Source organism: Tachyglossus aculeatus, chromosome 11 (assembly GCF_015852505.1).
Source record: "Tachyglossus aculeatus isolate mTacAcu1 chromosome 11, mTacAcu1.pri, whole genome shotgun sequence".
NCBI lineage: Eukaryota > Metazoa > Chordata > Mammalia > Monotremata > Tachyglossidae > Tachyglossus > Tachyglossus aculeatus.
In genome coordinates, this window is record NC_052076.1 from 1,688,359 (window position 1) to 1,825,095 (window position 136,737).

Below are 136,737 nucleotides of genomic sequence, written 5' to 3' on the forward strand. Positions count from 1 at the left end.
CGAGTCACATTCCCTACCCACAAGCAGCCTCCATTCTAAGGGGGATGTGGGGGTGAGTTCAAGGCTTTGCAATAGCGTGTATCTTCTTCTTCAGTGTGGGTGACCAGGTGGTTCAGCTTTGTGTTCAGGCTTCCCTCTGATCTAGGTAGCCTCAAGGCTCTTTCAAGGGGCCCTCCAGCCCCCGGGGCAGAGAGCCCCAAAGGTCGCGGCACCTGGGGCCTCAGGGACAGGCCGTACCAGCCTAGGTGTTTCCAGTGGGGAAGCCGAGGGCTGAGGAAGGCAGAGCCCTGCCCAGGATGATGGCTTTCATGGAGGTCGGGGCTCCTCGAAGACTGGGATTCTGGGCCCTGTTCCCAGCTCCGACACTGAGGCCACCCTGCCTCTTCTGTTCCGCGACCCTTCCTTACCGCACAGCCAGTCCTGAGCCAAAGAGAAGGACCTACCTTTCCTTTGGCCTCCCTTGGCTGGAGCAGGGGATCCGGAGAGGGAACGGGGCTGAGGAGGGGGGCAGGGTGCCAGGGTGTCGGGACGGTTCCCTTCTCTTTCCTGCCACTGAGGCGTGGAGAGCCCCTGAGTCACTGCACGATGCCAGCCAGGGCAGGACCAGGCTCGCCGGGGTTCACGGGAGGGTCACCACGTGCCTGGAGTGGAAAAGCCAACTCCACACCCGGTTGTTTACCAACTCTTCCTCCTCATGCCGGCCTTCCCCAGCCCTGCTTCTGGGCCTTCATCAGCCCCAAGGGGCCTCCCTTCTTCCTTTCCTTCCCTTCCTCCCTCTCTCTCTCCTTTCCTTTCCATGGGATCCTGGAGAAGGCCAACTGACCTATCCTCTGACAGGGAATCTTTCCTGGACCAGAAGTCTGGACCCTACCCAGGCCTGCCTGAATGGAATGTGTGCACCCAATTCCTTCACTTCTTCCCTATCAATTCTCTTTTTGACACTGCAATTTAGTTTTTGTTCCTGTCATTCTGAAATCACTCTCTACATCTGTAAACTGGGGATTAAGAGTGGGAGCCCCATGTGGGATAGGGACTGTGTCCTACCTGATTGTCATGTTCCTACCCCAGGGCTTAGTAGAGTAGCAGGTGCATAGTAAGCACTTGACAAATGCCATTTAAGGAAAATGAAAAAATTCTTCTACCAACCCTGTTATATTGTACTGCCCCAACTGCTTAGTACAGTGCTCTGCACACAGCAAGCGTTCAATAAATATATTGATTGGACTGGCTCAGTAGTAGCTCCAGGCCATGGCCCCAGAACACGGCCAAGGGTGGACAGGAAGTAGCTTGGGACTTTCTTCCCGGGGATGCTACTGCAGTGCCCAGGTGTCAAGGTGTCCCTTTGGGGCCACGGGCAGGACGGTGGGTTTCGGGGTGGCCGGCAGGCTAGGAAATGCTCATGGGTAGGAAATCTCTAATTGTGAGTCTCTCCAGACTGGCCCCGAAGCTCGTGGGTCTGGTCAGGGCAGCTTGCAGAGCGGGGGGCGGGCAGTGGCCCTAAAGCCCCTAAGAGAAGCAGCATGGCATAATGGATAGAGCATGGACCTATCCAGCCAAGGTCCTGGCTTCTAATCCAGGCTCTGCCACTTGTCTGCTGTGTGACCTTGGACAAGTCACTTCACTTCTCTGTGCCTCAGTTATCTCATCTGTAAAATGGAGGTTGAGACTGTGAGCTCCACATGGGACAGACTCTGTGTCCAACCTAATTTGCTTGCATTCACCCCAGCACTTATTACAGTGCCAGGCACATTAGTAAGCACTTGACAAATACCATAATTATTATTATTATGGAGATGGCATCTATGGCATGTGGTGGCTGCTGGCAATAGCCATCCTAGTAGTCCCCCAAACTCACATCCATCGGCCCTCTCCCCCTCGCCCGAGAAGTCCCCTCCAGGACCCTTCCAGTCTGGCCCAGATCCAAGTCCAGTGGTGACCCTCCAGCCGCCACACTCTGGCACCTCCTTTCGGAAGGGGCACCTTGGGCCCCACAGTCATGTGAGTGGCTTCGGGAGACTCGGATGGGCCCCCACGGCCCCGCGTTAGAGCACCCCTTCCTGGGTAGGGTTTCTGGGAATTTCCCGAGACGTGTCTCTCCTTGTATAGATCCACAGCACCTGGCCCTGTTGTGTGATATATGACAGCCCGCCCAACCAGCCGCACTGGGCCGAGGCCCCGCCTCTCCCCCAGGTAGGCTTCCTGGCACAGGGCCGGGGCCACGGGTCCTCTCGAGAAGATTTTCCTTCGGTCCCCTATGGCCCTGCCTGGATGACTGCAGGGCTACTCTGGTCCCCCCACAGGACAGTGGCGGGGGCCCAAGCAGAGGCTCCTCAACTGGCCCCGAACAGGCCAGGACGTCCATTGGCCCAGGTGCTTCAGGGTAATCTGATGGTGGGGGGGAGTCCACTGCACCCCCTAGCATGGCCCTGGGCCCTGGGAAGGCCACATCCTCCTGCTTGCTGCTCCGCTCAGCTGCCCGCTTCAGCGGGCACTGGGGGCCAGAGGCTGGGCCGGGGTGGCTCAGGTAATTCCAGCCCATCTCATACCCCCTAGAAGAAACCCATCACTAAATCCTGTTGGTTCTTTCTTCCCAAGTTCTCCAGGATCCTCCTTCTTCCTCTCCATCCAAAAGTCCACCATGCAGTTCTGAGCACTGATCGTAACGTAGTTCGACTTCCGCATGGGCCTCCGCTCTGACCTCCCTTCCTCCAGACTGGGTCTTCTCCAGTCCATGCTTCGCTCTGCCACCAGGATCGTTTTTCTAAAGTGTCGCTCAGTACACGTCTCCCTACACCCAAAAAACCTCCAATGGTTGTCTTTCCCTCTCCCCATCAAGCAGAAACTCCTGACCATGGGCTTTAAAGCACTCAGCTCTCTCCCTCCTACCTGTCCTCCTTTCTATCCTTCTATGCTTGAGCTTGCCCACTTCACTGCTTTCAAGCCAACTTACTTACACCCTGTGCCTCATTCTTGCCTCTTTCACCACCAGCCTCCTGCTCACATCCTCCCTTTCCTCCTTGAATTCCTTCTCCCTTGTCATCTGGGAAACTACGGCTTTCCCTCTCTCCAAGTCCTTTCTGAAATCACATCTCCTCTAGGAGGCCCTCTCTGATTAATCTCTCATGTCCCCACCTTATTTCCCTCCCATACTGCCACAGAAGTACTTCCTTGTCAGCTAATCACTTGGGATTTTTTTTAATAGTATTTGCATTGTGCTTACTATATGCCAGGCACTGTTGGCACTGTTCTAAGCACTGAAAGTAATCTCAGTCCATGTCTCTCATGGGGCTCACAATCTTAATCCCTATTTTACAGATCTGGTAACTGAGGCACTGAGAAGTGAAGTGACTTGCTCAAGGTGATAAAGCAGACAAGTGGTGGAGGTGGGATTAGAAGCCAGGGTCTCCTGACTCCCAAGTCTGTGCTCTATCCACTAGGCCATGCTGCTTCCCACATTTGGGTATTCAGATACCCCCCGGCGTCCCCAACCTGCCCCCTCCTTGTGTATGTCTCTTTCAACTCTGTTGTTCCTCCCTACTATTAATTTATTTTAGTGTCCATCTCCCCCACTACATTGTAAGGTTCTTGAGAGCAGGGTTCATGTCTACTGTGTTGCATTCTCCAAAGCTCTTGGTACAGGACTCTGCACAGTACCATAACAGCTCGATCAATCACAACCGATTGATTGAAAGAAACAGTAACAGCGACCCGAGCCCTCCCCCACTCCCCTCACTCCCAGTTGCCAAGATCCATTGTGTGGAAGAGGGGTGCCCTGCCCCCATGCCAATGGGACTCCCGCCGGCTCCCACTCCAGCCCGGGAAGGACTCAACTGTAGGAGTGTCGGGAAGGTCCCTGGCACAGCCATGGCTGTGATTTCTGTGGCTGTTGGTCTGAACCTTGAGGAGCCTGAAATTCTGCTTCTCCTATTGTGTTTACCGCCATCCTAGTCTTTCATGTTTTTTTGTTTCATCTTTCCTTATGTGTCTGTCACCAGCCCCTCTCCACATTTTCCCTGGACTGTGAGCCCCGCGGGGGCCGAAGTGGGTGTCTCCATCGCTTCCGTGGCTCCTTTCCCCACACTTAGAACAGTGCTTTGCACACAGTAAATGCTCAACCAGTATTCTCTCTCTCCACAAAGACAGCTCTTGTAAGGGGGAAGCCAAGAGCCTATAATGGCTGGTCCTGTGGTAGCCAGGGAGCGTGGCTGACCGAGGGTGGGGGAGAAGGGGCTACATTGGGCAAGATCCATTTGGAAAGTCGACAGTTTTTATGGAGCAAGGAAACCTGGCTGGGTGACTCAGCCACCTGGCCTGGAGGCGGGTGCAGGACCCAGCATGTAGACCGCAGCGGTGGCGGTGGTGGAGGCCCGGCTACGGAGCCCGGGAGTGGGAGGTGGAGCTGGTTCTGGGAACTGGGGGGCTTTCCCGGCCCGGGAACCAACTCCAGGAGCAGTGTCACCCCAGTGGGAAAGGTCTGGAGCACGAGATTCCCTTATTCCCCCTCCCCACTCCCCAACAGCAAAGACTCTTCCCCTCCTGACATCTGCAGCCTTGCCGGGAGGGTTGGCACAGGGTTGCCCAGGAATGGTCTCCGGGGCTTTTGAGTTGGATAGAGGCTTCCCTTCTCCCCAGGGCCAGGATGGGAATTTGCACCCCTATGTTATTGTTGTTGTTGTTGTTGTTGTAGTAGCGGTAGTAGTAGTAGTAGTAGTAGTAGTAGTAGTAGTAGTAGTAGTAGTAGTAGTAGTAGTGTTGGTGGTGGTGGGATAGACTAGGTGCATTGACTGCACTGGAAGAACAACAGAACCACAAAACGTGGTCCCTTCCCACAAGGAGCTTCCATTGTGATGGGGAGACAGAACAGATATGGAAATGTTTATAAACAGTGGAATCAGAATAAATAAGTCAAATGCTCACCCACCGTATACTCAGAGACGCAAGTGCTGAGGATGGGCATGACTAGAGCAGAGGTGGCTTTTGGGGGCACCCATCTCTGGGGGAGGTGAAAGTCCAGGTTGACCTGGAGCCCAGCCCCTGGCTGCTTTGTCCCAGCACGGCTGCCCCAGTGAGAGGAGATGATCACACAGGGTGGGGGTGGGGGTGAGCAGGGGACAGGAGAGGGGAACTCACCGGAGTGGTTGCTTCTGCTCCTCCCCCTGCAGGGAACTGACCCAGGCCAAGGCAGCCGGGGTCACCAGGTGGTCCAGTGGGCATGGACCTGCCAGACCTCACTTCCATTCCTTCCTTTGATCCCTTCCCCAATTCTGGGCCTCCATGTCCCCTCCGGACCCCTGTGAGAGCCCCCTGGAAAGTCCATGTAGGCAGAGCACAGCCACTGTTTATAAACATTTCCATATCTGTTCTGTCTTCCCATCACGTTGGAAGCTGCTTGTGGAGAGGGACTATGTTTCGTGCTTCTGTTGTTCTTCCTAAGTGCTTAGTCCAGTGCTCATCCTCCTGGCTGTTCGTCCTGGCCTGCTCCACCTATCGGCTCTCTACTCCCGGGGAGTCCGGAGGTCACAGGGTTGAGATGAGATTCGCACCACTTCGCCCACAGCTGGCTGCAAAAGCTGCCGCTCCCCTCTCCTCTCATGGCATAGCCCTGCTGTGTACGACCCTCTGCTGATGTTTCCCTGGGATCCAGAACACTCAAGGCAGAGGCTGTCCCCAAGAACTTAGTGTCGGGGGCCAGGAAGACAGTGGGAGCGGGTCGTGGAGGGATTCTTGGAGGATTTGCTCTTTGAAATGAAGTCAGCAGAAAGATGTGGTAGGAGTAGAGATTGTAAGCTCCTTGATGGCAGGGAACATATGTGCCTGGATAGTTGTAGCACCCCAAGCACTTAGTATAGTGCCTGGCCCCCAGAAGGTGCTCAGGGAGTGAAATCCTTCCTGATCGAGATGAGGGTCAGACAGTTGGCCTTTGGTTTCCACTCAGGATGGGGAGGGCTAGTGACTGTCAGGCCCATCCGCCTGTCCATCTGTCCACCTATCCAGTCTGTCACCGGGAGGCTGAACCCTGGAGGTCTTGGGTTGGGAGAAGCTGGGGAAGGGAGAGTGGGGAGGCCTCGTCCCCTGGGCTCAGCCATTGATCAGCCAAGTCCCTCTAACCTGGTTCCTCCCTTACCCCCAAAGGTTTGCTACCTGGGCCACAGTCTTCTGACCCTGGCTGATGTGGTGGTGGGCTACCAGGATATCTCCTCCAGCACATGGGTAAGTGAGAGCAGCGCGGGGGCAGGGGTGAGCCGAAACTCGAGCTTTAGTAGGAAATGCAGGGCTGGAGAGCTGTAAAAAGTGGGTGGGTGGGTGGGTGGGTGGGTAGTCAGCAGGGGGGGTCTTGGCTGAGGGTGATCTCCGGCCTTTCAGAGGGGACCAGAACCCTTTTGTCCTTTCCCAAGAACCCCAGGATGTGCTTTCAGTCCATTCCTTCTCAAGCCAGTCCTCTACCCTTTGTCTCCAAGGTCCTTGCCCTCTTCGGCCTGTCATGGTGGTCAAAGCTGGGCAGCTGCGAGGTAGCAGTCGTCCTCCAGATCCAACCAACAGGGGTTCGGGGAACCAGAGGTGTTTATTCTGGGCTCGCTGACCGCCCCCTGCATCTGCCTGCCTCCCTTCCTCCCCTCCTCCACATCCTGCTCCGTATCCCACCCCCTTCTCTTCCTTTCTTCCTCCCTCGCTCCTCCTCCTCCCCTCCCAGGGCGAGTTGCAGCAGTTATGCCTGCAGCTGGAGCATCAGATCACCTTACACATCCTAGAGAGCCCCCAAGCCATATACCTCACCGACCTCAAAGACCTGGCCATCCAGACCTCTGTCTGCTGGCAGGAGCTGTTGGCCCAGTGCCATCCCCAGGTGATGTCCCCAGCCTCTGGGTCAAGGCCCCGGGGGCAGAAGTAGAGCAGAAAGGAGAGGAGCTGGAAAGCAGGGAGCTGCCAGCGGGGACCAGAGCTAATGGTCAGTTCCTCTCTTTCCCTCAGCAGGGAGCACATGGGGTCCATGTTGGGCTGGGAGAGAGGATCCTTTCTGCCCCCCACCCCTGGAGGGAAATTTGCCCAAGCACCATCATTATCCTCATTGCCCAGCATTCTGGGAGCAGCCCCCGAGTGCCGGACATACCTGCGTTGCTGCTGCCCAGGAAAGGAAGCTCAGGTTTGGAGAGGGGAAAGGCCAGCCCTTCCTCAAACCACTTGAACCTGGATCCCAGTCTCTGGGCCCTGCCTCTGTCCCTGGGCCCGGCCCTTCCAGGAGCTGCAATCTGAGGGCTCGGCTTGCCCGGCAAGGCACCGATCCATCAGTCAGGCAACATATTGGGTTTACTGAGCAGCTAATGGGTGCAGAGCCCTGGATTGAGCACTGGAGAGAGGGCAGTGGAGCCCAGCCATACGATCCGAGCCCTGACAGATAGGGGGTGGCAGGCAGCCAAGGCTTGTTCTCCACATCCCCTCAGATCCTCCCCTGCCTCCTCCTCCTCCTTTTGGACCCCTGCTCTTTTAAGTTCTTCCGAAAGGCAAGGGTTATGTCTTCATGAAAGCCAGCGCTCAGGAAGACTCATGTCAAAGAGATGGATGGAGGGGCAGACACACATGCCCTAGTCCCCTCACAGAATTCTAGCCAAAATGGGGAGTGAAAGACTGCTTCCTGGGAGAATCTGGTGTTTAAATGCCAAGGGTGGCAGCGGGCTGACATGACCAGGGGAAGCAGGGATTGGCTGGGAAGGCATTGTGAACAAGGGCTTCCTAGAGGGCTTTGAGGGTGGGGAGGGGCTTGGTCTGGCAAATCTGGGCCGGGGAGGGAGGTCCAGCCATGGAGAAGGGTCTGAGCAAGGGATCAGAGATGGGAGGGTCAAGAGCAGAGCAGGACCAGGAGGCAGAGGTGGCGAGGAGCTAGAGAAGGGGCAGCGAGACCCTTGAAACCAATGGTCAGGAGTTTTGGTCCGATGTGGAAGGAAATGGGAATCCTGTTCTGTGCCTCCTCTTCACTCCATGCATTCCCCAAAGTCCACCCTTCCCATCAGACCCCCTCTCCTTCCAGGAAGCTTCTGGGCTTCCCTGTTTGGGGCTACAGCACCTGGTCCAAGCAGCCCCAGACAGATGAGAACCGGGACCCCGTTTCCAGGAGGCAGAGGGGCCTAAACGCTCCTCTCCTATTGCCTTCCTTCCCCCCATCCCCATTCCTCCCCACCCTTCTGTGTCCCCATTCAGCTTGCCCTGAAGCACAGAAGCTTGGGGTTAGGCTACAGCCAGCGAGTCCAGCAGTGGCCGAATCCTGGCTTCTCGCTCTGCCCTGGGGACAGAGAGCCAGGGAGGCAGTTGGGGGTTGGAGGCAGGTTTTGACCTCCTTCCCCCTCCCCTGGAGAAACTGGCCCACACAGGGCTTTGGTAGGGGAGGGGTTGGGGCATTTGCCATGGGAGAAGTTGGGGCAGTTGCTATGAGAGGGGTAGGAGAGAAGGCAGCCCCCCACTCACACACAGACACACACGCACACCTCAGGGCTGTCGATTGGAAAACGTCAGTCCAATCAACCAATTGAGCACTTATTGAGCACTATTGAGTATTTATTGAGCACTTACCGTGTGCAGAGCATTATACTGTGCTTGGGAGAGTACAGTATGGTAGAGCTGGTAGGCACGTTCCCTACCTACAACGAGCTGACAGTTTGGAGCTTACAGTCCAGACAGTGCCTCTGCCGCCACACCCCAAGGACAACAGACGTGCTGCCAGGTAGAGAAGAGGGCTGGGGGCCGGGGACCAACACCGCATGTGGTTTTCCCATTTCAGGCCCAGGGCATCAGCTCTAGGAGTGAGCCTAAAATCAAGTTTGAGCGCGGACCTCCGGCCTCTTAGAGGGGACCTGGGGGACCCGGGAGCTGAGCCGAAACCAGAGTGCGGAGGGCACGAGCTCCACTGTGCAGTAGGAATAGGTACCCCCAGCCTGAGTGTCGGGGGAGGCATTTGCCTCCTTCTTCCCCATTCCCATGTGTTCCTATGTCTACTCCCTGAGCCCTCCTCAACTCCTGCTCCTCCCCCTCCAGGTCTCCTTGCCTTCCCTCCTCGCCCCCTCACCACTCACCAGTGCTAGTTCTCTGTTTGCATTTAAAGATATACTCTGCAGCATCTGGACCAGAGAAGCTCATCATTCCCCAAACCCAGGGGATGGGGGGTGGGGAGAGAGGGAGAGAGAGAGGAGAAGGGGAGGAAGTGGGGAGGAGGGGAGGCGTATCCCCAGTCAGGGCTAAGCCAGAACCCATGGCCCAGCCAGCCCTGTTTTTTTTTTTAATGGTATTTGTTAAGCGCTTACTATGTGCCAGGTACTGTTCTAAGCACTGAGGTAGCTACAAGATAATCAGGTTGGACACAGTCCATACACCACTTAGGGCTCACGGTCTTCATCCCCATTTTACAGATGAGAAACTGAAGCCCATAGAATAATAGCAATTATAGTAATAATAATGATGGTATTTGTTAAGCACTTACTATGTGCCAAGCACCGTTCTAAGCACTGGGGTAGATACAAGGTTCTCAGGTTGTCCCACATGGGGCTCACAGTCTTAATCCCCATTTTACAGATGAGGTAAGTGAGGCGCCGAGAAGTTGTGACTTGCCCAAAGTCACACAGCTGACAAGTGACGGAGCTGGGATTAGAACCCATGACCACTGACTCCCAAGCCCATGCTCTTTCCACTAAGCCACGCTGCTTTTCCCAGCTTCCTTCCCGCTGGGACTTGACCCTGGCCACCATAGCGCTGCTCTGAATGCGTGGAGTCGGTCGGTTGGGAACAGAGTTCACTCCGGGCCCTGGGCTCCAGAACTGGGCTAGTGGAGGAGGAGTGTTTAATGCTCTTGCCTCCACTCTTGGCCGGGGGGCCAGTTGTGGCAGTCGGGGGGGGGGGGGGGGTGTCTTGTAGCCTAGCCCCTCCTCTCTCACTCCTCTGTCTGCTCTAGCTTGCCTCCTAGCAACTCAGTCAATCAATGGTATTTATTGAGTGCTTCCTTTTTGCAGAGCACTGGACTGAAATCTTGGGAGAGTACAGTAAAGTTGGTAGACATAATCCCTGCCTTCCAGGAGCTTACAGTCTTAGCTGGAGGCTGGGAGCCAGGGAAAAGATGGGAACTGGGGGCTGGAAGCTGGAGTCAGTGTGGAGCCCAGGAGCTGGGGACCAGGAGCTGGGGGTTAGGGTGGGGGCCCAAGAGGTGGGTTACGGGAGCAGGGGGCTGGGAGTTGGGGCTGAGCTCGTTGGTCTGGAGCCCCAGGGATCAGAAAAGCAGCTGTGGGAGTCAGTGGTGGAACTCAGACTTTCTGGCCCCGTTTAGTGAAGAGTCCTGGGAGTAAGTCCTCCCCCATCAATGTAGGCCAGCCCACTCTTCCTCCCTCCCTCCTCGGCTCCTTCCTCCTTCTTTCCTTCCTCCTCCTTCTCCTCCCCCAGTTGCTACAGAAAGAGAGAGAGAGAGAGAGAGAGAGAGAGAGAGAGAGAGTGTGTGTGTGTGTAGTAAGCCGATCAGGGCTGTAATTACTCTTAATTCAATTTATTGTTCAGCCAGAGGATCAGCTCCATTGCTCAGGGTAGGGGCGGACCCCATTTATGGGTTAAGAGCGGTGGTGGCTGCTGACCACCAGAGCCCAGAGAAGGACTTTGTCCTGGGTTTGGGGCCTGCCCCATCCCCATCCAACCCAGTCTCTGCCCTTTTTCTGGCCCCAGCTACCCCTAGATAGCTGGGTTCAAATCCCATTTGTAGTAAGATCCCTCCCCCCCCCCCCACGCCCAAACTTATCCCCGTGGAAGAACCGCTCAGCAGTTCAGCAGGCCACTGCTGCCGCCTGAACGTCTGCCTCTCCCTCTGCCACTTTGTCCCTCCCCCAACCCACCCCCCGGGGTGACCTCCTGGTTGGGTGAAGAACAGACAAACTGGCCACCCCTGAGAGCTGAGGGCAGGGGTCCGTGAAGTCTAGGTGCTCTCTGCCCGCCCCCTGCTCTCCTAGACAAAGTCTCTTGGGCGCCGGAGGCGCCGGTTTTTCCGGATCCTGGGATGAGGGCGAAGAGCAGGGCTCCTCCCCTTCAAACGGTGGTGCTGGGAGCCCCCTCTCTCCGGGGTCCTGCCCGGGAAAGCTTACCACAGTTAATCCTCTGCATTTGTTCTGTTTGCTCAGGAAACCTGGAAATCACCTTTGAAATTTCCCACCTTTGTTCTCCTTGCCAGGGCTAGAGCAGAGTGGGAGAGGGAGGAAAGCTTGGGCCAGCTTGGCTAGCTGGGGAGGACGGGGAGAGGGGAGGAGGGACAGGCTTGGAGTTTCCAGTTTCTGTAGGGGCTGTTCCCCCCGCTCTGCCCACCACCGGACTGCTGACCGACGGGGATCCGGGAGTTCCTGACCACCCAGGTCAGGTCGGCCCCGGGCCCGGGAAAGGGGGCGGGTGACACAGTTCAGGGTCTGTGCTCCATCCGATTAACCAGACTGCCTGGCCTAGTGGAAAAGAGCATGGGCGCGGCAGTCAAAGGACATGGGTTCTAATCCCGGCTCTGCCATATGTCTGCTGTGCGACTTTGGGCAAGTCACTTAACTTCTCTGTGCCTCAGTTACCTCATCTGCAAAATGGGGATTAAGACTGTGAGCCCCATGCAGAACAGGAACTGTGTCCAACCTGATTACCTTGTATCTACCTCAGCATTTAGAACAGTGCTTGGCACATAGTAAGTGCTTAACAAATACCACCAGTATTATTATAAGCCGGTATCTAACCCAGCACTTAGTACAGTGCTTTACGTAGAGTAAGAGCTCCGTGAACAGCACAGTTATCGTTATTATTATTATTGATAATTTAGGAACTGCGAGTGAATCGCAGGTGGGACAGATGACGCAGTGCGAGGTCACTGGAGGGGAAGCGACTCTACCCTCGTCCTCCCCTACCGTTAGGGAGGCAGTGAGGTGGCCCGGGTGAGGTCACCGGAGGAGAAGTGACCTTGCCCTCATCCCCCCACATAATTGGGAAGGCAGTGAGGCGGGCCGGGCGGGCCCGGGACCGCCTAGACCCCAGGAAGGGCCCCTCCAGGCCAGGAGTTGAGCCATTTCCCTCAGCCGCCAGGCAGGCCACCGCTCTCACGTCCACACCTCCCCAACTAAGGCCGCGGAGCCCTGGATGAAAGCCGGGGACATCCGGGCGGAAACAAATGGTGGCGGGGCGGGGGCCGGGGGCCGAGTTTCCCAGGAGGGACGATGACTGATGTGTTCCTGCGGCTCGATGGGAGAGGGAAGGGGACTCAGTATGGGGAGCGGAAAGGTGACCTGGCTGACACGAGACGGCTTTGCTGGTTTCCCTTTCAGGAGGAAGTTGGAGGGAAGGAAGGAAGGAGCCCATTCCCACCTCACCCTCTGGGTGGGAGAGCAGAAGGAGCTGGGGATTGGGGCCTCTCTGGCCCAGGCCTGGCCGGACACTGGGGACCGCCCACTGGCTGGTGGTAGTGGTTTGCAGGGACCAATCCCAAAATGCAGGATTTGGGGGCCAGGAAGCTGGTTTTAGGTGGTCCCCAGATGAGAGGCCGGGAAGTGATCCTTGTGGGTGAGTGGGCCGGCAGGCGGTGGAGGAGCTTTGATAGCTGAGCACCGGCCCCTCCCCCTCAGCCCTCCTCCCGTTCCTTCCCCCTCCTCCTCTCTCTCCCTGCCACGGCCACTTAAACAAGGCCCCTCCTTGCTGCCACTCTGATTCCCCCCCAGGGGATGGGGGTTCCACCGGATGGCCTGTGACCTCGGTGGGTCGAGGGAGGAGGAGGGCACTTCCTTCTCTATTACGGACCCCCTTCTCTCCCCAGGACCCTCCCCCCTTTGGCCCATAGGAAGGGCCAACCCAGGCTTGGCGGTAGAGGAGAGATTTCTTTTGGGTGTCAGAGAGGCCCTCTGTGGCCCAGCCTAAACCTGGAGGGCATTCTGCTTTAAAGCTTTGGGCTTAAAAGCTCAGTTCCAGGACTGGCTGCTGCCCAGCTAGTCAGCCAATCAATAATATATATTCAGCCCTCACTGTGTGCAAAGCTCTGTACTAAATGCTCAGGAGAGTCGGTAGACACATTCCCTGTCCACAAGTTGCTTACAGTCTAGTGGTCCTCAGAAAGAAGTGTGACCTAATAATAATAGTAATAACTGCGGTGTTTGTTAAGCGGTTACTGTGTGCCAAGCACTGTTCTAAGCGCTGGGGTAGATCCAAGGTAATTGAGTTGAACAAGGTCCCTGTCCCACATGGGGCTCACAGTTTTAATCCCCATTTTACAAATGAGGTAATTGAAGCACAGAGAAGTGAAGTGATTTGCCCAAGGTCACACGGCAGACAAGAGGTGGAGCCGGGATGATAATTCGGGTCCTTCCGACTGCCAGGGCTGTGCTCTATCCACTAGGCCACTGCTGCTTCTCTGGTGCTTAGTACAGTGCTCTGCACACAGTAAGCGCTCAATAAATACGATTGAATGAATGAATGAATGAATGGTGGAGACCTAGTGGAGAGGACCTGGGCCCAACAGTCAGAGGACCTGGGTTCTCATCCCAGCTCTGCCATTTGTCCTGCTGTGACCTTGGGCAAGTTACTTAACTTCTTTGGGCCTCAGTTTCCTCATCTGTCAAATGGGAGATAAGATGACAGTTCTCCCTCCTACTTAGTCTGTGAGCCCCAGGTGGGACAGGGACTGTGTCCAACTTGATGATCTCACATCTACTGCAGTGCTTAGTACAGTGTTTGGCACATAGTCAGCGCTTAGCAAATACTAGAAGCAGCATGGTATAGTGGATAGAACCCGGGCCTGGAAGTCAGACGGTCATGGGTTCTAATCCCGGCTCCACATCTTATCAATCAATCGTATTTATTGAGCGCTTACTGTGTGCAGAGCACTGTATAAACATCTTATGAAGTGCTCAGCTCTTTCCCTTTGTCTGTAACCTACTATAACCTTCCCCCACCCACCCTCCACCACTCCTGGGCAAGGCACTTCTCTGTGCCTCAGTTTCCTCATCTGTAAAATGGGGATGGAGACTGTGAGCCCCACATGGGACAGGGACTGTGTCCAACCTAGTTGCTTTGTATCTTCCCCAGCATTTAGAAAAGTGCATGCCACGTAGTAAGCGCTTAACAAATTCCGTTACTATTATTATTATTATTATTACTAAAGTTACTCTTATTAGGTTGCAGTCCTCAGCCTTTGGAACCACAGAGATCAGAAAGGAGGTGACAGACTGGAAAAAGGATGAGAGGGGCAAAATGACAGAGAATCAATAGCTGACACACCCTCCCGGACTTGGGGAGGAGGGTGGGGTCTGGGGTAGATTGGGTGAGGGTGGGAGGGAGAGAAGTCCTCCCCCCCAGACTGTAAATTCCTCGAAGGTCGGGAATGTGAGCCCACTGTTGGGTAGGGACCATCTCTATATATTGCCAACTTGTACTTCCCAAGCGCTTAGTACAGTGCTCTGCACACAGTAAACTCTCAATAAATACGATTGAATGAATGAATGTGCTACCAACTCTACCAACTCTGTTATAGTTTACACCCAGTTAAGTGCTCAGTAAATACCACAGATGGATTGACTGATTGAGCCCTAATGCTCAACAAGAACAAAGTGGCACTGAAATCCCAGGACAAGCTTGTAAAGGCCCAGGAAGGGCAGCACCTCACAACTCCCCTAGGAATGTGTGTGTGTGTGTGTGTGTGTGTGTGTGTGTGTGTGTGTGTGTGTGTGTGTGTGTGTGTGTGTGTGTGTGTGTGTGTGTGTGTGTGTTGTGGGGTGGAGCTGGGGGTGGGGTGGAGGAGGTTACAGTAGGTTACAAACAAAGGGAAAGGGCTGAACACTAAATATTCACCCAATCCAATAATACTCGTTGAGCACTTTCATTTAGTCATTCATTCAGTCGTATTTATTGAGCCCTTACTGTGTGCAGAGCACTGTACTAAGCGCTTGGGAAGTGCAAGTCGGCAACACTTCTGCAGACAGAGCGGTATATTAGGTGTTGGAAGAGCAAATAAAAAGTAAACGACCTGGTCCCTGCCTGCCAGGAGCTTACAACACAATGGGGAAAGCAAACAAGGATAAATTGTTTACTAACAGCGGGAGCACAAGGAAAACCAGAGATGCCGCCAGAAGTAGCAAAAACATAGACAAATGAATAAGTAAATGGAGCGATATATGTTAAGGTCTGGGGGGTGGCTCTTGGGTGACATCAATGAATAGTATTTATTGAGCATTCACAAGGTGCAGAGCACTGTACTAAGCACTTGGGAGAGAACACCGTAGAGTTGGTAGACACAATCCCTGCCCTCATCTGTAAAGTGAAGCAGCGTGGGTCAATGGAAAGATCATTCATTCATTCATTCATTCAATCGTATTTATTGAGGGCTTACTGAGTGCAGAGCACTGTACTAAGCGCTTGGGAAGTACAAGTTGGCAACATATAGAGATGGTCCCTACCCAACAGTGGGCTCACAGTCTAGAAGGGGGGGGACAGACAACAAAACAAAACATATTAACAAAATAAATAAATAAATAAATAAATAATAAATGCATACAAACATATATACATATATACAGGTGATGGGAGGGGAAGGAGGTAAGGCGGGGGGATGGGGAGGGGGGAGAAGGGGGAGAGGAAGGAGGGGGCTCAGTCTGGGAAGGCCTCCTGGAGGAGGTGAGTTCTCAGTAAGGCTTTGAAGAGAGGAAGAGAGCTAGTTTGGCGAGTGTGCGGAGTGAGGGGATTCCAGGCCAGGGGGAGGATGTGGGCCGGGGGTCGACGGAGGGACAGGCGAGAATGAGGCACGGTGAGGAGATTAGCGGCAGAGGAGCGGAGGGTGCGGGCTGGGCTGGAGAAGGAGAGAAGGGAGGTGAGGAAGGAGGGGGCGATGTGATGGACAGCCTTAAAGCCAAGGGTGAGGAGTTTTTGCCTGATGCGTAGGTTGATTGGTAGCCACTGGAGATTTTCGAGGAGGGGAGTAACATGCCCAGAGCGTTCCTGCACAAAGATGATCCGGGCAGTGGCGTGAAGTACCGATGGAAGTGGGGAGAGACAGGAGGGTGGGAGATCGGAGAGGAGGCTGATGCAGTAATCCAGTCGGGATAGGATGAGAGATTGAACGAGCAGGGTAGCGGTTTGGATGGAGAGGAAAGGGCGGATCTTGGCAATGTTGCGGAGGTGAGACTGGAAGGTTTTGGTGACGGATTGGATGAGAGGGGTGAACGAGAGAGCGGAGTCGAGGATGACACCAAGGTTGAGGGCTTGTGAGACAGGAAGCATGGTAGTGCCGTCAACAGTGATGGGAAAGTCAGGGAGAGGGCAGGGTTTGGGAGAGAAGATAAGGAGTTCAGTCTTGGACATGTTGAGTTTTAGATGGCGGGCAGACATCCAGATGGTGATGTCCTGAAGGCAGGAGGAGATGCGAGACTGGAGGGAGGGAGAGAGAGTAGGGGCAGAGATGTAGATTTGGGTGTCATCAGTGTAGAGATGATAGTTGAAGCCGTGGGAGCGAATGAGTTCACCAAGGGAGTGAGTGTAGATCGAGAACAGAAGGGGACCAAGAACTGACCCTTGAGGAACCCCTACAGTAAGGGGATAGGAGGGGGAGGAGGAGCCCGCAAAAGAGACTGAGAATGAATGGCCGGAGAGATGAGGAGAACCAGGAGAGGACAGAGTCTGTGAAGCCAAGGTTGGATAGCGTTGGAGAGCACAGGCTTGGGAGTCAGAGGTCATGGGTTCTAATCCCAGCTCCCCCACATGTCTGCTGTCTGAACTTGGGCAAGTCATTTAACTTCTCTGATCCTGTTACCTCATCTGTAAAATGGGGATTGAGACTGAGCCCCACGTGAGACAACGTGATCACCTTGTATCCTACCCCCAGCACTTAGAACAGTGCTTTGCCCATAAGCACTTAACAAATGCCATTATTCAATACCTGATCTCCCACCTACTTAGACTGTGAACATTTTGGAAGGGCACCATAGGTAACAGACTGTAGGACAGACTGAAGAAGGGGGAGTTTGGATGCAGGGAGCCTGATAAAGGAGTCCACTAGGGAGAAGATGTGAGAGTTCGGTCAGGAGATTCGTTGCCAACAGTCAATCGATCATATTCATCAAGGGCTGCTTACTGTGCACAGAGCACACTGAACTAAGTGCTTGGGAGAGTACGATAACAGAGTTGGTAGACACATTCCCTGCCCAAAATGAGCTTCTAGTCTAGAGGGCCAGGCAGACATCAATATAAATCAATAAATTATTGGGTGGAGAGGAAGAGGTAGATCTAGGGATAACTGTTGAGGAAAAACTGCCGGATTTAGAGGCAGATTCAAGGTGGAGTCCAAGATGTCTCCAAGCTGGGAGCTTCTAGGAAAGGAAGGGCTGTGGTGATGTCGACTGGGATGGGGAAGTTAAGTGGAGGAGTGGGCGTAGGAGGGAAGATGACGAGTTGGGTTTTAGCCATTTTGCCAGTGGGACATGGATGAGGCAATGTCCAGAGGCATGGGGAAAGTCAAGACTGAACAGAAGGACAGGAGGGAGGGGGCAGAGTTTGAAGGAGGTGAAGTAGATTTGAGAGGTCGAAGTGGCAGCTGAAACCCCCAAAGCAGACGGGGTCCCAGAGAAATTGGTGGGTAAAGCAAGAAGGGCAAGGGATGGGGACCCTCACAGAGAGGGGTGAGAGGCAGAGGAGTCAGTGAAGGAATTTGAGAAGGAACCATCAGGGAGGAAGGTAGAAAATCCGTTGGGCCTGGTGATGGGCAAAACCAAGATTGGGTGGATTGGGGGCCACCAGCTGGGCGGCAGGCATCTGAGAGTCGGAGGAAGATGGGGACAGAGTGGAGCCCATGGACCCTGGGTCGGGCTGGGGGGGGCCGGGTATGACCCTTGGCGTTGTCTAGGGAAATGGAAGGGACCCAAATCAGGTAGCCCGGAAGACAAGCCTGAGGGCCATCCCACAGCCTGGGCCAGAGGCGGGCCCCTGCCCTCCCGGCACTGACCACGCTCCTCTCTGTTGGTTTGCTGTTTCTTTTGTTTTTTGAAACTGGGAGTCCCAGATCCCCCTCAGAAAGCTCCGATTCAACAGTCTATCTCCTCTCCCCTAAATAATTAATAATGATTATGGTACTTAAATGCTTACTATGTGCCAAGCGTTGTTGTAAGTACCGGGGCAGGTAGACGAGCAGCAGGTTGAACATAGTCCCTGTTCCACATGGGGCTCACACCTTACATTTTACAGATTTACATTTTAATCCCCATTTTACAGATAAGGTAATCGAGGCCCAGAGAAGTGAAGCGACTTGCCCAAGGTCAAGCAGCAGACAAGTGGTGGGGCCGGGATTAGAAGCCAGGTCCTTCTGACTCCTAGGCTCACTAGGCCACGCTGCTTCTGGAGGTTAAGGGGGAGAGGCTAGGGCCCCCCGAGCATTTCCAGGGAGCACTGTCAGAGCTGTGGAGAGGGACTTGGGCACCATTATGGTGGCTGCCCGCTCCTTGGCCTCCCCAGCACCGCCTCAGCCCCCATCTGTGGTCCTCAGGGTCAGAGCTGGGTGGTGACCAAAGGGCCGTGGACCGGGGACCAGTGACTAGCGTCGTGGGGGTGGGGGAAAGAGGGGCTGCAGCTACAGAGCCAGGGAGCCGGCTCAGCCTCTCTGGTCTCTGTGGCTCAGTTTCCCCTCTTGTAGCCAGAAAGGGCGGCAGGCCCTCGTGCCAGCTCCCGAGGTTTGGAGAGCAGGGCCCCTCCCCAGTGTAATCTGAGGCAAACCACGTCCCACCCACCCGCGCTAATGTTTCCCAGGGACCCATCCCGACCCACAGGGTCAGGAAGCTTGTTTTGGGTGGGCCCAGAGTGGGGGGCGACGGGGCAAGTGGTGTGGGGGCGGGGAAAAGGGGATCCAGCGCCCTTTCGGGGACCAGGAGGCGACCGGAGGTTTCTGGACCCAAACTGCCCTGTTCTCCCAGCTACGGCCCCGGCTCTTCCAGGCTCCGATTTTCAGGCGCCAAGTTTTACCCCAGAACAAAAGTTGCTGTCAGAGCTGATTTATAATCTCATGAATATAGGGATTTATAACCCGAATGTGCTGACGGCCCGAAACGGGGCTGCCCCTCGCAGCCACCCGCAGCCGTCGGGGAAGGCCCCTCTTGCGCGCCCGTGCCCCCAGCCCTATGCCCACCGGGACCCTGGGGGCCGGTGGCCCCGGCCCAGTTGTCTCCGGAGCCAGGCGGGGGTCGGTGGCCGGAAAAACGGAAAAGGCGGATTCTTGGCGGGGCTCTGGGGGCCCGGGGTCCGTGCCCCTTATCTGAGCATCAGGGCCCAGCCCGCCGGGGAGACCCGCGGCCCATCCAGATGATGGAGAAGGTTGGAGCCCGGACCGGAGGGCAGGCCCGGGGCTCGGGGGACACTGTCGGTGCCGGGCTCGGGCCAGGCTCGAGGGCTCGGTTGCCCGCCGTCGTGCCCAACCAACCGGCCCCAAGCCCCGGCGGTGGCTCTCCGGGGGAGGGGGCCGTCGGGGGCCGTCGGGGGGTGGGCGGGCGAAGGTCGTCGATGGGGAAGGGAGGCGGCGGACAATTCCCGGAAGGAGGGGGCGGCCGGGGGGCACGGCCACCTCCCCCGCGGAGGGCTCCCCCCGGCTCCACGCCCCCTCCACGCCCCCCGCCCCCCGGGCGAGGCCTGACGTCAGAGCGGGAGGAGGGAGAGGAGGAGGAGGAGGAGGGAGAGGAGGAGGAGGGGCAGCAGGAGGAGGAGGAGGGCGGCGCGGGAGCCGCGGCCGAGGCAGGGGACGGCCGAGGCGGGGGCAGGCTGCGCCCACCCGGAGCCGCGGGAGCCAGCCGAGCCCCGGGGACGGACGGGCCGCTGCGGGCCGGCGGACGAGGACCGGGAGGGAGGGAGGGAGGCAGGGAGGGGGACCAGGACCGGGAAAGGACCAGGACCGGGAGGAGGAGAGGGCGGGCGGCGCCGTGGAAGGAGCCCAGCCCGAGAGGTGAGAGGGGGCCGGGGGCGGGGGGCCGCTTTGTCCTCGGGATCGGCGGGGGAGGGGCGCGGGCTGCAACGGGGGCCCGGCCGACCCCCCTTCCTCCCTCCCTCTCCGCCTCCCCGGGCCCCCCCACCCACCCAATCTACCGCCGGCTCGGCCAAGCGGGAGTCCGGAAGGTCCGGCTGGCCGTCCGCAGGACCCCCCCCCCCCCCCGCCCCCGGGGCCGCCGCGGTGGAAAGTTGGGCGGGGGGGCGGGGGGCCCCGGCCTGGGAGCGCCTTGTTGTGGAATCGTATTTCCCGGCCGCTCCCCGGGGGCTGCGTCCCGGGCGGGACCCCCGGGCGGGACCCCCCACCCCCCGACCCCCGGCCCCGGCCGCTTTGTTTGGTTGGATTCGAGGCCCCGGGGGCGGCGGGGGCTGCGAAGCCCCCCGGGCCCTGGGAGCTTGGAGGCTGCAGGGCCGGGGGTGCAATCGGTCCATCAGTCAACCATTGGTGTCTAGTGAGCGCTTAGGATGTGCGAAGCACTGTACTAAGCGCTTGGGAGAGGACAATGCAACAGGATTAGCAGACCCGATCCCCGCCCGTAACGAGCAGACTGAGGCTGGAGGAGTGGGAGAGGGTGGGAGGAGGACCGCGAGGCCCTTTTTGTGGACTTGGGGGTGAGAGCCGTTCCCTCCAATCCCCCGGGGGTCTCCATCTCCATCCCTGCCACTTCCGGCTCTTTAATACTAATAATAATGATAATAAACGATGGCATTTATTAATCAATCAATCGTATTTATTGAGCGCTTACTGTGTGCAGAGCACTGCACTAAGCGCTTGGGAAGTACAGGTCGGCAACACATAGAGACAGTCCCTACCCACCAGCGGGCTCACAGTCTAGAAGGAGGAGACAGAGAACAAAACCAAACATACTAACGAAATAAAATAGAATAGATATGTACAAGATAAATAAATATGTACAAACATATACACATATGCATCATCCATGATGATGATGGTATTTGGTAAGCGCTTACTATGTGCCAACCACTGTTCTAAGCGCCGGGGGAGATACAAGGCCATCAGGTTGTCCCACTGTGAGCCCCACAAGGGACAACCTGCTTGCCCTGTATTTACCCTAGCGCTTAAAACGGTGCTTGGCACATAGTCAACGCTCAATCAATCAATCGATCGTATTTATTGAGCGCTTACTGTGCGCAGAGCACCGTACTGAGTGCTTGGGAAGTACAAGTTGGCAACATAACTGCTTAACAAATCCATAATTATCATTATCCCATGTGCGGCTCACGGTCATCACCCCCGTTTTCCAGATGAGGTAACTGAGGCAAAGAGAAGAGCGCTTACTATGTGCCAAGCACTGATCTAAGCGCTGAGGAGGTTACAAGGCGATCGGGTTGTCCCACCCACCGGGGGCTCACAGCCTTCATCCCCCTTTTACAGATGAGGGAACTGAGGAACAGAGAAAGGACTTGTCCAAAGTCACCCAGCCGACGATTGGCAGAGTCGGGATTTGAATCCATGACCTCTGACTCCAAAGCCCGGGCGCTTTCCACTGAGCCACGCTGCTTCTCTTTTGGGCACCAAACAAAGGGGGGAGGGGCACCGGCGACCCCCGGGACCCCACCTGGGGCCTGTGCGGCCTCAGTGTCTCCCCCACTCCCCCCTCGGGGACTGGATGGCCGCCCCCCTCCATCTCGACGCCTCGGAGGGCCCGGGAGGCTTGGCCCAGCTGCCTGAGCAGGAAAACGTGGGGGGGGGGAGGGGAGGGGAGCGGAGGGAAGGAAGTTTCTCCCGTTTTATTTTTCGAACAACTTCCTGTTGAAGGCGGGGGAGGAGAAGGGTCTGGCCGGGAGCGTCTAGGATTTGGAAGATGGAAAAGATGGAGAGGGACCCACCCCCTGCTGACTCAGCCCTGACTCCCCCAACCCTCCTCGGCTTGACAGGAAGTCCTGAAGGGGATGCGGGGAGGAGAGGCAGCGGCCACAGCCAGGACTAAGGGGGCAGTGGGGAAGGGACAGTCAATTTCCTTCCGCGGGCTGCTCAGATCTCCCCGGTGGGCACGGGCAGGGGATCCCTTCCCTTCCCTTCCCCTTGGCCGGGGGTCTCTCCTCTCCTCCTGCCCCTCACTGCACCAGCCCTAACGCTCTCCTCCCCCAGGCAGGGCGGCCGAGGCGAGCAGAGGGGCTGGCGCCATGGGCCTGCGCCTCCTGGTTGGGCTGATGCTGTCGGCGGTGCTGCCGGGTCTGGGCCGTGGCGATGGGGCTTGGTGGAACCTGGTGCCCAGGAAGACGGTGACCTACGGGGGTGAGTGCCCGGGCATGGAGGGGGTGGGGACGGGAAAGCCTGGTGAGGGGAGGGCCGGGAGGATAGGGATCCCCCTCACATGCACTGGTCTCCAGGGTCCTGCCGGGTCCCCGGGGGCTACAGCTCTGCAGGAAGAGGCACGTTACCTGTTGGATGCCCATCCCATGCCTTAGGGACAGCGAAGGGGTGTGGGGACCCTTTCTCTGCTCTTGCCTTCCAAGAGAGGAGTGCGGGGGGAGCGCCACCCCCTCCTCCAGCTCCCACGACGGAGCCCCCGGGGGCCTCCCCATCCCAACTGGCCGCAGCCCTGCTGACGTCAGCTGTTTGTGGCAGCCAGCGGGCCCTCCTGGGGCTGCATGAGCTCACCAGCTCACCTGCTATTGTTGCCTGGGCCACCTTGGGGCTAACGGGTCATCCGGGCTACTGACCCATCTGACCTGGAGCCGTGGCACCGGTGGGTGTGAGCAGGGGAGGGGTCAGGGCCAGATGGCAGGGGGGTGACCCAGGAATAAGTCCAGCAGCCTCTCCCTCTCCCAGTTTTGAGTCGGCCTCTTGGGCACCGACTCCTCCCTCTCCATCTTGGGAATCGGGAGGGGAAGGGGGAAGCGCCCGGGCTTCCCGGCCGGACGGAGAGGGCGCTGACCCCGGCCGGGGGAGCCGTCAGCGCGATGACGGCTTCCTCCGGCCAGAAGCTGCGGCCGAGAGACCCGTCCTTTCCCCTCGCCGGCCAGGAACCGCTTCCACCCACCGGCTCGGGCCCGGGACGGGGTGAGGGACCCTAGGCGGCCAACGGGGGCTGGGGTGAGGGGCCCTGGGTGGCCGGTGGGAGCCGGGCCGAAGGCGGAGAGCCGGCCACCACGACCCCGCTGACCGCCTGCGGCCCCACAGAGCTGGCATCCGTGGCCCGGCGCTTCTCCCACGCGGGCGTGAGGGACTTCCTGACGCTGACCGAGACCAATGGAATCCTGTACGTGGGGGCTCGGGAGGCCTTGTTCGCTCTGGGCCTGGAGGCCCTGGAGCTGCAAGGAAAGGTGAGGTGGGGAGCGAGGGGGGTCTGGGATGGGGACGTGGGGGGCCGGAGACTTACGGCAGGGTTGAGTTCAGGGGGCGGGGATGGTGCTGACCCTTCCTTTCTCTCCCAGATCCCTTGGGAAGCTCCTGAAGAAAAGAAGACCGAATGCACTCAGAAGGGGAAGAGCAACCAGGTAATAATGATGGCATTTTATTAAGCGCTTACTATGTGCAAAGCACTGTTCTAAGCGCTGGGGGGATACAAGGTGATCAGGTTGTCCCATGGGGGGGCTCACAGTCAGCCCCCATTTTACAGATGAGGTAACTGAGGCCCAGAGAAGCGAAGTGACTTACCCAAGGTCACACAGCTGACAGTTGGCGGAGCCGGGATTTGAACCCACGACCACTGACTCCAAAGCCCGTGCTCTTTCCACTGAGCCACGCTGCTTCTCTATAATAATGGTGTTTGTTAATCAATCAATCAATCAATCAATCGTATTTATTGAGCGCTTACTGTGTGCAGAGCACTGTACTAAGCGCTTGGGAAGTACAAGTTGGCAACATATAGAGAGAGTCCCTACCCAACAGTGGGCTCACAGTCTAAAAGGGACTTAAGCACTTACTATGTGCCAAGCACTGTTCGAAGTAGATACAAGTTAATAGGTTGTCCCATATGGGGCTCACACAGCCTTCATCCCCATTTTACAGATGAGGTAACTAAGGCACAGAGAAATAAAGTGGCTTGTCCAAGACCATGCAGTAGACCAGTGGCGAAGCCGGGATTCGAACCCAAGTCCTCTGACTCCCAAGCACTAAACCACGGTCTCTCGACAGTAGGGGGCTTGGGCCCGATGGAGGTCCGCCGGGGGCCCGCGGGAGTCAGGCGAAGGCGAGGAAGCAGTCGCCTTACCCCCTCCATTCCCCGGGCCGCCGCGCTGCAGGGCGGTCACCCACGTGTGGAAGTGCCAGCAGGCCAACCGGAACAACCCCGCGCCTCGTTCTTTAGAGCAGAGAAGCGACATGGCGTAGTGGATACAGTCCGGGCCTGGGAGTTAGAAGGTCATGAGTTCTAATCCCGGCTCCGCCACTTGTCTGTTGTGTTGTGACCTTAGGCAAGTCACTTCACTTCTCTGGGCCTCAGTTACCTCATCTGTAAAATGGGGGTTGAGACTATGAGCCCCACGTGGGTCAACTTGACTACCACGTATCTACCCCAGCACTTAGAACAGTGCCTGGCACATAGTAAGTGCTTAACAAATACGATTATTATTATTATTGTTATTATTATTATTATTCTTTGCCCTCCCGTGGCACGGCTCGGGGGGAAAGGAAGACCGGGGTTGACCACTGGGGTCTCTGCTTCCTCTGTTGGGCTCCCGGGTCGCGATGTGGGCTGCGGGAAAGCCGGGACCCCCATGTCCTTTGCCCTTTACCGGCCGCTGGCATTTCCCTGTCTCTGTCTGTGCCGCTCCTTTGCCCCTCTGACCGCACATCTCTTCCCCCAGACGGAGTGTTTCAACTTCATCCGCTTCCTGCAGCCGTACAACTCCTCCCACCTGTACGCCTGTGGCACCTACGCTTTCCAGCCCAAGTGTGCCTATATCGTGAGTGCCGCCCCCCGCCCCGTCTTTGCCCCGGCCCCTCCGCACCCCTCCCCACGCCGGGCCGCCCGCCCGGACCCGGCTCACACATTGTTCTTCCGGGCGTAGGACAAGGCCACGTTCTCCCTGGAGCGGGGGGAGATGGAGGACGGCAAGGGCAAGTGTCCTTACGACCCAGCCACGGGTCACACCGGCCTCATCGTGGGTGAGTGAGGCGGCCCTTTGGCCTATGTACTGGACGGTCCCCGGGTCCCCCGGGGAGGGCTGGGCCACCGTTGCCCCTTTTAGGCCTGCTGGGGGACTTTAGGGTGGACCTGGGGCCATCTTCAGAGGTCCCCCAAACCCCCCACCCGCCCCAGCTGGCTTCTGACCATTGCGCCGTCAACCCCTCGCTTCCCCCAGACGGCGAGCTGTACTCGGCGACGCTCAACAATTTCCTGGGCACAGAGTCTGTCATCCTCCGCAACCTGGGCCCCCACCGCTCCATGAAGACGGAGTACCTCGTCTCTTGGCTCAACGGTGAGGCCCCCCGCCTTTGCCCCGCTCCTCCGCTGCGGCCTGGGGGGAGGGCGGGCCGGAGCGGCCCCCCCACCGCCCCCTCCCCGAAGCTCCCCGGGTCTAACCCCCGGCCGCCCCTCCTCCCCGCAGAGCCCCATTTTGTGGGTTCGGCCCACGTGCCCGAGAGCGTGGGGAGCGCCTCGGGAGATGACGACAAGATCTACTTCTTCTTCAGCGAGCGCGCGGTCGAGTACGACTGCTACGCCGAGCAGGTGGTGGCCCGCGTGGCCCGCGTGTGCAAGGTGCGGCCGGGGTGTGGGCGGCAGGGCCGGCGGGCAGGCGGGCAGGGCCCGCGGGGCATCCCGGAACCCGGGCAAGCGCCCCGGGCCTCACCGCCCTCCTCTCCACCGGCGCAGGGGGACGTTGGGGGCGCGCGGACGCTGCAGAAGAAGTGGACGACCTTTCTGAAAGCGCGGCTGGTGTGTGCCGCCCCCGACCGCCAGCTCCACTTCAACCAGCTCCAGGCCCTGCACACCCTGCCGGGGCCCACCTGGCCCAACACCACCTTCTTCGGGGTCTTCCACGCCCGCTGGTGAGGGGGCCCCGGCCGGCGGGGTCCGGGCCCCGGGGGGCACAGGGGTGCCCGCCGGACTCCGACTGACCCGGCGCGTCCGCCGGTCCGTCCGCAGGGGCGACGTGGACCTCTCGGCCGTGTGCCAGTACCAACTGGCGGACGTGCAGCGGGTGTTCGAGGGGCCCTACAAGGAGTACCGGGAGCAGGCGCAGAAGTGGAGTCGCTACACCGACCCCGTGCCCAGCCCCCGGCCCGGCTCGGTGAGTCCCCTGGCCCTGGGCAGCACGGGGCCGTCTCCTCCTCCTCCTCTTCCTCCTCCTCCTCCTCCTCTTCCCACCCCCCACTTACTGGCCCTTCTGCCCCGCCACAGTGCATCGACGCGTGGCACCGTCGGAACGGCTACGCCAGCTCCCTGGAGCTCCCTGACAACACCCTCAACTTCGCCAAGAAGCACCCGCTCATGGAGGGGCAGGTGGGGCCGCGGTGGGGCCGCCCGCTGCTGGTGAAGAAGGACGCCAACTTCACGCGGCTGGTGGCCGACCGCGTGGCCGGCGCGGACGGGGAGGCCTATGACGTGCTCTTCATCGGGACGGGTACGGGGCCGGGGCCGGGCGGGCGGGGGCGCGGGGGTCTCTGGCTGCCGTGATGGTCCCCCACCCCTCACCTCATCCCCGCCGTCCTGCAGAGACGGGCTGGCTGCTCAAGGCCGTGAGCCTGGGGCCCCGCGTCCACGTGATCGAGGAGCTTCAGGTGTTTGACCAGGAGCCGGTGGAGAGCCTGGTCCTGGCCCGGGACAAGGTAGGGCCGGCTTGTCCAGCCCCCGCCCGGCCTCCTGCCCCTCTCCGTCCTCCTGCCCTCCACCCTGCCTGGCCCGCTCCTCCCCCGTCGCCAACCCCTCGGCCCCCGTCCGCCCCAGGACGCCCTGGGCCGCGGGCCCCCCTCCCTGATTCCGGCTGCCTCTGACGTCTCCTCCCGCCCCCCGCGCCACCAGAAGCTGCTGTTCGCCGGCTCCCGCTCCCAGCTGGCCCAGCTGCCCCTGGCCGACTGCAGCAAGTACCGCTCCTGCGCCGACTGCGTCCTCGCCCGGGATCCCTACTGCGCCTGGAGCCCCAACACCAGCCGCTGCGTCCCGCTCCGGGGGCACCCCTGGTGAGCCGGCCTTCTGGCGGTGAGGGCGGGAGCTGGGGCGGGAGCGGCGGGGGGAGCCTCCTCACCCTGACCCCTCCCCGCCTCCTGCCCCTTCTCCCAGGTCCCTGCTGCTCCAGGACGTCGCCAGCCCGGATCCGACCCTCTGCAGCTCACGGGCCGGCAGGAAAGGTGAGTCCGCAGTCTGTCCGCCGGGGTCGGGGGCCCAGGGGAAGGGCGGCTGGCGGCGAGGTGGAGGAAGAACCGGAGCCCGCCGGGCCCCGGGGGTGCCGAGGCGGCGAGTGGCGCTCCCCGGACACAAACCCACCTGGCCGACCTCCCCTCTCCCTGCCGCAGTCAAGATCACGCCCAAGAACATCACCGTGGCGGTGGGCACGGACCTGGTGCTGCCGTGCCGCCTCTCCTCCAACCTGGCCCGGGCCCGCTGGACCTTCGGGGGCCGCGACCTTCCGGCCGAGCAACCCGGCTCGCCGCTCTACGACCCGCGGCTGCAGGCCCTGGTGGTCCTGGCGGTCCAGCCGCGCCACGCCGGCGCCTACCACTGCTTCTCGGAGGAGCAGGGCGCGCGGCTCGCCGCCGAGGGCTACCTGGTGGCGGTGGCGGCCGGCCCGGCGGTCACCCTGGAGGCCCGGGCGCCGCTGGAGAGCCTGGGGCTGGTGTGGCTGGCGGTCGTGGCGCTGGGCGCGGTCTGCCTGGTGCTGCTGCTGCTGGTGTTGTCGCTGCGGCGGCGGCTGCGGGAGGAACTGGAGAAGGCGGGGGCCAAGGCGGCCGAGAGGACCCTGGTCTACCCGCTCGAGCTGCCCAAGGAGCCCGCCGGCCCCCCTTTCCGGCCGGGCCCGGATCCGGACGACAAGCTGTGGGACCCGGCCGGCTACTACTACTCCGACGGCTCCCTCAAGATCGTGCCCGGCCACGCCCGCTGCCAGCCGGGCGGCGGGCCCCCCTCGTCCCCGCCGGGCATCCCCGGCCAGCCCCTTCCCTCTCCCACTCGGCTCCACCTGGGGGGCGGGCGCCCCGCGGGCGGCGCCAACGGCTACGTGCGGCTGCAGCTGGGGGGTGAGGAGCGGGCGGGGCCCGGGCACCCCCTGCCCGAGCTGGCGGACGAGCTGCGGCGCAAACTGCAGCAGCGCCAGCCCCTGCCCGATTCCAACCCCGAGGAGTCGTCCGTGTGATGGCCCCGGCGGGCTCGGCTCCGGCGTTTGCACAGGCACAGCTACCTCAGGGACGTGACGGGACGCGGGCGCCCACGGGCCCGTGGGATGGGCCCGGTTCAACGGGAGGGCTCGGCCCGGGGCGGCCGGGCGGGCCCCCCCGGGTTCCCTTCCTCCGAACGACAGGCGAGGCTGAGCCCCGCCAACTGCGATGGACGAAGGCGGGCAAGGAAGCAGAAGGCGGGGCCCCCCGCTATCCCGGTGGGCTGTACGTGGGAATGTATGTTTGTGTGTGCGTGTGTGCACGAGTGTGTGTGCGTGGATCTGATGATGAGGGCCAGGTAATGGGCCGGGACACCACCTCCCCAGGGAAAAGGGGAAGGGACCCAAGTGTCCGGCTCTGTGACTTCCCCAATCTTGTGACCGAGGGCCATCTCTGGCCGCTCCCCCCAGGGGAAGGGTGTCAGGAGACAGGGTGTACATAGACCAGGGGCGGGTGGGGGGGATCTATGCTCCGTGAAGTTGAGGGCTGAGGGGTGACCAGGGTGGGAGGGTCTGGGCCCCGGGAGATTATAGACTTGGGCCTGGCCCGCCAGGAGCCGGTTTTCTTTTGGGGGGTGGGGGGGGGAAGGGGGAGAGATGGGCCCCGTGGGGGTGGGGTGGGAGGGGAGGAAAGGGAGTGTGTGTCTCCAGCCTCCCTGGAATCTGGGCATTTCCGACTCTTCTTTCTCCCAGATGGAGCTGGGGGGCAGCGAGGCCGCGTCTAGGCCACCCCGGTCTGAGGAGCAAGTCCCCACTGTGTAACTTATTGTGTGTCCGCGTATTTATTTGTTGTAAATATTTGAGTATTTTTATATTGAGAAATAAAGCTGAAAACAGGAGATTTCCCTCCGGGTGCTAGAAGAGCTGGCTTGGTGAGGGGAAGGGAGGGGAGGGGGCGGAAGGGCTGCCCTGGGGAGGGGTCCCCGGGGGGATGGCCTTTACCAGAAGGCCGGGCCGCACGGAGGCGGAGGTTGCGGGTCCCCTGGGAGCGGGACAGGCCGGAGCCGGCGCTTTCCCACGGTGCCGCTGGGAACGGGCAGCTTTGGCGGGGAGAGGTCGGGGCCCGGGAGAGCGGGAAGGGGAGGGCGACCCCGGCTCACGGGGGGGGCAGTGGGTCGAGCCTTCCGAGAAGCAGCGTGGAAGGGTAGGAAGGAGGCTTCCTCCAAGCAGCCTGGCCCGGGGGGTGGGGGGCCGTCGTCCGGCTGTCCGGTTGTCCGGCCTTCCGGCCAGGGTGAGCAACTGGAACGTTCCTTGGGGACTGCCCACCTGCCCCCCACCCGGCTGCCTGTTCGCCCGGCGTTTCGGCCCCCGCGTCCCCCCCCGCCCGAGATGCGGTGCCCATGGCAGGACCAGGCGGCCGGAGCGCCAGGCCAGGCCGGCCCAGGATGGCGGACAGTTGGCATGAGGGTTGGCGTGGGGAGGGAGGGTCCGCTGGCCCCAGGGCGCGGGTGCTCCCTCGGACACCTGGGGCGAGCGGGCCCTAGCCGGGGAGGGGGTGCCAGACCCCCACAGCGCTTCCCGCACGCCCCCGTAAGAGTTGGGTGCGGGGGCCTTGGGCTCCCCTCCCTCTGCCCTACCTCCTTCCCCTCCCCACGGCACTTAGATATATTTGTACCTATTTATTACTCTATTTATTTTACTTGTACATGTTTACGACTCGTTTTATTAATGATGTGCATAGAGCCATAATTCTGTTTATTCTGACGGCTTTGACACCTGTCTACATGTTTTGTTTTGTTGTCTGTCTCCCCCTTCTAGACTGTGAGCCCGTTGTTGGGTAGGGACCGTCTCTATTTGTTGCCGACTTGTAATAATAATAATAATAATAATAATGGCATTTATTAAGCGCTCACTATGTGCAAAGCACTGTTCTAAGCGCTGGGGAGGTTGCAAAGGTGATCAGGTTGTCCCACGGGGTCGCTCACAGTCTTCATCCCCGCTTTACAGATGAGGGAACTGAGGCACAGAGAAGTGAAGTGACTTGCCCAAAGTCACACAGCTGACAATTGGCGGAGCCAGGGTTTGAACCCATGACCTCTGACTCCAGAGCCTGTGCTCTTTCCACTGAGCTACGCTGCGTGGCTTAGAGAAGACACGCTGTTTGGGAAGTGACTTGTACTTCCCAAGCGCTTAGTACAGTGCTCTGCACACAGTAAGCACTCAATAAATTCATTCATTCATTCAATCGTATTTATTGAGCACTTACTGTGTACAGAGCACTGTATTAAGCGCTTGGGAAGTACAAGTTTGCAACAAATAGAGACGGTCCCTACGCAACAACGGGCTCAGTCTAGAAGGGGGAGACAGACATCAAAACAAAACATGTAGACGGGTGTCAAAATTGTCAGAACAAATAGAATTAAAGCTATTTGCACATCGTTAACAAAACAAATAGAATAGTAAATATGTACAAGTAAAATAGAGTAATAAATCCGTACAAATATATATACAAGTGCTGTGGGGGAGGGGAAGCAGCGTGGCTCAGTGGAGAAGAGCCCGGGCTTTGGAGCCAGAGGTCATGGGTTCAAACCCTGGCTCTGCCAATTGTCAGCTGTGTGACTTTGGGCAAGTCACTTAACTTCTCTGTGCCTCAGTTACCTCATCTGTAAAATGGAGATTGAGACTGTGAGCCCCACGTGGGACAACCTGATCCCCTTGTAACTGCCCCAGCGCTTAGAACAGTGCTTTGCACATAGTAAGCGCTTAATAAATGCCATTAAAAAAAGTCACTTCACTTCTCTGTGCCTCAGTTACCTCATCTGTAAAATGGAGATTGAGACTGTGAGCCCCCCGTGGGACAACCTGATCACCTTGTAACCTCCCCAGCGCTTAGAACAGTGCTTTGCACATAGTAAGCGCTTAATAAATGCCATTATTATTATTAAGGAGGTAGGGCTGGGGTATGGGGAGGAAGAGAGAAAAAGGGGGCAACGATTGAAAATATGTGTGTGTGGGGGGGGTCATTCATTCAATCATATTTATTCATTCATTCATTCAATCGTATTCATTCATTCATTCAATCGTATTTATTCATTCAATCAATCGTATTTATTCATTCATTCATTCAATCGTATTTATCGAGTGCTTACTGTGTGCAGGTAACTGTACTAAGCGCTTGGGAAGTACAAGTTGGCAACATATAGAGACGGTCCCTACCCAACAGTGGGCTCACAGTCTAGAAGGGGGGGACAGGCAACAAAACAAAACATATTAACAAAATAAAATAAATAGAATAGTAAATATGTACAAGTAAAATAGAGTCATAAATCTGTACAAACATATATACAGGTGCTGTGGGGAGGGGAAGGAGGTAAGGCGGGGGGGATGGGGAGGAAGGGGAGAGGAAGGAGGGGGCTCGTTTGGGAAGGCCTCCTGGAGGAGGTGAGCTCTCAGTAGGGCTTTGAAGGGAGGAAGAGAGTGTGTTCCCTTCTAGACTGTGAGCCCACTGTTGGGTAGGGACTGTCTCTATATCATCATCATCATCAATTGTATTTATTGAGCGCTTACTGTGTGCAGAGCACTGTACTAAGCGCTTGGGAAGTACAAATTGGCAACATATAGAGACAGTCCCTACCCAACAGTGGGCTCACAGTCTAAAAGGGGGAGAAGTGGGCACTCTATATGTTGCCAACTTGTACTTCCCAAGCGCTTAGTACAGTGCTCTGCACACAGTAAGCGCTCAATAAATACACTGATTGATTGTGTGTGTTTGTTTGTTTTTTGGGTGGGGGAAGGCAGCAGTCCGGGTGGAGCTGTCTGCTCCGCAAAGGCCCCGGGGCCGATCTTTTAGACTGTGAGCCCACTGTTGGGTAGGGACCGTCTCTCTATGTTGCCAACTTGGACTTCCCAAGCGCTTAGTACAGTGCTCTGCACACAGTAAGCGCTCAATAAATACGATTGATGATGATGATGACTGTCTCTATATGTTGCCAACTTGTATTTCCCAAGCGCTTAGTACAGTGCTCTGCACACAGTAAGCGCTCAATAAATACGATTGATTGATTGATTGAGACTGTGAGCCCACTGTTGGGTAGGGACTGTCTCTATATGTTGCCAGCTTGTACTTCCCAAGTGCTTAGTACAGTGCTCTGCACACAGTAAGCGCTCAATAAATACGATTGATTGATTGATTGAGACTGTGAGCCCACTGTTGGGTAGGGACTGTCTCTCTATGTTGCCAACTTGTACTTCCCAAGCGCTTAGTCCAGTGCTCTGCACACAGTAAGCGCTCAATAAATACGATTGATTGATTGAGACTGTGAGCCCACTGTTGGGTAGGGACTGTCTCTATATGTTGCCAGCTTGTACTTCCCAAGCGCTTAGTACAGTAAGCGCTCAATAAATACGATTGATTGATTGATTGATCTCGCCGGTGATGAGCTTGGCCCGACGCCAGCCTCTCTCTCTCCCCGAATGCCCCGGGCGCCCTCCAGTGGCCGCTTTGGATGGCGACACTCGCTAGCCCGGAGGCCCCGCCCTCTTCCGACGCCGCCGTCTCGGATTGGCCGCCGGGTCGGGCCCTCGGCCTCGGATTGGTCGGCTCCGGCAGCGGCCCTGCCCCAAAGGAAGATGGCGGCGTCGGCGTCGGCGTCGGCGGTCACGTCCAGCCGATCGCTGACGGACAGACGGAGCGACGGCGCGCTCCGGAGGGACGGCGATGGCAGCCCCTCGGGCCTGCGACGACGGCGCCTGCTGCCGCCACCGGAGCGCGGGGTCCGGCGCGCAGCAGACCCTGGCGGAGATGGACTTCGAGCGAGGTGGGCGGGGCCGCCGGGCCGGGCGTCCCGTCGGAAGCGGCAGCCGTCGGGACCCCCGTTTTGGCGCCCCCCGGCGGGCCGCGGCGGGAACTGCGGGCTGGGGCCGGGGGCGGCGCGCGCCCCCCGGCGGCGGGAGGAGGGCAGCCCGGACCCTATAATAATAGTAATAATGATGACGTCATTTATCAAGCGCTTACTAGAGAAGCAGCGGGGCTCAGTGGAAAGAGCCCCGGCTTTGGAGTCGGAGGTCATGGGTTCGAATCCCGACTCCTCCATGTGTCGGCTGTGTGATCTTGGGCAAGTCACTTCACTTCTCTGGGCCTCAGTGACCTCATCTGGAAAATGGGGATTAAGACTGTGAGCCCCACGTGGGGCAACCTGATCACCCTATATCCTCCCCAGCGCTTAGAACAGTGCTTTGCACATAGTAAGCGCTTCACAAATGCCAATTATTATTATTATTATGTGCAAAGCATTCAATCAGTCAATCGCATTTATCGAGCGCTTACTGTGTGCAGAGCACTGTACTAAGCGCTTGGGAGTCAATCGTATTTATTGAGCGCTTGCTGTGTGCAGAGCACTGTACTAAGCGCTTGGGAAGTCCAAGTTGGCAACATCTAGAGACGGTCCCTACCCAACAGTGGGTTCACAGTCTTGAAGGGGGGAGACAGAGAACAGAACCAAACATATTAACAAAATAAAATAGACTAGATATGTACAAGTAAAATAAATAAATAAATACGGACAAACATATACACATATATACAGGTGCTGTGGGGAAGGGAAGGAGGTGGAGAGGAAGGAGGGGGGCTCAGTCTGGGAAGGGCTCCCACTGTTCTAATCAATCAATCGTATTTATTGAGTGCTTACTGTGTGCAGAGCACTGTACTAAGCGCTTGGGAAGTACAAGTTGGCAACATATAGAGACAGTTCCTACCCAACAGTGGGCTCACAGTCTAAAGCACTGTTCTAAGCGCTGGACCTGGCTCGCCCCCAGGGATCTGGTCGGCCGCGCTGGACGGAGACCTCCGCCGCGTGAAGCATTTCATCCAGAAAGCCACGGACCCCAGCCTGCCCGACAAGGCAGGCTACACCGCCCTGGTGAGCCCAGGCCGGGGGTGCGGAGGGGAGGGGAGGCCGCACCCCAAGCACCCGGGGGCAGGGGGTCGGCCAACGGGGGTCAGCCGGGCCGCCGGAGTGGCCGGGACAGAGTTAGGACCCGCCATTCGTGCCCTCGAGGAGCCTGGCCTTATTGTGGGCAGAGCGCTGTGCTGAGCACTGGGGAGAGGATAACAGAGTTAATCAATCAGTCAATCAATCAATCGTATTTATTGAGCGCTTACTGTGTGCAGAGCATTGTACTAATCGCTTGGGAAGTACAAGTTGGCAACATATAGAGACGGTCCCTACCCAACAGTGGGCTCACAGTCTAGAAGGAGGAGACAGAGAACAAAACCAAACATATTAACAGAATAAAATAAATAGAATAGATATGTATAAGTAAAATAAATAAATAAGTAGAGTAATAAATATGTACAATCATATATACATATATACAGGTGCTGTGGGGAAGGGAAGGAGGCAAAACGAGGGGGATGGAGAGGGGGACGAGGGGGAGAGGAAGGAGGGGGCTCAGTCTGGGAAGGCCTCCTGGAGGAGGTGAGCTCTCAGTAGGGCCTTGAAGGGAGGAAGAGAGCTAGCTTGGCGGATGGGCAGAGGGAGGGCTATTCCAGGCCCAGGCGTCGATGGCGGGACAGGAGAGAACGAGGCCTAACGGGGAGGAGATTATCGGCGGAGGAGCGGAGGGTGCGGGCTGGGCTGGAGAAGGAGAGAAGGGAGGGGAGGTAAGAGGGGGCGAGGTGATGGACAGCCTTGAAGCCCAGGGTGAGGAGTTTCTGCCTGATGCGCAGGTTGATTGATAGCCACTGGAGATTTTTGAGGAGGGGAGTAACATGCCCAGAACGTTTCTGGACAAAGACAATCTGGGCAGCGGCATGAAGTATGGATTGAAGTGGGGAGAGACATGAGGATGGGAGATTGGAGAGGAGGCTGATACAGTAGTCCAGACGGGATAGGATGAGAGCTTGAATGAGCAGGGTAGCGGTTTGGATGGAGAGGAAAGGGCGGATCTTGGCAATGTTGCAGAGCTGAGACCGGCAGGTTTTGGTGATGGCTTGGATGTGAGGGGTGAACGAGAGAGCTGAGTCGAGGATGACACCAAGGTTGCGGGCCTGTGAGACGGGAAGGATGGTAGTGCCGTCAACAGTGATGGGAAAGTCAGGGAGAGGGCAGGGTTTGGGAGGGAAGATAAAGAGTTCCGTCTTGGACATGTTGAGTTTTAGGTGGCGGGCAGACATCCAGATGGAGGTGTCCTGAAGGCAGGAGGAGATGCGAGCCTGGTGCAGGCATTTTGTGGAGGAACAGCCATGTCTCCGAAGGCTGTTCCTCCGCAAGTGAAGTGACTTGCCTGAGGTCATACAGCGGATAAGTGTATGGAGAAGCAGCGTGGCTCAGTGGAAAGAGCCCGGGCTTTGGAGTCAGAGGTCATGGGTTTAAATCCCAGCTCCGCCCCTTGTCAGCTGTGTGACTTTGGGCAAGTCACTTCACTCCTCTGGGCCTGTTACCTCATCTGTAAAATGGGGATTGGGACCGTGAGCCCCCCGTGGGACCACCTGATCACCTTGTAACCTCCCCAGCGCTTAGAACAGTGCTTTGCACATAGTAAGCGCTTAATAAATGCCATTATTATTATTAACTGAGGCATAGAGGAGTAAAGTTTTGGACCTAACAAGCTTAAGTTGCCTCCCGGGCAATCAGGTAGACGATGTCCCGGAGGCGGGAAGAAAGGTGAGAAGACTGCAGAGTTTCAGAGGAGAAGTTAGGGCAGATTAATAATAATGGCTCCCCAGACCCCTTCCCGGCTCAGCTGGCTCCTCGGGCAGGGAAGAGAGAACCAGGCATTCTCCCTCCTCCAGCACTATGCCAGCCGCAACGGGCATTTGGAGGTGTGCCAGCTTCTCCTGGAGAGCGGGGCGGAGTGTGACGCCCAGACCCACGGCGGGGCCACCGCCCTGCACCGGGCCTGCTACTGCGGCCACGCCGACGTGGCGCGCCTGCTCCTGTCTCACGGGGCCGACCCGGGCGTGCCCGACGGCGACGGCATGACCAGCCTGCACAAGGTGAGCGGGAGCGGACAGAAACCCTCCATCTTCTGGGCGCCGCCACCCTTCCCCCCGCCCCCGGGCCTGGCCTTGACCCCGGCTTCTCCACGCTTCTCCCCCAGGCCGCCGAGCGGGGCCACCTGGACCTCTGCTCGCTCCTGCTGCAGCACAGCCCGGCCCTGAGAGCCGTCCGAGACCACAAGGCCCGGCGAGCCTGCGACCTGTCGCCGGGCAACAGTGGCCTGTATGACCTGCTGGCCGGCTGAGCCTCCGGCCCTGGTCTGGGGGGAGCCCCCGGAGGAGGAGGCCCGGAGTCCCCAGGGCGGCCTGAGACCCTGCTGCCGGGCAGGAGCCGGGGTAGGAGGCAGTGGGTGCGAGTTTGACGCTGGCTTGCTGATTTGATGTGAGAGAAATTACAAACGTTATTTTCCTCCTTGAAGGTGCTTTGGGTCCAGTCTGGGGTCCGGCCAAGTGAGCACCAGGCAGAGACCTCCCCCTCCCCTGGGTCCCCTGCTCCTGCTGGCCCAGGCTGGGGCTCCTCCTTAGGCCAAGCCCCCCCATAGTGGGGTGTTGGGACCAGGAGATAACTTTTTCCTGTCCAGATGTCTGCTCCCCAGCTTTAGAGCATAAGGCAGATGGGCTGGCCTCCCTGCACCCACCCTACACCTCCTGTCCTGTCCCTCTCTCCAGGCCTCCTCCCCTCTAAAGTGGGCCCAAAATGGACTCCAAAATCAGAGGGCACACACTGCTCCCCTCTGAGCAGATCCCCAGCACGGTCCCGGGGAGGGTGTCGGGGCTGGCCGGAGCCTCGCTCCCGCGGTTGGCGAAGGCAGCCTCTGCAGTGGCAGCAGGGCTCGAGCTCTGGGCAGAGGCAGTCGTCCAGCGCGGGGGTGGCACAGTTGTCGGGGGGTGGGCAGGGCACGTTTCATGGGGACAGAGAGCTGTTGGACATGGTGTTTCTCTCTTCCTGGGGTATTGTGCCAAGGTTGTGCTGCAGGGTGCTCCCGGGGGAGGTGAGGGAGCCCGGCTCTCCAGCTTGGCCTGTGCCAGGAGGCAAGACTGCCCCCGGGCAGAAGCGGCCCCTGTGACCACAGGGCCGTGGAATTGCACAGCTCCTCCCCTCGGGAGCCTGGGCTAATAAAAGCTGCGTCCTGCCCGTTAGGTAATCTGGGCAGGGTGCATTCAGCAGCAGAGAGCAGAGAAGCAGCGTGGCTCAGTGGAAATCAATCAATCGTATTTATTGAGCGCTTATTGTGTGCAGAGCACGGTACTAAGCGCTTGGGAAGTACAAGTTGGCAACATATAGAGACAGTCCCTACCCAACAGTGGGCTCACAGTCTAAAAGGGGGAGACAGAGAACAAAACCAAACATACTAACAAAATAAAATAAATAGAATAGATATGTACAAGTAAAATAGAGTAATGAATATGTACAAACATATATACATATATGCAGGTGCTGTGGGGAAGGGAAGGAGGTAAGATGGGATGGAGAGGGGGACGACGGGGAGAGGAAGGAAGGGGTTCAGTCTTGGAAGGCCTCCTGGAGGAGGTGAGCTCTCAGTAGGGCCTTGAAGGGAGGAAGAGAGCTAGCTTGGCGGATGGGCAGAGGGACTGGGGGCATTCCAGGCCCGGGGGATGACGTGGGCCGGGGGTCGATGGCGGGACAGGCGAGAACGAGGCACGGGGAGGAGATTAGCGGCAGAGCAGCGGAAGGTGTGGGCTGGGCTGTAGAAGGAGAGAAGGGAGGTGAGGTAGGAGGGGGCGAGGTGATGGACAGCCTTGAAGCCCAGGGTGAGGAGTTTCTGCCTGATGCGCAGATTGATTGGTAGCCACTGGAGATTTTGGAGGAGGGGAGTAACAAGCCCAGAGCATTTCTGGACAAAGACAATCCGGGCAGCAGCATGAAGTATGGAAAGAGCCCGGGCTTTGGAGTCAGATGGCATGGGTTCAAATCCTGGCTCTGCCGATTGTCAGCTGTGTGACTCCAGGCAAGTCACTTCACTTCTCTGTGCCTCAGTTCCATCTGTAAAATGGGGATTAATCAATCGTATTTATTGAGCACTTACTGTGTGCAGAGCACTGTACTAAGCGACTGTGAGCCCCATGTGGGACAACCTGATCACCTTGTATCCCCCCAGCGCTTAGAACAGTGCTTTGCACATAGTAAGCGCTTAACAAATACCATCATTATTATTATTACTATTCAGCAGCTGGTGATTTGGGCTCTAGGGTGGCAGTGGGGGCTAAGCGAGGCCGGGCCGCAGGGTCCCAGAGTCCAGTGTGGTGGGACGGTGAGCCTCAAGGTCAGAGCAGTAGTTGGTCTGAGAGATTTTGGCCTTTGCGGGGTGGACCAGGGTCCTGTCCCCTTTTCCTACCTCCTTGGTGTCGCCAGCTTCTCAGGTCACTCTGGGGCTGACCCCCTTTCCTTTTCTCTGGGGGTATGGGCTGCTGGGCTCTGTCCTGAGTTCCTTCCCAGCCCCCACCCCGTTTCCTTAACCATCTCTGGGTCTGAGAGGGTTTGGTGGGTGAGGGGAGGAGGGTCACCTGACACTCCCCTCCCCGCCCCCCAAAGCCCTGCTAGCCGGCTAGGGCTAAAGGGAGCTGGGGAAAGGCGGTGTTTGTTTATAAAATTTGATCTGGCCTGACTCCCTCCAAGGATATGATTGCAGCTCTGAGATGCTGGGATTGGGCAGGGAGGAAGGGCTGTGGTTAGCAGCGGCAGCCGCAGGCATTGGGGCCCTCACGGTCTGAGTGGGGACTGGGTTGGGCTCCCTGCTGTCACGGTCCTCACAGTCCTTTCAGACTGTGAGCCCACTGTTGGGTAGGGACTGTCTCTATATGTCGCCAACTTGGACTTCCCAAGCGCTTAGTACAGTGCTCTGCACACAGTAAGCGCTCAATAAATACGATCGATTGATTGCTGTCCAGCAGCAGCGCCTCCAGCCCTAGCCATTAGGATGACTGGAGGCCTGGGGACCAGGTGGAGGTGGCTTCTGACCTTGCCCTCACCTGGAGAATCTTCAGGGAAGCTAGAAATAGGGCTGCCCCTCTCCCCCACAGCAATGCACACACCCGTATTTCCCCCTGCCATGACACCCACCCAGCAGGGAGTTGTCCCTCTCTCCTAGAGATGTCGGGAAAAGCAGTGGGCCATAAGGGCTGGGACTCAGTGAGTCCCTGTTGCCTGTCCCTTATGGCCAGGGCTGCCAATTCTCCCTCCCCACCTCGACAGCCCATTGTCGCCGTCCCCCCTCCAGGTTAGAAAAATGAGGGGAAAGTACTAGGGGTTGGGCCGGGAGCCCCTAACCATCAGGCTGGAGAGGAGACTCCGGGTCGGGTTTCTAAACGGATATGGTGGCCTGACAGATGTAGAGAGGGAGGGGATGAAGGTAAGGAGCCCATGCTGGTGTGGGCCTGCAGCTGTATGTTTGGCAAATTATGTGTGTGTATTATATATAAAATATACATATATTTATGTTTACTAATGTCCATCTCCTTTAGGCTGTGACTCACTGTGGGCAGGGAATGTGTCTGTTTATTATTATACTCTCCCAAGTGCTTAGAACACTGTTTTGCACAGAGTAAGCACTCAAATACAATATGAATAAATGGCATAGCCGGGGTTGGGGAGAGCACGTTTTCTAAACACCCCTCCACACCCACATCCATCCATCCTCCTGCTAAAGCCTCGCTGACTCTCCCCACCTCCCTCCTTCCCTCTCCCCGTGGCCGGAGCCCTCCTCTGTCCCCTGACCTGTGGCCCATGGTCTCTGGTGGAGGGCTTGGTTGACTGGGATGGGCCGCTGCAGTGGTTTAAGGACCAGGTCCAACCTGAGCAGGTGAGGGGGAGTTGGGGCCGTCACGGGTCTTGTGGGGCCGCTTCAGTTGCCCGGGCCCTTGGCTACCTGCCTGCCCTGCCGTGCCCGCGCCGCCTCGCTGCCCTGGAGGCCGGCAGCCAGCCAGGCTGAGCTGAGGCAGTTGGTAATGGGGGTGTTTGGGGGGCACCCAGGAAAGCCGACTGCTCCAGCAGTTTCCACTCTAAGTGGGGGTGGGAGTGAGGGCTCTCGGCCCCGGTGGCTCCTGGTCCATTCATTCAATCGTATTTATTGAGCACTTACTGTGTGCAGAGCACTGTACTAAGCGCTTGGGAAGTACAAGTTGGTCCATCCCCCTTGGCGGCCCCCAACCCGGGACGGACAGGCTGGGGCTGGGGTTGGGGGGAAGCTGGGATTTTGGATCTCTTTCCCCGGCCCCCCCCCCCCAGGAGCGGTCCAGGCTTCCCTTCCTCTCCCTGGCCTAGGGTGGAGGTGGGATGGAAACTGGGAATCGGCCGGAATCCGGCCCGATCGGGAGAGCGGGTCCGAGTTGGGGGAGCGGTGAGCCGGGACTGGGCGGGAGCTCGATGGAGGCCCCGGGGGAAGGGGCTGCCTCCCACCGCAGACAACCACGTTGATGTCCACAGTGGGGAGGGCTGATGGGTGGGCTGGGGGCTCAAGCACGGCTGGGGATTTTAAGGCCAGCCGGGCTAGCAGAGTCGGGGGGCTTTCCACTGAGGAGTGGGTGGGGGGGCGGGGGCCGATGGCTGACCCAGCAGAGAGATGTACTTGACGGCATCGCAGTGCCTGTGGAAGCAGAGCTGGGCCTGGGCCATGGAGCAATAGGGGATGAAGCTGCTGCTGCTGTCCCCCCGCATCGGCTCGGCCCCCTGCCCAAGAACAGGGCACAGGCAAGGTGGGGAGCGGGACGGGGGGAGCGATGGTTTCTGGCTGCCGCTGGCAGGGTCAAGGCCAGAGGCCGGTGCCCCTGGCCCTAACCCTAACAGCAATGACAATCACCATCATGGTGTTCATTAGGCGCTTACTATGTCTCTGGCACCGTCCTAAGTGCCGGGGTAGTTGTAGGTTAAGCAGGTTGGACACAGTCTCTGTCCCCCATGGGGCTCCCAGTTCTTCATCCCCATTTTCCAGATGAGGGAACTGAGACCCAGAGAAGCAGTGTGACTTGCCCAAGGTCACACAGCAGACAAGTGAAGGGGGGGGGGGGGGGGGCATCTGAGGACACTAATAGGAGTCGCAGAGAGTCCATTGGGTCATTTGAGGTGAAATGGGATGTTAAGCTGCTTTCTGAAATGTTTTTCTGATTTCATAAGTGAATGTAGGGTCATCTAAGGACACTAATGGGGGTCAGAGAGTTCATAGGGTCATCTGAGACACGAGTGGGGTCGTGGGGTCATTTGAGGTGAAATGGGACATTGAGCTGCTTTCTGAAAAATTTCCCAAATTCATAAGTGAAAGTGGGGCCATCTGAGGACACAAATGGGGTCACAGAGAGTTCATGGGGGTCATCTGAGGGCACAAGTGGGGTCACAGGGAGGCCATGGGGTCATTTGAGGTAAAATTGGACATTGAGCTGCTTCCTGAAAATTTTCCCAATTTAATAAGTGAAAGTGGGGGTCACAGAGAGTTAATGGGGTCATTATTTATTTTACTTGTACATATTTACAATTCTATTTATTTTGTTAATGTTGTGCATCTAGCTTTATTTCAATTTATTCTGACAACACCTGTCCACATGTTTTGTTTTGTTGTCTCCCCCTTCTAGACTGTGAACCCGTTGCTGGGTGGGGACCATCTCTATATGTTGCCGACTTGTACTTCCCAAGCGCTTAGTACAGTGCTCTGCACACAGTAAGCGCTCAATAAAGACGACTGAGTGAATTCCCTTCCTCAGTTGACTCGTGGCCAAACTCCTGGATGTAGGCCTCATGGAGAGACACTTGAGGCAAGGTGAGCAGGGCCCAGACTGGCACATGTCCTCTTTCCTTGTCAGCTGGACCGGGTCCCCCTGTCCTGGGCTTGCCCCAGAGGGCACAGGAACATCCTTCTAGGGTTGGTGAAACACAGGGTGGAGGCGATGGAGTGGGAAATGGGCCCAGCTAAGATGGAAGTGGATGCAAGTCAGCCGGCCTGGGGCCAGGGGTCAGATGTGAAGAAACGATGGAGCCCTCCATCAATGCCCAGGATGGTGTGGGGTCAGGCTCGGTTCCAAGGGGTATCTGAGGTCGGGGTGGGGGGCTCCTTGTTTCTCTCTCCTTTGGGGGAGCTTGGGTGGGTTCACCTCCCCACCCAACCTCCACCCCTTCCCCCCGGCCTCCCTCCCCGCCCAGGCCCGGTTGGGAGCTGCAGGAACCCTGCTCAACCCAAGCCCCACCCCAACTACCGCTGTAGTGGCCAGGACCCTGCCGCTGGCCTCTGCCCCTGGGATCCGGTGCAGGGCTGGGCATCACTGAGAAGAAGAGGTGGAGAACAGCAGAGCCGTGGCCGGTGACCACACATCAGCCAGGTTAGCTTGGAACAGGGCGCATGCCTACATGTTTGCCTGCAGCCTGCCGGGATGGTGACCCCAGCCCATTCCTTTCACTCTTTCATTCCTCCATCCTTAACTCTCCAGCCAGAACCACCCCGTACGTGACCCCGCACCCTGCAGGGAGAGACTCAGGCCAGGATGGAGGGCTTCGACCCTTCTCCCCCTCCACCCCGCCAGCAGGCTGGGGGTAAACCTGGCTGCTCACCCTGGAAGGCAGGGGTTAATGGTGGCACCCCCACAGACCCTGAACTCACTGGACAGCGGGCCTCAGCCTGGCACCACATCCCAGTTCCTTACTTTCTGTGATGGCTCCGTACCTCGGGGGCTCTCACCCCTGCCCGCTCCAGCTGGGGGAGAGCCAGACTGCTGGCATAGTCCCACGTGTACACACACGCACAGGACCACGGGGCCAGACTGTTAAAGTACAAGATTGGTACAGTCGACACCAGGTGTTCTGCATGGTTCCCTGGGCTCAGGGTTGGGGGAAGGGGAAGGTGGGTGTTGATAAGTAATTCCCACCCACCCCTCGACTTGGGAAACAACTCCTGGGAAATACTGTATCAACTAGCCAAGAAGGGTCCCCCACCCCGCCAGGGGCTAGGGGCCCGGGCAGCTAGGCACCAACTCCAATAATTTAAAGCAGGAGAGACCGGAGTTATCCCGCCCACGGTGGCCCCTGCCCCAATGGGCCGAGCGGGGCCGGGTTGGGGGCCGTGGCCACGCCAGTTCCTCGGGGGGGTTGGCATGGGAAGCCAGAGGCTGCAGGGAGATGACCAGAGCGCGGGCAGCCTCCCAGGCAGCTGCCCCCTGGGCGCGGGACAGCGGATAACGAGAAGAGCTGGGCCGTGGCAGCGAGGCCGACGCCGGAGGGACCCACCCGGGTCCAGAGAAGGCCAGGGCTGGCTCTGTTGCCCCACCCCCCCAGGGTGCTCCGCTCAACGTCTCTACGAGCCCCTTAAAACGGAGCCAGTTAGGGAAAGACGCAAGGCCGTCTTGCTCGGTCCATCCAGGTGTGGGCCAGGCCCCTAGACCCCTGGGTTCCTCTCCGGGCTCTCCTCCGCTGGGAGGCTCGGCCTGCCACTGTTGCCACCGCCGGCGGGCCCTGGCGGGGAGGAAGAGGAGAGGGGAAAACGTCACGGCCCATTTCCGGAAGAGGCAAGCAGGGGGGAAGATACGGTAGGGACCCCCTGACCCGCTAAGCTCGGTGCAGGCAGTCCCCAAGGACCTCATTCTAGGGGCGGGGGGGCAAATCTGCAGCCTTGAACCACGCCAGCCCCCGGGTCAGCAAGGGGGGGGGGGGGGAGCTTGCTCCCCCGACCGGTCTGGGGAGGGGAGAGGTGGCAGGGGCGAAGAAATGAAAGAGAAAGGCAGAGCCCCAGCCTCTGAGATGTTGGAATCTGGAAGCTGGGGAAGGACGGGGGAGATAATTACCTGTGGCGATTTTTAAAAAACAAAAATTCTGACTTGTTGAAAGTCATCTATCAACTGCAGTTTCCAAGTGGGCCAAAGAGGGAAACGTTTATCGGGAGGGCTGGAGAGGGGAGAGGGAGAAAGAGGGACGGATGGACAGACAGACAGGGAGGAAGGAGAGGAAGAGAAGAGCTTTAGCTACGACAGCAGTGGGGGTAGGGGCAGGGCAGCCTGGCGCCTCCCGTCCGCTCCCACGAGGCCCCTGGGGGATCCTGATCCAACAGGTGGGAGACCTCCCCCCGGCAGCTGCCCACCCGGACCGGCCCGGTAGCTGCCTTGGGGAGACCCCCGAGCCAAGCCCACTCCCCCACTCCCACCCCCACTGTGGCTCCTGGGGAAGGGTCACCTGTCGGGGCAGCGGCGGAGCCCGATTTCCGATCTTGGCTTTCGAGGAGCTGGGTCTGGCTGCTCGGAACGACCCGGAGATCCGGGCCCTCCGGGGCCTGGGGCGAGTTGTGGGCCCGAGAAGCCATGAGCGCATTGAGGTACTGCAGCCGCGTCACCTGAGGGAGGAGAGCGGGGGTGTCCTCACCCCAACGCCAGCATCCGGGCCCGCTTCCCTCGCTCCGGGGAAGAGCGGAGGGGAGGCGGCCCCTGCCCGCGCCCCCCGCTCACCTTGACGAGCTGCAGGTCGGAGAGGGCGCGCACGGTGTAATCGGGACAGTACGTGGGGCAGGGGCCGCTCTCGGCCGGGTCCACCTGCGGCTCGTGGCGGCCGGGCCGCAGGGACAGCGCCGGGGACTGGTGAACTGTCGAGAGGGAGCGATCAGGGGCCGCGGTGGAGCCGGACGCCCGGGGGGAGTACGCGCCACCCGGAGCTCTCGGGAGGGAGGTGAGCGGTGCCGGGAGCTCTCGGGAGGAAGGAGGGTGGGCTGGGGCAGGGGTGCGGTCCTGCTCTGGGGCTCTCCGCCATCCTGCGGGAACCACACGCCGTCTTCGCCGGCTGTGGCCGTCCACGTCCGCACCCGGAGGCTGGTCTGCCCCCAGATCGAGCGTGAGAGGGTGCCAGGATGAGGAGAAGTGGGGTAGGGGTGGGGGGCCCTCAGGACACCACCCCCTCCCCGCCAGCCCCGGTGTCCGGCCGACGGCCCAGACGGTCGGGGGGGCCCGGTCCCCGAAGCCCCGACCCAGAAGCAGCAGGAGTAGAGGGCGCGGCGGGGCTGGGGTCTGCTCACCCGAGGAGGGGGCCGTCAGGGCCGAGACACCGTAGTAGGTGAAGGCTCCGTTCTCGAACTTCAGCCCCTCCTTCCCGATCTCCACCTCGACTCTGCCCTGGGGATGCGACGGGGGGGACCCAGCTGCCTCACCTCCGCCCCCCGGGGCCACCTCGGGCCGTCGGGGCCGTTCCCTTCTCCGCCCTTAACGCCCACCGCACGCGGGGTCGCCCGGGGACTGGGCCGGGGCGGATCGGCCTGACCTGCAGGATGAGGACGAAGTAGTTGACGGGCTGGTTGCGCTGGTACAGGTAGTGTCCGGCAGCCAGCCGGTTGGACTCATCAAACTTGACCTCCTGGTTGACGCTGGGGTGCTTGAGCAGGTGCAGCAGGACCTTCTCAGAGATTCGCTGCGGGCTGAACAGGTCCACCTCTGCGGGGGCCGGGGAAGGCGGGTCAGGGTCGGGCCGAGCCGTGACACACCTCACTCTTTGCCCGCGCGGGCTTCCGGGAGTGGTGGTGGTGGTGGTGGCGGCGGCGGCGGCGGCGGCCGGGGAAGGCGGGCCTCTCCGGCCACTCACCTCGGGAGAGGAAGCGCTGAGTGGCCAGGAGCAGCTGAGGGGAGATCTTCACTTTGTTCTCGCCGTCGGTGCCCCGGAACAGGGAGAACTCCTCCTTCCTGGGCTCCGTGGGCGCGATCGTCAGAGACGCGGGCTGCTTCTTTTTCACCCTGGTCTCCCCTGGACGGGGAGGAGACAGCAAGGTGGCCCGGGATCCAGCCGGGGCTTCCCCCAGCCCCGGAAACGGCAGGCGGCGGTGGCGCCGGCCCGGAGACCGGCGGCCCGAGGGCGGGGGTGGGGGGGACGGCGGGTCCCGCCTCGGGCGGGGCCCGGGGAGCCGGGACGGTGGCACTGTGGGAAAGAGGTGGCTCTGCGGGAAGGAGGTGGCACTGCGGGAAGGAAGCGAACGGCGTAGCTCCAACCTGCTCACCCGCCTAAAAGCTCGTCTTTCTGATCCCTCCCGGAACTCCATCCCCCTTGGCATCCGACCCACCACCACTCTCCCTTCCTCCAAAGCCCTCCAGAAACCTCGTCTCCTCCGGGAAGCCTTCCCTGACTAACCGCTCATCTCTTCCATGCCCGTTCTTCCTCCCCGTGTTTCCCCTAGGCCCTTGGGTCCGTATCTCCTAAACTCTCACCCCACCTCTGCACCCAACCCCACAGCACTTAACCTATCCTGCTCTGTTGCTTCCCCCATCTGTAATTTCTCTTAATGCCCATCTCCCCGACTAGACCCTAAGCTCTTTGACTTTAGGGACCACATCCGTCACGTTGGCTCAGTCGTATTTACCGAGCGCTTAGTGTGTGCAGAGCACGGTACAAAGCGCTTGGGAAGTACAAGTTGGCGACGTACAGAGACGGTCCCTGACGTTACTCATTCAGTCCGGCGCTCTGCACGCCGTCGGTGCTCAGTAAACACCAAAAATGGACTGATCGACTGACTGATTCTGGGTCCCAACTCGGCCCAGGCCGGACACTCGGTCTCGACGAAACCCGTGTGTTCGGCTGGCCCGGCCCCGTCGGCCGCGAGAAGCCGGAGGCCCCCAGACACGGTAAACTGGGGCTGGCGGAAACCTTCGGGGAGCCCGGCTGGGTCACGGGCACCGGGGATGTCGATTTCGGGCCCGTCTGAAGAGGGAACTCGCCCGCCCGCCCGTCTGCCCACCCGCCCGGGCTGGGAGGGAGCCCCCCGGACCCCCGCGCCCTGCCCGCCCCGCCCCACCCAGAGACGGCCGGGAACTCACAGTAATCGTCCGACTCGTCGAGGATCTCGGACTTGATGATTTCTTCGATGACGTCCTCCAGCGTCACCAGGCCCATGACTTCGTAGAAGGGGTCGCCCTCCCCTTCGTTGTTCACCTTCTGCACGATGGCCAGGTGGGACTTCCCTGGGGGCCACAGCCCTCGATGAGCCCGGGGCTCCGGGCGGCCGGGTCCCCGCCGAACCCAGGGGCGGGACGGGGGCGAGGCCGGGGCTGACCCGCCACCCCGACTCGGGCGCCCCCGCGGAATCCCCCAGAAGGACCGGCGGCCACGTGGCCGACGGGAGCGGCCTTCTCCCTCCCGTCGACCCGACCCGGCTGGGCCTCCGGAACCCAGCGCCCCGTGAACCAGTCGACGCTCGTTCAGTGAGAGGGTCTGTCCGGCCGGCACACACATCCACACGCTCTGGCCACCAGAACCGCTCCCACGGCCGACCTCATCCGCGCCCGGGGACGGAGCTTTTCCTTCCGGACACCTCAGTCCCCGTCAACCTGCCGCCTCCTGCATCTGCCACTTGACCGGGCCTCCGTCGTCTCCCATCGTGATTTAACCGCCACCCCCTAGCATCCCGCCGGGTCTGCTCTCTCTCTGCAGCCTGGGGACATCATGGGGCACCACGGCCTCCGACTCTGCTGCGCTGGCCATCGTCCCACTAGACTTTCGGTTCGAGAGCAGGGACTTCACCGTCCTCTCCCCGGTGCTCTGTGCCGAAGCAGCACGGTGTAGTGAAAACAGCACAGGCCTGGGAGCCGGAGGACCCGGGTTCTAATCCCGGTGCCGCCGCTCGTCTGCTGTGTGACCTCAGTCAAGTCACTTCACTGGACCTCCGTAACCTCGTCTGTCAAATGGGGATTGAGACTGCGAGCCCTACGTGGGGCATGGACTGTATCCATCCTGATTAGCTTGTACCCACCCCAGGGCTTAGCAGAGCACCTGGCCCACAGTGAGCCCTTAACGAATACCATGAACTTAAATACTAAACGTCGAGTGACCGATGGAATGAGGGCTGTCTGCCGAGAATGGGCTGCTCTCACGGGGCTCCCGCGCCCTCCCCGGACCCTTTCCCTTAGGGTGGCCAAAACAGTCATCTCCGCTTTCCACTCTCGCCTCCCAGGATGATCCTCGGCCAACAGAAGAGCAAGGGCCGGCCCCACGGCCACTGCTGCGAGTTAAAGGGTCGGAAACAGAGGGCACCACCTCGGACTCTCCGGCTCCGGCTCCCCTGAAGCGGGGCCGGTCTGTGTGAAGAGCGCAGCCCCATCAGGACCCGCCGTGGATGTGATGCCTGCTGCCCGCCAGCGATCTGGCCCAACGCCCTCCCCACACACTCTCAGGCTAACTCCCTGGGCTCCGGATCGGGGGCCCGTTCCCACCCGTGTGGTACTTTTTCCCAGCGCTTAGTGCAGTAGCACTGACAGGAGTTGCCCCCAACGGGGGCTTAAGGAGCCGAAGACCAGGTCTCCGGCCAAAGGGACACAGAAACTAATCATCACTCCCCGTTGACGTACGTGAAGAAGCCTCTTCCTGAAACGGACAGCCTCTGTGCTGGGGTAGACCCCCATCTATTTCGAGCAGCTTATCTCATTAAGACAATTTCGGGCGACGGGGCCCAGTCCCGGGGACCGTGGCTCCCGCGATGTTTCCGTTGGCCCGGGTGACGAGAAGAAGTCGGCTGCTGGAATTCGGGCCACGTTCCACAGAGCTTTAAGGCTGAAATGTGGCTATGGAAAGGCACCGTGGGCTTGCTTTTCACTCTGTCCCCCGGGACTTCTTTCTCACCCCCTAGACCACAAGCTCATTGTGGGCAGAGAACGCGCCCCCTAATTCTGTTATCCTGTGCTCGCCCAAGTGCTTAGGACAGTGCTCTGCACGTAGCAGGCGCTCAATAAATACCAGCGATTGACTGATCCCTGCACGAGCAATCCCCCGCCCCACGCAGGTGTCCGCTCAGCAGTCTACATTTGGCCTCTGAAACCCTCCCGGTGCCTTGAGGCCCGGACCGGGCACCCGGAGACAGGGCGCAACCCTACCCGGAGGACGACACGCCAACTGGCCCGGCTCCACCCCCGCCTCCGGCACCACGGACGGAGCTCCCGATACGGCAGCGGGGTCTCGGGGAACTCAAACCGGGCCCCCGTCTCCCCCAGAGGCTGTGGGCTTTCATTCCACACCCCAGGGACCCACCGGGCAAAATTCCATCCCCGCCCCGGTGCCAAGCCACGGTGCCGATGATCGGGGCGGGGGAGGGGAATGCTAGTGCGGGGAGCTGCCAGGTTTCGAGAACCTCCGGCGCTGAGGAGCGCGGACCCCACAGGGAAGTATTTTTCTTCGGGAGAGACCCCCTGCCACCGCAGCTTTGCCCACCTGTGCCCCGTGCTGAGCTGGGTGGGAGGTCAAGCGTCCCCCGGGAGGCTGGAGTCGCCATCCCCCTTGCCCCGTACCACTCCCCGGGGCGCTCGCGGCTCCAGCGGCACCAGACCCGGCCTGGAAGCCGAGCAGCCCGGACAGCTCCCCGCCGGCGGCCGGGCACCGTGAGCCCAAGCGGCCGAGGGTGACTCGGGAAGGCTGTCGCAGGGCGCCGGACACCCTGGGGCCGCCGCACCCTACCCATCTCCGCTGCCGTTTCGGCGGTTTCTTTCGTCTCTCCTTACGCGTGTGTGTCACCGGTCCCCTCTCCCCGTTTCCCTTCCGAGACCGTGAGCCGCTGAAGGCCGGGATCTCACGCGTCTGAGCGCGGCACGGGTCGGAACGCCCGGAGGGAGGAGACCCCGGATCCGGCGCCCGGACCACGAGCCCGTTGGCGCCGTTTCCGTCCTTTCAGCTCGTCTCGACGACGGGGGAAGAGGGAGGCCGACCGGGCGGCCCCTTGAGCTTCCACCCCGCCGTGCGGCTGGCTTTCTCCGGGGCCCGGTCACGCAGCTCGGGACCGGAAAAGGATGCCAAGGGATGGCTGCCTTTCCGGCCCGCTTGGCGCCCAGGCCACCCGGCCCCTGGGACGGCACTGGCGGAAGAGAGGGGGTGCGGAGAGGCGACGGCCGAGTCCGCCCCGTCGACCCTTCCCTGCCTTGGGTCGGTAGAGACTGGGAGACGCCTCCTCGGTAGCCCCCGGGGCCTTCCCGAAGGCCGGGGCCCGGCGGGCTTCCCCGCGGGTACGGCCGGGGTCCGCCGCGCACCTTGAGTCGGCAGAGACCGGGAGACGCCTCCTCGGTAGCCCCCGGGGCCTTCCCCGTGGGTACGGTCGGGGTCCGCCGCGCACCCCGGGGGTGTGTGGTGTTAGGGTCCTCGGGGGGAGGGAGGAGGCCGGGGCTCGGGGCGGGGCGTTCACCTCGTTTGAACTCCTCGAGGACGGCGTCCAGCTTGGTGTCGTCGAAGACGAAGTGGAGCGGGCGGTTGTAGAAGCGGACGATGGCGCTGAGGGGCGTGCGGTCGTCGGGGTCGACGAGGGCCAGGTCCTCGAGGTGCAGCACGTCGACCACGTTGGCCCGCTCCTCCTCGTAGACGGGGATGCGGGCGCGGCCGCTCTGCATGACGGCCGACAGGACGCCGAAGTCCAGCACGGCCCGGCTGTCCAGCATGAAGCAGCGGTCCAGGGGGGTCAGGGCGTCGGCCGCCGTCTTGCGGCGCAGGGCGGAGTCGCTGAGCCCGTCGCGGTACGGGCGGCGGCCGTCGTCGTCGTCGCCTCCGCCACGTGCCAGGTGGAGCACCCGCTCTCGCAGCCGCGCCCCGTCGCCTCCCCGGAGGGCCAGCTCCAGCAGGCGGCCCACGGGCAGCGCCACGGGGAAGGTGAGCAGCAGGGCGAGGCGGGCCAGGCCCAGCGCCCCGGGCGCCAGCGCCAGCCCCCAGCGCCCGCTCACGGCGGCCGGCGCCACCTCGGCCAGCAGGTAGAGCAGGCCGGCGCTGCCCAGCACGGCGGGCAGGGCCCGCTGGCCCAGGGCGCGGTACAGCAGCACGGCCAGCCCCGCCTGCGCCAGGCTGCCCAGCAGCAGCAGGCCGCACAGGGCGAAGCGGCCCCAGCGCCGCAGGGGCTGCAGCCGCCGGGCCGCCGCGCGCTCCGCCTCCGTCCCCAGGGCCCGGAGCACCTGCACCTCGCACGGCTCCAGGGCCAGGCCGCTCAGCTGCAGCCCCCGGCACAGCGCGGACAACAGCAGCAGCAGCAGCAGGCCCGCGGCCCACCCCGCCGCCGCCTCACGTCCGCCCTCGTCCTCGTCGTCGACCACCGTGATCAGCTCGCCGTCGGCGGCCGCGGCCCAGCCGTCCCCGGGCCCCCGGCGGCTGCACAGCAGGTGCGGCTCGACCCCCGGCCCGCCCCCCCCCCGCCACCAGCCGCACCGTCAGCACGGCCGAGTGCGCCCCGCTAGGCCGCACCGCCTCCGCGCGCATGCGCGCCGCCCCCCCCCACCGCCCCCCGCGCGCAGCCCAGGCTGGCCGGCGCCAACGTCAACCAGGGCCACGAGCCGTTGGCGAGGCCCCAGCCGAAGAGGCGCAGGCGGAAGGCGGCCCCGGGCTTGGCGCGCACCGGAGGGCCCGCCGCCGCGCCGTCCCCGCCCTCCTCCGGGCGGAAGCCCAGCACCCGCGGGCCCCCGCCGGCCGCCGCGCAGCCCAGGCACAGCGCCGCCAACGCCCAGCGCAGCCCGCCTGACGACGACGACGACCACGCCGCCGCCATCACTCCCCCCCCCCCCCGCCCGCGCGCACCCTACCCCTCGCGCCGCCGCCCGCCAATCGCCGACGCCTCCCAGGCCGGGCCCGCCAATGGGAGAGGGCCGGGGGCGGGCCTTGGTAGGCTGCGCCGCGCACAAGGCGGCGCTGAGGAGGCCACCCTCCCTCCCTCAGAGCGGCCCTCGCCGCGCGCACCCTACCCCTCGCGCCGACGCCCGCCAATCGCCGACGCTTCCCCGGCCGGCCCGCCAATGGGAGAGGGCCGGGGGCGGGCCGTGTTAGGCTGCGCCGCGCTAGGCAGCGCCGCGCTGTAAACAAGGCGGCGCTGAGGAGGCCACCCTCCCTCCCTCAGAGCGGCCCTCGCCGGTTACCGCCGCGGAGGAGCAGCCGACCGTAGCCCCCCGTTAGGCCTTTTACCTATTGATTTAGGTTCTTTTTAAAATTTAGATTATTTATTTATTTTAGGTTTTTTAATTTAGGTGATTATTTTAGGCCATTTATATGTATATATGTACCTATTTATTACTCTATTAATTTTAGGTCATTTATATGTATATGTGTTTGTGCGTATTTATCACTCTATTTTAGGCCATTTATATGAGTATATGTTTGTGCGTATTTATCACTCTGTTTTAGGCCATTTATATGAGTATATGTTTGTGCGTATTTATCACTCTATTTTAGGCCATTTATATGTGTATATGTTTGTGCGTATTTATCACTCTATTTTAGGCCATTTATATGTGTATATGTTTGTGCGTATTTATCACTCTATTTTAGGCCGTTTATATGTGTATATCAATCAATCAATCAATCGTATTTATTGAGCGCTGAATGTGCAGAGCACTGGACTAAGCGCTTGGGAACTACAAATTGGCAACACATAGAGACAGTCCCTACCCAACAGTGGGCTCACAGTCTAAAAGGGGGGTGTATATGTTTGTACGTATTTATCACTCTATTTTAGGCCATTTATATGTGTATATGTTTGTACGTATTTATTACTCTGTTTTAGGCCATTTATATGTGTATATGTTTGTACGTATTTATTACTCTATTCATTTGTTTATTTTAGGCCGTTTATATGTATATATGTTCGTGTTTATTACTCTATTTATTTTAGGCCATTTATATGTATATATATGTTTGCGTATTTATTTTAGGCTATTTATATGTATATGTGTTTGTGCGTGTTTATTACTCCATTTATTGATTTATTTTAGGCCATTTATATGTATATATGTTTGTGCGTATTTATTACTCCATTTATTGATTTATTTTAGGCCATTTATATGTATATATGTTTGTACGTATTTATTACTCTATTTATTGATTTATTTATTTTAGGCCATTTATGTGTATATATGTTTGTACGTATTTATTACCCTGCTTATTGATTTATTTTAGGCCATTTATATGTATATATGTTTGTACGTATTTATTACTCTATCGATTTATTTATTTTAGGCCATTTATGTGTATATATGTTTGTACGTATTTATTACCCTGTTTATTGATTTATTTTAGGCCATTTATATGTATATATGTTTGTACGTATTTATTACTCTATTGATTTATTTATTTTAGGCTATTTATATGTATATATGTTTGTACGTATTTATTAGTCTATTTATTTATTTATTTATCTTAGGCCATTTATATGTATGTATGTTTGCATGTATTTATTACCCTATTTATTGATTTATTTTAGGCCATTTATATGTATATATGTTTGTACGTGTTTATTACTCTATTTATTGGTTTATTTTAGGCCTTTTATATGTATATATGTTTGTACGTTTTTATTATTTTATTTATTTATTTTAGGCCATTTATTCATTCATTCAATCGTATTTATTGAGCGCTTACTGTGTGCAGAGCACTGTACTAAGCGCTTGGGAAGTACAAGTTGGGAACGATTGCAGCGCCGAAGGGAATGGGAGGAGAGGAGGGCTCAGTCAGGGAAGGCTTCCTGGAGGAGGGAAGGGAGTGGCCGGAGGGACCCTGTCTGACCAACGGCCTGGTTTCTCTCCTCTTCCCCCTCCCCGCCGAGGCCAGAGACACAGAAGCAGTGTGGCCCAGTGGAAAGAGCCCAGGCTTCGGGGTCAGAGGCCGTGGGTTCTAATCCTGGCTCTGCCACTTGATAATAATAATAATAATAATAATGGCATCTATTAAGCGCCCACCATGTGCAAAGCACCGTTCCAAGCGCCGGGGAGGTCACAAGGCGATCAGGCTGCCCCGCGTGGGGCCCACAGTCCCCATCCCCACTTCCCACATGAGGGAACCAGAGAAGTGAAGTGACCTGCCCAAAGTCACCCAGCTGACTGTTAAGTGCTTACTATGTGCAAAGCACTGCTCCAAGCGCTGGGGGGGTTACAAGGTGATCAGGTTGTCCCACGTGGGGCTCACAGTCTTCACCTCCATTTCCCAGGTGAGGGAACCGAGGCCCAGAGAAGTGGTGACCTGTTTGTATGTATTTATTACTCTATTTATTTATTTATTTTAGGCCATTTATATGTATATATGTTTGTACGTATTTATTACTCTATTTATTTATTTATTTTAGGCCATTTATATGTATATATGTTTGTACGTATTTATTACTCTATTTATTTTAGGCCATTTATATGTATATATGTTTGTACGTATTTATTACTCTATTTATTTTAGGCCATTTATATGTATATATGTTTGTACGTATTTATTACTCTATTTATTTTAGGCCATTTATATGTATATATGTTTGTATGTATTTATTACTCTATTGATTTATTTTAGGCCATTTATATGTATGTCTGTACGTATTACTCTATTTATTTTAGGCCATTTATATGTATGTATGTATGTATGCATGTATTTATTACTCTATTTATTTATTTTAGGCCATTTATATGTATGTATGTTTGTACATATTTATTACTCTATTGATTTATTTTAGGCCATTTATATGTATATATGTTTGTACGTATTTATTACTCTATTGATTTATTTTAGGCCATTTATATGTATATATGTTTGTACGTATTTATTACTCTATTTATTTTAGGCCATTTATGTGTATATATGTTTGTACGTATTTATTACTCTATTTTAGGCCATTTATATGTATATAAGTTTGTACGTATTTATTACTCTATTATTTATTTTACTTGTACATATCTATTCTACTTATTTTATTTTGTTCATATGTTTTGTTTTGTTCTCTGTCTCCCCCTTCTAGACTGTGAGCCCGCTTTTGGGTAGGGACTGTCTCTAGATGTTGCCAACTTGTACTTCCCAAGCGCTTAGTACAGTGCTCTGCACACAGTAAGCGCTCAATAAATACGATTGATTGATTGATTGATTTGCCGAGTAGAGGACTTTTTAGGGAGTAATAATAATAATAATAATAATGGCATTTATTCATTCATTCATCCAATCGTATTTATTGAGCGCTTACTGTGTGCAGAACACTGTACAAGTTGGCAACATATAGAGACGGGCCCTACCCACCAGAGGGCTCACAGTCTAGAAAGCGCTTTATTAAGCGCTTACTATGTGCAAAGCACTGTTCTAAGCGCTGGGGAGGTTACAAGGTGATCAGGATGTCCCATGCGGGGGCTCACAGTCTTCATCCCTGTTTTACAGATGAGGGAACTGAGGCACAGAGAAGCAAAGTGACTTGCCCAAAGCCACACAGCTGACAGTTGGCGGAGCCAGGATTTGAACCCATGCCTTCTGACTCCAAAGCCCATGCTCTTTCCACTGAGCCATGCTGCTTCTCGTAATAAAGGGCTGTTTCGAGGCAGTGATGCGGTAGTGAGCCCCCTCCTCCCCCTCCCCATCCCCGCCCTTACCTCCTTCCCCTCCCCACAGCACCTGTATATATGTTTGCACGTATTTATTACTCTATTTATTTTACATGTACATATTTATTGTATTTATTTTGTTAATATGTTTTGTTTTGTCACCTGTCTCCCCCTTCTAGACTGTGAGCCCGCTGTTGGGTAGGGACCGTCTGTAGATGTTGCCACCTTGTACTTCCCACGCGCTTAGTCCAGTGCTCTGCACACAGTAAGCGCTCAATAAACACGATTGAATGAATGAATAGTGGTGCAGGGGGAGTTTCGGTAGGGCTAATGTATATTCAGGGCCCCATGGCTCGCGGAGCGCGTTTTTAAAGGTATTGAGCGCAAAGGCCCGGTCATGGACTCGTTGAGGGGGCCGGAAAGTCCCCGGTGTGGTCTGCGCCCCAACCGGAGTCGTCTATCCTTTGTACCGTAACTTGGATGAGGAATCCTGGGCGCGGGTGTGGCCGGGGTGAGCAGCAGTTGCCAAGCTTGGGTGTGTAATAATAATAATAATAATAATAATAATAATAATGGCATTTACTAAGCGCTTACTATGTGCAAAGCACTTTTCTAAGCGCTGGGGAGGCTACAAGGTGATCAGGTTGTCCCACGGGGGGCTCACAGTCTTAATCCCCATTTTCCAGATGAGGTAACTGAGGCCCAGAGAAGTGAAGTGACTTGCCCAAAGTCACCCAGCTGACAAGTGGCGGAGCCGGGATTTGAACCCATGACCTCTGACTCCAAAGCCCGGGCTCTTTCCACTAAGCCATGCTGCTTCAGTGTGTCGGGAGGTGGGCCTTCCCCGGGTTGATGCCCCTGCCACCCTCAGCGCTTGGGGTTGATGCCCCTGCCTCCCTCAGCTCCGGTCTGTGTCCCCTCTGCCTCTTGGCACGTGCCCCCTTCTCCCAGAAACCTCTGCTCTAAGAGAGCAAGCCCTCCCTCGCTTGGCCTCACGCCAGGCTTATCCATCTGCCTCCGAATCCCCCCATGTTCGAATATTATTATTATTATTATTATTGCCCGGTCAGATGTCCTGCTGGGGCGGCGGGGGGGGGGGGGGGGGGTGACTGGGAGAGGAACCCATTCTGTGCCGAAAAGCTCGCATTCCCAGCTGCTTAGGTCCGAGATATATATATGTATATATGTACATATACCTTCACCTGTATATATGTATATATGTTTGTACATATTTATTACTCTATTTATTTTACTTGTACATATCTATTCTATTTATTTTATTTTGTTAGTATGTTTGGTTTTGTTCTCTGTCTCCCCCTTTTAGACTGTGAGCCCACTGTTGGGTAGGGACTGTCTCTATATGTTGCCAACTTGTACTTCCCAAGCGCTTAGTACAGTGCTCTGCACAAAGTAAGCGCTCAATAAATACGATTGATTAATTGATTGAGATCTGTTGAGGTCGTTAGAGGGGGCAAAGCAGAATTGGGTTTTGGTGCTTCAATGTTCGTTTTAAGTCAGCTGGACTCATTTTGACTTTGTAAAGTCCCTTCGAGTTTCCAGTGAATGTAATCCCCCTGTTGACAGGGTAACTGTGCCAGACACCTGTCTACATGTTTTGTTTACATGTTTTGTTTTGTTGTCTGTCTAGACTGTGAGCCTGTTGTTGGGTAGGGACCGTCTCTATATGTTACCGACTTGTACTTCCCAAGCGCTTAGTACAGTGTTCTGCACACAGTAAGCGCCCAATAAATGCGATTTAATGAATGAATGAATATCACCCCCCCCCCCCCCAAATATGATCTCTTTTTCCTACTTGGGGCTGCCTCTTTCTCTTCTGGTGCCATCCCCGCTCCCCCTCCAGGCACGTTGGTCAGTGAGGGCGAGCGCTGACCCCTCGTTTTGGCCGGATAGTCTTTCTCCACCATCATCTCGTGGGGGGCCGGTGGGGGAGAAAAGGACCCGGGGAGGGGGGCGAGCTTAGCTAGGCATTAGCTGGGAGCCAGGGGCCGGCTGCTCATTTTCTATTTTGTAAAGGGTATAGTGCTCCGCAGGAAGTGGTGTGGGTAGAAAATAAAAGTAGGTCTAAGGGGGGGCAGAGGGGCCTGCCTTAGCCCTCAGTACAGTGCTACAGTGCTTCACAGAGTACTAGCGATTAGGTCAATCGATGATTCCACGGTATATATGAGCGTACTGCGTGCAGAGCGCTGTACTGAACTCTTGGGAAAAGAACAATACGACGGAGGTGGTAGACAAGGCCCCCGCCCACAGGTTTGCGATCTGAGAGCCCGGGCTTTGGAGTCAGAGGTCAGCGGTTCAAATGCCGGCTCTGCCAATTGTCAATCAATCAATTGTATTTATTGAGCACTTACTGTGTGCAGAGCACTGTACTAAGCGCTTGGGCAGTACAAGTCGGCAACACATAGAGACAGTCCCTACCCAACAGCGGGCTCACAGTCTAGAAGGGGGAGCTTGTCAGCTGTGTGACTTTGGGCAAGTCACTCCCCTTCTCTGTGCCTGTTACCTCATCTGTAAAACGGGGATGAAGACTGTGAGCCCCCATGGGACAACCTGATCACCTTGTAACCTCCCCAGTGCTTAGAACAGTGCTTTGCACATCGTAAGTGCTTAATAAATGCCATCATTATTATCATTATTATTATTCTCTGGGCCTCAATAACCTCATCTGTAAATTGGGGAGTAAGACTGTGAGCCCCATATGGGACATGGACTGAGTCCAACCAACCTGATTATATCTGTCCCAGGGTTTAGAACAGTGTCAGGCACTTAATAAATATCATTGTAAGAAACCAACTGAAAAAGGTCAACTCTCCCATTAGAATTTAAGCTCCTTGCAGGCCAGGGAAGTGTCTTGTGTTTCCTTTGACCTTGCCCAAGCGCTTTGTACAGAACCCTGAGTAAATACCACGGTTCTGACTGCAGGCACCACCCAAATTGGGACTTCTGGCCCTGGGGACAAGGCCATGGCTTCCTCCACCTCTGCCTTGGCCGTGGCTGCCCTTGCCACTACTGCTGCCGCCGCCACCTCTGCAGCTCTGGAAACGCTTGAGATGGGGAAGCTGGTGGCTGACAGAGAGACCACAGTGTGAAATCAGTGCCATGTGGTGATGCGATGGCAGCCCGGGCCAGCCCAGCAGGGAGAACCGAAGCGGGCAGTGGCACAAATGGAGGCAGTGGTGGGGCGGAGATGGTGGCACGGGCAGCTGCAGGAGAGGCAGTGGCGTGGGCGGCAGCAGCAGGCAGAGATGCTCAGTCATCATCATCAATCGTATTTATTGAGCGCTTACTATGTGCAGAGCACTGTACTAAGCGCTTACAATAATGGCATTTGTTAAGTGCTTACTATGTGCAAAGCACCGTTCCACACACTGGGGAGGATACAAGGTGATCAGATTGTCCCACGTGGGGCTCACAGTCTTAATTCCCATTTTACAGATGAGGTAACAGGCACAGAGAAATGAAGTGACTTGCCCAAGGTCACCCAGCTGACAATTGGCGGGGCTGGGATTTGAACCCATGGCCTCTGACTCCCAAGCCCGTGCTCTTTCCATTGAGCCACGCTGCTTCTCCCCCAGTCGATACCACTGATTAAGTCAGTACCCTCTCTCAAGTCAAATGGGACCAGCAGGATCCAAGCAGCCTGGCCTAGTGGAAAGAGCCCGGGCTGCGAGTCAGGGGACCTGTGTTCTCATCCCAGCTCCACCATTTTTTTTTTTTAATTTTCTTTTTAAATAGGTATTTGTTAAGTGCTTACTATGTGCCAGACCCTGCACTAAGCACTGGGGTGGATACAAGATAATTAGGTTGGACACAGTCCATAACCCCACACGGGGCTCAGTCTTTGCAGAGGACATCATGAATCAATCGTTCGTATTTATCGAACACTTACTGTGTGCCGCAAATGAAGCGACTTGCCCAAGATTACACAACAGACAAATGGCAGGGCTGGAATTAGAGCCCCAGCCCGTGTTCTTTCCACTAGGCCATAATGCTTCACGCTTGCTTGCAGTGTGACCTTGGGCAAATCACTTCACTTCTCTCATTTGTACAATGGGGCTTCAATACCTCTTCTCTCTCCTACTTAAACTGTGACCCCCCACATGGGAAAGGGACCGTGTCCAATTTACTTATCTTGTATTTATACCAGCACCTAGTACAGTGCCTGGCACATAGAACGTACTTAACACATGCCGCAAGTCATATTTTTGTTATCATCATCATCGCTTCAGAGGTCATGGGTTCAAATCCCGGCTCCACCAATTGCCAGCTGTGTGACTTTGGGCAAGTCACTTCTCTGTGCCTCAGTTACCTCGTCTGTAAAATGGGGATTAAGATTGTGAGCCCCCCGTGGGACAACCCGATCACCTTGTAACCTCTCCGGCGTTTAGAACAGTGTCCCCCTCTCCATCCCCCCACATCTTACCTCCTTCCCTTCCCCACAGCACCTGTATATATGTATGTACATATTTATTACTCTATTTATTTATCTTGTACATATCTATTCTATTAATTTTATTTTGTTAGTATGTTTGGTTTTGTTCTGTCTCCCCCTTCTAGACTGTGAGCCCGCTGTTGGGTGGGGACTGTCTCTATGTGTTGCCGACTTGTACTTCCCAAGCGCTTAGTACAGTGATCTGCACACAGTAAGCGCTCAATAAATACGATTGATTGATTGTTTTGTACATAGTAAGCGCTTAATAGATGCTATCATTGTCATTATTATCTCTGCCCTCAAGGAGTTTACTTTCTGCTAGGAGAGCCAGCCAGGAGGAAGGCAAAGCTATGAGAAGCCATTGTGGTTTCTTCTCTGGGACAGACAGCTCATCCTGGCGGAGGTGACTATGGTGAGCCTGGGGGTGGGAAGGGAGGGTGATCCCCATTCCCAGCTCACCGGCCCCCCACATCCCAGCCAAACCTGTAGGACCACGGGAAAAACGGGACATGGCAAGATGGGCCCACAGCAGGGCTCCAGCTAACTTTGGGAAGGACGGCTCGTGCTCGCATTGTCGGCAGGGCAGTGAGGCTGCTTGCCGCCGCCTTGAGAAACAGACCTGTCTTTCAGACAGTCACAAGGAGGAAGTCACAGGAGGAAGTCACTTGGCGCAACAGACCAGACCCTCCCCATGGCCTCGGCCAGGCTCGGAGGAGGAGCAGTAGGCAACCGAGAGACTCCTGGCTTGTTTTGCCTTCACCCCGGCCCCCCCCGCACCAACACACACTCTCTCTCAGTCCCTCACTCCCGCTGGATCTTGAGCTGGCGGAGGGGCAGAGGGACTCCCGAGAACACGGTTGGGGGACTCTGCCTTGTGGCCGTTTTTCCAGGGAGCCATGAGTAGAGGCGAGCGAGTGGGTGGGCGACGACACCCCAACTCCCGCCGGGGCAGGCTCGGCTCCAGCCCGTCAGTCACCTCTCCCGGGCACTAGGAATCGGGGCACTTTCCAAAGCTTTTTCGTTCCTTCCTCCCCCACTGTGGGTGGCAATGGGGGAAAGGGCCCCATTGCCACCCACGGCAGCAGCGTGGCTCAGTGGAAAGAGCCCGGGCTTTGGAGTCAGAGGTCATGGGTTCAAATCTCAGCTCCACCAATTGTCAGCTGTGTGACTTTGGGCAAGTCACTTACCTTCTCTGCGCCTCAATTACCTCAGCTGTAAAGTGGGGATTAAAACTGTGAATCCCCCCGTGGGACAACCTGATCACCTTGTAACCTCTCCAGTGCTTAGAACAGTGCTTTGCACATAGTAAGCGCTTAATAAATACCATCATTATTATTATAATTATTAAAGGGCCAGGCAGAGGTCTGTGGGAGATCCGAGTGGGGAGATGGGGGGTTTGGATGGGGCCCTGTGGGTGGAAACTGAGACCGACCCAGCCCCTGCTCAGCGGGGAACCTCCCCCAGTCCCACTGATGGCCTGCCAGTCCATAATAATAATCACGGTATTTGTTATGTGCTTACTGGGTGCCAGGCACCGCACCAAGTGCTGGTGGGGGCAGGGAATGTGTCAGTTTATTGTCGTATTGTATTCTCCCCCAAGCACTTAGTACAGTGCCCTGCAAACAGTAAGTGCTCAATAAATACGATGGAATGAATGAATCAAGTAGATACAAGGTAATCACATTGGACACGGTCCTATCCCACATGGGGCTCACAGTCGTAATCCCTATTTTACAGCTGGAGGTAACTGAGGCACCGAGAAGTGAAGTGAATTGCCCAAGGTTACAGCTGACAAGTAGCAGAGGTCGGATTAGAACCCAGGTCCTTCTGACTCCCAGGCTTGTGCTCTATGCCTTAAGCCACGCTGCTTCTCATGCTGTGACTTCATGTTTGACCTAGGGGAAAATCCCTACGCTGGTCCCAGCTAGGGGCCTTCCTCCTCCTCCTGCTCCCACTCCAAGCAGGAGCCAGGCCCAGCTCTGGGAACGGGCGGGACGGGCCTGCCCAGCGTTGGCCGGCTTTGCTGCGGGCCCGGGCGCTGCCCGCACTGCTCGGGACACAGGGGAGTGGCCAGACTCCCACCCTCAGGGAAACTTTATTGAACCCGAGGAAACAGAAGGGAAAAAGTCAAACCCACCGGGAGAAAGCTTCACCTCCTCTAAGTGGACAAACCAAGGCTGCAGCTACAACTGCAAGGAGCCTGGGACCAAGGCACTAAGGGTTGGGGGTGGATGGTTCTGCCAGGGCAGGGAAGGAGGTGCTGAAGACCCTCATCCCGGCACCGCCCCTGGCACAGCAGGAGCCGCGGGCTGAGGAAGCCCTTCCGTCCTTCTGAGCTTCCCCAGTCCTGCTGGGCGGGAGTGGAGGCCACGGGCTGGGCCACGAGCTCTCACGAGCTCTGGCCCTGCGGCCGTCCGGGGCGGCGGCGGCGGGCTTGGAGCTGCAGGAGATCGCGGTACAGATTGCGTTGCAGGATGCTGCTGCAGCACAGCAGGGCTCCCTGCAGGGCCCCCATCAGACCGCACGTGAACACGTCCTGACCTGCACGGCAACGGCAGCGGTTGAGCCCAACCACCCCACCACTGCAGTCGTCCATCGCCCTCCTTACGGGTCTGAATCTCTGGGGAGTGGGGATCCCCCAAGTTGGGGGCGGGGAGGAGGGAGACCCTGCTCCACAGCTCTCTCCCGAAGGCTCGACCGTCCCCTCCCTCTGCTCACCCCCGGGACCCCATCCTCCACGCCTGGCACCTCCAAGGAAAAACTGCAGGCTCTGAGCCTCGGGGCTCCCACCTGGCCTCTACCACCTGACCGGGCCACCTTCCCTCTCGCTGGGTGGACAGGTCCGGGGAAGCGCCCCCGGATCGGAGCGTGGTTTCCCCACCATCTTCCTCCCGGGCCCCGGGAGCTGCCCACACGGCAGACAGCTGGGGTCAAGGGAGCAGAGCAGAGCGGTACCTGTGAGGTAGAGGTTGGGGACGGGGCTCTGCGCTCTCAAGGAGGCCAGCACGTCGGGCCGCAGGCGGGCCAGGTCGTGGTCAACGCCGTAGCACTCCCCGTGGGGGGCGGCCAGGTAGAACTGACAGGTGAGCGGGGACCCGGCCGAGATGCTGTCCACCTGGGGACGGGAACACAGTTTGGAGAGGGTGAGGCCGGGGGAACCCAGGAGCTCCCTCCACCCAACTCCTGGCAGGGCCACCTCCTCTCCCCCACTGCTCCGCTAGTCCCATTCTGAGTTGCTGTATGATGGGAAGCTCGAGGGCAGGGGTCGCGTCTCCTATCTCTACAGTCTGCTCCCCAGCACTCAGTACGCCGCTCTGCACACAGCAGGTGCCCAGTCAACGATACCGGTGAGTAATTTCATCGGCCCACGGCACGTACAGCCTGAAACAGAGCACCCCGTTGCCCCAAGTCAGAGAAATCTCCTGTCTTCCCCCTCACCTGGTGAGCTGGGCCAACGACCCTCCTGCCTGCCTCCCCAGGGCCCAGGGGAGGACCCCAGCTCCGGGTGAGTCCCTTGTGGGGAGGCTGCAGCGGTAGACCCTCGGAGGGGGCCAGGAGCTCCCACGTCCAAAGACCACGCCAGGCCACGACCCGAGCCCCGATGTTGACCACGCAAGGATAGACCGTGAGAGGTCAGGCATGGCCTAGCAGCAACAGCCAGAAGGATCTGGGTTCTAATCCCTACTCTGCCACTTCTCTGCTGTGTGACCCTAGACAAGTCACTTCACTTCTCTGTGCCTCAGTTACCTCATCTGTAAAATGAGGATTAAGACTGTGAACCCCATATGGGACAGGGACTGTGTCCACCCTGATTACCTTGTATCTACCCTAGTGCTTAGAACAGTGCTTGAAGCACTTAAATACCATTATTATTATTACTATTATCTGTTCCCTTCCTTTCCCCGCCTTACTCTCCTTCCTTCCTCTCCCCCTCGTCCCCCTCTCCATCCCCCCATCTTACCTCCTTCCCTTCCCCACAGCACCTGTATATATGTTTGTACATATTTATTACTCTATCTTGTACATATCTATTCTATTTATTTTATTTTGTCAGTATGTTTGGTTTTGTTCTCTGTCTCCCCCTTCTAGACTGTGAGCCCGCTGTTGGGTAGGGACTGTCTCTATATGTTGCCGACTTGTACTTCCCAAGTCCTTAGTACAGTGCTCTGCACACAGTAAGCGCTCAATAAATACGATTGATCGATTGATTACTACCTTCCCCTCCAGCTGGGGGTGAAGCTTCATCAGAGCCGCCAGAGAGGCGTCGGTGAACGAGGTTTTCAGAGCCTCATAGTCGCCGCCCCTCTTGCCAGAAGGCTCCTCCCGCCACTCCTCAAACCACTCGTACAAGACGGGAAACAACATCACCACGGTTGAGTGGTCTGGGAAGACAAGCCACAGTCACCGCTGCCTCCCCCGGGGCTCCCTCCCCTGCAGCCCCAGGTCACCCCACCTCCCGCCCCAACCCCGCCGCACCGGGAAACCTCTCCTCCCACGTAGGGTCCTTGGCCGACGACGACGCTATGAAGAAAAGGGGGATTTTTGCAGGAGCCTCTTCCCTGGCAGTCCGCAGGTAGCTCTCCAGCCTGAAGAGGGAGAGGGCCAGGGGGTCGGGGGTCATCCCTTCGCCCAAACTCTCGACTGAAACCCTGACCAGTCTCCCAGGAATGACCGGGTGGAAGTGGGGAGCATCCGCCGGCACCGTCCTTTCTGCCACAGAGGGGGAAACTGAGGCCCAGTAGGCAGGGAAGCAGGGAGTCAGGGGTCCCTCCTCCCAAAGCCCATCCCCTCCCCCGCCGATCCAGGGTCGGGGCCCGCCTTTTCTGGTCAGCAGCCCTTACGCCTCGTCCATGTTGGTGTTGAAGTAGATGTAGTGGTTGGTGGCTTCTAGGCCCAGTTCCCTGTGGGAGCCACGGAGCCCGACGAACACGGAGAACATGGCGATGCCGTGCCGCAGCGGGCTCAGCTGGGCCCGGACTCCTGCCAGAGGGAGCAGGTGGGGCAGGCCTCAGTGCCTCCCTCTGCCCTAATGGGAGAGGGCCGGGGGCGGGCACGCTAGCCCGATGACTGGCGGAGGCCCTCTCTGGGAGAGCGGGCAGGGCCGGGGCCTGGAACGCCCCCGGGATGGGGTCCCCTGCTCCCATGCCAAACCTGCCCGCGTCTTCTCGAGCAGAGCTTTGCACACCTCTGGGCCCTGGGCATCGAGGGGTGTGGGGGCAGGCAGGGGATGAGGGAGGATGGCGGAAAGAAACAATGACCTGGCATAATGCGGACTTTCTCGGGCAGGAGGTGCTCATAGGTGTTAAAGAGGCCTGCGTCGGAGATCACCACGGGGGCGAAGACGTTCACCAGCTCCTGGCCTTTCTTCACGCTGACGCCTGCGAGTGGGTGGGTAGGCGGGCAGGGGGCCAGGGTGCAACCCGCAGGAAGGAGCCTGGGGCTGTGGGTTGTCGGTCCTCCGCCCCCCGTCTCTCTCATGGCTTCCTTCTCCCCGCGGTTCCCCCCGGCGCCCGCCCCCCACCCCTCAACCCTTGCCCTCCCGCCGCGCGCCTCCCCGGTGTCACCGACCCAGCCCGCCGGGGCCCCCGGCTCTCACCGCACGCCTTGCCCGCCGAGTCCAGGAGCACGCTGTGCACCGGCGCCCTGGTGAGGACGTTGCCCCCCGCCCGCCGGATCACGGGCACGGTGTGGAAGGCGATCTCGCTGGAGCCCCCGCGGGGGTAAAAGCCCCCGTGCAGGTAGTGGTGGACGAGCAGGGCGTGCATCGAGAAGCTGGCGTGGTTGGGGGGGACGCCTGGGGCCCACTCAGAAGACGGAACAGAGACCCGGTCCGCGGTTGGCCCCAGCAGAGCGCGTCCCCTTCCTCCCTGCGGCCAACTGCCCCGCCGGTCCCTCACTAGCCCTGTGCTTGGGTATTCACTCCCCCCTGGATCACACCGACTTAACGCATGTCTCCTCTTCCTTCCCTCTGTAATTTACCATGGGGCTCATCTCCGCCCCATCCCAATTAGACTGGAATCTCTACGAGGGCAGGGATTACGTCTCCTGATGCTTCTGTGGTCTCAGTAACAGCACTCCGCACACCGGTCGGGCTCAAATCAGGTAGCAATGATCGAGCCAGGGAAAGTGAAACCGGCTGGGAGCCAGGCCGCGTTCACCAGCCGTGACGTCACTCTGCTCGGCTACTACGCAGCAGGACGCCGCCGTCCCGTCCCATCCCGTCCCTCCCTCCAGCCCGCAGGGGCCCCACGGCAGTCTCGGGGCTGCGTCGCACCGTAGGTGGGGTAGATGTAGCTGAGCACGGCCCGGAGCTCGGGGGAGGCGGGCAACTGGCGCAGGACCTCGGCCAGGCTCTGCGTGGCCGCTCGCAGGAATGGGGAGAAGCGTGTCAGCAGGCCGCAGCGGGACAGGAAGTGGACCACTGGCAAGGGCAGCATCTTCAGGATGACGGCGTGGGATGCCCCTCGGCCCACCGTCTGGGTCCCGGCAGGGAGAGTGCGGACGTCGGCAGGGGACTCACCCGGAAGCCTTCCGTCCACGATCCACCACTCGGGAGCCCGCTCCGAGAAACATTCCCTGGGAGGAGCCCCCAGGGAGGTGAAGGGGAGCGGGGGAAGGTACCTTCACCAGCTCCATGTACTTGTCGATAGCCGCCTCTTCCCGCGGGAACTTCTCCTTGAGTCCCCGGACATAGGCCTTCTCCCCGCTGTACATGGGGAACTCCCTGGGGCCCCCGGGGCCCTCCAGCACCACGACATCGAAGGGCGAGTCCATGGGGGCCCAGTCCAGCTGCCCCTCCGTCAGCTGGTCCAAGATGAAGCGGCCAAAGCTGCCCTTCTCCATCCGGCCAATGTAGTGGATCCCTGGTGGGCAGCGGCACAGGAGAGAGAGGGAGAGAGAGAAAGAAGTCGGCGTGGGCGAGGAGAGGCCAAGATGGACGGGCCCAGACCCTTCCTTGGAAACTCAGCCAGGGGAAGCTATTTGCCTGTCTTCGGAACAAGGGCCCGGGTCAGATTTGGGCTGGATGGCGTAAATGGTCCGGCATGACCTATGCCAAATCGTCGCTTCCCAGCAAGAGTGGGCTAATGAGCAGAAGCCGGGAGAGAGCAGGAGTCTGAGCCAGGCCTGGGGCCGGGCTGAAGGGACGCCCCGCCTCCACCCGCACATACAGCCTGAAGGACCCACATGGAGACTACAGCAGAGGTAATCACTCCCTAGACTGCAAGCTCCCCGAGACTGCTTCTGTGGTAGTTTTATTCCATGGTAATCAGTGAGCACTTACCGGGTGCCAAGCGCTGGACCAAGCACTTGGTACAGTGCTTGGCCGAGAGCAGGCGCCCAGTCGATTTGAAGGATTGATTGGGCTTGGCCAGGCTGAGGGAGGGAGAGAGGACCCTAGCCAGGTTCTCGTCCCTCCAGGCATGATCCGTGCCTCCCCTGACTCTCATTGAGTCATTCAATCGTTTTTATTGAGTGCTTACTGTGTGCAGAGCACTATACTAAGCACTTGGGAAAGTACAATAAACAAACACCTAGATTCCCCGCCCACAACGAGCTCAATGACCATCAGTTTGCCTTCGGCTGCCCAAAGCATTCCGGCTTTTCCTTTCCGTGTGGCTGAGGGCCAGCAAGCCGCCTGGGCACCCTGCCTTTGCTGGAACCCCATTTCTGGGCCAAGGGGTAAAGTTCTTCAGTCAGTCGGCGCCGGCCATGACTGGGGGTGGGGCAGAGGAGGGGCCGGGCTTGAACCACCCCACGGAGCTGAGAGGAAGAGACCAGGGGGGGGACAACCTTCATCCCGAGGAAGACCCTGGGCTGTCCAGATGGCAGGCTGGCCAGGCACGGTCTAGGACACTTGAAGTCCCTATTTCTGAGGGGATCCTGAACGGGGGGTTGAGCGGTCGGCCTGGGGACCCCAAGAACCGGCCCCACTGGGATCCCAGGGGGCCCCCGAGGCCCAGGGTCGATTGCCCCGCTAGAGAGTGCCAGTCGGCGAGGACCCCGGGGGCGCCTTACCTGTGTCGAACTCAAGGCCGTCGTGACGGAAAGTGTGGCAGCAGCCGCCGGCCTTGGTGTGCTGCTCCAGCACTAGCACACGCTTCCCGGCCTTGGCCAGGATGGCCGCCGCCGCCAGGCCCCCAAAGCCGCTGCCGATCACCACCGCGTCCAGCCGCTCTGGTACTCGGGAGGCCGAGAAGGCTGAAACGAGGATAGGGTCCCGCTCGGAGCCGGGCGGCACCCGCCCCGGCCGAGGGCAGGGTTGGTTCCCCAAAACGGGCCTCCCCCAACCAGTCTAAGATTGGAGGGAGAAGAAGGATCTTCTTCTTCAAGTTATGTTGCCAACTTGTCCTTCCCAAGCACTTAGTACAGTGCTCTGCACACAGTAAGCGCTCAATAAATACGATTGATGATGATGAAGGATCCAATCTCCATTTTACAGAGAGGTTAAGTGACTTGCCCAAGGTCACCCGGCAGGTCAGTGGCCGGGCTGGGACTAGCGAACCCATGGCTGTTCCTGGGGCCATGCTGCCTTCCCTTCTTGCTTATCGGATACAGCCACTCAGGATGAACAGGTCAAACGAGGCAGCGTGGCTCAATGGACAGAGCCCGGGCTTTGGAGTCAGAGGTCATGGATTCAAATCCCAGCTCCGCCAATTGTCAGCTGTGTGACCTCGGGCAAGTCACTTAGCTTCTCTGTGCCTCAGTTACCTCATCTGTAAAACGGGGATTAAGACTGTGAGCCCCACACGGGACAATCTGATCACCTCGTATCCTCCCCAGCGCTTAGAACAGTGCTTTGCACATAGTAAGCGCTTAACAAATGCCATCATTGTTATTATTATTAAATGAAGGTGCTCCAGGGAACCACTTCTGAGGGGGGAGAGCAGGCTCCACCTAGTCACACGAGACACTGGGGGCAGGATGAAGGTGCAAGGGTACAACAGGGCAGCCCTTTGAGGGCAAAGATCCGGTCTCCTAACTCTACTGTACTGTCTCTAGTCCTCAGCACAGTGCTCTGCTCGCAGGAGAGTGAAAACTTCTTGAAAGCAGGGGTCCCGGTCTCCTAACTCTGCTGTACTGTACTCCTCGGCACAGTGCTCTGCTCGCAGGAGAGCGAAAGCTTCTTGAAAGCAGTGGTCGGGTCTCCTAACTAAATTGTCCGCTCCCTAATTCTCAGTTCAGTTCTCTGCACACAGTGGACTGTCAGCTCATGCCTAACTGCACTGTACTTTCCCAAACGCTCAGTACAGTGCTTATCACATCCTGGGTGTAGCTGCTTCCCGGGGACAACCAGGTGGGCAACGAGACCCAGAGTCTGGGGGACACAGTGGAAGCAAGATCTGCTTCTGAGAGGCCTGAGTCTGGGCCAAGGGGGGGGAAAGGTCCCTGAAAATTTGGGGAGGGCAGGCCGGGTCTCAGGCCAGAGGACAGTGGGGAAGGACCCCGGCCTGGGGGAGCAAGAGCGGGGTGGTTAAAGCAAGTGGAGGAATTCAAAGCAGGATCCAGAGCCCCGGAGAATTGGTGGGGTCCTGGCCCAGGAGGAGGTGAGGGGGGGTCAAAGTAGGTCCCGGCCCGGGAGGGGGTGGTCAGACTTAAAACAAATGCCATCATCATTATTATTACTAAGTGAAAGTGCTCCAGGGAACCACTTTTGAGGCGGGAGAGTAGATTTTTTAGACTGTGAGCCCACTGTTGGGTAGGGACTGTCTCTACATGTTGCCAACTTGTACTCCCCAAGCGCTTAGTCCAGTGCTCTGCACACAGTAAGCGCTCACTAAATACGATTGATTGACTGATTGAAAGTAGGGTCCAGAGGCCCAGAGAGATGGTGAGGGTCCGGCCCAACCCCTTACCTTGCTTGAGCACCTTTTTCCGGGCCTCCCTGTCGGTGACCAGCGGGGCGAGCGGCTTCTGGCCATCGGTGGCGAAGGGGTTGGGCGAAAGGGGCCGCAGCCGCAGGCGGGAAAGGCTTCGCAACAGCGGCGGGAGCAGGAGCAGCAGCAGCAGGGCCACCCACAGCCACATGACGACGGGGACTGCGCTCCCGCCGGCCCCTCGGTGCCTACTTATGGGCCCGGGGGCGGCGGGGGCGGCGGCTGCTCCTCCTCCCGGGGACCGACAAATCGCAAAGGCCCGCTCCGGTCCAGCGGGGCCGGGACGGGCCGCACTGCGCCATCGCGGCCGCCAGGCGGCGCAGCGCGGCCTCCCCGCCCCCCCTCCCCCGCGCCCCCTACCGGCAGCCACGAGCAGGGCGCCCCGGCGCGGGGCCTGCCGGGAAAGAGCCGCTCGGAGGGCCGCCGCGGCGCATGCGCGGCGAGCGTCCGGAGCGGGCAAGGTAACCGGCGCCCACCGCCTCCGGGCAGCAGCCCCGGGAGGGATCGCTCAGGGAGGCGGGACTTCCCAATCAATCAATCATCAATCAATCAATCAATCAATCAATCGAGCGCTTACTGTGTGCAGAGCACTGGACTAAGCGCTTGGGAAGTACAAGTTGGCAACATATCATCATCAATCGCATTTAGTGAGCGCTTACTATGTGCAGAGCACTGTACTAAGCGCTTGGGAAGTCCAAGTTGGCAACATATAGAGACAGTCCCTACCCAACAGTGGGCTCACAGTCTAAAGGAGCCACCTCCTCCAGGAGGCCTTCCCACACTGAGCCCCTTCCTTCCTCTCCCCCCCCCGTCCCCCTCTCCATCCCCCCATCTTACCTCCTTCCCTTCCCCACAGCACCTGTATATATGTTTGTACATATTTATTACTCTATTTTACTTGTACCTATCTATTCTATTTATTTTATTTTGTTAGTATGTTTGGTTTTGTTCTCCGTCTCCCCCTTTTAGACTGTGAGCCCACTGTTGGGTAGGGACTGTTTCTATATGTTGCCAATTTGGACATCCCAAGCGCATAGTACAGTGCTCTGCACACAGTAAGCGCTCAATAAATACGATTGATGATGATGATGATGAGTCCCTACCCAACAGTGGGCTCACAGTCTAAAAAGCCTGTGACACACCTCCGACGGTCAGGGGACCGGACACCCAGCACCCCTAGGTCCCCACCGAGGGCAAGGCTGCCCCTTTCCGCCCCACATCCCCCAAGTCAGGCTTTCGTTATCTTTCCGAAAGCTGCCCACCCCCCTTCCTAACGAAGGCAGGGCACAGGCCCCGGAGGAGGCTTCCTCAGGGACGGTGCCTGCGGAGGGCAAGACCGGGGGGCAGGGGGTTGATGGAGCACAGGCCCCTGAGGAGGCTTCCTTGGGGACGGTGCCCGCGGAGGGCAAGGCCGGGGGGCAGGGGGTTGATGGAGCACAGCTCCTGTCGACCCCGGTGACAGCCAGCTTCTTGCAAGCCCCGTCACCCCTGGGTTCCAACCGAGGACCGTGCCCTGGCGTTGGTTTAGCGTTTATTACGTGCCAAGCACTGGGGTACCTACAACGTAATCAGGTCAGGCACGATCCCCGACCCACAACCCCCTTTTAGACTGTGAGCCCACTTTTGGGTAGGGACTGCGGTCAATAAATACGATTGATTGATTGATTGAAAAGAGAGAACTGCCAAATGAAAATACCTGTTCGAGGGGGGTCTTTTGGCCGAGGGGAATGTTTGAGAAAGGACCTAGCTTTGCTAGAGAATGGTTAATCACAGGGTTAGGCTATGAAATCCCAGTTGGAAGGATTTCCAGCGGCTCAGGGGAAAAAGAGAAAGTTGTTTCTGTTGTTTCTTTTTTTAAAATATAACTTATTAGGTTCTTACTCTGACAAGTGCTGGAATAAATACAAGTTAGGTCAGATCCAATTAATCATCGTATTTATTGAGCGCTTACTGTGTGCAGAGCACTGTACTAAGCGCTTGGGAAGTATAAGTTGGCAACATATAGAAACAGTCCCTATCCAACAGTGGGCTCACAGTCTAAAAGATCCAATCCCTGAACCACTTGGGGCTCACAATCTGAGAGCAGGGAGCGTATTCCTCTTTTACAGATGAGGAAACTGAGGCCCAGAGAGGTTACTTGGCTTGCCCCATGCCTGTGGCAGAGCTGGGACCAGAAGCTGGATCTCCTGGCTCCCAACCCTGCACTTTGTCCACTAGATCCCCACTCATTCGTCCGACAACACGAGCCTGTCCGGGGCAGATGTGTCTGCGGGTCAGGAGATCCGGCCCATCAGACTCGGTGGGTGCCAACCCCGGGAGCCAGCGAGAGGGCAACCTCTGCACTGTTGCCGGGGGGGCGGCGTGCACTGAAATCCCTTTGCTTCTTTTGGCAGGCAGAGAGAGGGCCGGAGCCTGAGATTCCCCCCAACCCCGGCCCTCGGTTGCTGCGCTCTCATGACCGAAGCCTCTCAGCCACAGCCCGCCACCAGCTTCTGTAGGCACCACATAGCACCCGCCGGATGAGGATGGGCCTCCAAGAGACATTGCCCAGGGGCATCCATTGGCTGGAGGGGCCCTTGGGAACCAGGGTCTGGGTGAAATGACCTGCTGAGTCCTCACCAGAGCCCTGGCACAGGGAGGAGGTGGCAGCTGTTCTCACCGGCAGCCCCCGACCCTGGGGAGCCCAGGAGAGTCCCGAGGATCATTCAGCTCGGGCTGGCTGGCCCGGAGGCCCAAGTGGCTTTCCCCTGAGACAGTAGGAGCCACGATTTCCCAGCCGTCACCTAGGCGACTGCGGGCAGCGAGTTAGCAAGAAGGGAGGGGTTCGGGGCCAGGGTTCCGTTCAGCTCTTGGCCCTCTGATCCATCCCAGGCCCAGCCTGGACCCTCCAAAGGAGACCTGCATCAGGAAGGAGGTAGAAGATCGGCTGGTAAGTTCACTGGGACCCGGCCAGGGTTTGAGCTGACTGGAGCATCCAACTTAACACAGAGGGTGTTCATGTGATGGGGCAGAGGTGGGGGCATCCCCTAGAGCCTTCCCGGGTCTCGCTGTCTAAGACCCATCTGTCAGCAGTATTAAGGAATCAGGCCGGAGACAGTCCCTGTCCCGCATGCGGCTCACGGTCTAATTAGGAAGAAGAATAGGTATCAAATCCTCATTTTGCAGCTGAGGACACTGAGGCACAGAGAAGATAGGTGACTTGTGTAAGATCACACAGCCGGCAAGTGGCAGAGCTGGCATTATAACCCAGGCCCATGCTCTTTCTACTAGGCCACACTGCTCCCACAGTGAGCGCCTACTGAGCCCCTACCGTGTGCGGAGCGATGAACTAATCTCTCCCCCTTTTAGACTGTGAGCCCACTGTTGGGTAGGGACTGTCTCTATATGTTGCCAGTTTGTACTTCCCAAGCGCTTAGTACGGTGCTCTGCACATAGTAAGCGCTCAATAAATACGATTGATGATGATGATGATGAACTAATCATTTGGGAGATCACAACCGAAAAGGACAACTGGCAGAAATCCCACCTTTCCAGGAGGCCTTCTTTCCTCTGGTGATTTTACTTCTCGCCAGGTCACCTCTTCCTTTCTCTGGTCTTAGCATGTCTGCAGTCACTGCTTACTGTTGCACCCAGCATTTCACACACTCTACTCTTTGATCCCATCTTCCTCCAATTGACTGAGTGCTTACTGTGTGCAGAGCACTGTACTAGTTGATGCTGTTCATCAAGGATTGAATACTCGATCCCTGCCCCGGTGGAGCTTATAGTCTTTCCTTTGTTGTAGGCAGGGAACGTGTCTACTAACTCTGTCGTATTGTACTCTCCTAAGCATTTAATACAGTGCTCTGCACACAGTAAGCACTTAGTAAGTACCACTGATTGATTTCCTTCAGTTCCCTACGGTCCCCAGCTCTGAAATGCCTTTGTTTTCCAGCTGGGCCGAGAGCGGGGTGAACCGGGAGCTTGCCAGCCCTGCAGAGCAGAAGCTCGTCCAGCCCGGGCTGGGCCGGTCCTCTGTCGGGACTCACAGAAAGTCCCGTTTTTGTCCCTGCAGGCCTCGGGGGCCATGGCCCAGGACTCTAGAGGTGCCGAGCCGGACAGCTTCCTCCCATCCATCAGATCCGCCCCGGTGCGTAGCTCCCCCCCTCCCCGTGCACAGCTGCACTGATGACCCTGGGCTATTCCAGCCCAGCCTGACCCTCCTATTCCTGTCACCTCCTTCTGGGGTGGGGCACCTTGCGGGTGTCCCTAAGTGCGGCAGTTTAGCAGGGTGCTAGAGTGTTTCCCTCTGAAGAAGCTGGAGCCCTTGGGACCCCGAAACCTGGAGAGGTGCTGGGCCCACTTGATTCAGGCCTCGCCTCGAGCAGATGGGGTGTGCCCGTGGATCAGCCGTGTGTGCACACAGGCGGCTCTGTATGGGCCCTTGGGGTCAGTGCCCAGTGCAGGGCAATCAGTGTGGGTGCAGCAACATCTCTTCTCCTGGGCTGGGCCGGGCCGCCCTGAGGGCTATGGAGGTGCCCCCTCCAGCTGGGCTGAGGTGGGTGTGTGGGCAGCTCAGCGTGGCTCCTTCCTGAGCCCACTGTTGGGTAGGGACTGTCTCCATATGTTGCCAACTTGTTCTTCCCAAGCGCTTAGTACAGTGCTCTGCACACAGTAAGCGCTCAATAAATACGATTGATTGATTGATTGATTCTCCAGGCTCCAGCAGAGCTTATGTGCCCCTCAGACCATTCTGCGGTGCCATCTGCCAGGGCAGCGTGGGGTTAGCCGCCCTCAGAGCCTGTTCTAGAGGGAAGTGACCCGATGCTCCTCCCAGCCCCGTGTCCAATCCTTGGCGGGTTTAACCTTCTCCCACCTTGGGCCCAGCCGAACCAGAGCCCCAGGTGGGGCCTAGGATGCGGGTCCTTCCCTCAGGGTGAAGGCTTCCACCTGCTTCTGCTACCCTGCCGCTGCCAGGGCCGGCCCTCTGACGGCAAGAGCTGGCCGTGCCTCCGGGCTGCAGGCGGGTCAGTCTCCCTCCCACCCCCACGCAGCCACCTGCAACTCCTCAGCTCCCGACCGCAGGACGCCGAGGATTGCGATGGCCTTGGGAACTCAGGCTGCTCCTTGTTCGTCGGCCTTCCCAAGGCCCCGCGAGTCCTCGTGCCCGGTGTAAGGGTGGGTGGGAAGAATGGGGGCAGCGGCTTTGGCGATCAAACTCCACTGGAGCGAGGTCAACCATCCGCCCACCCGCCTTGGCAAGAACACTGAGGACCAGAACCTCCGGGGGCTGCCACTCCCCCAGGGACGTCCCAAGCCCAGCGTTCCCACGGGGGAGATGTCAGGGCCGTAGGGGGCAGGGAGCGAGGGCACCCCACTCAGCGTTAATGCCCCCTGGCCCCCTAGATCTCTGCGCTGAAGGACCAGGCGGCCTTGCGGGCTCTGACGGCGAAGACCGACGGCTGGGAGCCCACCGGTAAGCCTCCCCCGGGGCCAGCCCCTGGCATGTTTGAACTCCGGCACCTTCCTCTCTCAAAACCCGACTTCCCCTGCCCTCTGCCTGGAAGTTGAAACTCACCCGTGCTGTCAATCCCCAGGGAAGGGGACAAGAACCCTGGGTCTCAGTGACTCTCTCTTTAAAATGGGGCAGTAGCGGAGTCGTGTGGCCCCATCTGTGTTCTAGAGGCTGAGGGCCAGCGGGAGGCCGTAAGGGACTCCCCTGGGGCAGGACAGAATCATCATCATCATCATCAATTGTATTTATTGAGCGCTTACTATGTGCAGAGCACTGTACTAAGTGCTTGGGAAGTACAAATTGGCAACATATAGAGACAGTTCCTACCCAACAGTGGGCTCACAGTCTAAAAGGGGGAGACAGAGAACAAAACCAAACATACTCTCCTCTACTGCTTCTTGCCAGCAGCAGGGCTCATCTGCTTGCCGCCTTTGCAGACCCTGGGTTGGGGGTCTCTAGGAGCTTGGGGGACTGGACTAATGAGAGCAGCCTTGGCGAGCCCTGCCAGGGCCAGGCTGCTGGCCCTTGCTGGCTCCCCTTGGCCGCCCCTTCCTCCCAGTGGGCTACGGTTGGCTTCTGGCTGGGAGGGAGCCCTGAGGGGTGGCCTCCGGCGGGGGTCCACAGTTCTCCTGTGTGTTGCAGGCGTGAGCCCTGAGGTGCAGCAAGCCCAGGAGGAGTGGGAGGCACTGGACAGCCTCCAGGCCGCAGCAGGTACCAACGAGGTGGGAGGGAGGGGGCGGCTCCCCAGCATCACTGGCTCCTGCCCTGGGGTGGGGATGGGGGACATCCCCAGGCCACGGGACCCCTGGGACCTCCTGGAGACGGAACCCCCAAGAGCCGAGGCCCCAGGGTCTCTCTCTCCACTTCCAAACAAGCCTCTGTCCCAGTCTCAGATTTTCTCATCCGTAAAATGGCTGTGGTCCTGAACTCTTTTGGAGGAAGGTGGATTGATTGTGGTTTCGTTAGCCTCCTACTGCGTGCTGAGCACCATGCTAGGCACTGGGGAAGATACAAATGAGCAGGTCAGACACTGACCCTGGCCCCCAAGGGGCCCTCAATCTAAGCAGGAAGATGAGGGAACAGCCTTTGTGGCCTTTGTTTTTATTGCATTGTCAGGTTGGGTAAAGATCTCCGGTTGCTCCTTCCAGCCTGGCAATGAAGAAATGCGGTGTCTCTGGCAGACATCACTTTCCCACAGAGCTCTTTCATCGGGAAGAGCAGGCTGCCCTTCCAGGGCACCCTGGCATAGCTGGATGCCCTCTCCCGCCATATCGCAGAGCCCCTTAGCCTCACCAGATCAGGCTTCCAGGCCCCCAGACTTGGACCAGACAGAAGCACCTCTCAGAAAACTCTTCCTTTACCCTCCGCCCTCCCGTTTGTCTGCCTCCTCCTTGATGGGCGGACAGACTTGTCCCTCTGAGCCGCAGCGCCTCTGCTCAGTTGAGCACCTGTCTGTGGCTGGCACCCTACAGGGGGCTGCCTGCCATAGGTGCTGGGACAGGTGTCCCAGGAAACCCAAGTCTACGTTCCTGACATTGCTACCCCAAAACCCAGAATCCACCGTAGACCACCGAAGTCGCTCGGCTGCCCTCCCACCTTTCCAGCTTAGCTTTTGGGAGGTGTTCTTTCCTCTCCCTCCCGTCCCCGCAGGCTCCTGCCCCCGGCCCAGGGCAGTGCAGGTGAGCAGCCAAGAGCTGGGGCTCAGAGGCCCGTGCCTGCACGCAAATGGGAGCTGCTCCCCCCGCCCCCCGGCCTCCCTTGACCGTAGCAGAGGTGGGCAGGGTGTCCCTCTCGCCAGGCCCATCTCTGGGAGGAGGTGGGCTGGGCAGGTGGTGTGGTGGGAGCAGAGGCTGGAGCTACCCTGGGTGCAGGCCCCCAGAGAAAGGGGGTTGGAGGGGGGTGGCTGAGCAGGAATGGAGTGTCAGGCCTTAGTGCGAAGCTTGTCCGCAGGGGGTTCAGGAGCCTGTCCGGGCCAGCCCAGCCTGCCCATCTCCTTCACCGAGGCCCTGCAGCACTTCCAGATGGCTGATCTCTCTGCCTGCAGGGTGAGTATGGCCGAACAGGGGCAGAGCTTGTTCTGGAGGTGTTGGGGCGGGGGCAGGCCCTCATCCTCCCTGCCGGGGCCCCTACCTGGGTAGGGACCTCAGCCCAGGGAGTCCCGGGGGCCTTTCCCAATGCCCCTTGGAAGCCCAGATGGAGCCGGGTGTGGGACAGGGGCTTGGGTCAGATCGGGGGCATGGTCAGCCCAGGGTGGGCAGGGGTGGGAGCTGGATTGGGAGACGCAGACCTGCCAGGTCAGCAGAGGGCCAAGCTGGGGTAATGATGACCTCATCTGTAAAATGGAGATTAAGACTGTGAGTCCCCCCCGGGGGACAACCTGATCACCTTGTAACCTCCCCAGTGCTTAGAACAGTTCTTTGCACCTAGTAAACGCTTAATAAATGGGGGTTCAGGAAGCCGGGCCTCGCAGGCCTGCCTCTGGAACTTGCTTTCCCCAGCCCAGAGGGAGAGAACCGCAGTGGGGGTCCTGACCCCTGGGCCAGGGTGGCTAGGTCGTGAGGAGGAGCAGCTCCTGCTGGGAAACTGGTTACCAGCAGGCTTGCAGGACCACCCCTGGGGTGCCTGAGACCCGGGGTCAGGTGTGCAGGAACTCATCTTTGGGGAATCTGTTCCGGCTGTGGTGGGCAGCTGGGACCCGGACAGCCCCCACCCCTGGGGAAGGCCTGGCCTCATATCTCGGCCCGTGTTCCTGAAGGGTGGCTGAAGGAGTCTTGACCCAGGTTGTGTGGTGGAGGGGTGTCTCTGTCGCTGATCACACCCCTTCCTCTGGCCCCCCAGGAACGGATCCGGCCCACAGCACGCAGGAGGGGGCTGGCCGCCCTCTGCCATTGCCTCTTCGGGCCACCCCAACTGCACCACCAGCTCCAGGAGGAGCGCAACTTGGTCCTGGCCATCGCTCAGTGTGAGTCCAGCCCACTGTCCCCTCCCCGACCCCCCCTCGACACTGCTCCCCCTCTCCCCGCTGCTCCCGACTCCCGGGCGTCAGGGAGGCACCGGGGGACAGGGAGAGAAGAGCTGTGGGGCTACCGTTTGTCGGCCCAGGCGGCCTGGATAATGGCGACCCCGTACACGGCCGAGTGCTCCGGACCATCTACAGGAAGCTGACTGGCTCCAGGTTTGACTGTGCCCTCTTGGGAGCCCACTGGGAAGAGCTGGGCTTTCAGGGTAAGAACCGGGGACCCTGGGGGGCCCCGGACTCCCCCAATCCCAGGACTGGGACCGTGTTGGTGGCGGGGTGGCACCTGCTTTAGGACCAGCATTTCCTGGACCTTGGGGAGAGCGGGGGTGGGGAACGCGGTAGGGGACCAGGTGAAAAGGCAGAGAGCACAGGGAGCAGGCCGGGTCGCCTGGGCAGCGTGAGCCCCTGGAGCGCCCACCCCTTCCTCGGTGCCCCAGCTGCTATGTGCCTTGAGTCAGATGGGTGGCCCAGGAGACCCGGAATAGCCCTGCTTTCCCTAGACTTCCCCTTGGAGGAGGTACAGATGGGGCACCTAGTCCTCCCTCCCTCCTAACCAGCCCCGCATACAGAGCGGCTCCAAGGCCCAGGTGGGAGCCAGTCAGGGAGAATATGTGGAAAACCCCAGCACCCTAGCCCTGTCCTGAGCTCCCCCCGCCCCACTTCTGGCCTGTCCGGCTGGCCTGGCTCTGGGCTCCAGCAGCCCCATGCCCCAGCTTGCTCCAGTCAATCGATGGCATTTATTGAGCGCTTATTGTGTGCGGAGCACTGTACTAAGCACTTGGGGGAGCACAATACAACAGAAGTGGTAGATACATTCCCTGCCCAGAAGGTGCTCCAGTCCCCCAATGTCTCCTGCTGCAGGAGCAGATCCCGGCACAGACCTGCGAGGGGCCGGCTTCCTTGCCCTCCTGCACCTGCTCTACCTCGTGATGGACTCGCAGACCCTGCTGCTGGCCCGCCAGATCTTCCGGCTTTCCCAGCACCAAGTCCAGGTGGAACTGGGGTGTTGGGGCGGAGGTGGGGGGGCAGCGGAGGGATGGAACCAGAGCCTGGGGGGCAGGGAACGGGAAGAGGGCAAGAGCCCGGCGGCCGGGATCACTGTGGATTTCCTGCCGTTTCCACTGTAGCACTTTCCCTTCTGTGTGATGTCAGTGAACATCACCCGCATCGTGATCCAGGCACTGCGAGAGGAGTGTCTCTCCAGGTGAGAGCCTGCCCTGTTGGTCTGGGGCCCCTGAGGCTGCTAGGAGTTCCCGTTTGTCTGAGGATGTGACCTGCCCCCCCAGCCCCCCGCCAGCAGCGACACACTCTCTGCTGTCACCCACCCACCCGCCTCCTCCACAACTCTCTCGGCTGTGCCGATCACCAGCACTTCCTTCCGCTTGCCCGGTGCCACGGCTGCCCCCCTGGGAGAGAGGGAGGGAGGGAGGGCAGGGGTGGAGCCCCCGAGACACCACCCTGGCTCTAAGGAATCCATTCCTCACCCACCCCAGGGAGTGTAACCGGCAGCACCAGGTGATCACTGTGGTGAACAGCCTCTACGCCGCCACCTTCCTCCGCTTGGCCCAGGTCTGGTGGACGCAGCAGAAAACCATCTCCGACTCTGGCTTTGTGCTTAAAGGTTAGAACGGGGCCAGCTGGGGCCTCCCCAACACTGCCCTGGCCTTGGCCCCAGCTCCAGCCCTGACCCAGGTCCCAGCCTCTCCTTGTAGGGTCCTGCTCCTGCCTTCTTTCCACCTTTCTCCTCCACCAACTCAGCCCCTCACGGGCCCTCACACCCCAAACCCAGCTCCTGGCCCTGCAGCAAGCGCCTCAGTTTGGCCCTTCCCCGCATTCCTGGCTCCGGAACTGGGTGGCCGTTGGCTGGGTTCACGTGGGGCCTGATCCCCGGGTCTCCTGGGGTCATAGCTCCTCCTACGTCCCCCCCAAACTGTCAGCTCACAAGAGCCCCGCTCTTCACACCCTCCCTTGCAGACCTGGAGACTCTGGCCAAAAGGAACCCAAAACAGCTCCTCCGGGGCCTGGAGGCCTACTTGACCGAAGGTCCGAAAGGGTTCACTGCTGCGGGAGCGTCAGGTGGACATCCCCGTGGGTCCCTGCCCAAGGAGCTCCACTTCACAGGCGTGTGCGACCTTCCCCTGGATGTGGCTGAGGGAAATGGGTTCAGCTGAGCCACGGGCAGGGCCCGCTGCAGAGACGTCTCAGCCGGTTCTGCGGGGAGCCCGGATGGGGGTGGGGGCCCCCAAGGATCCCAAAGGGCTGGACTCCTTCTGCCCTGCAGCTGGGGGCTCCCACCGGGCCAAGCCTTCTGGGCAGAAGGTGGGAGGGGCCGGCCCAGGCCAGTGAAACAGGGCCAGGCCCCTTCCTGCTCAGAGACAACCCCGTTGCCCAAGAGCCCCAGCCCAGAGGGTGCCCAGCCGGCTCCTGCTGTCCGGCCCAGCCAGGTCCGGCAGAGAGAGCCGTGGGGTTCCTGGGGCCGAGCGCACCGGTTTCAGGTGGTAGAGGCTCTGAGTCCTCACATGCTCCTGACTCTAAATCCCAGAAACTTCCATCCTGCCCGGGGCAGCCGCTTCCCCTCTTCCTTTCTGGAGGCACAGCCTGGCTGAGTGGTTCCACCCAGGCCTGAGCCCACAGCCGAGAGCCCTCATCCCCACCTCGTGTCTGGGAGACAGCCCACAAACGGGCTCCTACCCCAGCTCTGGCCCCCGTGCAGGGTTGGTAAATTGTCCTGCTGAGGCCTGGGGTGGGCAACTCTAGAATAAAGGTAATTAGAGTTTTGAGGGCCCCAGCCTCGCCACTTCCTATGTAAGATTTCCCCCAGCCGGTGGCAAAGGGCATATGGAACTAGGTGCCCAGCTGCTTGGTAAGGGCATGGGAGTGGAGCAGTGTGACTGAGGGTAGAGGGCACCTATGAACCTGTTCTCACACCCCCAGTTCAGTGGCAGACAGGCATGGTAGCAGTCTGGATAGCCATACTGGGAAGAGAGGGGAGCTCTGATAGTTGGGTCCTGTTCCCCCTTCCTGGGATGGCTGATTACAGAGGGCAAGGATGCAGCAGGGGTCGCACAGCAATACCCCACTATTGGGCACTCAGAGGGTGAGCGCTTGGAGAGGGGGCTCCCTGGGGGCCAAGGCACAGATGGGGCAGCATGGACCATCCAAGTAGCCCAGCCGGGTTCCCAGCTGCCCCTTGCAGGTAGGTCCCAGCTTCCTGGAGCAGCCCAGGGGAGAGCGCTCCAGTCTCTCTGCTGGGAGGGACCTGGGCAATGCCCCTTCCCTGAGGAAACCTGCGGAGGGAGTGTGGAGACAGGGGGTTCCCAAACTCAGGCGAGAGCAGGATTCTGGCAAAGCCCAGAGGAGGGAGCCCAGGAGGATGGGTGGGGCCCACTCAGCTCGCAGCCTGGTGCCCAAGGTGGGAGGAAAGAGGGCCCATTTGTCTCCTTTATTAATGCAATGGCAGGGCCACGGAGGACCGGTGGAGGCATGGGGTTAGCAGCCCCAAGCAGAGCTGATGGCAGGGGGTGGAGCGGGGGCTGCAGGGATGGTGGTTCCCAGGCTTATTTCCAGTTCTTGAAGAATTGCTTGAAGATCGGGCTCTCCCGGCCCTGGGGCAGGATCTCCACCTGCAGAGGTGTGGTGGGAGGGAGAGCTAAGGGACCCCGCCACGGCCCAGTGCTGTCCCCTGGCCCTTCCCTGCCACAGCCCTGGGAGGAGGCAGTGTTTTGGGGCGGGGGCAGGTCTCCTCACCTGGGTGTTGGGGGCATAGCGCATGCGCGAGATGAAATCCTCAGCCACCCGCAGTGCGGCCTGCCGCTCCTGCTCGTTGGCTTTGTGCCCTGCGGGCAGGGAGGGAGACAAGTTAGAGAGGCCGCAGGCTGCTCCCCGGGGGAGCCCCGGCTGGGTGGGCCATGGTGCCCGCCGCCGGTTGCCCAGCCAAGCGATGCGGGGTCGCACCCACCTTTCCACACGTAGATCTTGCCGCAGGCGCCGTTGTCCAGCACGAAGCAGTCGTCGGGGACCAGAAGCTGGGCGGCGAAGGGGCTGCTGTCCGCCACCTTGGTCAGGTCCATCTTCCCAGTGGCATCCGACACCTGGGAAAGGCGGGGTCGTGGGTGCGTGGGGAGATACTGACAGAATGGCTGGTCCCCATGCCTCTCCCCCAACCCACCCCCAACACACACAAGCCTTTCTAACAGCGGGGCTCAGGAGGGGCTGATCCCCGCTCTCCAATCAGTGGCACTTCATGCCATGGGAGCAGGCGCCTTCACAGCAGCCAGGGTTTCCTCAGTCAGTCATAGTCACCTACTGTGTGCAGAGCACTGTACCAAGCACTTGGGAGGGTACAATATAACAACAAATTTCCTGCCCATAACAAGCTTACAATCTAGAGGGGGAGAGAGGCATGAATATAAATACATAAATTACAGATATATACAGAAGTGCTGTGGAATGGGGGGAGAGGATGAATAAAGGGAACAAGTCAGAGTGACGCAGTAGGAGAAAAGTGGGACTTAGGTCTGAGAAGACCTCTTGGAGGTGATGTGCCTTCACCTTTGAAGGCCGGGAAGAGTAATTGTCAAATTGAGGAAGGAGAGCATTCCAGGCCAGAGGCAGGATATGGGCAAGAGGTCGGCGATGAGATTGAGGTATAGTGAGAAAGTTGGTATTAGAGGAACTAAGTATGCAGGCTGGGTTGTAGTAGGAGAGTAGCAATGTGAGGTAGGAGGGGGCAAGGTGATTGAGTGCTTTAAAGCCGATGGTGAGGGGTTTCTGTTTGATGCGGAGGTGGATGGGCAATTACTTGAGGTTCTTGAGGAGTGGGAAAACGTGGACTGAATGGTTTTGTAGAAAAGTGATCTGGGCAGCAGAGTGATGTATGGGCTGGAGTGGGGAGAGACAGGAGGCGGAGAGGTCACCAAGGAGTCTGATGTAGTAATCGAGGTGGGATAGGATGAGTGACTATTAATGTGGTAGTTTGGATAGAGAGGAAAAGGTGGACTTTAGCGATGTCATGAAGGTTGAACTGACAGGATTTAGTGATGGACTGAATATGTGCGTTGAATGAAAGAGAGGAGTCAAGGATAATGCCAGGGTTATGAGTTTGTGAGACAGGAAGGATGCTGGTGCCACCTACAATGATGGGAAAGTCAGGGGGAGGACAAGGTTTGGGTGGGAAGATAAGGAGTTCTGTTGTAGACATATGCTTGAGGTGACGGGCGGACACCCAAGTAGGGATGTCTTGAAGGCAGGAGGAAATGCGACACTGCAGAGAGGGAGAGAGATCAGGGCTGACCTCGATCCTCAGTGTCCACAGAGGCACCTGCCCCTCTTGGGTTTGGCCTGAGTGGCATGACCTTGACCTTGAGACAGCATTACTGAAGTGGTGGTCCCCAAAGCCTGTCCCCACCCCCGGCCTGCAAAACCGCCCCCTACCCCCGTCTGGGTTTACCTTATACAGGGCAGCAGCCTGGGCGTTGGTCTGGTCAGCCGTGAGATCCTCCTCGGGGTTGCCCTCCCTCAGGGCCGGCTTGGGGCCCAGGACCTAAGGGAAGCACATGGCTGGACAGGACCCCAGATAGCCCAACCCCTAGCCCGGGGCAGCTGACACCTGACCTTACTCCCCGCAAGCCTGGGGAAATTGGCCCCCAGCCTCTCTCATTCCGCCACCACCCTTTCCTTCCGGCCTCCACCCCACCGGGGCCTCTCCAGACCTGCATCATCTCCGCCGGCTCCTCCCCGTCGGAGATGATCTCCACCTGGGCCTTCCCCCGCCTCTCGCTGTCCCGGATGGCCGTGGCCAGGTCCCGGGCTTTGTTGCGCTCCAGAATGTTGGATTTCTCACCACACCACGTGTAGATGGTCTGCAGAGGCAAGGGTTGGGTCAGACGCACTCTTTGAACCCCCACCCCTCCACCCCATCCTGCTATTCCGAGCCCAGGGGGTCGTCCTCCTGCTGGGCCCGTCGATATTGACTGAGCACTCATTGGTCACATCTGCCCTTGCAGATCATAACCGGGGTGAATTCCACCCCGGGCACCCCAGGAAGGGAGTGCCAGGTGACTGGGGGAGCTGGTTGGTCAGAGCCCCTGACCAACTTCAGAGTCTGTCACACATTTCCTGACAGCATTTTACGGTTGCCCAGCCCTGCCATCTCACTCCACTGCAACCCTCAGGAGCCTTGCAGGAGGGGTCGGGCTGAGGCCCAAGCCCTCTAGGCCCGAGGGTGTCCACTGGTCAGATGGGAGTCATGCACGAGCTCACCATCACATGCCCAAAATAATAACAGTAATAATGATGGCATTTATTAAGCGCATACTATGTGCAAAACACCGTTCTAAGAACTGGGGAGATTACAAGGTGATCAGGTTGTCCCACGGGGGGCTCACAGTTAATCCCCATTTTTACAGATGTGGTAACTGAGGCCCAGAGAAGTGAAGTGACTTGCCCAAAGTCACACAGCTGATAATTGGCGGAGCCAGGATTTAAACCCATGACCTCTGACTCCAAAGCCTGGGCTCTTTCCACTGAGCCAAGCTGCTTCTCATATTAAGTGCTTCTTTATTAAGCGCTTACTATGTGCAAAACACCGTTCTAAGCACTGGGGCGGTTAGAAGGTGATCAGGTTGTCCCACGGGGGCCTCACAGTCTTAATCCTCATTTTACAGATGAGGTAACTGAGGCACAGGGAAGTTAAGTGACTTGCCCAAAGTCACACAGCTGACAAGTGGCAGAGCTGGGATTTGAACCCATGACCTCTGACTCCAAAGCCCGTGCTCTTTCCACTGAGCCACGCTGCTTTTCATAAAATCACACCTTCTCCCGCTCCCCCAGCTCTCAGTCAAAGCGAGCAAATCCTGCCATGCAGGCCTGGGCTAGCCTCCAGGGCCCGTGCCCACATCCCACTGCTGGGCGGCCTGGGGGCTTCCTCACTACCTGCAACCCTACCTGGCCAAGGTCCAGAATGAAGCAGTCGCCAGTATTGAAGCTCTCCCAGCTGAGCGCCCTCTCTGTGGCCCGAATGTTCTTCTTCCCCTTCACCTGATACAGCCTCCGGACCGGACCGGCAGCGGGGCTGGGCGAGGCCCGGTGAAAAGCTGACTCCACGCCCCCCTCCTGCAGAATGGCATGGGAAGAGTGAGGCCCCTCGTGTCCCCACGTGCCCCCTCCATAGAGACGGGTGGGACGACAGAGCCACCCAAAGAGGGCAGAGAACGGCAATCCAGATGGCTGGGGCATCTTCCCAGCTTCCATACAAGAGTGGGCCGGAAGGGCCGGGACTCCACATCTTGGAAGGTCACTGGCTCGGAAAGGACGGGATTTGAGTTTGCAGAGCTAGGAAGGGCATGGACAGGGTGAATAGGGAATTTCTGTTCCCCAAACGAAACGGGCAGGATCGGAACAAGCACAGGGGCGGGGGACCACGGAAAACCCGTTCCCACCAAAAATTTTGCAACTAATATCATAAATGGGTTCAAGACAGATTAACTGGATCCATAGATGGGCAATCCATGCTGGGTCAGTAGGGGAAATTCAGGGATGGAGAGGGAAAAGTCAGGGGTGTGGGGTGATTCCTGCTGGGTCACTGAGGGAAGAGTCAGGGGTGTTGGACAGTCCATCCTGCTGTCCCTGTTGCAGTCGGAATACTGAGCCAGATGAACAATGAGACTGGAGGGGGGAAGGGGAGCAGAAAAAAGTCCCAGCTAGAAGGGCTCCTGTAGCCAAGTAGCAGGAGAGGCTCCTAGCCTGGCAGATGGGAGTTGGCCTTGGGGAAGAGGGGAGGGAAGATCCTAGGGACTCTAACCTGGTACTTGAGTCCATGAGGGAAGTAGCTCATGAAGAGGTCAGATTCATTGCCCTGCACCTCTCGGTGCTGAATTGGCCGCTCCCCCAACAGCGAGTTTAGGTGCACAGAGAGCATGGCGCAGGCGCCCTGTTCATCCCGCGAGGACTGTTCTCCTGGGTGAGGGAAACGGAGAAAGGTTGCAAATCCCTGAGTCTCCCCGGGCTCTTTGCAGCAGGGATGGGTGGGCCCAGCTTAGCCTCTAAAGCCTCCCCTGCCCGCTACAATTTCTATTGGCGTATTGGGCCCAATCAAATGTCTTTCCTGCATGTCAAAAAAGCCACAGGAGAGTCCCTTCCACAGTCGGACATGGGGATTTTGGGGGTGGAAGGGTGGGGTGCTCGCTCCTCAGTAGGGACCCCACCAACAGAGTTATTGGCATCCTGACCCTTCCTGAGGACTGCCTGTTCTCCCAGCTGGCAAGGGGGTAAAGGGCACTCACTTGGCCGAGTGGAAAGGGCATAGGGTTGGGAGTTGGGGCTCCCAGCTTTGCCAATGGCCTGTTGGGTGACCTCAGACAAGTCACTTTACCTCTGGGACTGGTCCTCATTTGTAAAATAAGGATCAGATCTCCACTCTCTTTCCTTTTCAGACTGTCAGCCCAACGTGGGGCAGGCTTTGTGACCCTGAGGAGGGCATTCCAGGCCAGAAGCAAGATGTGAACGAGAGGACTGTGAGATAGATGAGATCGACTTACAGTGAGTAGATTGGCATTAGAGGAGCAAAGTGTGTGGGCTGGGTCGTAGTGGGAAAGCAGCGAGTTAAGGTGGGAGGGGGAGAGGTGTTTGAGTGCTTTAAAGCCGATAGGAGCTTCTGTTTGATGCCAAGGTGGATGGGCAACTACCTGAGGTTCTTGAGGAGTGGCAAAATGTGGACTGAATGTAGAAAAATGATCTGGGCAGCAGCATGAAGTATGAATTGGAGTGGGAAGAGACAGGAGGCAGGGAGGTCAGCAAGGAGGCTGATACAGTAAATAAGGAGGGACAGGATAACTGCTTAGGTCAACGTAGTAGCAGTTAGGATGGAGAAGAAAGGATGGATTTTAGCAATGATGTGAAGGTTGAACTGACAAGACAGAGATAGATTAAAAAGCGGGGGGGTTGAAAATGAAAGATGAGTTGAGAATAAGGCCAAGGTTACAGGCTTGGGAGACAGGAGGATGGCGGTGCTGTCTACAGTGACAGGAAAGTCAGGGAGAGGTCAGGGTTTGGGTGGGTGGGAAGACCATGCTGCTCTCTCCAAGTTCAGGGTCAAAGCTCCAGCCCTCCCCAGTCCCCCGGCCCTGCCGCTTCCGTTCACTGACCAATCCAGAGGTGCAGGTGGGAGAGCTCCTCAGGACCGTTGTGCAGCACCAGGTAGGAGTCACCAGTGTAGAAGACGCCGTGGTTCTGGGGCGGCACGGGCACCGGCTTCAGTTTCTCTACCCGCCACAGGTGCAGGCCGGGCTCCGTCACCGACGGCTCGAACAGGGAGCCGCTGGGGCCAGAAAGGAAGAGGCCGTCGGCGGGGAGCCCGGAGGCCGAGGGCTGGGACATGGGGCGAGGGGGCTAGGGGCCAGTGGGGGGGGGGGGGGCAGAGCAAGGACAGGCCTGAAGCCCAAATACCAGCTCCGAGGGGGCAGGGGTCCCCGAGCTCCTGCTGCAGGCTGGGGGCAGGTGGTGGGTTGAAGCCACTGTTTCCTCCAGGGGAATCTGGGCTGGGATCCTCCTCACCTCCTTCCCCCGGGGCCCCTGGTCAGACCCGGACACTTCCAGAGGCGCTGGAAAGACCCCTTCCCAGCCCTGTCCCGCTTCCCCCCATCCCCGGGGGTCTGGGCCGCCGCTAAGGGACAGAAATGAGGTGGGGGGGGCGCCAAGGCTGGGTCAGTACCTTTTGGGGATGGCCGTGTACATGGCGCCGGGAATCTGGAGAGGTAAGAAGAGTTGGTCATCAGCGCCTCTGCGGTTTTAGGCCGAGGCTGCCTAAAGTCTGGGCGACGCTGGGGGCTCGGGGCACTGGCTAACCAAGGCAGGGGAGGGTGGGCCCCGCCTCGGCGCCTCGCTTTCTCCCTCCTGGGAAATGGGGAGGATGAAGTGGAAGGGTTTCTGACCGGCTCAGCCCAGGGTTTGGCAATGGGGGGGGTCTCGTCTCGTTGAGCCCCCTCCCCCGGCCGGACCCCCAGGGGCCTGCACATTGAGGCGGGCGCTGCTCGCCTGCTCAAGGGACCGGCTCTTCCCGCCGCCCCCGCTTTCCTGGGCCTGGTGGCACCAGTCCTGCCGTGCCCCTCTCCCCCACCCCCCCTGCCCATCCAGCCAGTTCCTTCCCCTTTCCCCGTCGGCGGGGGGGGGCAGGGCGCCGCTGGGTGGAGCAGGGGCGGAGGGCAGGGCTGGGGGCCAACCGAAGGACTGAGAAGAAAACATCAGTCATGGAAAAAAAGAATCTCAGGAAACTGGAGAGCGTGGGCTACCCCCGCTGCCAGCCTGGAGGGAAAGGCCGGAGCCGCTCCACAACTCCACCCCTTCCCCCAGCTAGATCAGGAAAAGAGGATCCAGAGGGGGGTGGTCTCTCCCTCTTACCCCCACCCCCTGACACACACACACCCGGCCCCAAATGCGCCCTTGCCAAGGGCGGGAAGGCCGGGATCCATCCATCCATCCAATCGTATTTATTGAGGACTTACTGTGTGCAGAGCACTGTACTAAGCGCTTGAGAAGTACAAGTTGGCAACATATAGAGACGGGGGCAGAGGGCCCGGGAGAGAGAGTGACAGCTCCCCGGCCCGGGCCGGAGTGAAGCGGCCTTGCCCCTTGGCCCGGGGAAGGAGGGAGGGGGCAATTGCTCGGGGCTGCGGCTGCCCCTGCCCCTCTGGCTGCCCCTTTGACTGCCCCTGCCCCGTGGCTGCCCGTGGCGGCCCTGGGCACGCCGTGGAGACGGAAGCAGGAAGCCGCAGGAGATTGAATTCGTTTAGTCATCATCATCATCATCAATTTATTGAGCGCTTACTGTGTGCAGAGCACTGTACTAAGCGCTTGGAAAGTACAAGTTGGCAACACATAGAGACAGTCCCTACCCAATAGTGGGCTCACAGTCGGTGGCAGCGTTTGGGGGGGGGGGGGTCACCCAGCCCCGCTCATTTAGAGTTCCTGGGAGGGGCCGCTGGCTCATCCGCCCCCACCTCCCTTTCTGCAGCTCAGCACCCCGGGCCGGAGAGGACAGTTACCGGGGCCGACCTCGGCAGCTCTCCTCCTCTTGCCTGGACCTCGGCCTTGGACTGCGGCCAGTCCAGCCCAGTCCAGTCCGGCCCGCTCGCCAGGACCGGCTGGAGGCAGGTCCGCCGGCCCAGCCTGCTTCTCCGACCCCCCGGCCTCAAGTCCCCGGGCCGGGACGTTCGCCTGGGGCGGCAGGTGCGGGGCGGGGGGCTGTGGACTGGGGGCAGGGAAGGGGTCCCTCCTGCCGCAAGTTTTGTTTGGGTTCGGGCGGGGCCGGGAGAGGGGGGACACTCTTCCCCCCCAAAAACCTCTCACCTTTGGGGCCGCCTCTACTTCTGCGGGCTCCGAGCCCCTCTGACCAAGGGGTCCGCTCGGGCGGTGGCTTGTCCCGGGGCTGAGCTAGTGAGTCACCGGGCCGGGCGGGGCCGGGTGGGGCGGGGAAAGGCCCCACGCTCAGCCCGGGACTTCGGCGGAGGGGAAGAACGGGGCTATTGGCAAAGGTCCCCGCCCCCAGAGCCTCCTTCATCCCCACCTTCCCCTTCCTTCCCTGCAGGAGGGGCTCAGCATCAGGGGAAGGCACCGGCCCCCAAATCCAGCACCCCCTTCCTCTGTGGGACCCCCAACCCCCCAGGGACTTTGGTTTCCCCTGGACAAGGAGAAAAAGGGGGTGGTCCCTGAAAGTGCCCTCCCCACCCCCGACAGGGGCAGGGCTTGGCATGGATGAGGTCTTGCCTCCCACCCCCAGAGCTGGCCTTTTCCAGCTCCGTGTCTGACTGTGCCCTGCATTATTCCCGCCCTTGGCACTTTGGGTCACACTGGCGAGTGCTGGAAATGTACTGATAGTTCTGCCTGCCGGGCTTTGCCAGGGTCCATTAGATGCCCAGTCCCAAAGGCATTTAGCCTGGGAAGGGGGAGAGACGTCTTCAGGGCCAGAGGGCAGGGTGGGTGGAGGGAAATACCTCAGGAAGGCCAGAGGTGAGGGGGCTTAACAGAGTGAACACCCTCTCCCGGCCAAGCAGCCCACTCATTCATTCATTCATTCAATCATATTTATTGAGTGCTTACTGTGTGCAGAGCAATGTACTAGTTGCTTGGGAAGTACAAGTTGGCAACATGGAGAGACGGTCCCTACCCAACAACAGGTTCACAGTCTGGAAGGGGGATACAGACAACAAAACAAAACATGTAGACAGGTGTCAAAGTCCAAACACACTTACACTCACACACCCCACCACCACCTCCTCCCCTCTCCCCCAAAACTGTGCCAGTTGGCCCACCTACTCAACAATGGCTCCATCTCTCCCTTCTTCCATCTGTAAATTGTTTCGTGCCTATGTGCCAGCCGGCTAGATTGTCAGCTCCTTGAGGGCCGTGATCCGATCTGCTAATTCGATCAGATTCTCCCAAGGGTTTAGTGCCATGCTCGGTACACTGGAGGCACAGTATAAAGACCATCGCTGGAGTGACTGATGGGCGACTGAGGGCCTGGGGAAACGCTGGTTTCCGGAGGTTTCCTGGGCCTCTCTCTGCAATTGGAGCCCAGCTGGGGTTTCCAGCCGAGTCTCCCAGCCGGGGCTCTGCTCCGATAAGGGGCTGGGCTTGCATGGCTGTGGGCAGAGGGGAGTAGGGATGCCAAGTCGTGTCTGGGCCTGCCCTGACCAGTCAGTCATCTTTCTTGCTCACTTGTAAACCATCTTCTCTTGGGGAGGAACTAACGGGTGAGTCTCTACACCTATAGCGATCTAAGGTAAGCGGGGCCAGTCCCAGGGCTCAGCCGATGTGGGTGTATTCTGAGGAACTGCTGGGACCACGTTCACTGCCTAGGCTTGGGAGAGGCCCAGACTCTAGACTGTTACCTTGTTATGGGCAGGGAGTGTGTCCACTAATTCTGTTGTATTCTACTCTCCCAAGTGCTCAGCATGGTGCTCTGCCCACAGTAAGTGATCAACAAATACCACTGATTGAGGGAGCAGGGGGGTGGGAGGGTGGCAGACCTGCACCAAGCCAATTAATCCATCAGAGGTATTTCTTGAGCACCCCACAGCTCCATGCAGAGCACACAGTACTAAGAGCTAGCGCACATATACTAAAATTAGTAGGCATGAGCCCTACCCTCAGAGACCTTGCAATCTAGCCGAAGATATTACAGCTAGAAGTAATGGAGAACAAAATGCTCTGGGGGATGGGGAAGGGGGTACCCAAAGGCTTAGGTGATGCTGAAGTGGGAGTAGGGCGCTACAAGGGAGTGGGGAGATTCCCAAATTAACTGGGGAAGGCCTCCTAGAGGAGATGTGATCTCAGAAGGGGCCTGCTGGCAGGAGCCCCTCATCCATGGGGGCAGGTTTTACCTTGATTATTGGTGGGGGGGCCAGAGGGAGGAGATGTTGGTCTCCCACCAACTGAGGTAGAGCTGAAAGATGCAGCTGAACAGCTCATGCGTGCATCCCAAATCCCAGATCCCTTCCCAATTCTACCCCTTGGAGCCAGACCCTCCTCCTCCATAGCCTCCTCCAAGAGGTCTTCCCTGACTAAGCCCTCCTTTTCTCTTCTAGCTCTTCCTTCTGCATCACCCTGACTTGTTCCTTTTATTCATCCCCCCGCTCCCAGCCCCACACCACCACTTGAGAAGCAATGTGGCTCAGTAGAAAAAACACGGGCTTTGGAGTCAGAGGTCATGGGTTCAAACCCCGGCTCCGCCAATTGTCAGCTGTGTGACTTTGGGCAAGTCACTTGACTTCTCTGTGCCTCAGTTATCAATCAATCAATCGTATTGAGCGCTTACTGTGTGCAGAGCACTGTACTAAGCGCTTAGGAAGTACAAGTTGGCAACATATAGAGACAGTCCCTACCCAACAGTGGGCTCAGTTATCTGTAAAATGGGGATTAAGACCGTGAGCCCCCTGAGGGACAACCTGATCACCTTGTAACCTCCCCAGCGCTTAGAACTGTGCTTTGCACATAGTAAGTGTTTATTAAATGCCATCATTATTATTATTATTACTTATGTACATATTTGTAATTTATTTATTTATATTAATGTCTGTCTCCCCCGCTAGACTGTAGGCTCGTTGTAGGCAGGGAATGTGTCAGTTTTACTGTCATACTGTACTCTCCCAAGTACTTAGTACAGTGCTCTGCACACAGTAAGCACTCAGTAAATACGACTGCCTGCCTGACTGACCTAAACAGCTCACCCTCCCCTGGCCCCGCCCTCAGGGCCCTGGACTGGAAGTAAATCTGTTCCCAGGCTGGAAACCACAGAGGAAAATGGGGAGCAAACCAAAGCCCAGCTGTTTTCTGGGAAAGGGGCAGCCTTCCCTCTTGGAAGAGCCAGGCTTCCCGACCTCGGAGAAGCTGTCGGGGGGTGCCTGGGGTGACCATTTGGGGCTCGGCCCCAGCCAAGTTCCCAGGCCACGGCAGCCGGAGGAGGGGATGTGACCCGGCAGTGGTGGGTTTTCTCCAGGCCCATCAGCACCTCCTGATGAACGTTCCCCAGCCCCCGGGACAAAGCAGAGGACCCCACAACTCCTGGACCCAGGGGGGCTCCCCCTCCTACCCACTTTTTGCCAAGGGTTGCAGTGAGGCTTTAATGGGACAGGCGGGATGACCCCCATGAGGTAGCGGCCTTGGAGACAATCAAACCAGGCTACTGGGTGATCAATCAATCAATCAATCAATCAATCAATCGTATTTATTGAGCGCTTACTGTGTGCAGAGCACTGTACTAAGCGCTTGGGAAGTACAAGCTGGCAACATATAGAGACAGTCCCTACCCAACAGTGGGCTCACAGTCTAGAAGGGGGAGACAGAGAACAAAACCAAGCATACTAACAAAATAAAATAAATAGAATAGATAGGTACAAGTAAAATAAATTAATAAATAGAGTAATAAATATGTACAAACATATATACATATATACAGTTGCTGTGGGGAAGGGAAGGGAAGGAGGTAAGATGCGGGGGATGGAGAGGGGGACGAGGGGGAGAGGAAGGAAGGGGCTCAGTCTGGGAAGGCCTCCTGGAGGAGGTGAGCTCTCAGTAGGGCCTTGAAAGGGGGAAGAGAGCGAGCTTGGCGGACGGGTAGAGGGAGGGCATTCCAGGCCCGGGGGAGGACGTGGGCCGGGGGTCGATGGTGGGACACGAAGGCTGAGTAGGTGCGAATGAGGTTGTCGTTAATGTAACTTGGTGATAACAAGGGCCTTTTTCCCGGGGTGAGGGGGGCGGGGGAGGGGAGAGTCAGTCAGGACCGGACCGGAAGGGGGGTTGGGGGGCACTAGAAGGAAGGTCGCTTAAGTGGGGGTGGGGGGGGGTGGAAGCAGGGGGTGATGAACCTAGAACCGGCCCAACAGTAAAAATGTGTTGTACTTTTGTTTCGCTTCCCAATCATTGTCCTCAACAGGCCATGGCCACTACAAATAGAAGAAGCAGCATGGCTCAGTGGAAAGAGCACGGGCTTTGGAGTCAGGGATCATGGGTTCGAATCCCTACTCTGCCAATTGTCAGCTGTGTGACTTTGGGCAAGTCACTTAACTTCTCTGTGCCTCAGTTCCCTCATCTGTAAAATGGGGATGAAGACTGTGAGCTCCCCGTGGGACAACCTGATCTCCTTGTAACCTTCCCAGTGCTTAGAACAGTGCTTTGCACATAATAAGTGCTTAATAAATGCCATCAAAAAAAAAATACATTCTTCCTCCTCCAGCCCTAATCTCTCTCCCTTTCTGCTGCCTCACATTTCCTCCTGCCTTCGAGACACCTCTACTTGGAGGCCTTCCCGTCACCTCAAATTTAATGTCTAAAACTGAATTTCTTATTTTCCCACCCAAGCCCTGTCCTCCCCCTGACTTTCCCAATCGCACTATCCATCCTGTCATGCAAGCCCTTAACCTTGGCATTATTCTCTACTCATCTCTCATTCAACCCACATAGTCCTACCTTCATAACATTGCTAAAATCTGTCCTTTCCTCTCCATCCAAGCTGCTACTATGTTGACCCAAGCACTTATCCTAGTCCTCCTTAATTTGTGTCAGCCTCATTCAGTCATTCAATTGTATTTATTGAGCACTTACTGTGTACAGAGCACTGTACTAAGCGCTTGGGAAGTACAAGTTGGCAACATATAGAGACAGTCCCTACCCAACAGCGGGCTCACAGTCTCAAAGGGACTGTGCTCCTTGCTGTCCTCCCTGCCTCCTGTCTCCTTGCCTCCTTGCTGTCCTCCCTGTCTCCTGTCTCTCCCCACTCCAGTCCATACTTCGCTCTGCTACCCAGATCATTTTTCTACAAAAACATTCAGTCCATGTTTCTCCACTCCTCAAGAACCTCCAGTGGTTGCCCATCCACCTCTCCATCAAACAGAAACTCTTCACCATTGGCTTTAAAGCACTCAATCACCTTGCCCCCTGCTCCCCACTTGCCTCACTACTCTCCTAATATAACCCAGCATGCATACTTTGGTCCTCTAATGCTAACCTTCTCATCGTATCTCAATCTCATCTATCTCACTACCAACCTCTCGCCCACTTCCTGCCTCTCTCCTGGAGCGCTCTCCCCCAACCTTCAAAGCCTTATTGAAAGCACATCTCCTTCAAGAGGCCTTCTCTGACCAAGTCCCCATTTCCTCTTCTCCCATTCCCTTCTGTGTCGCCCTGACTCGCTCCTTTTATTCATCTCCCCTCCCAGCACTTATGTACTTATTTGTAATTTATTTATATTAATGTCTGTCTCCCCCCTCTATACCATAATCTGGTTGCGGACAGGGAATGTGTCCGTTGATTGTTATACTGTACTCTCCCAAGCACTTAGTACAGTGCCCTGCACACAGTAAGTACTCAAATACGACTGACGGACTGACTACTACTAAAAACACAACCTGTCTCCAATTTGCTAAAAATTTTGATCTTTCTTAGACAAAGCCAAATTTAGGTGCCTGCTGTTCAACGGAGGTGCCAAGTGAGAGTGAAGCAGAAAGCTGGCAGGACTTTTGCGGGGGCACATGGGTAGAGGTGGGTAATGGGGGCAGATGCACGGGCTTGTAAGCTCCAGGTCTTGGGGAAGACCTGTAGTGTGAGAGGCGGGGAGTCCAGCCCAGACCCCTGAGAGGAGGGGGAAGAAATGGCCACACCCTTAAGGCTGCAACCTGGGGCTTCTGACCCCATCACTCTTCCTGGACTTGGTCCCCATGGGGCACAGTGGGATTGAAGTAAAAACCAAATTGGCCACACTCTTTAAAATTCAGTCTCTGAGGGGCCTTAATGACTCTCTTCTTGATGGGGCTCAGCAGCCCTAGGGCCTCCACTGCCCTAGAAACGGGGTTGGGTCCCTGTGGCCCGGCAGCTGACCCCAGAAGATCCCGGTTTGCGAAATCATCCAGGCCATCGGGGGTTAAGATTGTCTTCCTCCAGGTTTCTAGGTGTCGTAGTCTCGATGCGGTGCTTTCCTCCCCACCCTCTCCAGGGTGCACAAACCCCACAATCCCTCGAAAGGGAGAGAAGAGGGGCGGGTGTCTTCCCCTACAAAGTGGTCTGGTCCTCGCACACCCCGGGGGTCTCAGTGCTTCGCCTCCTGGGCGGCCCCGTTCACTCCCTCAGGCGTGGGGGCTCCGACTCTGTTTCTTGCCTGCCCTGCCGGGAGGCTCCGAAATCAGAAGACCCCACGGGGCTGCAGCTGGCACAGGGCGGGTGGATGGGCAGAGGGTGGGCATGGGCAGGGAAGAACTCGCACGGTCGCTGCCAGGGTCCACGAATAGTGAAGGGCAGCAACACGCCTAGAGCCCCCCCACTGCCGCGGGCTGATGTCTGAAGTCCAAGGGTCTGCTAGTGTGCCGTCAAACCCCCTGCCTATTTCCCCAGTTTCCCTCCCTCTCCGGAGCTGCCTGGTGGGCGGATTTAGGGACTTTCCGGTGGTGTGGGGTGGCGGTGGCAGTGGCCCACGGCCCAGGGAGGGACTTGCAGTCTCCTGAGGAGACCAGCAGTCCTGCAGGGGTGGCTGGCCCAATGAGATCTACAAGCACTCAATCTTGTGGGGGAAATGAATCAACAACAAATAAGGCCTACATGTTTTGTCTCTGTAATGGGGAGTGGGGGCAAGCTGGCTTCCTAGTCAGCCCCTGGCCGGCCTCAGGGCACTCAGTGCCACTCCCGGGGTGGGGAGCGCCCAGAAGTGGCAGCCTTGGTGCCCAAACCTTGGTGCCCTTGGGGTTTCACAGCCTCTGGACCCCCCGGCCTCATCCCCCTATTTTGCAGAGGGAGCAACTGAGGGGTGGGGAGAAGTGGCTTACCTGCAAGTCCTCCCATGCGCTGGTGCCCTGCCTCTCGGCTGGGAGAACAGATCACAGGCAGCAGGTAACGGCCACACTTCCGCCGTGGGGTCCCAGGCGGACACCCTCCCCAGGGCCTCATCTCAGCTGGTGGTTAGCTCCCAGTCCAAGACTCGGGTTTCAGCTGTATCGGGAGCACGATAGCGAGAGGATGGTCAGAGAGCCCGGACTTTCTGACTCCAGCCTTGTCTCCCTCGCTGGGTCCAGGCAGGCAGAAGGGAAGGGAATCGGTCCTACACCGGCAAGGGCGGCCTCCCTGCAACAATAAGGGGGATGATTTTGGAGTTGGAGTGCCGGTAAGGCTCACTTCCTTTCAGCCCGGCTGGACCTGGGCCAAGTTCTGGCTTCAGGCCTCTCTGGTTAACCCCTGGTTGGAGTGCTGTGAAGCAGGATGGGTGGTAACCCTGGTTACTCAGGAGCGGGGGTCGAGGTTATTGCTCACCTCTCTCCTGGCAAAGAGACCAAGTGGGTCAGGGTCCGGGCTGGGTCTGGAGTGGACGCCAGGCTCAGGCAGGCTGGCCTGGTGCCTCGTGGGGCACATCCCTTGGGTGACCCAAATCTACCGGCTGGGGAGATCATGGTTCAATTCAGACCCGCGAGTCAGGTCTGCCTGGGGGTTCCCGGGCTGCCTGTTCCTGGGGAAGGGGAAAGACGGAGCTCAGCTGGGCTAGAGGCCATGCCCGGGATCGGTCTGTTGAGCAGTGACAGCTCCATGGGCCGCATGGGGACTGGGCGTTGATCCTCAGGGGCAGCCAGCTGGAGAGTCCCAGCTGCTTGGACTGATTTCAGAAGTGCACCGCTTCCCTCCGGGATAGTGGACCCAGGTGCCCACTTGTTCAGGATTCTTCTCCTGTTGTGTTGGGCCTGTGCTCAGGGCCCCAGGCCATCCTTCAGAGAAGGGGTGTTGCCTGCCAGTTTGAAAGTCTGCACATTCGAGACTAGGGGTGGGCTCCGGTGGCACCAAATGGGGCTGGCAACCAGGGTCCGGGGGAGTAGGGGGCTGGGCCGGGATGGGGGTGGGGCCAAGCAGAGAGAGGAAAGTGGTTGGGAGAGAGGAGGGGAGTTGAGGCGGGGGGAGCGGGGAGAGATGGCTCTCCTGACCCAGGACTGTATTTGGTTTTGGGAGATGCAAATCTGGGAAACAACAGAGCCCCTGTCCTGCTGGCTGGGGCCATTTGCATCCCTGCCGGGTTAAGAGAGCCACCCAGATCCCCACTCCATTCCTGCCTGCTTCCTCCATGGTGAGAACCTGCCCGAGGCCAACTCTGGGCCGGGTCCCCAGCGGCGATCAGGCCCGGGATGGGGTTTCAATCTCAAACCCCAACCCATGCTGGGACCCGAGACTTGGCACCAAACTCCCTTTCCTGGTGTCAGAGCGGCATTGACCTCTCCCCTGCTCTGTTCTTCTTCTAGGACCGGTTTGGAGGAAACAAGACCCCGTGAGTCCCCTTACCCCTCATCCCAGGTCGCCTGCCCCATCCCTCCCATCCTCCCCTCCCCCATCTCCCCTAGTTTTCGGAGAACAGAGGGCACAGGGATCTGGACAGGGCACGAGTGCAACCCCCAGCAGTCCCCTTCCAGCCCGTGGGACTTTGGGCATCCCTCCTCCACAGCCCCTCTGTGGGGTTTCCCCCACCCGCCCCCGGGAGCTCAGCTGGGCCTGGCCCTCTTCGTCTGGGGGTTTCACATCAGGCCTACTGGAATTCTGGGCTTCCCTGAGGGGAACTGACAGGAGTCTGATTGCAGGCTGAAGCTACCCCCACCGCCACCGCCTCCACGGGCCAGTAAGTAGCCGGGCAAGGGGCCTCTACTGGGGTGGGGCTACTCTAGGCCTCTAGGTGGGAATAGGACCGATCAAGAGGTTCTTTCCCATGAAGGGGTGCAGGGTGGGGAGGGCCCTCCTGGGTTTTGGGGGGGAGTTGGACTGAGTGCCCCCTCTCGACCCAGCACTGCCCAGTGCACTGTGAGATTCCTGGCTGGGCCAGGAAATTGGAGCTCAGGGTGGGCAGGGAGATTGGAAGTGGGAGGGGCCAGGGTGGGCAAACTGACTCAGCTCCATCTGGCTTCCCCAGGACAGATGTTAGAAGCCTGTGGCCCCGGGTCCCCGAGTCTCCCACAGCCCTGGAACATCTTGGTGAGGCTGTTCGACCCACACATGTCCACGGCCCCCGCGTCTCCACGGGCCCCCGACATCTCCACTTCTGTCCCTCCGTCCTCTCCAAGTATCCCCCAATCCAGTCTCTTCTGCCCCATCCCTCTCCATTCCCTGCTTGCTCTCCCCTGAGCCAGCCTCTGCTGCCCCTCTTCTGCAGAGCTTGGAGGGGGGCAACAAGAAGGTGGGGAGTGGGGAGTATGAGGTGCCCCCCTATGAGGCCCAGCGTCACCAAGTGACCCCTGCCTGTCCAGCACCTCTGAAGGGGAAGAGTCTGTACTCAGGTGAGGAAGGGAGAGGCAGGTAAAGGAAGGGCAGGGAGGAAAGGGGAGGGAGTCTATGGGTTGTGTGGATGGAGGAGGGCTGGGGGGGGGGGGAAGCTGAGGTGGAGGCAGAGCAGGGAGGGCAGAGGGACAGGGGTGGGGGGTCTGGCTGGGGTCCTGGAGGGGGAGGGATGGCACTAGGGGGAAAGGGGGTAGAGCCAGCAGGGACGGTATGAGGGTCTCAGCTGTTCACCATTTGACATTTCCAGATTGGCCGGGTCCGAGTCAGCTCCCCAGGCCTCCGGGGTTTCTCCCCAAGCCCCACCCAGCCATGGTGAGCCCCTGCCCATTCTTGGCCAAGTCAGAGCCCCAGCCACAGTGGGCACCACTCATCTGCATCATTTGCTTAAATTTGCCTCCGAGAGTCCCTGAGTATCAACATGCAAAGCAGTCTGCTAGCCCCTGGCAACCCGGGGCCACTCTGCACCCCCTCCCATCATCCGCTGCTGATAGATTCCGGGTCCACTGGCTCCCTACTCCAACACTTCCCAGAGCCCCCTTCCTTGGGCCCCCCAATCTCCCCTTCCCACCATCTTGTCTTATTTCCTAGGATTGTGCCGGGAATTAGGGAAGACGGGGAGGGTTGGTGGGTTGGACCAACTCGTGGAGGCCCATGGACAGACTGACGGAGGCAGGCTTTCTATAGTCCTGGCTTCCTCTTTTTGTCCCTTTTCACACACTTGCACACCAGCCAATGACCCCCCCCACACACACTCACAAACAAGCCTATCCTATACGCTCTCTATTGCACGCACACACACACATATACACATCCTTACATACTCATGCTCACTCTCACCTCCACATCTCTGCAGGTGCCCTCCCCACCCCAACTCTCTCTGGCCCCCTCTTCCCACAGATGCTGACGGCATTGAGCTTACAGGAAGCCATGTCTCGGAGCCAGCTGATGGACCTGAGAGATAATGGTGATGGCAGAGGTAATGGCAAAGGCAAGGACAAGGAGAGAAGACACAGCTGGGGACCCCCCCCCCCCGGACCCCACAAAGTGGCTGGGGCCAGCAGGGGCTAGCAGTTGAGGAGGCTCACTCTGGCCAGGGGTTGGGACTGCAAAGCTGCCACCTGCTCCCACATCAGAGTCTGCCCCCACTAACCCCAGCATTTCCCCCTGAGGGGCCCTGGGATCCAGGACCCAGCTCAGGCCAGAGACTGGTGTCTGGAACCCTATCTTTGTCCCCATTGCTCCCCAGCCCTGTTCTTTCCAGCCTCTCTGACCCCCAGACAGGGCCCCTGACCCCACCCAGCGCTCCCTTTATCTTCTTCTCCTTACAGGGTCCGGCTCCTCGGACAGCGCAGTGAGTTACTGAATCCCGCGGCCACCGCTTCCAGTCCTGGCCCAGGGGCCCAAGCCTAGGCCCCAGAGTAGAGCCGGGGGGTGGCAGGGGGTGGGGGGCTGCGGGGGTGATGGGGGAGGGGGCTTGTGGAGAGGGGACCCAAAAGGGGAATTCTGAGAGCCCCTTTCAGATTGTTGGTGTTAGTCCCAAGATGGACGGATTCCCAGCGGGAAGCCGGGGAATGCGGAACCCTGGGCTTGGGTGCTGGCTGTCAGGGGCCAGATGGCCCCAGAGCTGGGCCTGGCCCCGGCCCCATGAGGCCCGGGATGGGGTCCTGGCTCCAGAGGTTCCCCTGCAGGCCTGGAGGAGTTTGCATGGGACCTCTGGGCCGGGCCTGTCAGCGACCTTCCACCATCCAGCCCAGCCATTCCGGGCCTCTGAAGGCCTCTGGGATGGACCGGACTGGCCCCGCAGCCATGGTGACTGGAGCAGGGCTTGGCCAAGAAGTCACTCTTGGCCCGGTGGCCTGGGCTCTGAATCCTCTCGCAGATGGCTGTCAGCCCTCGGCTCTGCTCCGAGTTACCTCGGGAAGCCCCTTGTTTCCGCCCCCGTAGCAGGTACAGCCCCTGGCAGATCCTTGAGGGCAAGGGACAGAGTGGCTTCTGTTGAGCTCCCTCAGCTCCTCCCCACAAGCAACAGGAGTGCTGGGTTGGAGGGGACCGAGGGCAGCGGCTCAAGGCAAGGGACACCCTGCCACTGCCCCGCTCCATCTCCAGTGGGTAGGAGAAGTCCGGTCCCTTCAGCCCATCCCCTGCCATCAGGTTGGGGGAGTCCTGGCCACACCAAAAGGAGCCTGCATGCATGAATGCACTGCAAGCCCGCACCCACGCTCAGTGACTGGGAGGGCCTAACAGCCCATGGCAGGTGATGATCCATCGCTTGACTGGGCCTCAGTGCAGGGGCTGACACCCAGAAGGATTCCAGTTTGCCCAGGGCCACATGCTCCCACGGGCTCAGTCCTATTTACGTCCTGGCCCTGTAGGTTTCCTCCCCACAGAAGGAATCCCCTGAAAGCATCTATCTGGAGTGTGAGCCCCACCCAGGTAAGCCCCTTCCCATCCCATGGTGCCTTCCCCTCTTCCCCTCCATCCCCTGCCCTCCTCACCCTTCTGACAAGCCCTGCCTTCTACCTCCCACTCGGCCAGTTGGCTACCTCTGCCCTGACCGCATGCAAGGGACCCTCGGCTTCTAGAATCAACTGGTCAAGCATATGGACTGAATGCGTACTCTGTGCACTCTGCTGTACTAAACGCTTGGGCAAGTACAATAGATAGAGACTTGATCCCTGCCCAGAAGTCTAAATCCCTGTAAAGTCTAGGGATTTGTTGAGCCTCCAGGCTGGTGCTCCCAGCCTTACCCAGTCCTTGACTCCCACCCTCCCGTCCCCCACCCCCTGTTTCTGGAGCTCAAGTAGGCCTCAATCAACTCACCAGTCTTCTCTCTCTCAGCCTCAGCCCCAATGCCAGCCCTAGCCCTAGCCCCAGCCTCCAGCCTGAGCCGGGTTCCAAATGTTCAAGCTCTGATTCCTCCAACCCCTCAGCCCAAGATCTCAAAGCTGCCCCGGTGAGTTTGCCTCAGAGCTCCCCGCTGGAAGTATCATCCAAAACGTTCCTAGACAGGGGTCCTTGGTAGGCTGATTCTCTACCCCAGAGAAGGAGGAGAGACCAGGAGGGGCCCCCTGTTGAACTTTGCTTCCTAAATCTGCTTTCCACAGGGCCAACACCTTCTCCTGGACAGCCATCGGTGTGAGTGTGGGGAGAGGCATCGCAGTGAGCTGGCGGGTGGGGGAGTTGCCAGGGGTTGAGGGCGAGTGTGTGGGGCGGTTATTGAAGAGAGGCAGGGCTCGGGGTGCCCCCACCACTTCCTTAACATGGCTTCCTATGTTCCAGGGACCAGCGGAAACAGTTCCTGAGGGTGAGGAGTGGTCCATGTCCCTGCAGGGAATTGTGCCAGCCTGCCTGCCAAAGCCTCCCCCTTCTCCCACCATTCCCTGCTGCCTCACACCCCGCCACCCAGTCCTGAGGGGTGGTTAGCTTAGGCTGGATGATTTCCCCCACTTCTTGTGTGCCCTGCCAGGCAGGGTGGAGTCCACTTGCCCAGAAGCCCCTTCCAGGCTGTCCCCACGGGCTCGCTCCCAAGCCTGGGGCTGGCAAGTTCTCATTCCAAGTCTCCTGATGGAGTTGGGAGAGGGCTCCTTTAGTTTCCCTTTGGCTGTCGGTAGGGGCCCCTTCATTGCCAGGACTGTTTCCCTGCTCCCAATCAATTCTGGGCATCCTGACCTAGACCCCCCAGCTCCACCCCCATACTTTGCTCCCCTCTTTCAGCTGAATACCTGCCACTTTCTGCAGCCCACCTGGGGAACAACCCCACAGATGAGGTGAGAGGGGTGGGTGAAAGGGGCAGGTGGGAGGGGAGGGAAACCAGGGGACCGGGTCCTTCCCTGTTCTGGGGTCCTTACTGTCTCTTGACCTGTTTTGGCCTTCCATGAGCTGTAGGACAAAAACTCCGCATCCCCGCCCTCCCAGCCCTAGTTCTGCCCACTGGCCCCCACCCCACCCGATGGTTTAGTGTCCCCCTGGTGCTGTCTGCAGGACCCCAGCATCCTGACCCAACCCTGGTATGCGGATCCCTGCGACCGCCAGACAGCCGAAAGCGTCTTGCTTCTCCAAAAGGTAGCTACCTGCCTCCCTATGGGGGACCCCCAGAGACCCCGAAGCCTTATGCCCGACCCATCCCCGGAGCGATTACAATGAGCTGACTGCCCGGTTGGTCTTGTGGCCAGGATGGGGCCTTCATCGTGCGTCCCAGCTCGAACCCACGAGGGTCCCAGCCCTTCACTCTGGCCGTGCTGCTCCACAACCATGTCTACAATGTCCCCATCCGGCGGCTGGACGGCGGGCGGCACTATGCTCTTGGCCGGGAGGGGAAGATCCGAGAGGAGGTGAGTGCTGGGGAGTGGTGGGGCTGGAGGGTGCACCCGGGGACCACCTTCCCGTCCGCCTCAGCCCCTCCCAGCATCCAGAGGAATCCTTGGGTCTCTTCTGGCAGGGCTGACGGCTGGGCCAAGGATGGGGCGAGCGTCCCTGGGGCCCTGCCCCAAATTCTGCGGCTGGGAGGGGGCGAGGTGGGGTGGTCCTGAGGGAAGGAGAGAAGTGGTGGAGGTAAGAAGGATCAGGTGGTTTGATGAAGCAGTCCACACCGCCCCCCAAACCCCTGTCTGCCTGTCCATTTCCTCTCCCCTCTCTTCCCTGCTTCCGCTGGCCTCTCAGCCCTGTCCTCCTTCCCCGCAGCTCTTCTCCAGCGTGGCCGCCATCGTCAAGCACTACTCGCAGAAGCCGCTTCCCCTTGTGAACAGGCATACGGGCACCCGTCAGTTTACCTGTCTGCTCTTCCCCACAAAACCGTGACTTCTATCCCTCCCCCGGCCTCAGCTTTACCGCATGGCACTAGTTCTGCGGGAGTAGGCAGGGCTTGGGGCTGCGGCCGTGCACGGGAGCCTTGGGGAAATAGGGAAATCATTTGAAACACAGCGTTGGGGAAAGTAAAAAGGGAGCAGAGTTTCAAGAAGGAGGGTGCAGGGCAGCTCCCTGGTCATGAGGGAAGGGTGACAAGCCCACTCTATAGTGAACTGTCAAAGTTAGCTACTGATTCGTGGGACCTCTCTGTCTCAACATAGCCACATTCACGTAGCTGTGTTTCTCCTCTGTAATAAAGACGGAGTATACAATTCTGGGTTATTGATTTGGGTCCGATGTCGGTTCAGGAACCAATCCCCCATTCACATTCCTGTTCCTCGGGGAACGTGGGATCCGACTTTCGATGTTTCGACTTAAGACGCGGTGTTTCAGAAACCAGGTATGTCCAGCTGCGTAGACGGCTTCTGCAAGATGAACTCCCCGTTAAGATCAATCAATCAATCAATCGTATTTATTGAGCGCTTACTGTGTGCAGAGCACTGTACTAAGCGCTTTGGGCTGCTGTTACCTGCTGTGGCCACCTGAGGGCGTCCCCGCGACAGGGATGGCCGCCGACCGGCCCAACTGGGGAGGGGAGGAACCTCGGGGAGGAAGGAGGTACCTAGTTTGACTCATCATCATCATAATCCTAGGAACATTTGGGCTTTGTTAAGCACTTACTAAGGGGCAAGCAGCGTGGCTCAGTGGAAAGAGCACGGTCTTTGGAGATAGAGGTCATGGGTTCGAATCCCGGCTCCACCACACGTCTGCTGTGTGACCCTGGGCAAGTCACTTAACTTCTCTGAACCTCAGTTACCTCATCTGTAAAATAGGGATTGACTGTGAGCCCCACGTGGGACAACCTGATCATGTTATATCCCCCCAGCGCTTAGAACAGTGCTTTGTACATAGTAAGCGCTTAACAAATGCCATCATTATCATTATTATTATTACAATAACTCAGATACAGTCCCTGTCCCACACGACGCTCACAGTCCAAGTGGAAGATGTCTTATTCCCATTCGACAAATGAGGAAGCTGAGGCACAGAGAGGCAGCCTGGTCTACTGGAGAAACCACAGACCTGGGAATCAGAAATCCTGGGCTCTAACTCCGACTGCAGCACTTGCTTGCTTGTGACCTTGGGCAAGTCATTTCACTTCTCTGGGCCTCAATTTCCTTATCTGGAAAATGGGGATTCAATACCTGTTCTCTCTCCCTCTTAGGCTGTGAGTTCCATGAGGGACAGGGACTGTGTCCAACCTGATTACCTTGTAATTACCCCAGCACTTAGTACAGTGCTTGGCACATAGTAGGCACATAGTAAGCACATAACAGACAACACAATTATTATCGCTATTACTTGCCCAAGGTCACCCAGGGGGCAAGTGGCAGAGCCATAATTCATTCATTCATTCAATCGTATTTATTGAGCTCTTACTGTTAGCAGAGCACTGTAGTAAGCGCTTGGGAAGTACAAGTTGGCAACGTATAGAGACAGTCCCTACCCAACAGCAGGCTCACAGTCTAGAAGAATCCAGGACTCCTGACCCCCAGGGCCAGGTTCCATTAAGCCACGCTGCTTTCCTTGGTGGTGCTGTGCTGGGGTGGCTGGAGGGCTGGCTTGAAGACTACAAGAGCCTCGGGCTTTCGCCAGGACCAGTTTTACTTTCTTGTACTTTCCCAAGCACTTAGTACAGTGCTCTTCATACAGTAAGTTGCTCAATATATACCACTGATTGATTGACCTGTCACCCAGGGAAGGAATGGCCCTCAGTTCAGGCCCAGAAGTCCTTCCTTCGGCTGACTCGACTGGTCAGGCTACCAGGCTGGGGGTCCTTGGCCCTGGGGGCCTGAGAACTGGAGATCTAGGGTGGAAGGGAGTGGCCCCTGAGGGTGGGCTGGCCACTGGGCAGTCTGCTTGGGCTCCCAGGTCTGAACCCCTGCAGCCTGGTAAGGCTTTTGGAAAGTTAGGGGCAGGTGAAGTTTCTGGGACCCAAACCCTAGCAGGAATGGGGCTTGTGGGGGACAGCCCTTGCTGGAAAGCAGGAAGGAGGAGATCTGCTGTGGGCGGTCCTTGGGTCCTGCTTGGTTGGATTTGAGCAGGGAGCCGGTTCAGCTTGGCAGAGAGAGGAAGGGGACCACATGCGACCTGATTTGGCTTCTGGAGCCGAGTGGGGGTGAGGGAAGCCCAGGGGGTAGGGTAAGGGGGAGTCCAGGAGGCCGGCCCAGGAGCCTCGTGCCCCAGTGGAGGGATGGAGGTTCCCAGAGGGCAGCGGCTGGGCCCTGGCCGGGCTCCCAGGACAGGGTGTGCGGGACACTGCTGGAGCAATGACTCAGCGGAAGCACCAGGAAACAAAGGGGCTAATTCTGCGGGCCCGGCACAAGGCGTCCCAGGCTGTGCCCCGTGCGGACGCGGTCCCCGGCCTGGCCCGGCCAGCACATGGGCCCTCAACCCTTTTGGGTCTGGCCCTAAGCCTCCTGGAGCCCTTGGGGGGCCCACACTTCTGTCCTGGGGCCCCTCAGGCCGTGGCAGGCCCCTGGGTGGATCTGGAAGCACTGAAGGAGAGCAGGTGGGGCCGGGCTGCTTGGCCCTGGAGTGGAGGACCAGCCGGCCCGGGGTCACCTTGCAACTCTGGGCAGCTGGAAGGGACTTCCCGGCACATCACTCCGGGGTTCGGCAGCCAGAAGCTTCTTCCAGAATCCCTCGCTGGAGTTATGAAATGCTTGGTCTGGAGGCTTTTCCTTTACCTGCCCCAGGACTGTCCCAAGTTCTTTCTCTCATGGCCCGTTTCACCAGAATCCAAGAGAGGGGGCGAGGCCTGGGGAGGGGCCCTTGTTCTCTGCAGCCCAGCTCCTCCAAGGGGCTGCACTGGGCCTCAGGAATCTGCGTTCTTGGCCGGAGCCTGTCAGGTGACTTTCTAGAAGGAATCTGCTCCCTTCCGAGGGCCCCTTAGGCACCGCCTCCGGGGCTCCAAACTTGCCCAGAGTTCCCTGGGACCCCATCCCAGAAGTTCTGCCCCTGCCCTGCCCTGCCTCCCTCCTCAGGAAGCAGCCCCTAGGCAGGCCCTGCCCTAGGGGCAGCTGCCCCAAACCCCCACCCTCCCCGCCTGCGTGCTGTGTGCTGTCACAGCATGCGGAACAGGAAGGCTGGGATCTGCTCACCCAGACAGTCTGAGCGGGAAAGGAAAGTGAGGATGAAACTCTCTCCCGGGGCATCTCTGCTCTGCTCAGAGCCCCTCTGCCCAGAGCCCCTCTGCCTGCTCACCCAGTGGGGATGTGCCCCTCTTTCCTCCAAACCTGACCCCACCCTCTCAGCTGCCTCTCTCCCAGAGCCCCCATTCCCCCAGCCCTATCCTCCTGCCCCCATCCTTCTCTACATATCCCTTACTGACCCAAACCTGCTAGGGTCCAGCCCTGGGATCCAGTGAGGGCACCCAGGCCAGGTGTGGATGCGAGGGGCAGTCCGGGCGCTACTTCCTGTCGGGGGATTCTTCGAGCCCTGGGCTCTTGCTGCCCAGACCCTGTGAGCTCTCCCCGGCCCACCTCAATACTGGCTCCAGGCTCACCAATGTGCTCCAGTCTCCCTCCCTCTAGACCCTGGGGAGGAGCAGGGGCCGGAGTTGGGGGCGTTCTCCCCCACCCCAGGCTCCCACTCCCCCTCGTCCAGAGAGGGTTGGGAGGTGGATGCTAGGAGGCCCCTGATCCCAGGGGTTTGGCATCCTGAGTGACAGCTTCTGGAGCCCCCGAGGGCAGTGAGCCAAGCCCTGGCCACACACGTCTCCTATCCACTCCACCCCTCCTCCCACTGCTTGGCAAGCTGAGGAGGCCTCCCCAGGGTCCACAAGCCCCCAACCCCCTGCTCTGGTAGGCGCCTGGAAATGCAGGGTCTAAGATCTAACCTAGAAGAGCCCTGCTCCTGGAGAGCAGTCAGCCTGGAGCCCTGGACCCCGAGGGCAGTCCTGAAAAGTTGGGGCGCAGGCCCAGGTGAGGACAGGGCACTGTCCTGGCAAGCAACAAGCCTTTCGCTTGCCTCCTGCAGTCCTACAGGCCTGAACTCCATCAGAACAAGATGGCTGAGCAGCCCCCCTCCTGCCCCCTCGCCCTGACCCCCAGCCCTCTCCTCCGGCCCTGATCGGCGCTGCTGCAGCTGATGCAATCTCAGACATCGGTGAGCTCAGCTGGCTCCCTCCAAGGGGTAATCACATATCAGCCCATCGACTCCTTGACGTGACCCATATGCCAGTTGGCACCCGCGTTCCCTCTATGCCCCTGGAGAGTGTGGGAGGTGAAGGTGAACTGAGAAAGCAGGTGTCACTCTTCCCATTAGCAAAACTGGCCTGCAGTGCCAGGCCTCCTGGTTGATAAGCAAGAGGGCAGAGACTGAGGCGGGTTCACGGGTCTCCCAGTTGGGCCTGGAGGATTATGGGAGGGGCAGGGACCAGAACCTGCCCACCTCACCCACCCACCCCCACACAAACACACAAACACACCCACACACACACACACAAAAAAAAAACCCAACACCCCAAAACGCCTTGTACCTTGATCCATCAGCAGGGTGGCCTCAGGCCCATTTTGGTACAAGGACTCCCCCCAGCCCGATAAGCTTCACCTCAGAAAAGCAGCCCCCCACCCCTCACCCTGGAGGTAGGGGATTAGCGCCAAAGACACAAAGAAGCTCAAGGTTCAGTTCCTGGCCCCACCAGAGTGGCAGGGATACCCTCCCCAGCCTCAGTCTCTGCCCTCTTGCTTATCAATCAGGAGGCCTGGCACTGCAGGCATATAAGCCCGGGTGGACAGAGTCCAATGTAACTGCCGAGGGAGAAGACGGGGGAGCAGGGTGGGGTGAGGGCAGTCAGAGGAAGAGGGAGCGGAGGCCTGGGATAATCCCCCCAAGGGATAATCAGGGCCTGAAAACTGCCAGCTTTCCGCATGCACAGGGAGCTGTCGCCCCTGCCAGGAACCCCCGCATTCACTGCTGTCTCTCTGCCATGAATTGTGCATCGCCTCTCCCCTGCCCCCCTGTCGGGTGACTCTGAGTTTCTGGAGGGCCTGTTATTGCTGTGGTACTACCATCTCTGGGTGGCGGGCAAAGCGGGATCCTGCCTGGGGGGAGGCGGCAGAGGAGGCAGGGGGAGAGGGGCGGCTGGAAGTGTGGGAGGGAGGAGGGACTGTATGGGGAAAGCTCCCTCCCTCCCTCCCTCTCTGCACCCCATACAAGCTCCTGAAGGCCGGGTCCCCTCTTGAACTCTGCCTGTGGCTTGCAGTGGCCACTGGGCACCCTGCTCTCGGGGCCGGGTGTCGTTCCCCGGCCTGGACGTTTCCGGGTCCCAGAGACCCTGGGCTCGGTCTTCTTCCTGACCTTTCTGGAAAGGTTGAGATCTCCCCTTTGGTCCCCCCTTCCACCACGCAGGCTGAGAGCCGGGGCACCCGCCCCACCTCAGGCCGTGCACTGAGGGCTGGTGGGTGGCAGCACCCTTGCCAGAGTTCAGGGTTCATCTAATGATAATAATTATGGTATTTGTTAAGCGCTTACTATGTGCCAGGCAGTGTTCAAGCACTAGGGTGACAGTCCCCATCCCGCGTGGGACTCACACTCTTAAGCGCCATTTTACAGATGAGGGAACTGAGGCACAGAGAAGTGAAGCAACTTGCCCAAGGTTACTGCAGAGAAGTGGCAGAGCCAGGATTAGAACCCATGACCCTCTGGCTCCCGGGTCCATGCTCTATCCACTATGCCATGCTGTTTTTCATCTGCCAGGAATGGAGAAGGACAAGTGTGTGAAGTGTGGCAGGCCTCAGCCGGGAGGGGTGGCAGGGAGACCTGCTAGCAGGGACTCGGGGGCAAAACAGGCAAGGGCCCTGTGGAGATGGGGCAGCACCTGGCAGACACGAAGTTGGTCTGGGCCGCCAGAAGGTTGCCCGTGATGAGCTCCTTGGTTGGTTTTGGGTGGGAGGCCAGCCTGGATCCTGACGGTCCCGGGGACTCAGGGCAGGATACCTCTGGGATCTCAACGGTCCCCAGATGGGGAGGAAATCAAGGGGTGACGTTAAAGATCCAGACAGGGTTAGGGGGACCACAAACCAAGCCAATCTCTTTCCATCTCTCTTTCTCTCTCTCTCTATCTCTCCCTGGCAGGGTCTGCCTTCTTGTGAAACCCCACGTTTGGGAAAACCGGTGCTGCGGCACTCGGTGTGCCGACATCATGCTCGTGCGCACAGGCGGTTTCCACGGTAACGTGCCACGTCGGGACCAAACAGGCTTGGGTGGTCGGAAGAACGTTCCCTGATTCCCTCACTGCGATCTAGCTAAAGTGCAAAGTGTCATGGAAGAACTTAGGTGTGTTTGTGCTTGTATGCATGTACAGAGAGATAAATATCTGGACAGACCATTCATTTTGAACGCGCGATTTTGACCGCCTTGACAGCTGGCCCGATTCCAAAGGGCTTCTGAATCCAGCCCTGCCAGACCCCGGCCTGCTTGTTTGGACTGAGATGGGGGGATTATGATGAATCAAGTTCCCTCGCGCTGCCATCAGACAAGCTGGAAGAGTGTGACAGGAGCTCTAGCAGTGCCAGCCGGGAGGCAGGTGGTCCTCTGTCCCCGGCTCAGCGCTGGCGTGGAGGTCCAGGTTGCCACGGCAACCAGCCAGCCTGCCCAAACAGCCTGGGCTGAGGCAGGCAGGACGGAGCTGAGTGGCACAGTGAGAGGAGTTGTCCCTGGGGGTGGCCCCGCTCCCCACCTCACTTCCCCCAGCCTGAGGATTTAATGCCCGCGGGCTTTGGTAGTAGTGGCTGACGGGGGGCGGGGGGAGGGTGGCGGTCCAGCCAGAGTGCAGTGACTGGCAGGTTGAAAGGGAGAAAGGGCATAGGAGAGTCTCACTCCTGGGTCTCCTCCGACGAGAAGTCACTGCGGTAGGTAGGAAGGTAGGTAGGTAGGTAGGCAGGTGGTGGTGGTTGTGGGGGGGAACCTCCAGCTTCTCTGTGAGACTCCAAAGAAAGAGCGAGACAGATGAATGCCCAGGATGTAGAGGTGAGAGGGTCCGGGAGGAGGAGAAGGGAACAGTGGTCAGGAGCACGGTGGTAGAGAAAGGGATGGAGAAAAGAGGGATGAGACAAAAGCAGATTAGAAAAACAACAGCAGACAGTAGGGAAAAGGAGGAAAGCCCTGGAGAAGGAAGGCGGGGGAGGGGGAGAGAGAGAAAGAGAGAGGGACAAGAAAGGGGTTAAGGTTTAAGGCAGAGATGGGGAGGGAGGGACAAAACACCACAGAGAATGACGGACAATGGGCAGCAGAAGATCAAGGAGGTAGACAGAAATGCTGAATGTCTCAAGGCTTTGCTGGCTTCAGCTTAATAATATTTTTCATTAACAGGCTTGCCTGCCTCAGTGAACACAGGAGGCCTGCTCCCCACTCTCTCCACCTTCCCTCCCTCCCTCCCTCCCGCCTCTTCCCCCACCACCTCTGCTCCCTGCAGTTCCTCTCCTGGCCCGTCTCCCTCCCTCGCCCAACCCAAGAGGACTGAACTAAACTGGGTCAGTGACACCCTGTTTGGGGGCAGAGGGCCTCTTAAAAGCTTCCAGAATAGATTCATCCTGTCTGCTTTCCAGGGGGGGCATGCCATCAACTACCTCCACCTTCATGGATTTCTCAGTTTTTCTGTTCTGGATTCACTGCTCCATTTGGGCCTATTATTTATCTCTATTCCCTCACTTTTAACTATGGTATATGTGTCAATTCATGCTATGGTTGCCCCCATGAGATTGTAAGGTGCTTAAGGGTGGGGGTCACATCTTATATTCCTTATGTATGCCCCATAGTTCTTGGAAAAGTGTTCCGACCCAGTAGATGCCAGCCAATCCCCGTTATTTTGATTGTGATAATTTTACATCTCTAGGCTCAGCAAAAAGGCACGGTGCCTCGGTGGGGAGGGACCCTGGGCCCAGGGAAGAGCCTGAAGCTTGCTTTTGTCCTGATGTTTGAGGCGGTGGGCTTTCACTCATTCACTAGTTCATTCGTATTTATTGAGTGCTTACTGAGTACAGAACACTCTACTAAGTGCTTGGGAGAGGACAATATAACAGTAAACAGACACTGCTTGCCCACACGAGCTCACAGTCTAGAGGGGGAGACAGACATGAATATAAATAAATGAATTACAGATATGTTCTTTGCTTTGTGGCTGGGAGAAGGGGATGAATGAAGGGAGCAAGTCAGGGCAACACAGAAGGGAGAAGGAGAAGAGGAAAGGACGCTTAATCGGGGAAGGCCTCTTGAAGGAGATGTTCCTCTCCAATAAGGCTTTGAAAGGGAGACACCTCATCATCCAAGGGCGAGGTGACAGGCCAGGAGAGATGGGGAGGGAGAGGCACCCCCATCCAGTTGACGAATGAGACCCCAGCAGCTGAGGAGCAGGAGAGCGGAGGGCCTGTACTGAGCAGAGCGAAGCTTCAGTGAAGTGAAACCAGAGGAGCAGCTTCGGCAGAGCCAGAGTTGAGGCCCCGTTTAGGGGGGCTAATGGGTCCTCCCTCCCACCAAGCTCCCAAAGGCGGGCCCAGACCAGGCAGGGAGCTACCTGCTTCAGACGGGCTGTCGGTAGGAGCTCGGGGCAGCCCGGCCCGGTCCCTGGGGACCCTCGGGCCCGACAGTCCCTGAAGGGAACAGTGTGCCTGCTGGCAGGACTCCACTTGCACCTCACGAACCCTCCCTGCAACACCCTGCCGGGTCCCCACCCAAGCCCCATTATTCCCGGCCCTGACCCCCCCATGGCCCACAGGATGCCAGCAGCCCCTTGGGTTAGCCCGGGAACCGGCCCGGGGGTCGGGGGGAGAAATGAGGGGGTGGCTGGAGTTTGGAGATACCTTAAAGCCAATCCACCCTGTTGGTTTATGCTTCTTCCGGCTCTCTGGGTTCACGACCTCGAGACCCGGCACTGCGGGAACGGTGTCAGCCGTGAGACTCAACACTATGGTGACCTTGGCCACTGCCGCAGCCATGGTACTGCTGTAACGTTAGTCAGGACCGTGATGGGCTGCTATGGCAACGGCCCAAGGTTAATCAATCAGCACGGGCCTGGGTTCTAACCCCAGCTCCATCACTTGTCTGCTCTGTGACCTTGGACGAGTCACTTCACTTCTCCATGCCTTTGACCTCATCCGTAAAATGGGGACTAGGACTGTGAGCCCCACGGGGGCCAGGGACTGTGTCCAACCTGATTAGCTTGTGGCTACCCCAGCGCTTAGAACGGTGCTTGACACATAGTAAGCACTTAACAAATACCATGACTGTTAATCAACATGCAGTATATTGCTTTGGCAGTGCCCTCAGCCATGACGTGCAGCATTGCTATGGCACTGCCCACGGTGGCCATGACTAGATCAATCAATCAACATGCAGGATTGCTTTGGCAGCACCCACAGCCATGACATACCTCATCGCTGGAAGGCCATCGGCGGCTACGACACAGAGCACCGCTTTGTCCCGGCTATGACCGTGACCCTTAATCCCGACCGTCCCATTGGGCCAGCCCTGCTGAGGAGTGAGTCACGGCCGAGACATTCGACTCCGCTGTGGCGACAGTCAGGAGAGAATGGATGTGTCAGAACAGGTGAGATGGGAGCCACCAGATTACTTTCTGGGGCGGCAAGCGGTTGGGTGGGGCTTTGGGGCCAGGTTTCTGGAATGGCCTCATTCTCCCTAGAAAATTTAAGAGCGTTGCCGAGATCCTCCAGGCCATCCAGTTCAATCCACGCTCTAGAGAAGCAGTGTTGCCTAATGGAAAGAGCCCAGGCTTGGGAGTCAGAAGGGCCTGGTTTCTTATCCTGATTCCTCCACTTGTCTGCTGTGTGTGACCTTGGGCAAACCACTTCTCTGTGCCTCCATGCCCTCATCTGCCAAATGGGGATTGAATACTTGTTCACCTTCCTATTTAGACTAAGCCCCATGATAATCTTATATCTACCCCAGTGCTTGAGACAGTGCCTGGCGCAGAGTATGCATTTAACAATATCAGGATGATTGTTACTATTCACACCTCACTCCTGTGCAGCCCCTCCCATTTCTCTCCATTCCCATCAAATTCCAGTTTCTCGACTAGCCCCACAGCTTCCTAGGCCCCTGAAGAGCAAACATACCCTGTTTTCCAAAAGCAGAGTAGTGTACTGAGCACCAGCAGAATGCTATCCTGGGCCCCTCCAGGTTGGAGAATGCTGTACTGGGCACCTACTGTAAGCAGAGCCCTGGAAAGGGCTTCTACTGTGTGCACAACACTACCCTAGATTTGGGGGATCATGAAGAAGTGTAAGACACAATCTCTGCCTGGTGGAGCTTCCAATCTCATGGGAAAGACCACTGCTGGCATAAGTGGATGAATCTTCTAGACTGTGAGCCCGTTGTTGGGTAGGGACCGTCTCCATATGTTGCCAACTTGTACTTCCCAAGCGCTTACTACAGTGCTCTGCACACAGTAAGCGCTCAATAAATATGATTGAATGAATGAATGAATCTTCAAAAGCTAAAGAACTTGAGATTAGGTTTATACCGTAGACTTGAGTGGATAAATAAATCGATACCAAACAAGGACATGTGAGTGCTGAGGTGGCTGAGCGGATTGGTGTGGTCAAGACGTCAGGAAGACATGAGGTCACAGCTCATGAAGAACCACAATGTTGGATCTGTTTCCCCCAAGTGCAGGCACCCTGGCAGTCCATTACCGGAAGCGCTGGGTCCATTAAACAACATGAATCTAAAGGAAGCTACTCTTCAGTCACGGCCCTGCCCTTGCTGGCTCCCTCATACTGGGGGGGGGGGCATGGGACATGGTTGGCGGCTCTACCCAGGGGACCGGCGGTGAGGGGGTTCGACCCCATGATCAGCTGTCTGGGAAATCAATGGTGGAGGGGCCCGCAAATGAACCCATAGCCAGCACAGCAGTAGCAGCAGCATTTGCAGGGTGAGTATTTCACCCGATCCCTCCCAGGCCCAACTCTCTGTTTCCCCAGGGCACCTGGAAGGGCATTGAAACCAGGACTGGATGCCATAAGGCCCGATGGGTCCCAAAAAGTGGGCTGGGATGGAGGGGAATTGACCAGGGCTCAATCCAGGGGAGTTGTGAAACCTGAGGTGTGGCTGGGAGATAAGCCCATCTGCAAACAAGCCCCGGACAGGGCCTGACTACGGCCGGAGGTTTCGGCCTGATACTCTGTGGAAGCCAGAGGCCTGGGAAGGCCTGCTGCTACTGCTGCTGCAGGAGGGAGAGAGATTGGCTCAGCAGGATCCTTGCTCCCACAGCGGGGGCTACCTGTTGGGGCTCTAGGCAATGTGGCTTGCACCAGCTGGGAGGACTGCTGATGGTGGTAGGACCCTCACCCCGCTTTGCCTAGTGCTCCCTCCTCCAGAGCTCAGGGGCATGGGCACACTCCCCTTGGGACAAGGGCCTGGGCAGCCTGTACCACCTTCGCCATTCTGCCTCTGAGACCAATGAGAGGCCCAGTGAGACTCCTGGCACTGTGGGCAGGAACCTGAGGAGAGATGGCCTGGGGGCAGGAGAGTGGAACTAGTTCCATCCTTGCCCCTTCCAAAAGCCCAGCCTGTGCCCAAGCACTGGTGGTGAAGGAAGGCAGCAGGTCAAGGGAGGGGGGCATGGAATGAGGGCCTTGCTGTGGTCCTGCAGGCGGGAGCTTGCCCCACTGCAACCTAACAACTTAGTCTGGCATCACGCCCTGAGCCTCTGCCCGCCTCCAGTTTCTGGCAGTGTGGATCAGGGATGTTGCCCCTACAGTTCCAGAGGGCAGAGAGGGAACTGAGGGGGAAGGGGAGACGGTGAACATGCCTTTACCCTCAAGACATGTTCCTCTAGGTCAACGCAAGTCCACCCTGGGAGTTGGAAGGAAGCTGGAATCCTCCAGGTTTCTCAGGCCAGCTAGAGTTTGGGGGTGGGCCACAGTAGGAGGCCAGGGGAGTGGGAGATGAGGGGAGGGAGGGAAGAAGCCAACGGCACCATTCCCACGGGACTGTTGGGCGGCCAAAATTTCCAGCAGCGTCAAGAGTGGTTTGCATAGATGTGGGGATGAGGGATCCACACTGAGTCCGTGGGAAGAGTCAGGGATGGAGAGAAGAGAATCAGAGGCATTAGATGGTCTGTGGTGGTCAGCAGGGAAAGTCAGAGACAGGGGTAGGGGAGAGTCAGGGATGGGTAGCCCATGCTGAATCACTGGGGGGAGAAATTAAGGGTGGGGAAGAGAGTGGGTCACTGGGGATAGAGTAAGGGATGGAAAGAGGAGAGTCACGGACGTTGGATGGACCGTTCAACGCTGGATTGAGAGCCAGGGATGGAGAAGAGGAGAATCAGGGGTGTTGGATAGTTTGGATAGTTCATGTTGAGTCACTGGTCAGAGAGTCGGAGATGAAGTTGGGGGAGAGTCAGGGATGTTGGATGATCCATCCTTTGTCACTGTGGGGAGAGTGAGGGATGGAAAGGGAAGAGATGGGTTGGGTGATCCATGAGTGTGGGTGACCAGAAGGACAGCCAGTACATGTTTCATTCAGAAGTCCTGAGCCAGCTGGGGCAAAGGATGAGCCAGAGGAGTGCTGCTCATGGTCTCACGCTCGTGTCACATCCTTGGGTCCTGCCAACTGGTGAGCCCTCATTCGCTGTGGGGCCTGGGTACCATGCCAGGTGGCCCGACCTGGAGCACCCTCCTTGACCCGTTCCCATTCTCCCAAGCCTCCTACGGCCTGGGCCCCCTTGCCTAGGGCCGGGCAGGGAGCCCGATGGGCAGGTTGGCAGGGGATGGACTCAGGCAAAAACATGTTGAGGCTTCATTCGTGGGGCTGCTCCTGAGCCCAGAGAAATGCCCCGGAGGGGAAGGAGCCAGCTCGATCTCACAACTCCAGCTCATCTCTCCCCAGGCAGCAGTCAGGCTGAGGCAGAACTCTCCCAGGCAGCGGTAGCCCCCGCGCCCTCAGACAGCCTGGGAAGTAGGTCACCGTACCCATGCTTTCCCGGGAGATGGGTTTCCATGGCAGGTGGCCCTGGGCGGCCCCCCGGGAAGGACCAGTGTAAGCTAGTGGCTAAGGGAGGGGCCCTGAGGGCCAGGGCTTTGCTGCCTTCCCAGCTCCTGCCAGGGGAGACTGGGGGAGGGGGGGCTTCAGGGGGCTAGACAAAGCCACGTGCAGCTCCCCGGACCCTTGGGCTGCCCCTTGATCCCTCCCCCAGAAGCCTGCGCCTAAAGGAGGCCTCCCCCGGCTGGCAGCCTGCCGCTTTCCGGGCTCTTTGTTTCTGGATCTGCCATTAACTCTTCCCATGGAGACGCGGCCCGGTAGACCCAGCCCTGAGAAGCAACTTCCGTCCCTCCGCTTCTCCTGGGGGCAACAGGGCAGAAACTCCCACGGTCTAGCCATTGGAAAGAGAGGAAAGCTGGCTCCCGAGGGGCTGAGCCCACATCGCTCCTTGAATAGGCACTGGAGCTGGACAGAGTCCAGGAAGCCCTACCGCTCAAGGCGGGGGCTCCAGCTCTTGGAGGGAGGGAACAGATTCCCTTCGGTCTAGATGCAGCCTTGATCTGAACTTCCATGGAGAGGGACACGCTCAATTATGGGGCTGGGTTGGTGGAGTTCTTCCTAGATGCTCCCTTCTCTCCTCCCTGTGGGGTGTGAGCAGTTCTCCCTTCCCTAGAGTGCAGCTGAGGGGTCCTGGGGTTGAGTGCGGGTGAAAGGGGCACCCAAGATCAGGGAAAGGGAGGGACTTGTGCAGAAAACCTCGAGTCCCACCTCATGTCCCTGGTGACTTCCAGCCTCCCTGGGGTGGATATTGGGCCCTGGCACAGCCAGGAAGCACTTATCAAGGGAGTGATTCCTGCTCCCAACTCCGGGGAGCTAAGCCAACTCTGCATATCAACTCTGCTACTGGAGGCCTGGGATTTGGGCCTTAAGTGGTCAGGCCCATGCCTGAGGCTTCATCTCAAGCATCCAATAGGGTGCAGGGCACTGGGTGGATGCTCACATACCATTACTACTGTTATTCAACTCCCCCTATGTTGCAGAAACACCCCCCGACACACAAACACTTTTGCCTGCCAATGGCCAGGTTTTTGAGACCAAAGTGCATCGGGGTGACGGCCCTGAATAGCTCAAACTTACTAATGCAAAGAGCTTGCTCCAGGTCTGTCTTACATATTGGCCACACCAGCTGTTCTATTCAGAACTCTCAAATCTCAGCCCCTACCGCCCCCAACCCCATCTCCGGAAATAATCCACTTCTGAATATAAACTCTCAGGCCCTTTCTCAGTGAGGCGGGATGCAAGGGGGAAGGGAGGGAGGCGAGTATCTTTACCGGGGCTTTAATGAATGAGGAGAACAGGCAAGCAGGCTCTCTCTCTCTCTCTCTCTCTCTCTCTCTCTCTCTCTCTCTCTCTCTCTCTCTCTCTCTCTCTCTCTCTCTTAATGCAGGAGGCATAGACAACACGCACACACTTAGAAATAGAAAAACATTCAAAGTCCAAACTCTGCCCAGAGATGTGGATCCCCTGGGGAGCAGAGGGGAGGCGGGGGAAGGGATGGTGGTGGGGAGGGAAGTTAAAAAATAACAAAAAATAAAGTCCCAGGGGTCTGTAGAGGTACTTTTCCCATAGGCACAAGGACAAACTGCATTAGCTCCTCTCCCGCTGGCTCCTTTCCTTCCGCCTTCAAATCAACTCATGTCTTCCACAGTCTAGAAAACCCCCCTTTACCCCGAAGGCCTCCTGTGGCAATCACCCTGTCTTCCTACTCTCCTTGGGGGCCTCTATACTGTCTGCCTTCACTTCCTCTCCACCAACCCTCTTCTCAACCTACTACAGTCAAGTTTTAACTCCATGACTCCTGGAGACTGGTTGTGCTCTCTCTCTCTCTCTCTCCCTCCAGTTTGTCGGCTGGCTCTGCTTTTCCCTCGTTCTCACCCTCCTGCTGCGGGGGGAAATGGGGGCTGTCCAGGCTCTGCCCTGGGCCCTCTACTCTCCTCACTCTTTAATCACTCTCTCAAGAAGCTCATCTGCTTCCATGGCTTAAACAACCACCTCTATGCAGATGACTCCTATCTCTCTCTCTGTCTCTCTGTCTCTCTCTCTCCCTCTTTCTCTCTCTGGCCTTGATCTCTCTCTCAGCTAACTGTCAAACTCACATCTTCTCTGGCCTCCAGGACTCTGCTACCTGGATGTCCATTTGGCATGTGAAACTCAATATGTTTAAAACAGAGCTACCCATCTTGTCCTTCAAGCATACTTCTCCTATCTTCCCTATTTGTGTTGATAAAGCCACCAACCTCCATGTCCCAGAAGCTGGAAACCTTGGGATCCTCCTCACTATCTTTAAATTTCTACATACAATCTATTGCCAATCCTGCTGGTTCTTCCTACACAAAATTTCCTGGATCTGTCCCTTCCTCTCCAACCAAACAACTACCTTCCTAGTTCAAGCACACAGAAAAGTGCTTAAAAAATGCTATTACTACTAATGCCACAGCCAGACTTCTGCATCAGCCTCCTTTTTGGAAACCCGGCCTCCAGCCTCTCACCTTTCCGACCTGTACCTTGTGGATCATCTTGCTCAAAACCCTCCGCTGGGGAGCACTGGACAAAACCTCCTCACCCTGGGCTTCCAGGCTTTCTGCCGACTCGCCCTAACTTACGTATCTGCTCTCTTTACCTGCTTCTCCCCAGCTCATTCTTTTCATTCCTCTCAAGCCAATCTACTAACTGGTCCTCACTCTCTCCTCTTTGGCCTTTGTACCCTCCTCCATGCTGTTCTCCCTACTTGGAACTCTCTCTCTGCACCCCTCAATCTGAAAGATCGCAGCTCTCCCCACGCTCCCATCTCTCCTAAAATCCCACTTCCCCGATCATTTCCCGGTGCTCCAAGTCGTACCAGCAACCTCTGGCACTTAGGCACTAATGGATACCCATCCTGACCCCTTTCGGACACGCTTCTGCTATTCAATGGTACATTCAATTATTTACTTGGATTACTCTATTTGTATATAGTTTTATGCCTGTTGTCCCCATTCAAATGTAAGCTCCTTTTAGGCAGGGAACAGGTAACGTCTCCGTTTTGAACTCCCCAAGCACTCAGTACAGTGCACTGCATCCAGTGGGTGCACTTGACAAATATCATTATTATTATTATTATTATTATTATTATTATTATTACATACTATTACTACTACTATTCTTTCATTTCACATTCCACCCCAGGAAGAGCCTGCCATCTGTTGGGGGCACAGGAGGCTGAGTGGGTGGTTTCTCCTTTAGTTGCTGAGAATGAAGCCCGGGGGAAAGAGAATGTAATTAATCAATCAATAGTATTTGTTGAACACCTACTGCATCTGGAGTCTAGAGGACATTAATATAAATGAATAAGCAACGTGGCCTAATGGATAGAGCATGGGCCTCTGAGTCAGAAGGACCTAAGTTCTAATCTCAGCTCTGCCACTTGTCTGCTGTGTGACCTTGGGTAAGTCACTTCACTTCTCTGGACCTCAGTTTCCTCATCTGTAAAATGGAGATTAAGACTGTGAGCCCCATGTGGGCCAAGGACTGTGTCCAACCTGATTGGGTTCCATCCACCCCAACTCTTAGTACAGTGCCTGGCACATAGAAAGCACTCAACATTTCAAGGGCCTCCTTACAGGAAACAAGGTGCCTATAATCTGGACCACACGAGTACTGAGACTCCCCTGCCTTACCAGGAAGATTTGCGTGAGGTTGGGGAGGCGGAGGTCTGCAGCTGCTGCTGTGTTATTTCATGATTTCTCAGGTACGTAGCTGAGGTGTGTTGGTCAAAGGCTAAGCTGGATTTGAAACCTTTCCGTTGCTGGGCCCAGCAACCACGGCAACCTTGTGTCACTGATGAGCTTGGGTCCGCACATCCAATCAATCAATCAATCAATCGTATTTATTGAGCGCTTACTATGTGCAGAGCACTGTACTAAGCGCTTGGGAAGTACAAATGGCTCACATAGAGACAGTCCCTACCCGATAGTGGGCTCACAGTCTAAAAAGGGGGAGACAGAGAATCAGAACCAAACATACAACAAAATAAAATAAGTAGGATAGAAATGTACAAGTAAAATAAATAAATTAAATAAATAAACAGAGTATAAATATGTACAACCATATATACATATATTTACAGGTGCTGTGGGGGAGGGGAAGGCGGTTAAGGGCGGGGGGATGGAGAGGCGGGACGAGGGGGAGGAGGAAAGAGGGGCTCAATTCTGGGAAGGCCTCATGGAGGAGGTGAGCTCTCAGGAGGGCCTTGAAGGGAGGAAGGAGCTAGCTTGGCGGATGGGCAGAGGGAGGCATTCCAGGCCCGGGGGATGACTTGGGCCCGGGGGCGATGGCGGGACAGGCGAGAGCGAGTACAGTGAGGAGATTAGTGGTGGGGAGCGGAGGGTGCGGGCTGGGCAGTAGAAGGAGAGATGGGAGGTGAGGTAGGAGGGGGCGAGGTGATGGAGAGCTTGAAGCCCAGGATGAGGAGTTCTGCCTGATGCGCAGATTGATCGGTAGCAATTGGAGGTTTTTGAGGAGGGAGGATATGTCCAGAGCGTTTCTGGACAAAGATAATCCGGGCAGCAGCATGAAGTATGGATTGAAGTGGAGTGAGACCACCGCGGATGGGAGATACAGAGAGAAGGTAGTGCAGGTAGTCCAGACGGGATAGGATGAGAGCTTGAATTAGCAGGGTAGCGGTTTGGATGAGAGAGGAAAGGGCGGATCCTGGCAATGTTGCGGAGCTGAGACCGGCAGGTTTTGGTGACGGCTTGGATGTGAGGGGTGAATGAGAGAGCGGAGTCGAGGATGACACCAAGGTTGCGGGCTTGTGAGACGGGAAGGATGGTAGTGCCGTCAACAGAGATGGGAAAGTCAGGGAGAGGACAAGGTTTGGGAGGGAAGACAAGGAGCTCAGTCTTCGACATGTTGAGCTTTAGGTGGCGGGCGGACATCCAGATGGAGATGTCCTGAAGGCAGGAGGAGATGCGAGCCTGGAGGGAGGGGGAGAGAGCAGGGGCAGAGATGTAGATCTGGGTGTCATCAGCGTAGAGGTGATAGTTGAAGCCGTGGGAGCGAATGAGGTCACCAAGGGAGTGAGTGTAGATTGAGAACAGAAGGGGACCAAGCACTGAACCTTGGGGAACTCCCACAGTAAGAGGATGGGAGGGGGAGGAGGAGCCTGCAAAAGAGACTGAGAAAGAACGACCGGAGAGATAAGAGGAGAACCAGGAGAGGACGGAGTCTGTGAAGCCAAGGTCAGATAACGTGTTGAGGAGAAGGGGGTGGTCCACAGTGTCAAAGGCAGCTGAGAGGTCGAGGAGGATTAGGACAGAGTATGAGCCGTTGGATTTGGCAAGCAGGAGGTCATTGGTGACCTTTGAGAGCGCAGTTTCCGTGGAATGAAGGGGACGGAAGCCAGACTGGAGGGGGTCGAGGAGAGAGTTGTTGTTGAGGAATTCTAGGCAGCGCGTGTAGACAACTCGTTCAAGGAGTTTGGAAAGGAATGGTAGGAGGGATATGGGACGATAACTAGAAGGTGAGGTGGGGTCAAGAGAGGGTTTTTTTAGGATGGGAGAGACATGGGCATGTTTGAAGGCAGAGGGGAAGGAACCAGTGGAGAGTGAGCGGTTGAAGATGGAAGTTAAGGAGGGGAGAAGGGATGGAGCGAGAGATTTCATAAGATGAGAGGGAATGGGGTCAGAAGCACAGGTGGCCGGAGTAGCACTTGAGAGGAGGGAGGAGAGTTCCTCTGAGGATCCAAGCCCTTTAGTGCTAACCCAACCCATAGCCCCATGGCCCTCGTGCACATAGACCCTTATTATCTGCTGCCTTCCCCATCTGTAATGTATTTTGGTATCCATCTTCCCCACTAGACTGCAAGCTCCTTGAGGGCAGGGGTCATGTCTACCAACTCTACTGAACTCTCCCAAGTGCCCAGAAAGCACTCAATACCTGGCACTGACCAATCAATCAATCAATCAATCATATTTATTGAGCGCTTACTGTGTGCAGAGCACTGTACTAAGCACTTGGGAAGTACAAGTTGGCAACATATACGGTCAGTCCCTACCCAACAGTGGGCTCACAGTCTAAAAGACTAAAGTACCTGATCTCTTAGCCTTCCAATGACTTCTGCTCTAGGACACCAACTTGAACCGAGGCATTAAATACAAAAATGTACAAAGGTCAAGAGGCTCGTCCGATTTGAACACTGCTTAGACTGCATGAAGCATTTCCCCCCAAGTACCACCAAACGTCCCCTGACCTGCATCCTTCTCCTATGGGAGCCTGCAGCTTCTTGGGACATGTTTGGGGGAGAAAAAGAAAAAAAACCACAATAAAAACCGTTCAGAGGACAAAGCACCATTCAGTCCGTGACCAGTCACTTGATTGATCGCACTGGGGAGTCCAGAGGTGGAAATGAGGAGGGGCTTTAGGAGGGAAGCAAATGGGACAGGGTTGAGGAGGGGCAGGGAGGCTGCGAAGAGTAGATGGGACAGGAGGACCTGAGTCGGGAGCTTTCCTGCCCTGCTCGCAAGCTCCCGGGGCTGCTCAGAGACCCAGAGTGTGTGAGGCTGGAAGGCCGGCCCCGACCGCTGGGAAAGAAACAGGGCCCAAACCCCTGGGAAGGAAACAATGGCTCGACGCCCTCTTAGTGTTGACACCCAAGACCCTATCTGGCTTCACCCTCTCCCGGAGAATGAAATGCACACCAAAGGGAAGGCTGCGGGGTTTGACTCAGTTCAAAGTCCTCCCCCTGGACTGACCCCTCCCAAACCTACTTCTCTTCCCAGTACAGAAAGAAGACCCCCCTCCCCACCCCAGCCACAGCCCCAGCTCCCGTTGGAACTTCACCATCCTTAGGGCCGATCTCCAGGGCAGCAGCCCAGAAAGGTGCCCACCTCCGTCAGTCTCTGCTCCAAGAGGTCCAGCCCATTAGGGGAATGACTTCATAGGCCAGGCCTTCTCACCCTGCCAACTCCCCCATCTGCCCCTGGCAGATTCCTGGTTTCCGATAGGGATCGCTCAGGTCTGATTCGGTTTGGCTCCAATCCCATCCGGACCACCTCGCCCCATGAAGACCACCGCAGGGATTCAGAGAGGCGGCTACTCTCTGGATAAATAAACTTGGCCGTCGATTCTGCTAGGTCCAGGCATGACAGGCTGGGTTTTTTCCCCCTGAGCGGCTACTCCAGGGGTCCTGGCCCAGAGACAGTGTTGTCTTGTGGTTAGGAAACCCGGTTTCACCTCCAACCTCTAATTCACTAGAGAGAGGTGAATAATGAACAGCAGAAGCAGCATTGCTACTGAGAAGCAGCGTGGCCTAGGAGAAAGAGCAAGGGCCTGCGAGTCGGAGACTTTGGGTTCTAATCCCAGCTCTGCCACTTGTCTGCTGGGCAACCTTGGGCAAATCACTTCACTTCTCTGTGCCTCAGCCTCCTCAGGTGTAAAATGGGGATTCAATACCTGTTCTCCCTCAATCAATCAATCAATCGCATTTATTGAGCGCTTACTGTGTGCAGAGCACTGTACTAAGCACTTGGGAAGTACAAGCTGGCAACATATAGAGACAGTCCCTACCCAACAGTGGGCTCACAGTCTAGAAGGGGGAGACAGAGAACAAAACCAAACATACTAACAAAATAAAATAAATAGAATAGATAGGTACTCTACTTAGACTGTGAGCCTATGTCCGACCTGATAACCTGAAGCTGCCCTGGGGTTTAGAAGAGTGCTTGACCCATAGCAAGCGCTGAACAAATACCCAAATTTACTTTTAATTTAAGCCTCACTGTGTGCCAAGGACTGTTCTCTACAATGGGAAAGAAGTCCCCGGATGAGATGTAGGCCCAGTTCCTGGCTCCCAAGGGGGCTCCCAACCTCAGAGGAAATCGAGGATGGGGTTGACCCGGGAGTGGGCCGGTTCCACCGTTCTGAGCAAACCCTGTGGGGCAAAATCCAACTAGGCCCAAGAGGCTGGGCCAGCCTCCAGGATCTCTAAGAAGTAGTATGGCCTGGTGGATAGAGCCTGGGTTTGCAAGTCAGAGACCCTAGGTTCTAATCCCCACTCCTCCACTTGTCTGCTGTCTGACCCTGGGTAAGTTAATACTTCACTTATCTGGACCTCAGTTCCCTCATCTGTAAAATGGGGATGAAGACTGTGAGCCCTATGTGGGACAGAGACTGTGTCCAATCTGATTACCTTGTATCTACCTCAGCACTTAGTACACTGCCCGGCACATAGTAAGCGCTTAACAAACATCACAATTATTATTCTTAATATTATCCTTCCCTACTGTGTGGCCTTACACAGCAAGTCACTTAATTTCTCTGTGCCTCAGTTCCCTCATCTGCAAAATGGGGATTCGATACCTGTTCGCCCTCCTTCTCAGACCGTGAGCCCCAAGTGGGACTAATTATTTTGTATCTACCCCAGCCCTGATGTAAGCGCTTAACAAATACCACAGGTATTATTATTATTTGGCCATGAGCAACATCACATGGAGCCCGATCCGGGCGGCGATGCCAGCGTGTTCCTTCGTAAATACGGGGGGTGTGACTTTCGGGTTCACCTGAACTCAGACGCTTGGGGTCACCACGGCCTCCAGGCTAAGTAAGTTTCTTCAAGGAGGGCTCTTTCTCCCTAAGACTCTGCAGGAATGGCCGAACTCTGCATTTCCCGCAAAGCTCCGCTCCTCACTGGAAAAAACCCCAATGTGGGCACAGGGTTCCACCCCAGTGCCTAGAGAGGAAGATCGGTTGGTAAGGTAAATATGCACTCACTCAACGCCCCGGTGGTATTTTAAGACAAACAGAATTTTGATTCTATCGACCTGCGGCGACTCAGAAAGGCGCGAGACAAAGTGATTTCCAACAGCAGGCTGAGAGGAGAGGGCTGGGGGCTGCTCTCCCTCTCCAGCGGGGCTGCCTAGGAGGATGACGCTAGGAAAACACAGTGCCCTTGTTATTGGAGCCGCACAAAGGCCGAGTCTGTGCTCTCCCCGGCCCGGGCCAAGGCCAGAGTCTTTGCCCCAGTGTTGCCCGGGGGGCTACGGAAAGGAGAAACCTGGGCTATCACTCAGATTCATCGTCAAGACTGACGCTCTGAAGTCTCATTAAATAATTCATGAATTAATCACGGCCTTTATTAAACGCTTACTATGTGCTGGGCGCTGGAGTAAATACAAGGTTATGAGATCAGACACTGTCCCTGTCCCCCCCAGGCATGGCGTAGTGGATAGAGCATGGGCCTCGGAATCAGAAGACCATGGGTTTTAATCCCGACTTTGCCTGCTGTGTGACCTTGGGCAAATCACTTCACTTCTCTGGGCCTCACTGACCTCATCTGTAATATGGGGATTGAGACTGTGAGCCGCACGTGGGACACGGACAGTGTCCAACCAGATTTGCTTGCATCCACCCCAGGTCTTAGTACAGTGCCTGGCACATAGTAAGCACTTAACAAATACCACAATTATTATTATCAATTATCTTATCCCCATTTTTCAACTGAGGAAATTAAGATCTCAAGAGGTTAAGTGACTTGCCCGAGAACACAGAGGGGCCAGTGGTGGAGCTGGGATTCAAGAGCTGGGATTCAAACTCAGGTCTCCTGACTGCTCTCTCCCCTAATAGGTTTTTAAGGGATAAATCGCCAGGAGTGGAGTCAAAATTGCACAGCCTCCTTGATGGCAAAGGCAACACCACCCGGGAAATGCCCGACCAGGCAATGGGGAAAGAGAATTTAGGAATTGGTGGGGCTGTTCGTCCTGCTGGACTCCTGGCCTAGCTGACTGGGAACTGGTTGTGTTGCAAGCCCTTCTGTCCCCACCCCGAGACTCCTAGTAGATTCAGTGAGACTCTCCAATCCAGGGAGGGTGGCACGGTGAGGAGGGAGGGAGGGAGGGGGGGATAGGGAGAGGCCGATTGGGTGGGGGCAGGTTTGAAGTTTACCTACCAAAGACGGATATGGACGTGCAAATACGGAATCCCAAAGCCTCGGGACAGGGGACCATCCACTGAAGCTTGAAGGTGGCACGTTCAAAATAAACAAGGAAACCCTTCACATGGAAGAAATTAAGCGGATCATCGGGTTGGAGAAGGGTCTGGATAAATCCATGGATCACTGAGAGGAGAGTCAGGGACCGAAAGAGAGCAGTCAGGGTGGTTGGATCATCATCAATCGTATTTATTGAGCACTTACTGTGTGCAGAGCACTGTACTAAGCGCTTGGGAAGTACAATTTGGCAGCATATAGAGACAGTCCCTACCCAATAGTGGGCTCACAGTCTAAAAAGGGTGGTTGGATGGTCCATACTGGGTCACTGGGGATAGAATCGGGGTAGCGGGGAGAAGGCGGAGTCCGGGGTTGTACAGGCCACATCTGACCACAATAATGATAGACTTATTAAAACTTACTTTGTCCCAAGCACTGTGCTAAGCACTGGGGTAGATACCAGATAATCAGATCGGATCAGTCTAAGAGGGAGGGAGAGTAGGTGTTTTACACCCATTCTACAGACGAGGAAACAAAGGCACAGAGAAACTAAGAGACTTGTCCATGGCCACCCAGCAAGCAAGTGGAAGGGCCTGGACCAGAACCTGCATCTCCTGACTCCCAGATGATTTTCTCAACTCCGCATCAGGAAGGTGGGAGATGAAGTGATTCCCAACACCAGCTTCTCAGGAGAGGACTGGCCCCCAGGTCCCCCACCTCAAAGATGGGTGTCAAGGATGGCACATGATCCCTTCAAGCGTCCCCGTGCCCCTATCAGAGACAGAGCCTGGGTGGCGTCTTCTTATGATTTTATTAGACTTGCCATCAGAGGAGATTGGGCAGATACTCAAGTTTCCAAGCAGAGAACTGCTGGAGAAATCCAAGATGGCTTCACAACGAACCGGCCCAGGGCACCCGGAAGGAGGCAAGTGGGGTCTCAGAGCGGGCCTTCCTTTTCATCAGATGACACTTCAGCATATTCTGAGTCACAGATGGTCAGAGGCTTTCCTGAAGAAACCGAGACCGAGGCCCAGATTAACTTGCTGTAGTACACCTGCAGTTTTTGTCATTGGCCATGAGCCGAACACCCTGCCGACCATGATCCTGTTTTCCTCCTGCCCAGATGAAAGAACTGAGGCTAAGAGAGGCTGGTGCTCTGTAGGCTGGAAAGAATCACCAAGAGATTCTAGAGGTCCAGCATTCTCCTCCCCACAACCCAGATTAGCTTTTCCTAAATTCAGGTGGAGAACAGGGTCTTATCAATCAATCAATCAACCAATTGGTCAATGCAAAGAGTCCTCAAGCTGGGGGGCAGGTGGAGCTCTGTTCCTCCCCGAGATCACCTTCCCCTCATCCCCTCCCCTCCCTTGGTGGGTTAGTATTTATGGGGCATTCTCAGTGTGCCCCACACCGTACAGAACATTCACAGGATGTGACCCTTGCCTTCGACGAACTTTCGGTCTAAAATGGCCCGATGAACTCCACCCCGATTCCAGAAGAACATTCTGATCTCTTAGGGAGGCTCGGCCTGAGCTTTTCCATTCTGTTTTGGTCTTCCTGTTGTCCTAACCACCAGACTTAACTGAACATTAGGGGAAAGACAATTGCTTGGAAACAGAGCTCCCACCCAGCCAAGAGCCCCTGAGGCCTTGGGGCGGAACCCTGGGAGGGGGGCTGGGTCCTGAGAGGAGGGCTGAGAGCCCTGAAGCAGGAAGGAGTGAGGCAGCTGCCTCTCCTATCTTGAGCCTCCTCTTCCTCCTCCACCTTCTCTACCCCTGGGCTCCTGGAGAAGACCATTCCATTCATTCAATCGTATTTATTGAGTGCTTACTGTGTGCTTACTGTGTTCAAGTGCTTAGTACAGTGCTCTGCACACAGTAAGCGCTCAATACAATTGATTGATTGCAGGGCACTGTACTAAACGCTTGGGAAAGTACAATACAGTAAATACTCTATCCCTGGGCTCCCCGCTGCTGCTCCCAGGACCACCTGGGAACCAGAGAAACAGCGTGGATCAGTGGAAAGAGCCCGGGCTTTGGAGTTAGAGGTCAGGGATTCAAATCCCGGCTCTGCCAATTGTCAGCTGTGTGACTTTGGGCAAGTCACTTAACTTCTCAGAGCGCTGCCATAGATGCCTGGGACTCCATTCCCGAGAGGCCCTCCCTCCCCCCCGCCATCACACCGCATGGCCCCCACTGCTCCCGGAAGGATCCTCTCCTCAGAGCGCCGCCATAGACGTTCGGGACTCCGTTCCCGAGAGGCCCACCCGCCCGCCCGCCATCACACCGCGTGGCCCTCACTGCTCCCGGAAGGATCCTCTCCTCAGAGCACCACCAAAGACGCCTGGGACTCCGTTCCCGAGAGGCCCGCCCTCCCGCCATCACACCGCGTGGCCTTGCTGCTCCCGGAAGGATCCTCTCCTCAGAGCGCGCCACCATTGACGCCCGGAACTCCGTTCCCGAGAGGCCTGCCCCCCCGCCATCACACCGCGTGGCCCCCGCTGCTCCCGGAAGGATCCTCTCCTCTTCTCAGAGTGCCCCCATAGACGCCCGGGACTCCGTTCCCGAGAGGCCCGCCTGCCCGCCCGCCATCACACCGCATGGCCCCCGCTGCTCCTGGAAGGATCCTCTCCTCAGAGCGCCAGAGAGGCCCGCCATAGACGCCTGGGACTCTGTTCCCAAGAGGCCCGCCCGCCTGCCCGCCATCACACCGCGTGGCCCCCGCTGCTCCCAGAAGGCTCCTCTCCTCCGAGCGCCGCCATAGACGCCCCCTGCTTCCACCCCCACCCACTAAAGTGACCTTCCTTATAGTGCCCCCCAATCCCCCTTCCCGGTCCGGTCCTGACTGACTCCCCCCCCCCCGCCCCCCACCCCCCCCCGGGAAAAAGGCCCTTGTTATCACCAAGTTACATTAATGACAACCTCATTCGCACCTTCTCAGCCTTCCTGTCCCGCCATCGACCCCCGGCCCACGTCCTCCCCCGGGCCTGGAACGCCCTCCCTTTGCCCATCCACCAAGCTAGCTCTCTTCCTCCCTTCAAGGCCCTACTGAGAGCTCATCTCCTCCAGGAGGCCTTCCCAGACTGAGCCCCTTCCTTCCTCTCCCCTTGGCCCCCTCTCCATCCCCCGCATCTTACCTCCTTCCCTTCCCCACAGCACCTGTATATATGTATGTATGTTTGTACATATTTATTACTCTATTTATTTACTTATTTTACTTGTACCTATCTATTCTATTTTATTTTGTTAGTATGTTTGCTTTTGTTCTCTGTCTCCCCCTTCTAGACTGTGAGCCCACTGTTGGGTAGGGACTGTCTCTATATGTTGCCAGCTTGTACTTCCCAAGCGCTTAGTACAGTGCTCTGCACACAGTAAGCGCTCAATAAATACGATTGATTGATTGATTGATTGAAAGAGCAAGGGCCTGGGACTCAGAGGACCTGGGTTCTAATCCCAGCTCTGCAACTTGTCTGCTGGGTGACCTTAGTTAAGTCACTTTGCTTCTCTGTGCCTCAGTTCCCTCACCTGCAAAATGGGGATTAAGACTGTTAGCCCTGTGTGGGATAGGGACTGTCCAACCGTATTATCTTGTACCTACCCCAGTGCTTTGTGCAGTGCCTTGGCACCTACTAAGCACTTAACAAATACCATTAAAACCCCCCCAACAAACTAGGCATCTTATTCCCATTTTACAGATGAGGAAACTGAGGCTCAGAGAAGTTAAGGGACTTGTCCAAAGTCACACAGCAGGCAAATGGCAGAGTTGGGATTATAACCGAGGTCTCCTGATTCTCAGGTCTGGGCTTTTTTCACTAGGCCATGCTGTTTCCTCTCCCCTGTGCTCCCCACCCCCTGCACCTCCATTCAAATGCAGGGGAGAAACACTAAAGGGGCGGGGCAGAGCAGGTGACAGAGGAAACTGCTCTGGCTGCTGTTACCACCAATCCCTCAGCGTCTTCACCCCCCAGGACTGAGCTGTGGCTTCTCAATGAGCCCCCGGCCGAGGTGGGAACTCAGGGCAGCACAGACAGAGCAGTTTCCCTCCTCATCGGCTCAGGGGGCCACTGCTCTGCCTCTCTCTGGCCTACCAGGGAACCCAGCAAGAATCTCCTCAATCAATCAATCAATCAATCGTATTTATTGAGCGCTTACTATGTGCAGAGCACTGTACTAAGCGCTTGGGAAGTACAAATTGGCAACACATAGAGACAGTCCCTACCCAACAGTGGGCTCACAGTCTAAAAGGGGGAGACAGAGAACAGAACCAGACATACCAACAAAATAAAATAAATAGGATAGAAATGTACAAGTAAAATAAATAAATAAATAAGTAAATAGAGTAATAAATATGTACAACCATATATACATATATACAGGTGCTGTGGGGAAGGGAAGGAGGTAAGATGGGGGGATGGAGAGGGAGACGAGGGGGATGAGGAAGGAAGGGGCTCAATCCCTGGGATGCCCTACGGAGACGAGCACCCCTGGGTGAAACCGTAGATCAGGGAAACAGAAAACTCCCAAGCCTCAGGTTAGCCCTCAGGGCACTCTGCCCTTTGCCTTCGTGAACCTTGACCTCCCCTGCAGCCCTCTAAGGAAGGTGACTGCCTCCCTTTTTGAGATGGAGGTGCAGACCCAGGAAGGGATGACCACGGGCTCCAGAGAGAGGGGAGGGGACGTAGTGCGAGTAAAGCCGCCATGCAGTATTCCTGGCGGGCCATACTCTCCCACCACGGTTACTTATTATTTTGACCACGTAACGGCATTGTTTCATTCCAGCGAGTGTGGAGGCCCCACCCAGCGCCAAACACAGGCTGCTTTCTTTCCTTTGTGGCAGGGCTCAGCTGGCGAGGAAGGGGAGGCGGGAGGGAAGGGTCCGGAAAGGCCCACGTGGAAGGGGCAGGTGTTCCGTCCCATTCTCGGAGGCCTCCGGCCCAGGCTAGGGCACTGAGTGCCCTGGCAAGGCCCGGGCCGCCTCTGGGAGCCTGCGGGGCTGGGTCGTCGAGTCCGGAGCCGACCGGGGGTACTCTGAAGTGACGGTTGGCCTTCCCTCTTGGGCAGCCCCGACCCAGAAATGCTCCCTGGGAAAGAGCTGGCCGACTCCCCGGCCGAGCTCATTAAAAAATTCCAGATGTGCTCACCCCAACAGATTTCCCAGAGGAATTTTGCCTCCCAAGATGAGAGGGAGAAAGAGGGAAGGGAAAAGTCACTGGCTTTGCTGGCTCTATCACAACTCCCATCATTCCAGAGGGGGTGTAGGACGGGGGCCCTGCAGAGGCCGGCCAAAACCCCGGCCTGTGATGCAAGAGGCATAGCCGTGGGGGCCAACAGGGCGGGCACGGTTTCACGGCTATTTGGGGGCCACTCTGTGGACCTAGGGGTGGTGGTAAATAATAATAACAATGATGGTGAGGGCATTTATTAAGTGCTTACTATGTGCAAAGCACTGTTCTAAGCACTGGGGAGGTTACAAGGTGATCAGGTTGTCCCACATGGGGCTCACAGTCTTCATCCCCATTTTACAGATGAGGTAACTGAGGCACAGAGAAGTTAAGTGACTTGCCCAAAGTCACACAGCTGACAAATGGCGGAGTCGGAATTTGAACCCATGACCTCTGACTCCAAAGCCCGGGCTCTTTCCACTGAGCCTCGCTGCTTCTCACACTGAGCCACGCTGCTTCCTGTGTCTAAATGACACAAGCTCACCCTTTCTCCATCTTCCTGGAAAAATCTTCTTTTTTAAACCTAAGGATGGGCAAAGGGAAATTGGAATCTGAAATATCCAATTGGGCTATAGGTCACCAAAATTCATCTTCTAAGGGACCCTGAGGGATGGCCTGACCCGGGGACCCGCAGCTCCCAACTCCTGCTGACCCAGCCCGGCTTCCCCGACACACCCAGGGGCCTCCAGATGGAATGGGCTAGTAGGCCTGGAGGCAGCAAAGGGGGCAGAATGGAGAGGAACGGGTGGGGTGGGGGGGCTAGGTAACCATGGAAACCAGGGGGAACAGACCCTCCTAAGGTAGAGGCCAAAACACCAAGCTTACCATGAGAACACGATGAGTGTTCCCACATTAAGCTGTATAGGCAGGCAATAACTGCAGGTCCCAGAGGGCTTTGGAGAGATCCCTGGAGGAAGAGTTCATGCTAGATCACTGGGGGAGAGCCAGGGACAGAGAGGGAAGAGTCAGGGGTCTGGGATGGTTCATGTTGGGTCACTGGGAGAGTCAGAGAAAAGAGTCAGGGCTGTTGGATGGTCCGTGCTGGATCGCCGGAGAAGAGTCAGAGACAGAGAGGGGAGAATCGGGGGTTGTTGGATGATCCGTGCTGGGTCACTGGGGAATAATAATAATGATGGCATTTGTTAAGCGCTTACTATGTGTGAATCACTGTTCTAACCGCTGGGGTAGATACAAGGTAATCAGGTTGTCCCACGTGGGGCTCACAGTTTTAATCCCCATTTTACAGATGAGGTAACTGAGGCACAGAGAAGTTAAGCGGCTTGCCCAAAGTCACTCAGCAGACAAGTGGCGGAGTCGGGATTAGAACCCACGACCTCCGACTCCCAAGTCCAGGTTCTTTCCACTAAGCCATGCCGGGGAAGAGTCAGAGTCAGAGAGAGGAGAGTCAAGGGTGTTGGATGGTCTGTGCTGGGACACTGGGGAAGAGTCGGGGGTTTGGGATGGTCCATCCCTAACCATTAGAGTGGAAGTCCAGGAGGGCAATCAATACGTGTTTCCTTTGAATGCCCTGGTGTTCTTGTTGGAGATGCAGTCCTGAGCTGGATGGACCTTGGGACTGACCCTAGATGGTGCTGCATATAAACTCATCATCATCAATCGTATTTATTGAGCGCTTACTGTGTGCAGAGCACTGTACTAAGCGCTTGGGAAGTACAAGTATAAACTCCTGCTTTTAACTCCAAACCTTCCAGGATGGTACGGAAAGATGGCATCTCCCTCCTCCTCATTACCTCAATCAAGATTTAGACAACTCATTTCCTTTCTCTGGCTCTTGGTTTCTCTGATTAGTCAGGGGAAGACATGTTGTGCAAATTCCCTTTTGGGGCTCTGTCCCTGTGACTGGGACACTCAAGTTGAGGAAATGTTCCGGTCTGGATTCTAGCGCTCTGCTGAGAATGGAGTTGGGGCCAATTGGCCTCTAGGCTGTAAGCTCGTTGTGAGCAGGGGACATCTGGGGACCCCATTTCGAGCAATCTTCGGCTTCACAATAATAATAATAATTGTGGTATTTGTTAAGCGCTTACTGTGTGCCAAATACTGTTCTAAGTACTGAGGTAGATACAAGGTTGGATACACTCCCTATCCCACATGGGGCTCACAGTCTTAAACCTCATTGTACAGATGAGGTAAGTGAGGCATGGAGAAGTGAAGTGACTTCCTAGGTTTTCTCTCTGATTGTTTTCCGCTCAGACAGGAGCCCCTGGTCTGCGCCAGCCCTCGCTAAGTGTTGAGGAATAAAAACTTATCCTTGCTTATCTGGCCTCTGTGCTTATGCTCATGACGTCAGAAATCCCCTTCCTCAGAATGGAATGGCTATTTGATCTGCTAATCAAGAACTTTCAAGTTGATTAATGATTTGGAACAGAGAGATAAGCCGGACCTATTTTCCTAGTTGTTTGTTTTTACACTACTCTCTCTCTCTGCCTCTATTAGTCACTCCTTACATCCTCTGTCCTTTTCTCCATAATTCAGTAGAATTGTCCACTTGGAAGATAATTGCACTGCCTGTGCCCCAACCTTCTTGCCTTCTTCCGCCCTTCTCTTCTGTAATTACCTCTCCTGTCTCCTGCCCATCCCCTAACCGCACTGAGTCAATAAAAACCCTCCACAGCAACAAAATGGGTAATTTGGGGAAAATTCATTCATACATTCAATCGTGTTTATTGAGCTCTTACTGTGTGCAGAGCACTGCTTGGAAAGTACAATTCAGCAATAAAGAGAGACAATCCCTGCCCACACTGGGCTACATGGTGCCTCCTCATTGTATTTTGAGATAAGAGCCTTAGTTGGGGGTGGAGGGGGGACAGAGAGAGAGAGAGAGAGAGAGAGAGAGTATCTATTTTGTTGTTTCTTTTTTTGATGCTGTGTCCAGCTGCCCTCATATCAGCATCATATCTTGCTTAGAATGTAAGCCGCAGGAGGGGGAGATCACAGCTGGGTCTAAGTATTTCTGGGAGGCAGCACAACAGTATTGCATCCCGGTGCCCTCCGGCCCCCCATTCTCCTCCCCCGCCTTCACCCCACTCATCACAGCAAAGTGCCACTTGGATAGGCAATCCCCTTCTCCAACCCCACCCGACCCTTCAGCAGGCATGCAAGGAACCCCAGAACCTCGGAGCCGAGTGCAAGCTAAAAGCCTCAGCTCCCTCCTTGGGGTTGGGCCAGTTCTGGGCCCAGGTTCCTCAGGATAAACTGGGAGGTGACTTCAGGACAGGGGAATGAGGATCAAATCAACACCACTCAAAAAGACCTCTGGGTGCTGGCAATCCTCCTACCTCGACTTCTCTTCGACACCCCAGCACTGCACTGAGCCAACTGGGGAGCTGCCAACAAGCCCAGCCTAGTTTCTGGTCAGATCAACCCAGCTCTCCAGCAGAGGGTAGGAGGGTAGAAGAATTAATTAGTTCATTCATTCAGTCGTATTTATCGAGTGCTTACTATGCGCAGAGCACTGCACTAAGCATTTGGGAAAGTACAATATAGCAATTGAAAGAGACAATCCCTGCCCACAGTCTTAGGGGAGGGAGACAGACATCAACACAAGTAAACAGACATTACTATAAATAGTGATGTCCCCCCTCGTCCCCCTCTCCACCCCCCATCTTACCTCCTTCCCTTCCCCACAGCACCTGTATATATGTATATATGTTTGTACATATTTGTTACTCTATTTATTTATTTATTTATTTTACCTGTACATATCTATTCTATTAATTTTATTTTGTTAGTATGTTTGGTTTTGTTCTCTGTCTCCCCCTTTTAGACTGTGAGCCCACTGTTGGGTAGGGACTGTCTCTATATGTTGCCAACTTGTACTTCCCAAGCGCTTAGTACAGTGCTCTGCACACAGTAAGCGCTCAATAAATACGATTGATGATGATGATAAATTACAGAATGAGCACCAAGCAGCAGAATGACAGCAAGGGAAGTCGTATCTCTCTCTCCCTTTTTTTTCTTCAATCACCATGTTCGTCCAGGTAAGGGGTCCCACTGGGAAAGCGGGGCCTCTCTGCTCTTGTCTTCCTGGCTAGGGTGGTGACGAGCCTGAGCCTCTCTCCGTTTCAGGTTTGGCACTTCTTCAATCTGCACTTCTGTCTCTACGCTTCCAGACCCTTCTGGTTGGGGCATTGAGGACACGAGTCCAGGGGCCTTCCGGAGACGATGGTGTTTCCTGCTGCCTAAAGGCGGGCCGGATGTGGCATTGATTTTGTAGCCCTGACCCAAGTGGAAGGGTGGCTTCCGGAATCAGGTGCCCGGTGTACCTTCTTTTGGAGAGGTCTTTCCTCATCCATCGGACCGTTGCCTGTTGTGGGTGGCTCCACAGCTGTTGTTCCTTATTTTGTTTCTTCATTTCTTGCTTATGTGAGAAAGAGGAGGTGACTCCCTCGGCCCTTATTCAGCCCCTCTGGGCACCGTGTTTATCCAACGGGTGAGGGGCCAGAGAAGCAGCTTGGCATAGTAGATGGACCACAGGCCTGGGAATCAGAAGTTCTTGGCTTCTAATCCCGGCTTCGCCACCTGTCTGCTGTGTGACCTTAGGCAAGTAATTTATTTT

At 57.4% G+C, this 136,737-nt stretch overlaps 7 protein-coding genes and 1 long non-coding RNA gene across 11 annotated transcripts; 5 read left to right on the forward strand and 3 right to left on the reverse strand.

The window, feature by feature from the left end:
* Positions 1-6,162: 6,162 nt before the first annotated feature.
* Positions 6,163-28,715, forward strand: SEMA4C (semaphorin 4C). 2 transcript variants are annotated; one of them, XM_038754621.1, is made up of 15 exons: positions 6,163-6,210; positions 22,097-22,243; positions 23,132-23,274; positions 23,386-23,448; positions 24,760-24,858; positions 24,964-25,060; positions 25,258-25,374; positions 25,504-25,655; positions 25,770-25,945; positions 26,043-26,187; positions 26,298-26,520; positions 26,613-26,725; positions 26,919-27,076; positions 27,177-27,244; positions 27,410-28,715. In XM_038754621.1, exons 1-15 carry the CDS (start codon positions 6,207-6,209, stop codon positions 28,243-28,245), a joined length of 2,541 nt encoding a protein of 846 aa, XP_038610549.1. In that variant the 5' UTR covers positions 6,163-6,206; the 3' UTR covers positions 28,246-28,715. The 2 variants fall into 2 exon arrangements, with proteins under 2 accessions (XP_038610549.1, XP_038610550.1); XM_038754622.1 differs by lacking the exon at positions 6,163-6,210 and adding an exon at positions 19,872-19,942.
* Positions 28,716-32,908: 4,193 nt separating this feature from the next.
* ANKRD39 (ankyrin repeat domain 39) lies at positions 32,909-41,928 on the forward strand. 2 transcript variants are annotated; one of them, XM_038753389.1, is made up of 4 exons: positions 32,909-33,023; positions 34,021-34,124; positions 35,999-36,202; positions 41,789-41,928. In XM_038753389.1, the coding sequence occupies exons 1-4, from the start codon at positions 32,924-32,926 to the stop codon at positions 41,876-41,878; spliced, it is 498 nt and encodes a 165-aa protein (XP_038609317.1). In that variant the 5' UTR covers positions 32,909-32,923; the 3' UTR covers positions 41,879-41,928. The 2 variants fall into 2 exon arrangements, with proteins under 2 accessions (XP_038609317.1, XP_038609316.1); XM_038753388.1 differs by lacking the exon at positions 41,789-41,928 and adding an exon at positions 36,307-37,398.
* A 1,431-nt stretch (positions 41,929-43,359) lies between these two features.
* CNNM3 (cyclin and CBS domain divalent metal cation transport mediator 3) lies at positions 43,360-51,666 on the reverse strand. Its single transcript, XM_038753390.1, is given in 10 exon segments — positions 43,360-43,655; positions 44,370-44,526; positions 44,639-44,772; positions 45,199-45,295; positions 45,441-45,610; positions 45,759-45,917; positions 46,982-47,125; positions 50,326-51,184; positions 51,279-51,384; positions 51,386-51,666. Coding segments are annotated over 10 exon segments (2,184 nt in total). The 3' UTR covers positions 43,360-43,578.
* A 10,298-nt stretch (positions 51,667-61,964) lies between these two features.
* On the reverse strand, positions 61,965-69,981 carry RETSAT (retinol saturase). Its single transcript, XM_038753944.1, has 11 exons — positions 69,755-69,981; positions 67,917-68,099; positions 66,522-66,763; positions 66,175-66,376; positions 65,497-65,694; positions 65,159-65,278; positions 64,742-64,880; positions 64,377-64,486; positions 64,116-64,282; positions 62,856-63,015; positions 61,965-62,441 (listed from the first exon to the last, which is right to left on the reverse strand). The coding sequence occupies exons 1-11, from the start codon at positions 69,924-69,926 to the stop codon at positions 62,290-62,292; spliced, it is 1,845 nt and encodes a 614-aa protein (XP_038609872.1). The 5' UTR covers positions 69,927-69,981; the 3' UTR covers positions 61,965-62,289.
* Positions 69,982-73,828: 3,847 nt separating this feature from the next.
* Positions 73,829-81,046, forward strand: ELMOD3 (ELMO domain containing 3). The gene is made up of 10 exons (XM_038753945.1): positions 73,829-73,904; positions 75,161-75,230; positions 75,912-75,980; positions 77,220-77,314; positions 78,108-78,231; positions 78,372-78,494; positions 79,150-79,280; positions 79,416-79,492; positions 79,782-79,909; positions 80,263-81,046. The coding sequence occupies exons 1-10, from the start codon at positions 73,842-73,844 to the stop codon at positions 80,457-80,459; spliced, it is 1,077 nt and encodes a 358-aa protein (XP_038609873.1). The 5' UTR covers positions 73,829-73,841; the 3' UTR covers positions 80,460-81,046.
* Positions 81,047-81,720: 674 nt separating this feature from the next.
* On the reverse strand, positions 81,721-89,719 carry CAPG (capping actin protein, gelsolin like). Of its 2 annotated transcripts, XM_038754112.1 has the most exons (10): positions 89,632-89,719; positions 87,998-88,032; positions 87,432-87,604; positions 86,090-86,244; positions 85,234-85,401; positions 84,000-84,149; positions 83,738-83,830; positions 82,247-82,379; positions 82,036-82,124; positions 81,721-81,911 (listed from the first exon to the last, which is right to left on the reverse strand). In XM_038754112.1, exons 2-10 carry the CDS (start codon positions 88,018-88,020, stop codon positions 81,846-81,848), a joined length of 1,050 nt encoding a protein of 349 aa, XP_038610040.1. In that variant the 5' UTR covers positions 88,021-88,032; positions 89,632-89,719; the 3' UTR covers positions 81,721-81,845. The 2 variants fall into 2 exon arrangements, with proteins under 2 accessions (XP_038610040.1, XP_038610041.1); XM_038754113.1 differs by lacking the exon at positions 89,632-89,719 and having other exon boundaries at positions 87,998-88,171.
* An 11,074-nt stretch (positions 89,720-100,793) lies between these two features.
* LOC119935178 lies at positions 100,794-102,201 on the forward strand. The gene is made up of 3 exons (XR_005453096.1): positions 100,794-101,502; positions 101,908-102,022; positions 102,174-102,201. It is a non-coding gene; the product is annotated as an uncharacterized LOC119935178 (long non-coding RNA).
* A 138-nt stretch (positions 102,202-102,339) lies between these two features.
* On the forward strand, positions 102,340-104,025 carry SH2D6 (SH2 domain containing 6). Its single transcript, XM_038753499.1, has 5 exons — positions 102,340-102,373; positions 102,784-102,836; positions 103,051-103,131; positions 103,242-103,400; positions 103,750-104,025. Exons 1-5 carry the CDS (start codon positions 102,340-102,342, stop codon positions 103,864-103,866), a joined length of 444 nt encoding a protein of 147 aa, XP_038609427.1. The 3' UTR covers positions 103,867-104,025.
* The last annotated feature ends 32,712 nt before the right edge of the window (positions 104,026-136,737 follow it).

Bases quoted from the DNA above. Each gene is read 5' to 3' on its own strand.
- ANKRD39 (XM_038753388.1), top strand. From the start codon at position 32,924: ATGGCAGCCCCTCGGGCCTGCGACGACGGCGCCTGCTGCCGCCACCGG. The intron at 33,024-34,020 runs GTGGGCGGGGCC...GCTCGCCCCCAG, and splicing joins GGAGATGGACTTCGAGCGAG to GGATCTGGTCGGCCGCGCTG. The intron at 36,203-36,306 runs GTGAGCGGGAGC...CTTCTCCCCCAG, and splicing joins GCATGACCAGCCTGCACAAG to GCCGCCGAGCGGGGCCACCT.
- ELMOD3 (XM_038753945.1), top strand. From the start codon at position 73,842: ATGGCCCAGGACTCTAGAGGTGCCGAGCCGGACAGCTTCCTCCCATCC. The intron at 75,231-75,911 runs GTAAGCCTCCCC...TGTGTGTTGCAG, and splicing joins CGACGGCTGGGAGCCCACCG to GCGTGAGCCCTGAGGTGCAG. The intron at 79,493-79,781 runs GTGAGAGCCTGC...CACCCACCCCAG, and splicing joins CGAGAGGAGTGTCTCTCCAG to GGAGTGTAACCGGCAGCACC.
- CAPG (XM_038754112.1), bottom strand. From the start codon at position 88,020: ATGTACACGGCCATCCCCAAAAG. The intron at 87,605-87,997 runs GTACTGACCCAG...TTCTGGCCCCAG, and splicing joins TACACGGCCATCCCCAAAAG to CGGCTCCCTGTTCGAGCCGT. The intron at 82,380-83,737 runs GTAAACCCAGAC...CGCCTTTCCCAG, and splicing joins AGGCTGCTGCCCTGTATAAG to GTGTCGGATGCCACTGGGAA.
- RETSAT (XM_038753944.1), bottom strand. From the start codon at position 69,926: ATGTGGCTGTGGGTGGCCCTGCTGCTGCTGCTCCTGCTCCCGCCGCTG. The intron at 66,764-67,916 runs GTAAGGCGCCCC...GCTGCCCACCAG, and splicing joins CGGCCTTGAGTTCGACACAG to GGATCCACTACATTGGCCGG. The intron at 63,016-64,115 runs GTAGTAATCAAT...TCCCGTCCCCAG, and splicing joins ACCCCCAGCTGGAGGGGAAG to GTGGACAGCATCTCGGCCGG.
- SH2D6 (XM_038753499.1), top strand. From the start codon at position 102,340: ATGTTCCAGGGACCAGCGGAAACAGTTCCTGAGG. The intron at 102,837-103,050 runs GTGAGAGGGGTG...TGCTGTCTGCAG, and splicing joins GGAACAACCCCACAGATGAG to GACCCCAGCATCCTGACCCA. The intron at 103,401-103,749 runs GTGAGTGCTGGG...CCTTCCCCGCAG, and splicing joins AGGGGAAGATCCGAGAGGAG to CTCTTCTCCAGCGTGGCCGC.
- SEMA4C (XM_038754621.1), top strand. The intron at 22,244-23,131 runs GTGAGTGCCCGG...GCGGCCCCACAG, and splicing joins GAAGACGGTGACCTACGGGG to AGCTGGCATCCGTGGCCCGG. The intron at 25,656-25,769 runs GTGCGGCCGGGG...CCACCGGCGCAG, and splicing joins GCGTGGCCCGCGTGTGCAAG to GGGGACGTTGGGGGCGCGCG.